The 144179-nt window shown below is 44.2% G+C and overlaps 1 protein-coding gene and 1 long non-coding RNA gene across 6 annotated transcripts; one reads left to right on the forward strand and one right to left on the reverse strand.

The window, feature by feature from the left end:
- Nucleotides 1-6181: 6181 nt before the first annotated feature.
- Nucleotides 6182-82069, reverse strand: RHOBTB2 (Rho related BTB domain containing 2). Of its 4 annotated transcripts, XM_089653402.1 has the most exons (11): nt 81963-82069; nt 81814-81877; nt 39452-39653; nt 39229-39332; nt 33907-34092; nt 29071-29975; nt 19311-19429; nt 16526-16676; nt 14162-14250; nt 13885-13990; nt 6182-11408 (listed from the first exon to the last, which is right to left on the reverse strand). In XM_089653402.1, the coding sequence occupies exons 2-11, from the start codon at nt 81864-81866 to the stop codon at nt 11203-11205; spliced, it is 2121 nt and encodes a 706-aa protein (XP_089509528.1). In that variant the 5' UTR covers nt 81867-81877; nt 81963-82069; the 3' UTR covers nt 6182-11202. The 4 variants fall into 4 exon arrangements, with proteins under 4 accessions (XP_089509528.1, XP_089509530.1, XP_089509529.1 ...); XM_089653404.1 differs by lacking the exons at nt 81814-81877; nt 81963-82069 and adding an exon at nt 48336-48929; XM_089653403.1 differs by lacking the exons at nt 81814-81877; nt 81963-82069 and adding an exon at nt 48314-48929.
- Nucleotides 48628-54360, forward strand: LOC149445781 (uncharacterized). 2 transcript variants are annotated; one of them, XR_016306339.1, is made up of 2 exons: nt 48628-48911; nt 54111-54360. It is a non-coding gene; the product is annotated as an uncharacterized LOC149445781 (long non-coding RNA). The 2 variants fall into 2 exon arrangements; XR_016306340.1 differs by lacking the exon at nt 48628-48911 and adding an exon at nt 52502-52596.
- Nucleotides 82070-144179: the final 62110 nt, after the last annotated feature.

Raw genomic sequence — 144179 nt, forward strand, 5'->3', positions numbered from 1 at the left:
TTCAGAGGTATATCATCCATGGGTGCGGGGGGTTCACTGCACACAGCCTGCACCCATGGATGACATGTATCACAGGAGCAAAGTCGGAGATGATCAGTGCAATGGAGGGACAGTGACAAGCACCGATCTCCCTTTTAGTGAAGCAGCTGGAAGCTGCTTCTCCTTCTTTCCTTCCAGCGGTTTACAGATGCTTCACAAAAAAGAAGGTCGGTGCTTGTCATTGTCCCTCCGCTGTACCTCTGCTTCCTTCTGCCTCCCTCCCCTTCCTTCCATCCTCCATCCATTCCCTCCCTTCCTCCATCCCCTACCTTCATTCTTCCCTCCCTCCCCTCCTTTCATTTCCTTCCGTCCTCCATCCATTATCTCCCTTTTCTTCCTTCCTTCCTCCCCTCCTTCCTTCCTCCATCCATTTCCTTCCTTCCCTCTCCTTTTTTCCTTCCTTCTCTTCCTCCCCTTTCTTCCTTCCCTCTCTCGTCTTTCTTCCTTCCCTCCCTCCATCCATTCTCTCCCTCCCCTTTCTTCTTTCCTTCCTCCCCTCCTTCCGTTACTTCCTCCCCTCTTTCCTCTACTTCCTTCCCTTCCTCCATCCATTCTTCTTTCCTCTTGATAGAAGGGGGTACAGGTTCTGTTTATTCATCCCACTCTAATGATAGCCCAGCATACACTAGTGCTCCCTGTGCACTCCCTACTGACACTGTCCACTGCCCCCACAAAATCATTGTGAAAAATAATACAAAAATAAATTGTAAAAAATTCTTACGCCGTATTTGCCGGCGTATAAGACGACTTTTTACCCCTTAAAAATCGTCTCAAAAGTCGGGGGTCGTCTTATACGCCGGTATAACATGACATGACACTTTTTAGGGGGGCGGCGCGGTGCCGCCGCCGCCCCCCCCCTTCCCCTAACGGAAGGGACACTAAGTACAGGGGTGGGCAGGGGCTATTTCTTACCTGGTTCCGGTCCCACGACGATCCGGTCCAGGAAGCGCGGCTGCGCCTTCAGTTCGGCCACTGGAGTTCGCGCGGCTGCTCGGCTCCGCCTCCTCACCAGCGATTGGCCGCCAGAACTGTAGCTCAGGAAAGGCACACAGGCGGCCAATCACCGGCGAGAGGGTGGAGCCGAGCGGCCGCGTGAAAATCGAGTGCAGGACCAGCAGGTAAGTGGTCAGTGTAGAGGTGCTGCTGCAACCACATATGCTGGCTGCAGCAGCACCATACGAGAACAGAGTCAGCAAGTGTGATTGGGAGGAATAGTGCCCCATCATTGGTGTCACTGATACCAATGATGGGGCACTATTCCTCCCGCTGATACCTATGATGGGGCACTATTCCTCCCACTGACACCAACGATGGAGCACTATTCCTCCCCCCCACTGACACCAACGATGGGGCACTATTCCCCCCCCCACTGACACCAACGATGGGGCACTATTCCACCCCCCACTGACACCAACGATGGGGCACTATTCCACCCCCACTGACACCAATGATGGGGCACTATTCCACCCCCCACTGACACCAACGATGGGGCACTATTCCACCCCCCACTGACACCAATGATGGGACACCATTCCTCCCACTGACACCAATGTTGGGACACTATTCCTCCTACTGACACCAATGATGGGGCACCATTCCCCCCACTGATACTAATGATGGGACACTATTCCCCCCACTGATACCAATGATGGGGCACTATTCCCCCCACTGATACCGATGATGGGGCACTATTCCTCCCACTGGTGTGCACTGGAAGAGGGGTAGTCTTATACGGCGAGTATAGCCCAAACACTACATTTTAGCAGGAAAAGTAGGGGGGTCGTCTTATACGCCCAGTCGTCTTATACGTCGGCAAATACGGTAATAAAAATGACACAATTCTGACACCTACGCCATTGCTCTACTCACACCATCCACTGGCCACCCAAAGGCTTTTTGAAAAAATTATAAAAATAATAAACATTAAATTGTAAAAAAAATCATAAAATTATATCTACTGACACCATCTACTGCCCTACTGACACCATCCTGCACATACTACCCACCGCCATACACTCTGCATTCCTCTCCCTATACATACTACCAACCGCCATACACTCTGCACTTCTCTCCCTGTACATGCTACCCACCGCCATACACTCCATACTCCTCTCCCTGTACATACTACCCATCGTCATACACCCCTCTGCCTGTACATACTACCCACCGCCATACATTCCGCACTCCTCTCCCTGTACATACTACCCACCGCCATACACCCCTCTCCCTGTACATACTACCCACCGCCATACACTCCATACTCCTCTCCCTGTACATACTACCCATCGTCATACACCCCTCTGCCTGTACATACTACCCACCGCCATACATTCCGCACTCCTCTCCCTGTACATACTACCTACCGCCATACACCCCTCTCCCTGTACATACTACCCATTGCCATACACTCCACACTCCTCTCCCTGTACATACTACCCACTGCCATACACTCCACACTCCTCTCCCTGTACATACTACCCACCGCCATACACCCCTCTCCCTGTACATACTACCCATTGCCATACACCCCTCTCCCTGTACATACTACCCATCGCCATACACTCCACACTCCTCTCCCTGTACATACTACCCTTCGCCATACACCCCTCTCCCTGTACATACTACCCATCGCCATACACTCCACACTCCTCTCCCTGTACATACTACCCATCGCCATACACCCCTCTCCCTGTACATACTACCCATTGCCATACACCCCTCTCCCTGTACATACTACCCATCGCCATACACCCCTCTCCCTGTACATACTATTCATCGCCATACACTCCACACCCCTCTCCCTGTACATACTACCCACCGCCATACACCCCTCTCCCTGTACATACTACCCACCGCCATACACCCCTCTCCCTGTACATACTACCCATCGCCATACACCCCTCTCCCTGTACATACTACCCATTGCCATACACCCCTCTCCCTGTACATACTACCCATCGCCATACACCTCTCTCCCTGTACATACTACCCACCGCCATACACCTCTCTCCCTGTACATACTACCCATTGCCATACACCCCTCTCCCTGTACATACTACCCATCGCCATACACTCCTCTCCCTGTACATACTACCCATTGCCATACACTCCTCTCCCTGTACATACTACCCATCGCCATACACCCCTCTCCCTGTACATAATACCCATCGCCATACACCCCTCTCCCTGTACATACTACCCATCGCCATACACCTCTCTCCCTGTACATACTACCCACCGCCATACACCCCTCTCCCTGTACATACTACCCATCGCCATACACCCCTCTCCCTGTACATACTACCCACTGCCATACACCCCTCTCCCTGTACATACTACCCACTGCCATACACCCCTCTCCCTGTACATATTACCCACCGCCATACACTCCACACTCCTCTCCCTGCTCACCGACCCAGAAGGAAGACTGAGTGAAGATGGAATTCCTGTCAGTAGTGACAGTGTGCCACTGGAGGAATTCATTTTACAGGTACATCTGTCATAATGTGCTAGTATGGAGTGCATACTAGCACATTATGCAATTATCTTGCAGGTGACCATTTTTTTTAAATTAGGGTTCACTTCCACTTAAGGGGAATATGATTACCATGTATTTATACATAAGTGGTCCATGTAATTAACTTTTTGCTGAGTTATTCACTTTAAAGTCATTTCAAAGGACAAGGGGGCATTCTTTTTGCCTAAAAGAAAAAAGATTTAACCTCCACATGAGGAAAGGCTTCTTCACAGTAAGAGCTGTGAAAATGTGGAATAGACTCCTTTCAGAATTCCAAAAACCATCACTAGGCAGCTCAGTAGATTGTTTTAAAAAAACATGCATTCCTAATTACACAAAATATAACTGTATATTAACATTGATAGGTAATAACACCAAAAATTGCTGATCCAGGGAATATCTTATAGTCTTCTGTGAGATCAGGAGGTATTATTATTATTATACCGGATTTATATAACGCCAACAGTTTATGCAGCACTTTACAACATAAGGGCAGACAGTACAATTACAATACAAATTAATACTGGAGGATTCAGAGGGCCCTGCTTGTTAGAGCTTGTTAGAGCCTAGTCATTTATTCTTCCCCTGCTTGATCAAATTGAATCATGCTTTATATAGGTTTTTGCCTTCTTCTGGATCAAGTGTGGGAATAGTATTCTGAATACGGAGGTTTTCTATTTAATTATTTGTATTTTCTTATTTGCGTGTTTTTTTTTTACCTATGTGTGTGGCCAGCCACTTTGGGTGAAGTCTCCATCTAGTGGTGGCCAGAGGCATTGTGGGCTGCTCAAAATAAGCTCTTCCATCATTACTCCTCTACAAAACAAGGTCTTCCTGTCATCGGCTTGCGTTCTTGACATCTGTGGGATATCAGAGTTTACATGCTGTTTTATGATTGCTTCCTGTCTCAAGTAACTTGCAACAAGGTTCTTGCAGCAGTTTGCCAGAGTATTGGTAGCTCACATATCAGCTGGCCTCCCTTATTTCTGTACCCTATGTACCTCCATTACACCTACCCCATACACAGCTTACAGCCCTCTTTGCTGATAGGGTCACACCCCACCCAACAGCTTTCCTAAGATAGTATGGAAAGGAAATGGGTGAGAAATTGTGTTGGCCTATGTGCCCATTAGTGGGTCAGTTATGTAGCGAAGATACTGGAATATGCAGGTATATACTGTATTATATACAGTATGTTGCTGTGTTGGAATTTGGAAACGTACACAGTGTGCCTGTATTCTTGACTTTACACAGGTGGACACCTTTCATTCGTTTATTATTTTGATGGAATTTATATTATTATGATGTATTTCTGGATATATTTATTAGTGGAATTGTCATATGTGATCTGTACACAAGATGGTGCTGTTGTGATGTTATGGTGAGGTGTTCTAATTGTTATTGCAGTTGATAGCCTTGTTTCAGATGTCTCTACAATTAGTAATGCCATTTAGACCATTAACTCACGCCCCAGGTGTTTCTATAATTTGGCCAATCGAAAAAGAGGTGGCTCCTTAAGAGCACGCTCCTCACATTGCTAGCCACTCCCTCGGAAGAAGTTGTATGACGAAACGAGTTAGAGCGTGGCTATCCAGTGATGTCACCACGCACGCCAATTCTGGGCTCCGGACCACGTGATCGCAAGAACACCATCTTGGTTGCAGGCAGGCTGGTGAGACGCTGGATTGAGCGCTCTGTGCTCTTGTGTAACAAATGCTTTTTTTATTACCATTCATTGTGAGTGCAGTTTTAAGGGGGGAATTTATTGTAAATTTGAAAACGTTATTTGCACTATGGCAAATGTCTTTTTTATCTACATGGTTACTGTGGAGTATTATGGATATCCATAAGCTGGAACTCAGTGGTGGAGTGCTGGTTATATACAGATATGCTGGTTTTTCACTAGTATCTGGTGAGTGAGTATTTTGATGGGGTGTTAAATCACTGGATGTCACATTGGTGAAGGAAGATATCATAACTTCATTTATTGAGGATCATATTGGAATATATATGGACTTTTGTGAATGGACTTTATGAGGGTTTATTTATCCCTTTAATTAATGACATATTATTTGTGCACATTCACGGTGGTGGAATAATTCAATTAATTAATTATTGTGTTTAAGGGTTTGTACTATTATTTGTGGTTTTTATTTATAGGATAGCATTAGCTGCTTCTACAGGCAAAGCGCTAAACTCCTCTAGGAGCTGCATTTTTTGAAGCCAGTGTGCATGGAGTCTTAAAATAGAAATGAAAAGCAACCCATTTGTGTATAGATATGAAAAAAAACCCATTAGAAACACTTTTTCCTCCTCTGATCACACAGCCTGTATTTGACAGCCTCAGCTTGGTTCCAGTTTTCTGTGTGATGTGAAGTGGGGGGCATCCCTTCCCTCCAATCACCTCTCAGCGCTCTTAAAAGGATGTACAGGACTGCAGATAAACAGGTACAGCTTATGTAGGAGGATTTGCTTCACCTCTGTGTATCACCTGAGGCCATTCACTTCACTGGATATAGGTAAGGGTTTACAACCACTTTAGTTTTTCTCAGGTCTTCAGATTTCAGCTCCATAACCAGTACATCATAGATGCAACTCACAAATATAATAATAATGAAAATAAACTGATGTTGTTTGTAACTTTATTTAAAAAAAAAGGAAACATTGCCTTTCTGTAAACAGAAATATCAGTCCAAGTAACCCAAAATATACAATATCCTTTATATATATATTTATTTATATAGATGCAGCCCTCCCGGATACAGCAGCCATTGACTCCAAGGGAGGCAAAGAAACTATAACAAACACACTCACACATACAGCTTAACTGTACTCGAGGTATGTACATTCCCAGAGTTTCATACACCAGATCGGTACATACTGAGCGGACCTGACCTGTAAGACTAAAACAAAGAAGTAAGCAGACTGCATTGTCTGTATATGTATTTCTGTTGCACTGTTACATAATACATCTATATCCTTTCAGCTATGCTGGGCAGACAGATCCTTAAAGGGTAAGTCCACTACAAACTGTTATTTCTGTTCCGGGTGGATTCAAGTAGGCTGAACCATGCCTGAGTAACACACTTCCCATTCTGCAATGAGATATCTGGATGTATTCATTGACAGCTTTAGGCTTCATGTACACCAGCAGCTGCTAAACTCGCGTTTAGGAGCGTTTGGCATTTGTTTGCCACAGCTCCTAATCTCAACTCCATAAAATGTGTCCATGTACACAAAGGCTTTTAGCAGAGTTTAAGAGCTGCCGCGTTTAGATGAGGTTACACCTCCCTCTCCTGATTGCGAAAGGATAGGAAAGGTTTGACCACCAACCAAAATGAGCCAAACCGCGCAAACCGTGGTACCGCATTTTTGCTGCGATTTTTGTTTCCCAGTGGCGGCCAGTAGGCTCGTGTACATGAAGCCTTAGGCAGCCAATATGTACTAAGCACAGAGATCAGCTGCTTCAAAGTAAATCTGCTTTTGAGTAGCAAATGCAGCCCAGGCCAAATTCCCCACTGTGAGTGCTGGGACAAGGTCATTCGGCACCCAGGGCAAATATACCAAGCTGCGCCCTGGGTTCATGATGTGCACGCTTAGGGGATCCTATGCCCAGCAGTCATTCGCTTGTCAAAGTCACTACTCCTGTACCTTCTAACAGAAGAAAGGCACTCCCATCTCTACAGAAAACCATTGCACCCAGGGCAGCCACCCTTCTGCCCACCCCTTGTCCCGACTCTGCCCTCTGTCCAGCCCTGAATGCAGCTCAATGCTTCACTAGACATGCTATTGACTTCCCAATACCTATAGTCCATTCCATACTTTCCACTGGATTTTCTGTTATTTATTTAGAATGCAGCATAAGAAGTAAGACCCAATATAAGATTGGGCAGAGCCTGAGACTTCTCTGGGCAGAGCTTGAGAGACGCTAAATGGTGCTTCAGTCTACCAGTGTCCACCCACTGTGTTATCAGTGCTGGATTAAACCACGTGAGGGCAACCTCAGCAAGTCCTACCATCAAGAAACGGTTTATTCCTGCATCATGTAAGTAATAGTTTGACTGGAATCCCAGGAATGCAATAAGGCCTTTCATAAAGACGCCATTAACATAATTATGTCATATTATATGGCACAAATTGCACTACACTGAACAAATATTTACTTTGTTAGTCATTTGCTGGTGTATATCCACTGAGTAAATCTGTGATGCTGGAATGGGGAAATGATCGCAAGTACAAGAATTGCACATTTATGAAACATCTTTGGTGAGAACTTTCAATGCTTGTATCTACCACATCATGCAATCATGTCATTGTAGCTGAGCACTGCAAGCAACCAACCAAGTGATTTAAGCACTATATAAATATTAAACCCCCTGGTGTTGCCACAGAGAATCTCAAACATCCTTAGATACCTCAGTATAATCTCTTCAGATGAAAAGTATTTGGAAGAAGAATCACTCAGTCCAGGCTTTGAATCTACAGCCTCAGCAAGCACATAGCAATGGGGGAGATATTAAATGTGAATGAGACAAAGTTTTGACTTGCCTTTGTATATAAAGTCTTTTTCTGAAACCACTTACTGTGCTTGTAAGATTTTCTTAAATCATGTCCTATCACACCCATACACACATACAGTATGTATATATTAGGAACAGTTTTGGGTAGGAGTCAATTAACCTGACAGTAAATGTTTGAAGGCCATCACAGCATACAGACATATTAAAACAGCAGACACCATACAGATGATGTCTGGGATGCTACTGAAAATACAGCTCTTTCCTAAATTTGGTTGTCATGTTAAGTTGGGAGTCACCCAGTGTCAAATTTAGAAACTAGGTCCTTTAAGTTTGAAATTAAATTGCATTTACCTGTTGATGAAAAAAAATTGCATGATGTGTAGCTATTCTTGTGCTTGCTACCAAATCATGGCCAGTCCTTGGGATGTTATGAATGTGTAACAATTATGTGATCACCAATAAAAAGGAGATAATGCCAATAAGAAACAAGTGATCACTGTGCATTCATCACACATGAACAATGTGCCATGTTACAGAATTATATCTAGAATCTTGGAACAATGGAGATCCATTGGATGAAAATTTCTGTTATTATAAGAACACCATGTTGGTTACCTGGTGGCACTCATCTCTTGCTGTCCTAGGGTCCTAGGATCATTTCCAATATGGAAAATATCTGCATGGAATGGGTACATTTATCAAAACTGTGTGCGTGTTTTCTCCAGTTTAATCACAACATCCAAAATATACAAGCAGAATACATTCCACTTTCACCCAAATTACCCTACTGTGTGGGTATGCAGGAAGGCAACGTGTAAGGGCACAAATAAGATCCTCTAGGGCTAGGACTACTGTGACCGGTACTTTGGAAAGCTCTGCAGAGTATTGTATGTTGCTGTAAAAGAAACTAAAATAATATCTTAATTTCTGTCTATCCATGGATGCAACCTAGGCATTCTTTACAAGTCAAGAAACACTGCCAGTATGTACCATCCACATCCACACTTTTCATTTACTATTCTGTACACACATTTTGCTGTACATGTATATACATAGATATGCACCTATAGTGATAGGAGTGCATGAAACCCTGTATTAGTATTACTGAAGGGATGGAAATCTGTGGCTGTTGATGAAGGGAAAGTCCCAAAAGGCTCTTTAATCCAAACAAGGGCCACCTTGTGACAGAAAGGACAGGTTGGGACAAGCCACAGGCTAGGCCCCTGTAAATGACAAGCCTTACACCTAACCACTAGTATCATATCAACATATTCAGGACTTCATTTTCCAGCTGCAGTTTGGGCACCGAAAACAAAAATCACATTCATTGCTGCAAATAACACCTTTACTTTCCCTTTATTAAAACTGTCATGCATAGACTATGCTCTGAGAAAGAGAGCTTGCTCCTCGAAAGGCATCATTATGTGCGTCTGAGTGGTGCTATGGTGGTCTTTATGAAAAACTTCCACATCTTTGCCTTATTGTCACTTGGGTTCTGCTATATTTTTCGACTTTATTCATTTGGCTTTTGTTAGTATGTTTTTATGCACTTCTCATTTTTTAAAAAACGTTCATAATGCACTGGGTCTTTGCGCCCTCGTATTGTTATTTTGTCGTTCAACATAGCTGAGTTGTCTTAATTAAGCTTCAGATACAAATATCAATGCTGTAAAAGAAAAGTAATATTGATCAGGTGTCTGGATCCTTCTTTTTTTATAAGAGTATGGATTTAAATGACACCAATAAGTCTCTTGTTCATATTTGGATTAAACATCAAATATCAACAGCCATCGCCAGAAGTAAGAAAGCTGCATGCATATTTGGCTTTGATCACCATTATAAAAACTTTAACTGTGATATATAAATCATATTACATGTCATGGGACTTATTTTAGAATGCAAATTTCGCTACCCTATGACTGCACCAACTTGCTAGCACAAAGAACTGTTGTGACCAACCATCCACATGGGAAGCTAAGCCATAATCATAGGTCGAAGTGTGGTTTTATTTAAAAGATCTGTAGTGTGGGCAATTAATTGACTGACATTTATCATCAACCTCTATAATGATGGCTGATGGCTCTATATCAAGTACGTTCCATTTCAGGATGTCCGAATCAGCTGACCATTCTTGGGGTGACCTTTTAAGGAAAAATATCCATAACTGAGTGATAACCCCATATGAGTTTCAGGTAACAATGCTTTCAGTTAGAAGTTTTACCTACATCAGCTGACCCCTGCTCCCTCTGATGCATTGGCATCATTCTACCACACTTTTCCATCAAAATGTTTTCAACAAGCTTCACCCCAAAGATGTCCTGCTTTTCAGTGTGCTGAAAAACAATCCCACGTGCTGCAATTTGGATAGGTGACCTGCATCTGCCAGTCAAATCAATTTGAAAGGACCCTCTCACTACTATACATTTTTTAAAAAGTAGCTAACGGAAACGTTTGGTCTACAAATCTCTGTAATTACATAGGGGAATAAAGTGAAAGAAAAAAGAATAAGGTGAAACTGGTCATGCTGAAAAATGTTATCTTACCAAGTTAACTGCCATAGAATTATAACTCAACACTATAGTTTGTGGGCTGAAAAGATAAAATGTATAGTGGTGAACATCTGATGAAGGAGAATGGCACCCCAAAACCTAAGCTTCATCACATTTTGAATCATACTATAAGGATTTATACTGCTAAACTGCAATTAAGGCTTTTTGTCTGTCATCTGTAACCACAATATGTTTCTGGAGCAGTTGGACGATCAGCTTTTATCAGATGTGTTTAATTGAGACTTGCCTTTTCCACTTCGGTCTATGGACAAGTGATGATACTGTGCAAGTTGAGTTAATCTTGGAAAAGTGACGTTGTAATATAGATAATGTAAATGTATCAGAAGGAGAACATTCCTGATAACCTAGCTGTGGTTGCATTGCTCAGGCATCCTATTTACAGATAAGGACTTATTTTAGCTAAATCCAGATATGTATTATATAAATGTCCTTATGTATTTGATAGGAGAAACAATTGTTCACAATCACTCAGAATTAGACATAGGGTATACACGCTCTCATCTTAGCTTGCACTCATAGCTGCCAGAGGGAGATAATGGAGCCGCGGTAACAGGCCCTAACCCACCGCGGAGGAGGAAGTAGTAGAGGATGCTGGGGATCCTGTACTGGAGCTGTTCCAAAACAACCAGCGTCTCTTGGGCTGCCTCTTCTGGTGCAGAGCTGTCTCCTTCTCACGTTCTCTCTGAGCTCTCTGAAAGTGATCTTCCTCCTTAAGGTACCATACGGGGGGCCACCGCTGAGCCTCCAGAATCTGCTGATTCTCTGAAGAAGAAAAAATAAATATAATAATGCAGCATACATACAATACAGATTATATATAAACAGTATATCCTTTTATGCATTTCATGTTTCCTTTCTATCACTCCATTTGATTTTTTTTTTTTGCCATGTCACATTGCGAGAGAGGTAGCCTGTGTTCTCCTGGGGTAAACAGGGCAGGAAACAGGAGAGGCAAATGCCTCTGGATCTAATGCACCTGAACTTAACTAGTTCTACTGACAAGATGTAGAAATAAATTTACCCACAGACAGTAAAAACAAGCCTACAGCACAACCAGCACAAACTGCACAAACTTTCCCATAGACAGATAGATAGCAACCAAAGAACATTGGGCAATATGTAAAAAGCTGTAAAAACGCTCTAACGCTGAAAAATGCGGTAAATCGCAGGCAAAACTTTTTTTGGGCGTTTTTTTGATCCCTAAATTTTTATTTATTTTTTTGGAAAAAAACACATGAAAAAATGCGGCAAAACAGCGAAATGCTAATGTAAAAACGCTAAAAAACACTGAAAAACTCAAATTTGTAACGTGACTTTACACAGCTAACGTTACCAGCGTTATTAAAATGCCCAGTGTGCATGGAGCCTTAACCTCCCTAGCGGCCGGATTATGTCAGTATTTCTGTGCTCAAAGCGGTACATTGTTTCCAATGGAAATATGTTGTTTTTTTATTGTAGGCCTGTAATTCTTAGGAATAACTCCCTGAAATCTGTCTGAACAAGAGTCTAGTAAACATCCCGGGTATGATAAAATTTGAAACATGAAATCATAAATTATAATATAATAAATAATTATCAAAAATAATAATATAATAATAAATTTAATTCAATAATGTAATTAAACCAAAAACACTGAAATTTGAAATATAGCGCCAAGTTCGCACATTACTGAGCTCAGTCGCAAAATCGTTTTCAGTGTCTGATGACGAATTTCCCCCCGCGAATCATTATCACTCAATTCTGCAAGTGGTTCTAATTTACTATCGCTGTTCTCTAGCTGATCTAAAACCAATTTTGACCTAAAGGGATGCTTTTTGGACGCCATGGACGTTTCTCAGAAAGAACGGTAAAAATGCAGGCAGGGCACAGGACAAAGCACTAGGGACAAAATGTATGTGAAATGGTTTGATACAGTAATATAATACTATCAGATTTTAGTGTATTGAGTGAAAGACAAATTTTTACATTTTTGAAATTCCCGCCGATTCCGTCCCGTCCCATCCCGTATGTCCTGACGCTCGCAGGGAACGGAACCTGGAAAACGGATGCTGGCATCAGCCAGATGACATGGCCGGGGACGCTGCAGGGGGGACAGCACAGGACCGCAGGACAAGGTAAGTGCTCAAGGGATCCCAGAGCAACGCTGCAGAGTAATCCCGAGTGTAGCTGGTACTGAAAGTTAACCCTGAGCTACACTCAGGAATACCTCCAGGGAGGTTAATAGTTGAAGAGATGGGTATTCCTTACTATGATGTGCTGAGGTGGTGAATGAAAGCTCTTACACTGCACTCTCTTATAGACATTTTTGATAATCCTGTCTTGATAACAGGCACAAAAAGTTCCCGTACGGGCTGCGGTTTCCAAAGAAGTGCAGGGACTTCTTCCTTGCGTGTCCCGGGGCATGGGAGTCCATTCAAATAAATGGGCTCTTGTGCCCGCGCAAAACGCGGCCCGCATGGCCGCATATATGTGAACCAGGAGTCAGTCTGCTCTTAATATATTCAATGCTATGTATACAGCATGAGGTAGATTTACAAAAAATGGTTCACTCAGAATCTGGTGCAGCTGTGCATGGTAGTCAATCAGCATCTAACCTCAGCTTGTTCATTTAAACTTTGGCAATAAGGCCGGCCATACATGGGTTGATTTTCGAACGATTTCTTATTGGAAAATCGGACCTAAGAAAAATCGGCCATTTTTCGCTCGGTTAGTGGGGCAATTTTCAAAATCATCAGATTACAGAACAAACGATTTTTTAGATTTTCGATTGAAAAATCATTCGGAATTCGACCCAAGTATGGCCTGCTTAAAACCTAGAAGCTGATTGGTTTCTATGCAGAAGTAAGCCTGTTTTTGTACTCTCCAGTTTTAGTACATAAACCCCTATATGTCCTAGGTGGGGCGCTCAGTTTAAACTTAGGGAGCACACTATGCAGATGTGTCGTGATGCAGTAACTGCAAATCTGTGCAACAAAAAGAACTGTTTTTTTTAACCTATGTAAATGTTAGAATCAATTTAATTAAGCTGTCTGTGCCGACTAGTTTTTTTTTCTGTTTTATTGAGCTTTGAATAAAGAAGAACAAAACAAAAGGGCAAACACAGTGTACAATACACCATCAGCATTACCAGCCAATACATAAATCCTTCCCGTCTATTGCTGAGGGACAGGTGTTCTTTAGGTTTACAGGTAATATATTGGTAAGATGTTTACCAGGTTAGATGTCCCAAATGACTCACCTGGGGAGACGAGCTTAATTTCTCTGGGGAATTTTCTGCAGACACGGTTGTAGTTTGTAGAGATGTGATGTAAACACCAGGCTGCCAGCTGCTGAGCTCCATGGAACTAGAAGAATGAGATGGTAAGTGGGTGAGGAGGAGGGCAGAGTACATTATTCTGATAGATAAAATCTGAGCAGAGTGGAAGAAGTTATGGTTGAACTGGATAGACTTTTGTCTTTTTTCAGCCAGACTAACTATGTAATCAGGGAGTCAGCTGTATAGTCACACCATTTACCTGGGCAGCCTCCAGTAACATAAGAGCGTCTCCATCTATGTCCTTGTTATTCAGAGATGCGTCCATCATCACCGACACTGTGTGTTTCTCTGTTACAGAACAAACATACAGATCAGACCAGAAAACTCCAACACTGACAACAATAAATTAGCTGTTAAGGTGTAAAGGGTTGGGGCTGGAGATTGATTTACTAAAGGCAAATAGACTGGGCACTTTGCTAGTGCAGTTGCTCCAGAGCTTAGTAAATGAGGGGAAGCTTTGCTTATTTCTCTCATCCAATCATGTGCAAGCAAAAATGCAGTTTTTTTTAAATTTTCCTTATATGTGATCAGGACTGTGGATAAGAAGGTACCAGCAGTCCTGCTCTACGGGGCCCAGGCCAGGAGGGGGGACCAGGCAGCTGGGTAAATTTGATGTGGACAGAGAGGGTGATTGGCACGGTGGGGGGCCAGTTACTAGAACTGATCCCCTGTATGGATCTTTCTGCAGCAGCTGAAAGCTGGCTTCTTCTTCTCTCCCTCCCACTGGCTTTCAGCTGCTGCAGAGAAAACCCTACAGGGGATCGGTTCCAGTAATTTACCCTGCTGCACCCATCACCCTTCCTGTGAACCGTATGTTTCTCCCAGCTGCCCAGGCTCTCCTGTGTGCCCCCACCCCCAAAGTGCTGCTGGCTTCTCTCCTCTCATTCCCACCGGCAGCTGCAATCACACAATATGAACGTTCAGGATGGAGAGTGGGGGAAGCGTCTGGTAAATATGTCCCATTTACCATCCACTTCCTTCCCTGAATGAACGCAATGAGTGATTGGTACAGATCACTCACTTTGTTCATAACTGAAGCATAGTAAACTATGTATTTTTTGGGGAGGAAGGGTAGTCAGGTTGGCTGTATGGGGCCCCGTGGTTTCTAACAGCAGCCCTGTATGTGATTGGGTATTTTTGGAGAGTGAAGCTTCACTTGCAAAGTGCACAGTCTATTTGCCTTTGGTAAATCAAATTGTGTGTTTGTGGTTGTGCACTCATTGCTGCCAGGCTGTCAAAATTTGATATGTGGCTGTGTCCATGCAGCCGGTTGCCTGCACACAGCTACTGATGCCAGAATACATTCCTCCTGCACGCAGTACGGGGACCAGTACCCGCTTGAATAAGACCTATCTCAAGTCAAAGCATTTTTTTATAGAAAAGAGAAGGGTTAAAACACCTGTCAGGTTCTTGTTGCTGTATCCCACTGGCTGCCCCAGAGGCACAACAAGAAGTATGCAGAAACCTCCACAAAGTAAGTTAAATTCCTCGCTTAGTTGTCACCGGTATGTCCCATCAGAGGATTTCTGCTTATTTCTTGTTCTTGTAACAACTGTACAATTTTTGATACTATAACTATGATAATAAGCACAAACAGAGAGCGTAAATCTTCCCAGCAAGGAAATAGACAACAAAAACCAGAAAGAGTTTCTTATTCTGGGCGGTGTCAGCCAAATAGAGCCTGCATCCAATCAGGCGCAGCCACTGTTCAGATATTGTGACAGCCTGTGGTGATGGCTGTCAGAATTCAATAACCCCGTATCCATCTACACTGTAAAGCTGGGCATACACAATTAGATTTTACTAAAAAAAATGTACATATTCCTCCATCCACACAAAGGATGTGGATGGAGGAATTCCTCTTCCAGGAGATTGTATACTGATAGACCAACCCGTTGAGCAGGGACAGCCACACACACCAATCTAAGTTTGGCCAGTCCCTGCTGAACTGGTCAAATTTCCAGTTGGCCAATTACCAATGGCCAGCTTTAGAATGGAAGGAAGAATCCGTTTAGTTTTTCATTCAGCCCATGGGCCAAAGTAAAATAGTCTATCAGGGTGGCTGTTATCTGCCTTTTGCTAGGTCTAGAGATTAATACTTGGTAATGCTGACATCATAACCATATCATACATTATTACCGGTGTGGAAGAACCAAAAAATAGTGTCATGTGCTTACCATGTGATCCATGATTCAGACCTTTTCAAAGTTATTGGATGAAAATCAGAGACCTCTGAATTTATTTTGATTTTAAAAGCAGGTTTTAACTGGTGGCCTTCTGCAGCCTGGCACAGAGCCAAGAGATTTATTTGAACACATTTATTCCCCTCCCAAGTAGCCTGAAGTTACTTATACAGAAGTGTTCACAGTTAATAAACTGAACTGATTACATTTACAATTGGAAAATTGGTGCTTGCCCAATTTTTGGTCCATTTTGGTGTGTTAGCATGAATCAGCTGCCTTCATGCAACATAACGTGCATTACCGCGCATGCACAAACACAAACAAGCTGCAGTAGACTACCCAAGGCCTTCAACATTACTCATGATAAGCACAATATTTACCTGTCAGAGCCACTAAATGGGGCAGGCAAAGTCTGTTTGCCAGTATGATGAGGTCCAGTGGGTCAAGATCAGATCCTGCAGTGAACTGCCCAGTGTAGAGATACTCAAGCACTGCACGCATACTGGCCTTAGAGGTATAGGGGAGCACCACCTGCAGATGCACAACAACCTTGTTTAATGAAAGAACAAGAAACAGGCTACGCAGAAGCCATATACAGTATATTTTTAGAAAGTGTACAGTTTATAATGTATAGATACAGTAAAGGCCCACTTAAAGTAAGTCTATACTCAAATGCTACATTAAAGATATTTAAACCCTTAAACAATTAAATTTGTCATGTTACCGTTTGTGTTTTGTTATATTATTATTATTATACAGGATTTATATAGCGCCAACAGTTTGCTCAGCGCTTTACAATATAACGTGAGACAATACAGCAACAATACAGTTCAATACAAGAGGGTTAGGAGGGCCCCGCTCCTTGGAGCTTACAATCTAACCCTAGGTTCACATCTGTGCGGGTGGTGCCGCTGTGGATCCGCATGAAAATCCGTGCAGCTGCACCACAAGCACAGAAAAAAGCGGACCCGCGGGCGGGTGCCATTAGTTTTAATGGCACGCCGCCTGCACTGGAAAACGCAACCGTACTGGGAACCGAGGTCCCCGTGCGTGCTGTTATTTCCAAAGAAGTGCAGGGATTTCTTCTCTGCGTGTCACGGGGCAAATGAATGGGCTCTCGTGCCCATGCAAAATGCAGACCACACGGCTGCATATATGTGAACTGGGGGTAAGAGGGAATTTTATTTGTTCAATAAGTGCAAAAACGACAGTTGATTTTGCCGTCTTATCAGCTGATAGCTCTCTGTGCTCGCTGCCTGTGCTGCATTCTTATCCCTTATGTTGTTCCCAGCTATCTCTAAACACTAAAGAACCCTTCCCTCTATGTTATGGAGGAGATGAGAGAAGGAGGTGTTTGTAGTCCTGTTCTATGGTAGCAACACTGCTCCTCAATTGATACAGTACAGTGAGTGCATGTGAGTGCATGTTGTCATCCTGGGACAAGAAGTGTGTTACTAGCAGAGTGTGAAAATAAAGTAAAAAAAAACTAAAAGAAAGAAAACTAATACAGCTACCACATCTAAAGACTGTTAAACTTCAACACATTCAATATTTGTTCTTGAATTTAGAAAACTTTAAAAGAGAAGTATGGGTTTAAAAAAAATAAATATTAAGGCTCCATGCACACTGAGTATTTAATAAGGCTGGTAATATTAGCTGTGTAAAGCCATGTTAAAAATGTGAGTTCTTCAGTGTTTTTTAGCATTTTGTATTAGCGTTTAGCTGCATTTTTTCACATTTGCGGTTCTTAGCGATGGATGCAGCATCAGTCTGGTGCTGCATCTGTCCCCTAACACTTCTAAGACTGAGAACAGAGCAATCAAAGACCTCTGATCACTCAGTTTTCAGCATTCACTGTGACTGCCATTCACTGGCTCTCTGCTCTGCCCCTCCAGCTCTCAATGGAACATCAGGCTGTGCAGGGGGCAAGAGCAGATGGCTCAGTCTCCCAGCAACTCGCTGAAAGGCTGATCCAGCTGCTGAACCAGGCATTTGGGTGGATCCTAACTGTAAAATCAGGATCTTTCCTGAGCCTGAACTGGCTGAGTGATGACCACTGACAACGGGCTTTAGCACTCCTGTGATCCCCAGGAGAAGTATAGACAAAATATATTTGGCTATACTTCTCCTTTAAAGGCATATTACTAGTCTTGCTGAGATCGATCAAAAAAGACAGAAGAGCATAAATTGTTATCTTATTCTGGAGAAAATACGAAAATACTGCTCTGAGCACCTTCTATGAATGCAACATCAGAGATCAGGTTGGCTGATCCCTCCTCTCATCAGATTTTGGTTACAAGTCAAGCACTGAAAAGAGCCTGGGGCAGCATTTTCTCCAAAAAAGAAAGCCCTTCACTCACTCACTTTAATTGATGAGCCCATCAAGACAGTTAGCATAGTCCTAAAGTAAACCTGTCATGTTCACTAAAGTGCATAATTTAAAATAATTACCTGCACTTCAGATCAGTTCCTTTTGGCTTGAGGAAGACCCGGCATCCCTGGTCCAGGATGTATAAATGGTCTCTGCTGCATTGCACCCCATGTTTAGTTCTGCGCCCTCTTGTCACAGAGTCTTCCCCATGACATTAACTGGCACGTCAGATCCTCTCTGGATAGGGAGAAGCTCTGGCATTTGGCAGTTGAATGACTGGGGAAAGCTGAGCACCAAGCGTTGTTATACTGGTTCTGAACTTACATAAAAGGTAAAGCTTTGCATGAAAGCCTGGGCCTAAAGCTGGCCATAGATGGATTGAAATTCAGACAGTTCAACAGGGACCAGCCGAATTTCGATCTCTCTATGGCCATTCCCGCTTGACAGGAGTTGATCTAACAATCAAATTCTGTCCAAAAGGAGTGTTGGAACATCTTTCTCCATCAGCGGGCTGCAGCCAATCGGCTGCAGTACTGATCAGTGTATTCTGACAGCGGAGGAGTCCCACTGTTATGACAGCGCTGGGTTAATTGTTGGTGCTATATAAATACCTGTAATAAATAGGCAGGATGCAGATCATCAACCTCCTTCATGAACTGTAGTAACCCTACACTCCACCCTCATTCCGTTCTCCAGCTCTGACACAACCTTTACCAGACATAAATCAAAGATCTACCAAATTAAATCAGCTGCCTCTTGGCATAAATATAATCCACAGTTTTACAAAAACTCACCTCAGCTGTGCTACTCTCCAAAAAGGGGCCTCCAAACATGGCTGCCATCCAGTCACAGCCGGAGATCAGCAGAGGCTTATGGGCCTTTATACTTCCGTCATCCAGCACGAAAGTGACATCTGATGAATGGAAGAAAGGATAAGTAGACAGAAAAAGGAGGAAGAAAAACAAAAATCCCTTCAAAGTAAATAGCAATATATATCACAAAACTGAAAAAAAAGTCTATATTTATATTTCAGCCTGAATTAGGCTACTTTTACACTACTTTGACACTTTTTACATATCTATATATGCGTTTTTGCCAAGTTTTACCACATTTGTGCTGCGTTTTATATAGGACATGTGGCTAAAAATACCAAAAAAGCAACAAGGGTGCGTTTTTTTATTTTTTTCGTTTCCATTGATTTTAATGGGGAAGTGCGGTTTTGTTTTTTTTTACAGCACCAAACTCGCACCAAAAATGCAGCAAGTAGGATTTATAAAGACAACCCAAACCCGCAACAGATTAGTATGAAGCAGGGGCGGACTGACAACTCATGGGGCCCCCGGGCAATAGGGGATCATGGGGCCCCTGTGTCCTTGTCCAACTTCAAAAAAGCATATGAAAAAGGTAACAGGGGCATCTCATGGGGCCCCCTACTGACCCCGGGAGTTTCCAAATGGTCAGTCCGCCCCTGGTTAATACCATTTAACTTCATTATAGGTGTTTGTGGTGCGGTTTTAACGCTTGGCAAACGCCTATCAAAAGCCTCGAAACCATGCATAGGGCGTTTGGGGAGCGTTTGGGGAGCGTTTGAGGAGCACTAAACACGCTTCCCAAGCGCCTGTCTAATGCCTGTCAAATGCTATAGGGGAGTTTGGCAAGCGTTAGAAATAAAGTCAAGTGTGAACGAGCCCTTAGAGCACTATTCCAGCCACTGACACCAACAATAGGGCATAATTGCTGTCAACGACACCATCAGTGGGGCACTGTTTCTCCCTCTGACACCAATGAAGGGGCACAATTCCTCCCAATCACATCAACGATGGGACACGCTGACACCATAATTGGGCATTGTTTGTTCCCATTGATGCCAGGACATTTTTTTACTCCAATTGGCCACAGTCCAGCCCCCTTAAAATCTGACGGACAGTAAACTCGCCCAATGTTAAGAAAATCTGGAGAGTCCTGTTCTTGACAGATGTAAGATATTCATGGCTATCCGTGAGCATGTGAGCAGCCACTTTATCAGCATAGAACATGCTTACCGTGGCTTTAAAAAACGTTACCAAGACACACCAGAAACTCCTGATTGGTTTTCAGAAGTCACATATAAGTCATGTGTCATACTGTATATGTGCAATAATATCTATACTTTACACATCAGCATTTTTGGTAGTTACATATTAATTATTATAAATTGCGGATACATTCTTTTCCATAGATCTGCCTGTAATTGTCATTAATGGACTTGCCCAGTGGCAGGAACATAGGATTAGAAATTAGAATTTCAGAGCTTTAGAACTCCAGACAAAATATTGTTAAGCTTTGACAAAAGAACATTTGTTATAATTCTGCGCTGTCTGTGTTGACACTGTAAAGATTGTTGTGTCACCAGGACTGGAAGCCAGAAGTATCTCCCCAGTGGGGACACAGTTAGCTCTGTCAGGTTTTTATTGGTGCTTGCATTCCTGAATAAGCTGTTTCGAATCATTTCCTGTTACCAGGACAGAAAATGTTGAGAACTATCCCCAACAGAGACACAGCTATAAAAAAAAACAGGCAGATATTCTCACCACTCCACACTCTATCCAAATTGTAAAAAAAACTATTTTGCCTAGAGTTCCACAATATTTATTTATTTCAGGTACTTACAGTTGCAAGAAAAAGTATGTGAACCCCTTGGGATTACGTGGAGTTTTGCATGAATTGGGCATAAAATGTGCTCTGAACGTCATCTAAGTCACAACAATAGAAGAACACAGTCTGCTGAACATAATACTACACAAACATTAGATGTTGCCATGGTTTAATTGCACATAACATGTAAACATTCACAGTGCAGGGAGGAAAAAGTATGTGAGGTCCTACCTTAATGACTTCTCCCAGAGCTAATTGGAGCCAGGAGTGAGCCAACCTTGACTCCAATCAGTGTGATGATATTGGATGTGTTGCTGACAGCTGTCCTGCCCTTAAAAAACACACACCTGTTTTGAGTTTACTGGTTTCAAGAAGCACTGTCTGATGTGAACCATGCCTTGCAGAAAAGAGCCCTCAGAAGACCTACGATCAAGAATTGTTGACTTGCATGAAGCTGGAAAGGGTTACAAAAGTATCTCCAAAAGCCTTGATGTTCATGTGTCCACGGTAAGACAGATGGTCTACAAATGGAGAAAGTTTAGCACTGTTGCTACTCTCCCTAGGCGTGGTCGTCCTGTAAAAATGACTACAGGAGCACAGCGCAGAATGCTGCATGAGGTAAAGAAGAATCCCAGAGTGTCAGCTAAAGACCTACAGAAATCTCTGGCACATGCTAACATTTTTGTTGACACATCTACAATAAGGAAAACACTAAACAAGAATGGAGTACATGGGAGGACACCACGGAGGAAGCCATTGCTGTCCAAAAAGAATATTGCAGCACGTTTGAAGTTTGCAAAAGAGCACCTGGATGTTCCACAGCACTACTGGCAAAATATACTGTGGACAGATGACACCAAGATTGAGTTGTTTGGGAAGAACACACAACAATATGTGTGGAGAAAAAAAGGCACCGCACACCAACATCAAAACCTCATCCCCACTGTAAAACATGGCGGAGGGAGCATCATGGTTTGGGGCTGCTTTGCTGCCTCAGGGCCTGGATGGATTGTTGTCATTGATGGGAAAATGAATTCCAGAGTTTATCAAGACATTTTGCAGGAAAACATACGACCATCTGTCCGCCAACTGAAGCTCCGCAGAGGATGGGTGATGCAACAGGACAATGACCCAAAGCATACAAGTAATTCAACAAAACAATGGCTGCAACAGCACAGAATACGCCTTCTGGAGTGGCCCAGTCAGAGTCCTGACCTCAACCCGATTGAAATGCTGTGGCATGACCTTAAGAGAGCGATTCACACCAGACATCCCAAGAATATTGCTACACTGAAACAGTTTTGTGAAGAGGAGTGGTCCAAAATTACTCCAGATCGTTGTGCAGGTCTGATCTGCAACTACAGGAAACGTTTGGTTGAGGTTATTGCTGCCAAAGGAGGGTCAACCAGTTATTAAGTCCAAAGGTTCACATACTTTTTCCTCCCTGCACTGTGAATGTGTACATGTTATGTGCAATTAAACCATGGCAACATCTAATGTTTGTGTAGTATTATGTTCAGCAGACTGTGTCCTTCTATTGTGACTTAGATGACGTTCAGAGCACATTTTATGCCCAATTCATGCAAAACTCCACGTAATCCCAAGGGGTTCACATACTTTTTCTTGCAACTGTATATAGCGCCGTCAATTTACACAGCACTTTTACATATATATTGTACATTCACATCAGTCCCTAATCCTCAAGGGGTGCACAATCTAAGGTCCCTAGCTTACATTCATACATTCAGCATGACTTTGGAGTGTGGGAGGAAACCCACACAGGCACAGGGAGAACATGCAAACTCCAGGCAGGAGGTGCCATGGCTGAGATTTGAACCAACGACCCTAGTACTGCCAGGTGGAAGTGCTAACCCTTTTAACCATTGTGCTGCCCAACACTCTAATTTCTATTTGCCGTTCCAGTCTATGTGTTGCGGGATCAAGCCTCCCAAGGAAGCAACAAGCAAACCTTTAATAAATTCAGTGAACTGTCCATTGAAAATATGCAAGAACCAGCCAGACCTAACAACTGCTACAGTTGCTATTTTGCAATTTGTACAAGTGTCACATTTAATATATTGAAGCCTACAAGACATTATTCATCGAAAAAATGGAAACGCTAGATGTGAAGTGAAAGCAACCTGATCTAGCCAAGTTGCTGGCAGTGAATGTATTTTACAACTATGGCGAAATGACAAAGAAAGCAATCATTTGCTCCTTTATGTCCCTAAACCTGAAATTTTAAAGTGTTACTAAACACACAACAGTAAAATCAGTCTGTATATGCAGTAAAGCATGCTTGTGTAAAAAGAATGTTTGATCCTGTCTTCTCTGATCCTCTCCTTTTTCAGTGTCTCCTAAACATCTTATAGAATAGAGACTCTGGAGCAAGCTGCACATGCTCAGTTTGATCTGCAATGCTAGAGATTTTTTTTTCTTGGCTGAGTGCATGTGATCAGAACAGGGCCAATCAGCACTGTCCAGACAGAGGTAAGGGGTTCTGCATCCTCCTACAGGAGAATGAAAACTCCTACAAGCTGTAACCAGTGCTTTGCTGGACACTGATAGAAGTCAAAAGACGTCTCTAACTGCTGATGAGAAAAGGTATTTAGCAGTTTATATTTACTAAAATAATTACATTTCCATGTTCTGTGTACTGTGGGAGATCCGATATAGTGAATACAGGGTCCTTTAAGCCTGGGTTCACATATATGTGGTGCAGTAGATCACATGTGATTCGCACAGGAACCGCACTGCATTCCTGTGCAAATCACATGCGATTTGTGTGCGGTGCGATCAGAGCCATACATTTTGTTTGGCTCTAATCGCACCGCACCAAAAACGTGCAGGATCCTTTTTTTGGTCTGCACTAGAATCGGATTGCATAGGTATTCACACCTAGCGATCCAATTCTGCACAGCACGCCACGATGTACAGAATCGGACTGCACCGCACCCGTACCAAAAACGTGCAGGACCCTTTTTTTGGTCCGCACTAGAATCGGATCACACGGGTATTCACACCTAGCGATCCGATTCTGCACATTATTCCACGTTTTGAAGACCATTTTTCGGGGTGTTGTTAACATACACACCCCCAGCGGTTTGCATAAGCGGGGTGTGATTCTGATGCGGTGCGGAGTTCACACAGAAAACACTGAAAATTCCGCACCGCATCAGTGTGAACCGGGGCTGATGGTAAATTTAATACCACTTTAATGGTAGATTTCTCAATGTTGCCTGTAAAAGCACCTATGTGTTAGGCTACATTCACACTAGGCAGCACAGTGGCTAAATGGTTAGCACTTCTGCCTGGCAGTACTAGAGTCATTGGTTCAAATCCTGACCACAGCACCACCTGCCTGTGTGGGTTTCCTCCTGCTCTCCAAAGACATGCTGGTAGGTTAATTGGCTCCTGTCTAAATTGTCCCTAGTATGTGTATGAATGTGAGTTAGGGACCTTAGATTGTACACCCCTTGAGGGTTAGGGACTGATGTGAATGTACAATATATATGTAAAGTGCTACGTAAATTGACGGCGCTATATAAGTACCTGAAATAAATAAATAATAAATAATAAGCTTTGTCAGACAGGCGTTTGGGAAGCATTTTTTATTCTGCACATGGCAGCACACAGTGCTGTTCACACTGAAGCGTTAGCGTTGCGTCAGGGCAAAACTGGCACCTCATGTCGAGTCAGGAGGTGTTGAAGCCTCCCATTCAAGTCTATGGTGAGGCTTCTCAAACGCCTGGCAGGCGTTTGCGGAGCAATAATACCATTTAACTTCATTATAGGCGTTTGTGGTGCAGTTTTAACGCTTGGCAAACGCCTATCAAACGCCTCACAATCGCGCATAGGGCGTTTGGGGAGCATTAAAAACGCTTCCCAAACGCCTGTCAAACGCTATAGGGTCGTTTGGCAAGAGTTAGAAATAAAGTCAAGTGTGAATGAGCCCTTAAAGTAATAAGAGGCTTTAGATCATAAAGCTGCCGAACACTTTTGAACATAGTTTGCCTTCACTTTTTACACTTTTGTCACTTTACAAGCCTTGTAAAACCACCAGGTTTTTATTAACATTTCTGGTTTTACAGCAGAAAGTTGCAAGGAGATAGGAACTCTTGATGTTGCTTTTTAAGCAGAGGCTAGAGAAATGTATTCAGAACGTAGCCAATCACACTAAATCATTAGATTACAAAAATTCAGCTTATCTAAGCACATCTTCAGCAGTATCAGGTTCAGGGGCGGACTGTTCATTCGTGCACTCGGGCACTGCCCGAGGGCCCGGGGTCAGTAGGGGGCCCCATGAGATGCCCCTGGTACCTTTCATCGGCTTTTTCATAGGTTTTTTTGGGTGTGGGAGAGGACACAGGGGCTCCATGATCCCTTATTGCCCGGGGGCCCCATGAGTTGTCAGTCCGCCCCTGATCAGGTTATTTTATGCATGCAGTTAACAACTGAAAGTGCGGCCTTTAGGTGAACGCAGGATCTGAGACTAGTCATCACCCTGCTTGTGCCATGAATTCATACATTAGCATGAACCACTCTTGATGCCAGCTTCTCTCTGGGAAAAACAATTGTGATTGTTTAACCACCTCAAGTCCGGACACTTTCACCCCCTTCCTGTCCAGGCCAATTTTCAGCTTTCAGTGCTATCACACTTTGAATGACAATTGCGCGGTCATGCAACACTGTACTCATATTCATTTTTTAGCATTTTTTTGAGACAGATAAAACTTTATTTTGGTGGTATTTATTCACCACTGGAATTTTTTTTGCTATATAAATGAAAAATCCAAACAGTTTGAAAAAAAGTGTTTTTCTTATAAAAGTTTGCAAATAAATAATCTTTCTTCATACATCTTGGACAAAATTTATTCAGTTATCTTTTTAGTAAAAAAAATATCCCAAATTAGTTTATAACCAAAAATTAACATACTGTCTTACTTTTAACATACTGTCACTATAGCAGTACAGTGTCAACATAGTGACACTGTACTACTTGTGGGGTGTGATGAAGATTTTTTTTTTCTTTACACTGATTGCTTTTACATCCATAAAGGCTGTCAAAGCAATAATTTCTCCTTCTCTCTGGCTGCATTCTTGCAGCCATTGAGAAATACTGTGAGAGCTGTGATTGGTCACAGCTTGTCACATGGTACAATGATGTTGTGAATAGCCCTGTACCATGTAACCCCTGTGATCATTCACAAATTTCACTAGTAAGCAATGATGTCAGGAAGTGACATCTTGCTTACTACTATTCATGTGATCGCTGATTGGCCAATCAGTGATCCCATGATCAGGACCCCACACAGAGTTCCCGTACAGTGATCAGTGTTGCGCTCTGTCCTCCGGAGCGCGCGCATTTTTAAACAGCAACTTTCTCCTGCACTGCTCCCGTCCGGCCATTTATGTACATGGGCCAGAATCAGTGGGCGGACTGCCCATTTGGAAACTCGGGCGCTGCCCGAGGGCCCGGGGTCAGTAGGGGGCCCCATGAGATGCCCCTGGTACCTTTTTCTTAGGCTTTTTTGAGTTTGGGCAAGGACACAGGGGCCCCATGATCCCCTATTGCCCGGGGGCCCCATGAGTTGTCAGTCCGCCCCTGGGCCAGATAGGAAATGGTTAAAGTTTAAGCCTGTCCATCTGATCTTTGCCTTAAAAAATGGTTAACAATGAAAACTGCGCCACAGGCAAAACCAAAAGAAGCCAAAAGTAAAGAAACACAGATGAATGTGATTATGACTGCTGTAGTCTTCAAAATGTGTCTAACTTCCACATTAGTGAGGCCTATAGACATGTATATAGACTGCTCTGCCAAAAATTTGAACCAAAATTACTTAACAATTTGCCACGTGTGAAAATGCAAAAAATGGAAAAGAAATGATATAAATGGACAACACAAGAAAATACAAATAATGTCCAATGTATCAGTAAGTCACATTCAAATAATAGTAAAACTAAAAGTGAGCGTTTACAGTCTGCAAATACCATGAACCAAATAAAACCAAATAAAAATAAGAAAGAAATAAAAGAGATATGGTGCCTTTCCTCCAAGCTAAATTACTGCCTGTGCAGAACCATAATACCATTCACATATTACCAAGAGTGAAATACAAATATAATGAAACCTTATGTAAACCTGCACAATATAGGTGTGTTGCAATATTTTTGTAGCTGCCCCTTTAAGAGCAGGTGCGGTGCAATTTTTTTTTTAGCTGCCCCTTTAAGACCACCTTGTGGTGTTCCTAGTTTTGAAAGTGAAACTATTACCCTATGTTCCCATCTGTGCGGGTGGTGCCGCTGCGGATGCGCACAAAAATCCGTGCAGTCGCACCACCACAGAGAAATGCGGACCCACGGGCGGGTGCCATTAGTTCTAATGGCACACCGCCTGCACTGGAAAAGGAGTGCAAGGACTTCTTCCCTGGGTGTCCCGGGGCATGGGAGCTCATTCCAATGAATGGGCTCTCGTGCCTGTGCACCACACAGCCCACATGGCCGCATATATAGAACCGGGGGCAAGTGGACACTTGCAATTCCCATAGACTCCCCGCACTCAATCTCCAAATGCCATGAACCAAAATAACATAAACAATAAATGGTGCTACATGCAGTCCAACACCATTATAGAAATACTGTTTCTGTGCCACCGAATCTTCCCAAAGTGCTTCACCTCCTGTGTCACCACAATACACTCACCAAAGATCCATGATGACCCTCTTATATAAAAGAGAAGGTCATAAAGTGCTGTGGGCCCCAGATGCTCTCCACCTGCTGTTCCTCACTTTTCCTCCAATCATCTCTTGTCCTGTGTACCCTATGTCTCTCCATCAATGTCACCCAAGGACCACAAAGACAGAATCTCTCATTGTGCAGTATTTAATTAAGACTTGGCAATCAAAAATATTACAAATTTTACACTTACAAAACGTGGTACCCAATATCTCGGCAATTGTTAGGTTTATATGGTTTAATAAAGTCAGCTGCTCTGCGCAATGAACCTTTTCCCTGATACTGCATTTTGAGTGGCAGTGTATTGCATGGAAAGAAATCGCATTCCTGGCACATGTGAATGGTCAAGTTGATGACAGGAGACACAGTGGGTCCAACCAAAAAAACGCAGTGAGTCCTATCTAGTAATAGAAGGTCCATCCTTTGTGGTGTGTGTAAATCCATGTGGGGGTCACCTGAAGTACCTGGAAGTGGTCACCTGTTTTTTCTGTTACTAATGACACCAGCACCTGTTCACCTATCTTTTGGCTTTCAAGCAACTATTATTTAAATGGATCTTACTGACACATTGGACATTATTTGTATTTTCTTGTGTTGTCCATTTATACAATTTTTCTTCCATTGTTTTGCATTTTCACATGTGGCAAATTGTTAACCTCTTCACGTCGGCCACACACAAATGTGCGGCCTCCCGGCGTCTGGGCCTAAACACTGAGTGGGCGCACATTTGTGTGCAATTAAGAAAAACATATGTGCTGAGAGCGCGCGCCCTGCGCGCTCCCAGCACATATGTCCAGTACTCACGGAAAGGACCCGATCTTCTCTTTCGATTGGGACGTTTCCCGATCATGTGACCGCCGTGACAGCGAATCACAGCGGTCACATGACCCTAAAACCCCGCCCCACCTTCTGGCTTCTGAAACCCTTAAAGGGCCACGAGGTGCTGGCGCAAAGGGGTTAAGTAATTTTGGTTCACATTATTAGTCTATAAACAAATTTAAAGGTTTAAAAATGGTTGCCCGCAAGTGTCTGGTGGTGCCTACAGACACAAATCTTCCTGAAATCCTGCAAAGACAGAGAGATATTGGGCAACTGCCATTTTTTATACTGTATCTATGCTAACTTTACAACTGTCTATTCCCAAACTGCAATGGCTATCAAGATATTCTATTTTCATCAACTCACCAGAGAAGATCCCTTTTGCTAGACACTCCTTGATGCGATTGCTCCTCCGGACATGGAAAGCCCTGGTTATTTCTTGGTTCATAAAGGCTTCTCGATTCAGAATGTTAGCCACCATCATTCGCAGGTCAAACACCTCCAGCAGTTCTGCAATATGGGCAACTTCCATCAACTCTGGTTCCCGTTCATCCAGTCGCCCAGTGTATAAATATTTAAGCACAGCTCTGAATGGTCCAGACCTCACTGAGCTGTCCATTTTTACAACAGTCACTCTTCTGGCCCTGTAGCCAGGCGGTTCTTCCAGAACTCCACTTCGTATGCTCTCAAAGGCCCTGCTCCATCCTGATAAGTCTCTGTCCCCTTCCCTTCCCAATGTACCATCACTGGCTGAGGTTCTCATTCCTCCTCCCTCAGTTTCTCCTGAAGCCTCACAGGCATCAAAGCTGGAGGCACGTAGAAGAGGGTCCCTGGCTTGGGCAGGTGGGTCTCCATCTTCCATGAGGAAAAGGTCACAGAATTTGGAGGAAGCAGTGGAGAGGTAGATGCGGTGGGCATAAATTCGAATCCTTTCTTGGACCACCAGCACCACATCAGCACAAGATGCCTCCTCCAGAAGGTGCCCAGGGTGATCCTCACTTTGTGCTGGGGGATCTGGAACAACAATGACGGGTGGAGGAGGCCGTGGAGGAAGAAAAGGGGCCTGTGGTAATGGTTTACGCACGCTTCGTAAATGTGACTTCCAGAATTGTAAATGGCGGCGAGAGATAAGTGCTGAACGGATGGCATTATCAAAAACCTCCTTGATGCCACACTGAGCAACCACGCTAGTTTCATAGTATGGAATGCCCAGCTCTTTGGCTACCTCCCGACCCTTCTCAGGTGGAAGAATCTCCTGAGGGCGAATTGGCCTGTTACAAAGAAAGAACAAATATCAGAAACAGATGAGCAGTAAATTAGTTTAAATTAGCAAGAGGATATACTTTTTCTAGATCAATGTTTAAGAAGCACTGAAGCCACTGGATTAGCATGACAGCTAGGCAAGTAGAAGATCAGTAATGTCACCAGAACAGAAGTAGAGGGAAAATCTTAAATGGGGACATTAGTTCTGGTGACCTTAGTAAATACCAGGGATTTCCCTCCTTTTTATGGATTTCCTTTCACTTCCTGTTGTGGCTATGGGACAAGAAATGAACGGAAATCCCCTCGACGGGACATAGGTGCCAAAAAAACGTTTTGCCTTCAGTTCTACTGATCTGCCTTAAAGAAGTAACACAAGAATAGTGGTAACATAGTACATATTTTTTGACAGGTAAAAGAAATTTTAAAGCTAACATCAAGCTTTACATGCTGTCCTGTACGGAATTTGCTTCCTCTGGTTTCACTGCAATCTGTGATCTTCTCACACCATGCATTAGAAGCTTCAGCATGTCAGATAGAGGCTGCCTGATTTCCTGGCAAGAGGACGTCCAGCATCATCCATTAACCCCCCTAGCCTGACTATCCTTCTCAACCTGTCATACCCCATTTCATTCATTGGATTGCAGTTCTTTCAATAGTGCAGGCTCAGCATCAATCACAAATGCAGCCTGCTGAGGATTCCCTGCTTCTCCAGACTGACATCCACCCATTTGTATAACTCCTTACAAAAGCCATCCCAGTGCTTGCACCTATATTGAGGTCTCTTGGGAGGAATACTGAGGCATGGTGCTGTGATGATTTCAGGAAACTATGTCAAGTACCCAGCTCCTCCCACCAGTCATGATCTGTGTGCATTGCATAGAAAAGCAAAGAAACAGTTATCATGTCACTAGGCCTAAAATAAGAAATGTAATGAAAACAGAAAAGTTTTATTGTAAAAAAAAATGTCTTTAGCATGCTGATGGCAGGGGAAAATATAGGAAGATTAAACGTCAGCTTTAATTTTTAGCCAACCAACATGGAATAAAAATATATTTTAAAAATATTCTTCCCAAATATATTGACATATATTTGAAATACTACAATTTTGGCCATATGCAATATATATATATATATATATATATATATATATATATATATATATACATACTGTATGTTGAAATGTGTTTTTATTACAAAATATATGAAAAATATTTTTAAAAATACATTTTTCAAATATACTGTATGTTTTTAAAAATACATTTAATCTACATTTTTTGCTATGCTCTACTCTAAACACCTCTCACTATCCCTTCCCCTAACATGAAACATCCCTGTATCCCTAACGTTAACCCTGCCTTTAACACTCACACTAACACTAAACTGAACTGCTGTAACTGCCGACATTCAAACCGCATATGGCCAGTTTAAGCCTACCTTTAGGCAACCCACATGGAATAAAAATATATTTTAAATATATTTTAAAAATATTCTTCCCAAATATATTGACATATATTTGAATATTTGAAATACTACAATTTTGGCCATATTCAATATATTTCAAAATATATTTTTATATATATATATATATATATAAATATATATATATATATATATATATATATATATATATACTGTATGTTGCAATGTGTTTTTATTACAAAATATATGAAAAATATTTTTAAAAATACATTTTCAGATGTACTGTATGTCTTTAAAAATACATTTAATCTACATTTTTGGAATGCATTTACAAATATATGTAAAAATATATGTTAAAATTACTTTTTTATATGTTAAAAAAAATCTGAGGAATATATTTTTTTAAAAATAGTTTTCATATATTTTGTAATATATAAAAAACACATTTCAACATGCAGTATATATATATATACAGTGAGGAACAGAAGTATTTGAACACCCTGAGATTTTGCAAGTTCTCCCACTTAGAAATCATGGAGGGGTCTGAAATTCACATTGTAGGTGCATTCCCACTCTGAGAGACAGAATTTAAAAAAACAATTCAGGAAATCACATTGTATGATTTTTAAAGAATTTATTTGTCTTGCACTGCTGAACATAAGTATTTGAACACCTGGGAAAATCATCGTTAATATTTGGCACATTTTTTGTTTGCAATTCCAGAGGTCAAACGTTTCCTGTAGTTCTTGACCAGGTTTGCACACGCTGCAACAGGGATTTTGGCCCACTCCTCCACACAGATCTCCTCTAGATCTGTCAGGTTTCGGGGCTGTCGTTGAGCATCACGGAGTTTCAGCTCCCTTCAAAGCTGTTCTATTGGATTTAAGTCTGGAGACTGGCTAGGCCACTCCAGAACCTTGATATGCTTCTTATGGAGCCACTCCTTGGTTATCCTGGCTGTGTGCTTCGGGTCGTTGTCATGTTTGAAGACCCAGCCACGACCCATCTTCAATGCTCTGACTGAGGGAAGGAGGTTGTTGCTCAAAATCTCACAATAAATGACCCCATTCATCCCCTCCTTAATACAGTGCAGTCGTCCTGTCCCCTTCGCAGAAAAGCACCCCCAAAGCATGATGTTACCACCCCCATGCTTCACAGTAGGGATGGTGTTCTTTGGATGCAACTCATCCATCTTTTTCCTCCAAATACGACGAGTGAAGTTTAGACCAAAAAGTTTTACATCTGACCACATAACTTTCTCCCATGCCTCCTCTGGATCATCCAGATGGTCATTGGCAAACTTCAGACGGGCCTGGACATGTGATGACTTGAGCAGGGGAACCTTCCGTGCAATGCATGATTTGAAACCATGACGGCGTAGTGTTCTACCCACAGTGACCTTTGAAACTGTGGTCCCAGCTCTCTTCATGTCATTGACCAGCTCCTCCCTTGTAGTTCTGGGCTGATTCCTCACCTTTCTTATCATCAGTGATACCCCACGAGGTGAGATCTTGCATGGAGCTCCAGTCCGAGGGAGACTGACAGTCATCTTTAGCCTCTTCCATTTTCTAACAATTGCTCCAACAGTTGATCTATTTTCACCAAGCTGCTTGGCAATTGCCCCGTAGCCCTTTCCAGCCTTGTGGAGGTCCACAGTTTTGTCTCCAGTGTCTTTTGACAGCTCTTTTGTCTTGCCCATGGTAGTAGTTGGCGTCTAACTGACTGTGGGGTGAACAGGTGTCTTTAAAGAGCTCAGACAGGTGCTACTAAGTTAGATTAATGAGTGGAGTAGAGGTGGACTTTTTAAAGGCACAGTAACAGGTCTTTGAGAGCCAAAATTCTTGCTGTTTCTTAGGTGTTCAAAGTGGGAGAACTTGCAAAATTGCAGGGTGTTCAAATACTTCTGTTCCTCACTGTATATATATATATATATATATATATATATATATATATATATATATATAAATATATTTTTAAATATATTGAATACAGCCAAAATTGTAGTATTTCAAATATATGTCAATATATTTGGAAAGAATAATTAAAAACTATATTTAAAATATATTTTTCTTCCATGTGAGAAGGCTCTGGTAGTTTTGAGCTCTGAGCTTCTAGTGCAGAGTGCTATGATCTACTTTAAACACCACTCTCACTAACCCTTCCCCTAACATGAAACATCCCTGTATCCCTAATGTTAACCGTCCTCTAATGTGACAGCTTTATGCTTGGTGACTGACCAGAGAAACTCTGACCTTACAGGACTTCCTTTCCTTGCTCTCAAGGGACTAAACAGAGTAATGGAGGAGCAGAATTAAAGTATGCGCTGCTGGGGGTGAGCTATTATAGAAAACATGTTTCTTTGGCCTAGGTAGGGAAAGCACAGGTTTGCTTTATCCCCTAGTTTTCATACCTCTCATTAGCTGAGATCTTCGGGATACTGGCACTGAGGTTGAAAGCTACTGCCCTATTTAAATTAACATCAATACTGAATATATTGCAGGCTAAGGAACATAACCACACCTGGCTAAAGGGCGGCGAGCACGATTCACAGCCTCCAAATCAGCGTAGCGCAGGTCCAACTGACATCCAACCAAAATAACAGGGGCACGAGGGCAAAAGTGCTTTATTTCTGGGTACCACATGGTTTGGACATGCTGGAGTGAATTGGGATTAGCAATTGAGAAGCAGAGAACGACCACATCAGACCTAAAACAAGGGAGATAAATGGAAGTGTGTGAGCACGTGACACTGCTAGAATGCATACAGAAGTAAGACTATTTAAACTGGTTTTTCATGTTCAGGTGGCCAGTGGTGGGTTCAAGTACCTGGCAGCTTCTTGTGCCCCTTTTAGAAACCTGTAGTTAGATTATCCCACATTAGTTTGCATTCCACCCACATCCATAAGGCCATAATGAAGGTGTATCTGGATCTACCCAATTATTGGCCAACCCTTAGAATCCATAAGGGGAGCCTAACACCATCCTTTGGCAGTGATTCAGGAATATGGTAGAACTGGGATATCTCATCACTGCAGCCAAGAGATTTAAGAGCATGTGATTCCATCCACCAGCAACCACTCAAATACAAATTATCAATATTTGGCTGAAGATTTTTTTAAATAGGAAAAAGCAAAAAATAAAGGAAGAAAATGGGAGAAAATGTCTAATTTAGAGTAACAGTTAAAATATCAGATGCAGATATTAATGAGGCTCCTTGTCTGGCAGAGCTAAGTGCTGTAAAATGTGCCTGCTGCACCTAAATTGCACCTTTCTTGCTAGTTATATATTGATGAGCTGCTTTCACCATTTTCTCTTAGAAAGGCAATTAATTAATAAAAGGAAGGACTAAATGGTACACACACAACACATTTGAAATATTTCATATTTAAAGGTAAACTCTAGGAAAACAGCTTAACACACAGAAGAAATATATATGACTGTTTTACCTGCCAACAGATTTCTATTTCTACCCATCCAGTTCTGAGAATTATACAGCCCTTGAACACAGCACAACCTTGCCTACTGGGGCAGGAGGCTTGATTTTTCACCATAAAATTTACTTGCCTCCTCCCTGCTCTCACCATATGACCTGACAGTGAAAAGAGAAGCAGCAGACTGCAAAACACATCACTCTGCTCTCTCTTGCTATCAGTATGCTCCTTACTCTGCAGCACTACTGTATAGTTTCATGTACTTCCTTGTTCTACTTCTCTCTTACCTGTCTGAGGCCTGCTTACAAAAGACTGTTTCCATGTCAAATACAGGTACTCACACTCTGCTTGCATTTATTTAGATTTAATTTATTTATTTCAGGTACTTATATAGCGCCGTCAATTTATGCAGCACTTTACATATATATATCGTACATTCACATCAGTCCCTAACCTTCAAGGAGCTTACAATCTACAGTCATACATACACATACTATGGCCAATTTAGACAGAAGCCAATTAACCTACCAGCATGTCTTTGGAGTGTGGGAGGAAACCGGAGTACCCGGAGAAAACCCACGCAGGCACAGGGAGAACATGCAAACTGCAGGCAGCTAGGGCGGTGGTTGGAATTTGAACCGATGTTCCTAGTACTGCCAGGCGGAAGTGCTAGCCATTTAGCCACTGTGCTGCCCCATTTATAAAAATGTAGTTATCTATTAATAAATACAATTTCCCTTCAGATCCCTTGTCTTACTTTATGATAGGCTGATTCAATTTAAGATTGCTCATAGGACAATTTATACCCTATCCAGGCTTGACAAAATTAACCCTTCTTGCCCTCCGGAGTGTTGGAAATGTGGTCATTCTCCGGGGGTTTTCTCCCACATCTTCTGGCATTGCCTATGGTTTCCAGATTTGATCCTAATAAATAAATCGGCATCTGTTCCTCTGAGACCCAACATATTGATCTGCCTGCTAGACTTAGTTGAAAATATACTCCCAACTAGAGCTGAAAGGACCCTTGCTACCCTTCTTCTTTTCTATGCCAGAAAGGCTATTACTTTAAACTGGAAAAAGTCTACCCCCCCTTTACCTCCTTCTGGAAGCAGCTAGTAAATAATAGTTTACCCCTCTACATGGATACCTATATACACAGGTGCTGTCCTGCGAAATATGACAAGGTCTAAATGGCTTGGGGAACCTGCATCCTCTGTACCTTTTATTAGACCTTAAAGCGGAGCTCCACCCAAAAGGGGAAGTTCCGCTTTAAGGACTGCTCCCCCACTCCCCATTAATTGGCACCTTTGGGGAGCGGGTACCCGAATTTGACAGGTATCTGTTCCCACTTCGCCTAGGCGATTGGAAGCGTAAGGTGTCCTCCCTCCCTCCCTGTAGTCTTTTGGGACACGTGACAGGTCCCAGTAGACTACAGCCATGAGCAGTGGGTACCCATCTGTGAAGCCGCAAACTATCACAGCTGGGTGCCCACACTGAAGATGCCGGCCTCCAGGAATACAGGACGGCCGGTGAAATGAGCTGCGGGGAACACACCACGGGACCGAGGGACAGGTAATTGATTGTTTTTTAAAAGTCAGCAGCTACAGTTTGTGTAGCTGCTGACTTTTATTTTTTTGATTGGTTGAGTGGAACTCCACTTTAAGGGATATATGCACTTTATTTATGTTTCATCTGAGCATGTAGACATCCACCAACTGCAACATCCCATCTTGTCATTTATACTGTATTTACTGTGTATAATCTGCATACATGCCATGTAGATGTCAATTGTTCCATGCTGCCCCTGCGTGGGTATACACTTGTTTGTTTTTTGTCTGTTTGAAAATGCTAATAAACATTTCTTTAAAAAAAAAAAAGTATTAATAAATACAGAGCAGAATAATTTGTATTTTTATATCTGCAGTTCATGTTTAACAGTGCAGTTGGGGAAGAGACTGAACACTTTCTGTTGCTTTGGAAACAAAAATCCAAAGCTTGTCACACAGCTCACGCCTACAATGGAAGGCGGTGAATACCTGCCATTTCGGCGGGTAGAGAATTTGAATTTAGCTATGAGCAAGGAGTCCAGTCTCCTAAGAAGTTCTCTGTATTTGACACTTCCAGGAGTGTCAAATGTCTGCATCACCCCATGGCACACTGTGGATCCTCCTACCACTTGTGACAGAGGGACCAACAGAAGGCACAACAGCAGACAACAGGGAACACAAGCATTTGACTAGAAGCATTAAATACTAAAGAGTTTGCCATAGGCTATAGTGTTTGAAAAGAGCAGAATTCAGACTCGCTGGGAAGGGAAATATTCAATGTTTTATTGCAGAGGAGCAAAGCTCTTTATTGAAAATAACAGATCTGCTTTAAATATGATCAGATAGGACAATATACTCAATAGGTGGTAATATCTGGAACTTCCATTCTATGCAAGCTTGTACTACAGATAATTACATTAAATCAAATATATTCTGATTGAAAGCTGACCTATTTCTGCAGACATTTGTTCCCAAGCTTCATTATTTCTTGAGTCACTGACCCAGAATAAGTATACAGTTATGAATTTGGAACCGCTTACATGCATGCTTCTTCCAGTTTGGTGCCAGGCAATGAGTGTTTTCAAAAGAAGAGCTCAACAATGGTAGGCTAGATTATGTTCTCAGTAGAGGTTTCATGCCAGGCCTATTCACACTAGTGAGCTGCGGTTAAACGCGTGTTATTTTGAATGCCATTTGATGCACATGTGTTGCAGCATATCTCAATGCACAATAATGCACTACTTTGCATTGCACTGCACTACTGGAATAGTGCAGTGCAATGCAAAGTAAATAAATGTGCTGCTCTAAAGCAACATGCAATAAAGCGCAATGCATGTTAAGGTGCGTGTGTAAAAGTGGAGCAGGTTGGCATGAGTGGACCCCTAATCAGCTGTCTCCCCCAACTCCACTAATATTTGAAATTGAATATATTTGTTTTACAGCAACATTTAGATGAGGCTTTTCTGAATGTCAACATGTTTTCATCAAGGCGACAAATTGAATCATTTGACAAAGATTGCTCTTGACTCACATCTATATACCAGGGGAGGAAACTATAGTGAAATGTTCACTAAATTTCAAAAATTATGGCTGCAGAGGGTCAGTGTATACAGTTACTATTTGACTGCTTCTATGGCACTTGAGCAATTCAAACATTTGGCTTGGCAGAACTACATACAAATCATCTAGATTTTCCTATAGGCACATACAGTATAGCCAGATCTGCCCAGCCCTCTGTCTGTTCTATATGATGTATGGGTATTATTAGACACACATAGTGCCTATTCTCTAAAGCAGAGTAAACTCATAGCAACCAATCAGACTGAAGTCAGATCACTGAAGGACGAATCTTCGTGGAATTCGTTACGCTTATTTATTTCACTAAACAAGTGTAGCACCTGCCCCTAGTTAGTCTGCGAGACTAAATATAGTTTTTTTGTTTCAGTGGAAACAGTAATTGTTTTATTTCTGGCCAGGGTTTCCTAGCTGGGGGTGTTTGATTTCTCTCACCTGTTTCTGAAAAAAGTTTCCAGAATATAGGGCAGGGAGAGTCAAATGACCAACATGAATATGTATCATGGTTAAGCCAATCCCTGCAAGGAGGTATCCAGAAGGTGTCTGGGGAGGTGATACATACTTGGGAGGCCTTTCCAGAATGTTCTATCTAGTTCTCCTGGTGCTGCTGACCTGGAGAGAGCTACTAAGACAAAGTTTGCAGCCTGGGCCTAAGCTGAAGCTGGGCTGAGGGTGTGGAGGAGAATGTTACCAGACTTTTGCTGGAGGGCACTATCCTGAAGTCCTGTCTGGAGAAGGATCTTTTATCTCCCTCATTGAGAATCTACCTGTGGATGCTGGTTGGCAGACAGCTCCTGGGACTTTGTGAGTAAGACACAAAGGGGTTTATTTACTAAAGATGGAGAGTGCAAAATCAGACTCACTTCTGCATAGAAACCAATCAGCTTCCAGGTTTCATTGCCAAAGCTTCATTGAACAAGCTGAGTTTAGAAGCTGATTGGTTTCTATGCAGAAGGGAGTCTGACTTTGGACTCTCCAGCTTTAGTAAATAAACCCCAAAGGGACTGTAGTGTGTGCTGCTCCTGTAAGGATTTTCTACTAAGAAGTTTTATGCTCCCATTGGTTGCTATTATCATTTTGGAGTATCCTTTGACCCTAATACCCTCTCCTTCTCAAATTCTTCAGCATTAAATTCTAAAAAGACATCCCCTAGACAGAGCCATTATTGATGACATGTGTGAGACTGTGCTTGTGACTGGCAGACTCTGTACTTTTGTGGGAGACCTGGGTATATTCTCAGTGGCCCCTATGGAGGTAAGCACTACGCAAGCATGAATGTGACAGACGTACCTTCCATAAGCAAACCGCCGGTCTTTATGATGGTCTCCAAATGTGTCCCAAAGCCTGAGGGACACACTGACATCATCAACCACATCACGAGAGCGCTCCAATACCTAAATCAGAAAATAACATTTGTAAAACAGAATAAAAAAGGATAACCTTTTAAGAGAATTGGCACTTCTTTCTAAAATCCTTAGCTGAACATGGTCATGTACACGCAGAGTATGCTCACCTCCTGGCACACACGATATTGATCTATGGCCCATACAGTTGGCACATGTGTAGCAAGAAGTTGATATTGGGTCAGAGTGGCATTGCATGCTCTCGCACAGATAAGGCGTGTCTTTCCAACAGCGTTGTCTCCAACTACCACACACTTTATCGTCTCAACATTGGGACGTTCATAATCCATATCAGTGTCCAACAGCTGGGATCTAGGCAAGAGTAAAAAGAAGGGAAATACATTGAGGAAAGAGTGAAGAGAACCTACATTTGCTAAGGATAAACCACATGAGAAGATAACAACCATTATAACTGCTACAAACAAGGAATATTCACCAGTTACCATTACAGTGCATGACCAGATAACAGTACTGAACAATCCCAGTCACTTGCAAATACCTTCCTACTCCTTACTCATATGGTGGATCAAAGTGCATTAGTTCAGTAACTCTCAGCAGTGAGCTTGCTTTGCAAAAGTTACAGACAAGCCATATAATACTAGAGAAAGTAATAAAAACAAGAAAAAAACAGACATTTTGTTCAAGTAACAAAAAAAACATTGGTGGAAAATCATTCTACAGATTAATTAAAAATGGAAGACAGGGCCCTAGATGACAGCAAGCAATTTAACTGAAAGAAGCAAATTAATATAATCTGTTGAGATAGGAAAAAGTACACAAATGAGGAATACACAAGCTTTACTATTTATCCTCTAAAAAAAGAAGCACCGCAACACATTGACTCCTAAATGATATCTAATCAAGTCAAACAAATTCACTAATACAGCCTCACGTCTTTTTGAAGTCACAAGAATTTCATAGGTGTTCCTATGTATGTGGAGGGATGTAGTATTTTTGCCAAATTCCCTTTAATATTTTTGTAAATTCTGTAATAAGCAGTGGACTGTAGTCATCCTAACTGTACATCAACAGGAGTGTTCCTTTAAAGGAGCGAGAAACAAAACAAAAACACATCTATATGGTTAGGACATCAGTGTGATGCTTCAGCTGTCCCCCGCGAGCTCTAAGTCTAACTCAGTGACTACTTGACCACTGACCGCTCAGTTCTCGGGTCTGCTTTGAGCACAGAGCAATAACTGTCAATCACCGCTCTGTGCTCTGCCCCTCCAGTGCTCACTGGCTGAGAGGCTGAGCCAACTGCCAATTAGGCATCTGGGTAGATCCCGACATTATTGTTAGGATACGTCCATACACTGAAGCTGCTCGGGCTAAAGGCCACTTTCAGCTGATTTTGGATCAAAGAAGTGCACATGTAAGTTGCAAAGCTTTGGCCATAGATTTTTTTAAGTATAGAATGTATTTTCTCTGCCACAGGTTTTTTATGTTTTCCCCAACAGGGCGTGCCAGAGAGATATGGCTTTGTGTTATGGATGTTTGATACCTTGGTCAACCATTGGACCTGGGAAACCTGTTGAGACATGCTGGGAAAAGTATAAAATATCCAAGGCAGTTTCTTTTCTTTCTCTTCTCTCCTAGGCTCATGCCCTGTGAGTATATCAGCTTAAAAGTCAGTATCTTTTAGGCCTTGGGCCAAGCACATGGAGGGATGCAGGGATCTCCCCTCATGGGAGGAACCCCTGATGGTCTTGGCAACTGGAATAACGAGCGCATGGCCTTGGGAAGCAGAGCTGAGACTGTCCCCAACATATGGACTTGAGGAATAATTGAGTAGGAAATTATACACAGGAACCTTTCCATGCTGTCCTTCCTTGGGAGTGAAGATTGGGATAACACTGAACCTCAATTGCCAAGAAGCCCAAGCTCTGCAGGATTCTAGTTAGTGCAGTCAACAATCTAGAAGGTAACAATGAGAAACTTTAGTAGAGAAATACCTAGAAGATACTGAGACCTAGCCTAGAGTACTATATGAAAACCAGTTTACTTGGGGATATTCTGATTCAAACCTCACCATCTTTCCAATATTGACATGTCCAAAAAAATGTTTTGTTTATTTTAAAATTCTACTAAAGTGACTGACGCCCATCATTTCTGAACCTCCGGAGGATAAAAACACACCTCAGATGAATGTTTTTAGGACTTTACAATAAATAACTAGGCATAGAACATTTAAAATGTTAGTCATAGAAGAGCTGAAGAACATTTTTCAGTGACAAAGGACAAGTTCACCTTTTGTAACATGCTAGGTGCTACAAATGCACTGGCCCAGCACCCCCAGATCCCGGATCTTCTCCCCCTGCTAGCTGTCACAACCTGGAAAAAACGTGCAAGGCTCCGTCCACCTGACCGCGGCATCCATTCACAGTGTTCTGTGAATGTGAAAGACTACAAGTCCCAACAGCCGTTGCGGCCAGGGCAGTGGATAAGGGGGTACCACCAGTCCTCATGTACGGGATCCAGGCCAGCAGGGGGACTGGGTGAATCAGATTTGTGGGCAGGGAGGGTAATCAACACAGCGGGGGGACAATTACTGGAATCCCCTGTATGGCTCTCTGCAGCAGCTGAAAGCTGGCTTCTTCTCCTCTCCCTCTTGCTGGCTTTCATCTTTTGCAGAGAGAGCCATGCATTGATTCCAGTAATTCACCCCCCCCCCCCCCCACTGTACCCATCACCGTCCCTGTGCTCCATATGTTTCCCTTTGCTGCCCAGGCCCCCTGTGTGCTTCCCTCCTCTCCTTTCCACCGACAACTGCAGTCCCGCAAAAGGTTCTTTCAGGATGGAGACTACGGAAAGGGTTCGTTAAATATGTCACATTTACCAGCCCCTTACGTTCCTGAATGATTGCAATGAGGGATTTGTACCGGTCACTCATTGTGTTCATTTATAAGCGAAGCATAGTAAACTGTGTGGTTTTTTAAATTTATTTTTTTTGAGGGGGCCCTGTCAGGTTGGCTATATGGAGCCCCATGGTTTCTAACAGCAGCCCTGGTTGCGGCTGTTGGTTTGTAATTCTCAATGAACTACCAGGGCACTGTTGAGCTCTCTAGGTAGTTCATTGAGCTTCCTATCAGAGTGTAATTGCCTGCCTGTATCATAGGTATGGGAAGACAGCTACACAGGCAGTCTGCAGGACCGTGGCATTGCCTTAAAAAAATGTTCAATTATTATTTTTTGTAAAAGTGAATTTATTCTTTAAATGTTGAAAGTACAGCCAGCCTAGCATTGCACATGTATTCAGGTATCTGTTGAATGAAAATACCATTAAATAGTTTATCATTTTATAGTGAAAACCCCGATTTGGACTTTCTCACTCAAGTGATGCAAACGAGATCTCAGTTGTAGATAGCACTGTAATCCAACAGCATATTTTTGGAACAGGGAGGAAAGCTAAAACCTTATTGGCTGCTAGAGATAACTCTTATTCCCAACAATCCGTCTCTTCTATCCTGACTGCACTGCGATTTTTGGGGCACTTCTAATCTCCGAACCTTACGTTTTCTGTAGCACCATGCCTGAAATTTATACCAGAACTGCATTAGTCGCTCTAAAATGTATTACCAGAGTCTACCATAGGAGGCTGCAGTTGGGATTTTTAGACCGGCACACATATACTAGGGCAGTGGTTCTTAACCTGGGTTCGATCGAACCCCAGGGGTTCGGTGAGTCAGTCTCGCGGGTTCGGCGGAGGTGAAGACCCACACCCGACTCATATGATTCGTGCAGTAAATATTCATTATTATGTTTTTGTTTTGTGTGAAAATCATGTTTTAATGGTTTTGTTCTTTGTTCTTAGCGGTTTTGTTCATTTTGTGCACCTATGTATAAATATATACCTAAATATATACCTATGTTTTGAATTTTAAAAATCATATTTTATTTTTCCAATTAAGAAGGGTTCGGTGAATGCGCATATGAAACTGGTGGGGTTCAGTACCTCCAACAAGGTTAAGAACCACTGTACTAGGGCCAATTTTGACAATAGCTAATTAACCTACTAGCATGTCTTTTGGAGTGAGAGTATCCAAAGGAAACCCAGGCAAGCACATGGAAAACATGCAAACTCCATACAGCTAGTATCCTGCTTGGGATTTAACCCTAAGAGTCTCACTTCTGCAAGGCATACGTGCTAACCACGATACCACTGTGCTGCCATATTCCTTCTATTAGTTTTACAAAATGCCACTGAGGATCTTATAAAGATGTCCTTCTTGTTATAGAGCTTAAATAGACTGGATACTTGGATATAAACCTAAGTGGCTAATGTGGTATTCTAATACAGTTACTCTACAGTTACACTGAGCTTTATTATTATTATACAGGATTTATATAGCGCCAACAGTTTGCTCAGCGCTTTACAATATAACGGGAGACAATACAGCAACAATACAGTTCAATACAAGAGGGTTAGGAGGGCCCTGCTCCTTGGAGCTTACAAAGCCTTATTTATCATATTGCCTGAAGGACAATTTCAGCTGGCAGGACAACGGTCTTGGTTAGACTTTCCTGTGTAGATCCAGTTTGACTGCACCATTTATTTGCTGTAATCAATGAAAGTTGTCCTCTGCGTTCAAGTTGCCCACTGACGTTACAGTCGATATCATATCTATAGTATGAGGCAGACACCTGCCACCTACAGGCCAAATGAGCACAGGTCTGTTAGAAATAGCGGAGGGAGGCCCACTGCCATCCTCTCTCTATGGGCACCTTTAGGGTACCCTGGACAGAAAAGCAAAGTCTGGGCAATAGATACATCACTCATAATACAAATTTTAAAAAATGTAAATTAAAACATAATACAAAAATTTTAAAAGTTTGGGATAGAGGAACTTGACTGGCCTGCACAGAGTCCTTACTTCAACCCGACAGAACACCTTTGTATATATATATACATATATATATATATATATACACACACTATATTGTCAAAAGTATTGGGATGCCTGCCTTTACACGCACATGAACTTTAATGGTATCCCAGTCTTAGTCAGTAGGGTTCAATAATGAGTTGGCCCACCCTTTACAGCTACAGTATAACAGCTTCAACTCTTCTGGGAAGGCTGTCCACAAGGTTTAGGAGTGTGTCTATGGGAATGTTTGATCATTCTTCCAGAAGCACATTTGTGAGGTCAGGCACTGATGGCAGATGAGAAGGCCTGGCTCGTTGTCTCCACTTTCATTCATCCCAAAGTTGTTCTGTGGGGTTGAAGTCAGGCCAGTCTAGTTCCTCCACAACAAATACTCGCTCATCCATGTCTTTATGGACCTTGCTTTGCGCTCTGGTGTCATGTTGGAACAGGAAGGGGCCATCCCCAAACTGTTCCCACAAGGTTAAGAGCATGAAATTGTCCAAAATGTCTTGGTATGCTTAAGAGTTCCCTTCACTGGAACTAAGGGGCCAAGCCCAACCCCTGAAAAACAACCCCACACCATAATCCCCCCTTCACCAAACTTTACACTTGGCACTATACAGTCAGGCAAGTACCCTTCTCCTGACAACTGCCAAACTTAGACACGTCCATTGGATTGCCAGACAGAAATGCCTGTTACATCACTCCAGAGAACATGTCTCCACTGCTCTAGAGTCCAGTGGTGGTGTGCTTTACAGAACTGCGGCCGACGCTTTGCATTGCACTTGGTGATGTAAGGCTTGGATGCAGCTGCTTGGCCATGGAAACCCATTCTATGAAACTCTCTACGCACTGTTGTTGTGCTAATCTGAAGGCCACATGAAGTTTGGAGGTCTTTAGCTACTGACTCTGCAAACAGTTGGCGACTTCTACACACTGTGTGCTGACTCCGCTCTGTAATTTTACGTGGCCTACTACTTTGCAGCTGAGTTGCTGTTGTTCCCAGTTGCTTCCACTTTGTTATAATCCCACTAACAGTTGACTGTGGAATATTTAGTAGCAAGGAAATGTCATGGATGGACTTATTGCTCAGGTGGCAACTTATCACGGTATCACCCTTGAATTCACTGAGCTCCTGAGAGCGACCCATTCTTTCACAAATGTTTATAGAAGCAGTCTGCATGCCTAGGTGCTTGATTTTATACAACTGTGGCCATGGAGGTGATATGAACTCCTGAATCCAGTGATTTGGAGGGGTGTCCCAATACATTTGGCAATACAGTGTATATATATATATATCAGTTCATAAAAAAACAGAGCTACATTTTAGCAAACAATCCCCAGCATACCAAGCCAATCAGACACTCGAAGAAACCCTTAAAGCCCAACTTCAGGAAACCAAAAAAAATCTCCCTTGCAGTTTTGATTAATCATTGCTTCTGTTATTATGCCTGTTAGAGGATCTGCATATCCACATTGTTCTGTCTATGTGTAATTGTACTGGTGCAGTAATATTGCTGAAGATTCTGTAAACCCTGTCCCATATTTATTTTTCATTGTCTTGACAATAAAAGTTGTTTGGATTTAGACTAGCATTGTTGGCTCTCCTTTTAAAAGTTGCTCGCGGCATTCTTGTTAGGGCTCATGTACACCGCAGCTGATAAACTCACGTTTAGGAGATGTTCAGCGTTTTTTTCAGCAGCCCCTGAACTCTCCCTAATGTTTTCTTATGCGTCACATCATTGTTTACAGTCATTTACAGGCAGTTGAGTTTACGGTCGTTTTTCTTGAACGCAGAAAACTTGCGCTCAGCAGTAGATTTTATCAGCGTTTCAAACACAAAACGCTTGTAATCGCGCTTAAACGCGGCTAACTGCGTTTACAGGCGTTTGCAAATTTTTTTTAACTCTTCCATCCCTGGCACCACCTGCCTGGAGTTTGCATGTTCTCCCTGTGACTGCATGGTACTCCGGTTTCCTCCCACACTCCAAAGACATGCTGGTAGGTTAATTGGCTCCTATCTAAATTGGCCCTAGTATGTGTATGTATGAATGTAAGGGACTTTAGATTGTACACCCCCTGAGGGTTAGGGACTGATGTGAATGTACAATATATATATATATGTAAAGCGCTGCGTAAATTGACGGAACTATATAAGTACCTGAAATAAATAAATAATTTCCAGATGCTGTCCAGAGCCTTTTTTCATCATGAAAAATGCATGCAAAGTGTTTTCCCGGCACTCAAATGGACCTGGTACACCATACTTTGAGGTTTTGCATGCAAAAAATATTTTAACCACTGCTGCAATAATTTCTGCACAGAAATGAGCTGGAACACATCCAAACACCACAAAAAAAAAAGACAGCTAATCTCAACAAATACTGCTCTCTCGGCTTCTGCTCTCTCTATTTGTCTCAAAATGTCTGAAAAGTGAATTTTTTACTATTTTTCAGTGCATTCTGGGCATTTTGGAGGATCTCCTGAGGTTATCTTAAAAAAACGCTTCTAAACGCAAGCGCTCATAAACGCGCATAAACGTGGTATGCAAACTCAGCTAAACAGATGTTTTTTAATCTACATTTTCCAGCAGTCAGTTTCCATCATTCAGAAGTGTCCCATGTACATGGGGCCTCTATGCTGATCCAAAGGCTTTAGCCTCCCTGCCAGTATTCCCGAGTGTAGCTCGGGGTAAAGTTTCAGTACCACAAGCGGTAACCCCGAGCTACACCCCGAGCAACAGCGGTGCTGCTCCGGGATCCCTCGATCACTTACCTTGTCCTGCGCTCCCGCGATGTCCCTCCTGCAGTGTCCCTGGCAATATAATCCGGCGGATGCTGGCATCTGTCATCTGGGTTCCGTCCCCTGCGAGCGTCGGGATGTACGGGGGACGGAACGGCGGGAAATTTGAAAATGCCGAAAAGTGACATTCACTAAAATCACATAGTAAAACATTACTGTATCAAAGCATTTCACATACATTTTGTCCCTAGTGCTTTGTCCTGTGCCCTGCCTGCATTTTTACTGTTCTTTCTGCCTGGAAACTGAGAAACATCCATGGCATCCAAAAAGTGTCCCTTTAGGTCAAAATCGGTTTTAGATCAGCTAGAGAACAGCGATAGTAAATTAGAACTACTTGCAGAATTGAGAGATAATGATTCGTGGGGAAATTCGTCATCAGACATTGAAAACGATTCTGCGACTTTGCTCAGCGATGTGCGAACTTGGCGCTCTATTTCAAATTTCAGTGTTTTTGGTTTGATTATATTATTGAATTAAATTTATTATTATTATATTACTATTTTTTATGATTATTTATTAAATTATAATTTATGATTTCGTGTTTCAAGTTTTATCCTACCCGGGATGTTTACTAGACTCTTGTTCGGACAGATTTCAGTGAGTTATTTCTAAAAATTACAGGCCTACAATAAAAAAAAATACATATTTCCATGCAAAAAAATGTACCGCTTTGAGCACAGAAATATGGACATAATCAGACCGCTAGGGCGGTTAATAGCTCTGACTTTCCTCTAACGTCACTGTCTGCCTCTTTGTCCTGGGTTGGTGACTCAAAAAGTATTTCAGCCAGAGAAAGCCAGGGAACTGTTATTTTCAGACAGAAGTCAGTAATGGAAACCTCTGTAGTTCTCCACTGTGCCAGTACAGATTTTCTTGAAGGAAACGATTCTTATTTCATGCATATTATTGCAGTACTTTAAGTGGGACAATAATAAAAAAGACTGCCGCATCTATAACGCGATGATTGGTGCTACAACCCAATTACTGGAAACCAGGACATAACACACTTTGAAGTGCCATATCTCCAGGGCAAGGAGCCATGTTAAAAATTAATCTTTGATTATTCCTTAACTGCAGCCAGACTGCTCTTGAAATCAGGCCGCGGTCATAAGACGACGGATCAAAGTTCAGCTACGCACAAATAGGCTATTATACACGCAATACGGAACGCAATACAGTAGATATATGAGATACGGTATAAATACACACATGCAGGTATACATGCACACCGCTAATACCCCACAAATGAGAATAAGCCCCAATTCTGCACCCATCAACCGCAGTCACACACAGCTTATACTACACCCAGTCCGGCCTTGTCCCGTACATCGCCGCCATGATGTCATCACTGGTGCATCTTTCCTGTAGGTTTAAAAATTGAAAGGCCGAGGCTATGTGTATAGGTGCCTAGCTATAAATATACATTGTAAAACTATGCTGTGCATGCGTTTTATCTCCATCTATACCCTGAAATGTGTGCGTTCCCTCATCTGCGTGGGTTAGTCATTTCCCATGGGTATATGTGTCTTTTTCTCTACAAGCACAGATCCTAGCGTGTGCATGAATTTGTGATTTTTTTTTTTTTTTTTTGCAGACTGGTGCTAAAATTAGCCTCTCCGGTGACGTGTTTAATAGACTGATTTATGGTAATGTATGATTGCATGTGCATCTGCCTGTGCGGTGTGTGTGAGCATGGCTGTGCTGGGGCTCTGTGTCACATCTTCTGTGTTCCCCTGTCACAGATGCTGTCACAGTGCCTGTGTGTGTTGCCTGGATGGAGATCAGTGTGTCCTTCTCAGTGTTGGTGCCTGTGTACCACAGCATGGAGCTGCCTGTGTCATCCTGAGTGTGGATCCCTAGCAGTGATGGTTGCCGGTTGCGACTCCTGGTTTCCAGCACAGAGGTGTGTGTGTGTGTGTGTTGCTAATGACAGGGAGGAATTATTTTTAGCTGGAAGTGAGTCTTCAGCACCGCCTGCAGGTCCTATTACACAAGTACAAGCGCTGGAGAAAGCAGATGCAGCAGACACTGAATACAGGCTGATGACGAGGGCGATCACACTGCGTCCGCCGAAGCCTGAACATGAACGGGAATAGTACACGTGCTTGCGTCATCATTTGCATTTTTTTATGCTCAAATGCTTTCCAGCTTTGGGGGCTCGCGCACACTGGGCGTTTTAAAAACGGCAGTAGCGTTAGTTGTATAAAGTCGCATTAAAAATGCACGTTTTTCTGCTATTTTTAGTATTTTTGCATTAGCGTTTAGCTGCGTTTTTTCACGCTCCAGCTTTTTAGCATTTTTTTGTAGCTTTGGGGCCTCATGCACACTGGGTGTTCTAAAAATGGCGGTAGCGTTAGCTGTATAAAGTCGCGTTAAAAATACACGTTTTTCTGCTATTTTTAGCATTTTTGCATTAGTGTTCAGCTGCGTTTTTAGCATTTTATTTAGCTTTGGGGCTTCATACACACTGGGCTATTTAAAAACGGCAGTAGCATTAGATGTATAAAGTCGCGTTAAAATTCAAGTTTTTCTGCTATTTTCAGTGTTTTTGCATTAGTGTTTAGCTGCGTTTTTTCACATTCGCGCTTTTCGCTTTGGGGGCTCACGCACACTGGGCGTTTGAAAAATGGCGGTAGCTTTAGCTGTATAAAGTCGCGTTAAAAATGCACGTTTTTCTGCTATTTTTAGTATTTTTGCATTAGCGTTTAGCTGCGTTTTTTCACGCTCCAGCTTTTTAGCATTTTTTTTAGCTTTGGGGCCTCATACACACTGGGCTATTTAAAAACGGCAGTAGCATTAGATGTATACAGTCACGTTAAAATTCAAGTTTTTCTGCTATATTTAGCGTTTTTGCATTAGTGTTTAGCTCCAGTTTTTCAAGTTCGCGCTTTTAGCTTTGGGGGCCTCATGCACACTGGGCGTTTTAAAAATGGCAGTAGCGTTAGCGGTATAAAGTCGCGTTAAACTTCAAGGTTTTCTGCTATTTTTAGCGTTTTTGCATTAGTATTCAGCTGCGATTTTTGACGTCCGTGCTTTTTAGCTTTGGGGCCTCATGCCCCAAAAAACGGCGTTAATGTTAGCTGTATAAAGTTGCGATAAAAATGCACGTTTTTTTGTGCTATTTTTAGCGTTTTTGCATTAGTGTTCAGCTGCGTTTTTTCACATTCTTAGCTTTGGGGCCTCGTGCACACTGGGTGTTTTAAAACCGGCGTTAGCGTTAGCTGTATAAAGTTTTTATGCTATTTTTAATGTTTTTGCAATAGTGTTTAGCTGCGTTTTTTCACATTCGCGCTGTTCGCTTTGGGGGCCCCATGCACACTGGGCCTTTTAAAAACGGCGGTAGCTTTAGCTGTTAAAAATGCAAGTTTTTCTGCTTTTAGCGTTTTTGCATTGGCGTGTAGCTGCGTTTTTTCACGTTCGTGCTTTTTAGCATTTTTTTTAGCTTTGGGGCCTCATGCACACTGGGCGTTTTAAAAACGGCATTAGCGTTAGCTGTATAAAGTCGCAATAAAATTGCACGTTTTTCTGCTATTTTAGTGTGTTTGCATTAGTGTTTAGCTGCGTTTTTTCACATTCGCTCTTTTCTCTTTGGGGGGCCTCATGCGCTTGGTGCGCTTTTGCTCACTGATAGTATTGTGTGAGATATGGCGGATATATCCCATCCGACTCTCCGTCTCATATCCCTCCTGGGATCTCTCTCTCATGCAGCTACTCCTCCTCTGATATATCCTCAGTGTAAAAAGAAAGTAACAAATAGTGCCTTATCCTTTGTATAAAAGTGCTTTATTAAGTGTCAAAATGCACTCACATTTAATCTGTATAGAAACCGCTTTGCTAAAAAAACTCTGTAGACAAGCCAATTGTGATTGGTCCTTGTGACCGGAGGCGTAACGCGTAGGGGAGGGGCTGTGACATCACACACCATTCGAGGACGGCGAGTATGCACACAGCATGCTGTGTTTGGCTTGTCTACAGAGTTTTTTTAACAAAGCGGTTTTTATACAGGTTAAATGTGAGTGCAAGGATATACAAAGGATAAGGCAATATTTGTTACTTTCTTTTTACACTGAGGATATATCAGAGGAGGAGTAGCTGCATGGGAGAGAGATCCCAGGAGGGATATGAGACGAGGAGTCGGATGGGATATATCCACCATATCTCACACAATACTATCAGTGAGCAAAAGCGCACCAAGCCTGGTATAGGCCATTAAAGAGAGGATATATCTAAAGGAGGAGGAGTAGCTGCAAGAGAGAGAGATCCCAGGAGGGATATTGAGACGTGGAGCTGGCTGAGAGATACCCACCATTCCTCATACTATGCAATAAATGTTCCTATTAGTGAACAAAAGCGCATTAAGCCTGTCACAGGCTATCAAGGAGGTGAGCATACATCTGAATTACATTAAGGAAGTCACCTATATATATTTTTTTTTTCATTTCACTTGAACCATTGAGAGCAGTCACCATCACTAATCAGAGACTTTTGTCATTATATGTTATGCATTGGAATATTTTGATCACATTAGTATTTAAAATTTTTTTTTTTCTGTGTTTGATTTGGGGTTTATGATTCAGTATAATTTATATTTTTTAACGCTGTATACAATATTGCATTTGGAATAGGAGTGCGACATTCAGTTTATTTAGTTTTCTAAAAGTCTTGTAAACATCCCGGGTATGATAAAATTTGAAACACAAAATCAATAATTATAATATAAGAAATAATCATAAGAAATAATTATATAATAATAATACATTTAATTCAATAATATAATCAAACCAAAAACACTGAAATTTGAAATAGAGCGCCAAGTTCGCACATCGCTGAGCTCAGTCGCAGAATTGTTTTCAGTGTCTGATGACGAATTTCCCCACAAATCATTATCACTCAATTCTGCAAGTGGTTCTAATTTACTATCGCTGTATTTTAGCCGGTCTAAAACCGCTTTTGACCTAAAGGGATGCTTTTTGGACGCCATGGACATTTCTCCGTTTCCAGGCAGAAAGAACAGTAAAAATGCAGGCAGGACACAGGACAAAGCACTAGGGACAAAATGTATGTGAAATGCTTTGATACAGTAATGTTTTACTATGTGATTTTAGTGTATTAGTGAATGTCACATTTTTTAATTTTCCGTCCCCTGTACATCCTGTACGTGCCAACTCTAGCAGGGAACGGAACCCGGAAGACGGATGCTGGCATCAGCCGGAGGAGATGGCCAGGGACGCTGCAGGGGGGACATCGCAGGAGCGCAGGACAAGGTATGTCCTGGAGGGATCCCAGAGCAATGCTGCAGGTACTGAAAATTTTGTCATTAATTTTCAGGTACTGAAAATTAACCCTGAGCTATTTTGGGGAATACAGCCAGGGGGTTAAAGAGATACAGTAGTATTCCATTTAAGTATTTTATGGATATTGATCAAAATGACGGATCAATGCACTGCTGACATGTATCTGACATGTATCTGTTGTTTCCTCTAAATTCAATAAAGATGGGCAGCACAGTGGCTAAATGGTTAGCACTTCCGCCTGGGAGCTGCAGGTTATGCGTACAGAAGTGAATGGCTGCATGTGGCCCTCTTCAGGTAAATACAGATGCTCTAGTGGAACGGCGTAAACACGCCACGCATGTACATATGGTGTATTCCCCAAATGTGAATATCCTGCATTCGGCATGGAAAAACAGTAGACATATTCTTATTCCTCAATATGCCCATCTGCATGTCACCTAACATGAGATTCAAGTGATTGAGTAGAGATCTGCTTTCATTTTTATGGATAACACTGCATTTTGTGGGCAGCACAATGGCTAAATGGTTAGCACTTCCACCTGGCAGCACTAGAGCCATTGGTTCAAATCCCAGCTACAGTACCTCCTACCTGGAGTTTGCATGTTCTCCCTGTGCCTGCGTGGGTTTCTCCAGGTACTCTAGTTTCCTCCCACACTCCAAAGACATGCTGGTAGGTTAAGTGGCTCCTGTCTAAATTGTCCCTAGTATGTGTATGTATGAATGTGAGTTAGGAACCTTAGATTGTATGCCCCTTGAGGGTTAGGGACTGATGTGAATGTACAATATATGTGTAAAGTGCTGTGTAAATTGACAGTGCTATATAAGTACCTGAAATAAATAAATAATAAATAAGATGGGATTAAACCTAAAGGGTGCTAAGCGTCCAGCATTGTGTTGATTGCACATTTTGCCTTCTGTACTACCAATAGTCATTTTGATATCCATTTGAATTTATTTTTGTATCAGTGCAAATAAATCTTGGTATCTATAAACGTGTTCATATTTGTATACACATATTCAGTGGCTGCTTTTTCAGGAACACCAATTCGTTAATGTGGATAGCTAAACAATGAATCACTTGGCTGCAGCTCTTTAAGTAACACGTGCAAACATGATCAAGTTAATTGTTGTTCTTCCAAACATTAGATTGGGAACACCTTCAGTCATCTAAATGAACTGCTCTGGGCTTTTTTTTTGCTGCAAATAGAAGCTCTATGGGTTCATCTACTCCCTCATTAGATTGAAGAAGTTGTATGAGTTGAAGCAGGGGCGGACTGACAACTCATGGGGCCCCCGAGCAATAGGGGATCATGGGGCCCGTGTCCTTGCCCAAACTCAAAAAAGCCTATGAAAAAGGTACCAGGGGCATCTCATGGGGCCCCCTACTGACCCCGGGCCCTCGGGCAGTGCCCGAGTTTCCAAATGGTCAGTCCGCCCCTGAGTTGAAGTGAATTTGACTGAGGAATGAGTTTTGGTTCCAGACTTGATGGCTGCTGTACTACAGGAACTGCCTATCTTCTGAATTTTCACACAATATGGAAGATACTACCTTCTTTGTTAAACATGCTGGATATCATTTTCTGTTGCTGGATGAAGTTCTCAGTATCAGCTATTGCTCTATATGTATTGATGCTACTAAGTACCACTTCACTTCTTCTATATGATGGATGTACGAGGGGCGACTGAAAAGTTCTCAGCTTACCCATGAAGCATTTGTCTTAGCCCAATTTTATTTTTGCTACTCATAGTACATATCTTTGCAAGGTTCCATACCAAATTTCTCACAAATAGCTTTTTCTTTGTTTCAGTTATTGAAGACTGAAGCGCAGAAGGTCATCATTGTCTGAAAGATGGAGAAAGTGAGCAAATGTGATGTGATTCTCAGTGTCACTTATTGTTCTGTATGTATTGATGCTGCAGAGTACCACTTTACTTCTTCTATGTGCTGGGTGTAGTTCTCACTTACTCTGTGTGCATGGATGCTGCGGAGTACCATTTACTTCTTCTGTATGATTGGTGTAATTCTCAGTATCTGTTCTAAATATATATGTAAGGATGCTGCAGAGTACCACCTCATTTCTTTTATATGTTGGATGTAGTTCTCAGTATCAGTTTATGTTCTACATGTATTGATTCTGTAGAGTACACTTCGCTTCTATATGAAGGGTGTAATTCTCATTGTTTGTCCTTATTCTCTATATATGTTGGGTGTAATTCTCAATATCTGTTCTTATTCTATATGTAAGGATGCTGCGGAGTACCATTTCACTTCTTCTGTATGATAGGTGTAATCCTCAGTATCTATTCTTTTTCTATATGTAAGGATGCTGCGGAGTACCACTTCTTCTGTATGATAGGTGTAGTCCTCAGTATCTATTCTTGTTATATATGTAAGGATGCTGCGGAGTATCATTTCACTTCTTCTGTATGATAGGTGTAATCCTCAGTATCTATTCTTGTTATATATGTAAGAATGCTGCGGAGTACAATTTCACTTCTGTATGATAGGTGTAATCCTCAGTATCTATTCTTATTATATATGTAAGGATACTGTGGAGTACCATTTCACTTCTTCTGTATGATAGGTGTAATCCTCAGTATCTATTCTTATTATATATGTAAGGATGCTGCGGAGTACCATCTCACTTCTTCTATATGATAGGTGTAATCCTCAGTATCTATTCTTATTATATATGTAAGGATGCAGCAGAGTACCATCTCACTTCTGTATGATAGGTGTAATCCTCAGTATCTATTCTTATTATATACAGTATGTAAGGATGCTGCGGAGTACCATTTCACTTCTTCTGTATGATAGGTGTAATTCTCAGTATCTATTCTTATTTTATATGTAAGAATGCTGTGGAGTACCATTTCACTTCTTCTGTATGTTGGGTGTAATTCTCAATATCTGTTCTTATTCTATATGTAAGGATGCTGCGGAGTACCATCTCACTTCTTCTATATGATAGGTGTAATCCTCAGTATCTATTCTTATTATATATGTATGGATACTGCGGAGTACCATCTCACTTCTTCTGTATGATAGGTGTAATCCTCAGTATCTATTCTTATTATATATGTATGGATACTGCGGAGTACCATCTCACTTCTTCTGTATGATAGGTGTAATCCTCAGTATCTTTTCTTATTATATATGTAAGGATACTGCGGAGTACCATTTCACTTCTTCTGTATGATAGGTGTAATCCTCAGTATCTTTTCTTAATATATATGTAAGGATACTGCGGAGTACCATCTCACTTCTTCTGTATGATAGGTGTAATTCTCAGTATCTGTTCTTATTCTATATGTAAGGATACTGCGGAGTACCATTTTACTTCTTCTGTATGATAGGTGTAATCCTCAGTATCTTTTCTTATTCTATATGTAAGGATGCTGCGGAGTACCATCTCACTTCTTCTATATGATAGGTGTAATCCTCAGTATCTATTCTTATTTTATATGTAAGGATACTGCGGAGTACCATTTCACTTCTTCTGTATGATAGGTGTAATTCTCAGTATCTGTTCTTATTCTATATGTAAGGATACTGCGGAGTACCATTTTACTTCTTCTGTATGATAGGTGTAATCCTCAGTATCTATTCTTATTATATATGTAAGGATGATGCGGAATACCATCTCACTTCTTCTATATGATAGGTGTAATTCTCAGTATCATTTCTTATTTTGTAAGTATGGATACAATGGAGCACCACTTCCATTCTTTCAGCGTAATTTTCAGGTGTTTTCAGGCTTGAGTGGTTATGTTTTAGCCAACAGAGAATTTATTGCTAGGAGGAGGAGATGGCGGTTAAGTTCAAAATCACACATTTTCACATGTTTCTAATGCACTGTCGTCGAAGTCTATTGGGACCAAAAATGCACCAAAGAAGCTTCTATACTTTTAGTATGTTGAGTGAGAGCAGATCACCCAGATGTGAAAGACACAGTAAAATAACATAGAAATCTAGTGTTGAGTATTTAAGTGCTTCTGGAAATGCGCTTCAAAATGCTTAGGTGTGAATGAGACTTAATGTGGAAGTTCACCCTACAATTACTCAATGAATTATAAACAGCCATATAACAAATGCACCTTGATAAATGCATAGCAGCATGTTTGACTTCAGCCCATGCTCAAGTAGTCCAACAATCAGCACCGGAAACTGCCAACAATTTGCCAGAAACTTCATGCAACTCATGGGGATTCATTTACTAAAACTGGAGAGTGCAAAATATGGTGCAGCTCTGCATAGAAACCAATCAGCTTCCAGGTTTTTTTTTTTGCCAAAGCTTAATTGAACAAGCTAAAGTTAGAAGTTGATTGGCTACCATGCACAGCTGCACCATGGTGTCCCTCAGCCAGGGGCGGACTGACAACTCATGGGGCCCCGGGCAATCGGGGATCATGGGGCCCCTGTGTCCTTGCCCAAACTCAAAAAAGCCTATGAAAAATGTATCAGGAGCATCTCATGGGGCCCACTACTGACCCCGGGCCCTCGGGCAGTGCTCGAGTTTCCAAATGGCCAGTCCGCCCCTGCCCTCAGCCCTATTAATCCCTCAGTCTTGACAGCATTAGGACATAGAGGAAGCATGTTTCAGCCCCGGTTCACACTGATGTGGTGCAGAATTTGCAGCGTTTTCAGTGTGAATTCCGCACCACATCAGAATCGCACCCCGTTCATGCAAACCGCTGCGGGTGTGTACCCTGAAAGCGATGTGCAGAATCAGATCGCATAGATGTGAATACCCATGCAATCCTATTCTAGTGCGGACCAAAAAAAGGGTCCTGCACATTTTTGGTGGGGGTGCGGTGAGATTAGAGCCATACAAAATGGCTCCAATCACACCGCACACAAATGGCTCCAATCACACCGCACACAAATCGTATGTGATTTGCATAGGAATGCAGTGTGGTTCCTGTGCAAATCACATGCGATTGACCGCACCGCATATATGTGAACCCAGGTTCAAGGATAAGTTCACCTTTTGGACAAAAATAATAAATGCACATTTTTTTGCAGGTAAAAATTGTGCATTTATTATTTTTGTCCAAAGGAGCCTTTACAACATTGCACCAGTGATCAGTAGATCACTGATGCCATGCAGGTCTCCTGCAGACCTGTCAGAATATCTGTTTGCCATATGGGATGTACGGTCAAGCAAACATTCTGACAGGAAGCCTCAATGAACTCCACAGCACCGTGGTAGTGTATTGAAAACTACAAGCCAACAGCCGTTAAAGCTGCCAGGACTTGTAGGCACTCATCCACAGAACTCTGTAAATGAGTGACGCGGCTGTGTGGGCGGAGCCCTGCACAGTTACGCTGTTTTCAAATCTGACAGTACAGGGAGGCTTCTCCCCGTTCCTTCTGTCGGGGGGGGGCAGCGCGGCTGCGGCTATGGGAATATGTTACATGTTCCAAAGGTGAACTTATCCTTTAACCTCCCTGGCGGTATGATTATTTCAGATTTTTGGTGCTGAAAGCGGTACCATTATTTTGCATGGAAATTTGGCGTTTTATATTGTAGGCCTGTAATTCTTAGGAATAACTCACTGAAATCTGTCCGAACAAGAGTCTAGTAAACATCCCGGGTATGATAAAACTTGAAACACGAAATCATAAATTATAATTTAATATATAATCATAAAAAATAATAATATAATAATAAATTTAATTCAATAATGTAATCAAACCAAAAACACTGAAATTTGAAATATAGCGCCAAGTTCGCACATCACTGAGCAAAGTCGCAAAATTGCTTTCAGTGCCTGATGACGAATTTCCCCACGAATCATTATCACTCAATTCTGCAAGCGATTCTGATTTACTATCGCTGTTCTCTAGCTGGTCTAAAACCGCTTTTGACCTAAAGGGACGCTTTTTGGACGCCATGGACGTTCCTCAGTTTCCAGGCAATAAGAGCAGTAAAATGGCAAGCAGGGCACAGGACAAAGCACTAGGGACAAAATGTATGTGAAATGGTTTCATACAGTAATGCTTTACTATGTGATTTTAGTGAATGTCACTTTTTGTCATTTTCAAATTTCCCGCCGTTCCGTCCCCGTACGTCCTGACGCTCACAGGGGACGGAACCCAGATGACAGATGCTGGCATCCGCTGGATTACATTGCCAGGGACACTGCAGGAGGGACATCGCGGGAGCGCAGGACAAGGTAAGTGAAGAAGGGATCGCGGAGCAGCGCCGCATGGTATTCCCGTGTGTAGCTCGGGGTTACCACTTGTGGTACTGAAACTTTACCCCGAGCTACACTCGGGAATACCACCAGGGACGATGAGGTACATGTGTTATATGACTGTTTAACCTCCCTAACGGTATTCCCGAGTGTAGCTCGGGGTAAAATGTCTGTACCAAAAGCGGTAACCCCGAGCTACACTCGGGCTTACAATGTGGCGCTGCATAGGGAGTCTCTGCAGCACTTACCTTGTCCTTGGCTCCCACGATGTGTCCCCTGCAGCGTCCCCAGCCATCTCCTCCGACCGATGCCGGCATCCGCCTCCTGTGTTCTGGTCCCTGTGACGTCGGGACGTATGGGCGCCGGCGGCGGCGGGAAATTTGAAAATTTAAAAAAAATGTCATATTTTTCAAAACGATTTTACATAGTAAAACATTGCTGTTTCAACCCATTTCACATACATTTTGTCCCTAGTGCTTTGTCCTGTCCCTTGTCTGCATTTTTACTGTTCTTTCTGCCTGGAAACTTAGAAAAGTCCATGGCGTCCAAAAAGTGTCCCTTTAGGTCAATAGTGGTTTTAGACCAGCTAGAGAACAGCGATAGTAAATCAGAACCACTTGCAGAATTGAGTGATAATGATTCGTGGAGAAATTCGTCATCAGACACTGAAAACGATTTTGCGACTTTGCTCAGCGATGTGCGAACTTGGCGCTATATTTCAAATTTCAGTGTTTTTGGTTTGATTATATTATTGAATTAAATGTATGATTTAGAATCTTGTTCAGACAGATTTCAGTGAGTTATTCCTAAAAATTACAGCCTACATTAAAAAAACTACATATTTCCATGCAAAATAATGGTACCGCTTTCAGCACCAAAAATATGAAATAATCAGACCGCTAGGGAGGTTAATGTTCATTGAGTCATTCTATGGTGAACTTCCACTTTAATAACAGCTGTTTCTATTACACCATTATTCTATGCAGGTACACTGTTCATATATCCTCCCAAGACAACAGTACAATTAGATACCCGTAAATCTCTGCAATCCAAAAGTGATCAGATCTCAACATATTTCTAATACTAGTTTCTAATAGATATCATGCAGCTTTGGTATGCCAGAACGATGCCAAACTGACGCTTGAGGCCGGGATGGAAAAGTGGAAAAGGCAGCATCCCTCAGGAATAAAGGGCTTATTTTTGTTTCAGGGTCACATTCAGTCATGTAATGTTATTTACTATAGGACTATGTGATTTTCCGTACCCAGCTACATTAGAATGACATGACAGATCATTGTCTCAATAATTGTCAAGGGTGACCTGGAAATGTCACATTTTTTTACAGCAGGGTTAGGTTTACACTCTGCTTTCAGAGAGCCTTTGGAAATATAAGTTCTATCCCTTCATCTACCCAACAGGGTAAAGTTATGTATTATAACGATGTATTTGTTCATGATCCGGGTGCCAAATCACATCAGTTGATTCGCATACAGTAAACCAGGCCACACAAGATGTGCGGGTATACAGCAGAACCCTTAACTCCTTGTATATGTTTTCCAAATGGATCACCTAAAAATTGTAGTAAAGTCTAATGACTTGACTACAGTACTAAGTATACTTGTTGGCGGCTTCAGGCTTCCTTACCAAACATTGTCATGCATTACTAATACCAGGGCCAAACTCCCTTTACTGGAACCATAGACACACAACCTTTGGAACCCCCTACTGCTAGGATCACCTATGCTTTTTTATTCTTTTAAATTATCCCTACTGAGCCAAAGTCATCTTCTGATGCACAACCCTGTCCCTGTTATTAAACTGTCAGTTTAATACATGGTGAGTACACTACAGCACTGCTGGGCACACATTTCCTTTAACCCATTCATGCCCACCTCGGAGTCCCTAAAAGTGGGTCTTTATGCCCAGGGAGTGGAATGGTCTTTTCTTTAGTCCGCGGAGGTGCGAAAAACAAAAACCCGTAAGTGAACAAAAAACATGCAACTGCAAAATACAAACACAAAAAAGTGCATTTAGGAGTGTGCTTTAGTCCACCCCCTGAAGGGATAGGACCTCTACCCTGATGCTCTGGAGCGCAAGGATCCTGACAGGGACAAAGGTTTCCACATGGTCCACCTAGCCAAAAGGCCTGGTGGACTCCTTTCCTTTTGGCTAGCCAACCACCAAGTACTAGGTCAGGGAGCTCTCCCGAAGAGAGACCCCCCAGGAACAGGGGAGGAAGGAACCTAATAACCATGCATCCTCCCCCTAGACTTCAGGGCAGGCCCGAGGATCCACACCCTCCATCCTAGTGAGAAAAAAACACACACAAAAGTGAAAAGTGCCAAAACAGTGGGAGAAAAATGAATAAATAAATAAGTGGTCGTGCAGTTGTGCACTGGCTAGGCCCTGAGGCCTGTAGCAAAAAAATTGCCCTGGACTTAGCCAAAAGGCCTAGCCCTAAAAGGCGCAGTGCAGAAAAAATGTTTGGAACGGTGACCATTTGTACTTGTCACACTTGGGATCTCACCCCCATGTGCTACTAAGAGTACCACTGAGGCGACCACTCACAGGGGGCACTGCTTCGCAGACTCTCTGCCTTCCCGGCCCCTGGCCAGACAAAGTAGACCCATTCAAATCAGGAGGAACTGGGACCCTCCAGTTTTCCCGGGGGAATTACTCCCGGGGCCCAACAGCCTGTGGGTGCCTTGGTTTCTCTTTCAGCCAGTACTAACCTTCAGAGCCCCCATAGTACCAGCACGGATACTATACAGCCAGCCATCCTCACCTAAAGGCAAGAATGATGGTGGAGCACTCCTACTGGACACTGATAAGAACAGATACTACACTTGACCTTAGTGAAAAGGCCGAGAAGCGATGGGACAGACTTCTGTAATTGCCTGTCACACTGGTCACATGATAGGGCACCCATCCAGATGACTCCCAATCTACGATAGCTTGGTCACTGAGCTGGGAGTTCACAGTGAGCACACCCTTAGAACAGAAACCTTGACCGTCCATGGACCGTCCATGGATGATATACATTACAAGGGCAACAAGAGGTTACAAACTGGTTTGAAAAAGTGTATTGTGGGATATGGAAAAAGGCCAAATAATGCAGGAAAATTACCAGCTATAAATAGGAAGTAATGACAGCAAGAAAGGGGAAAGCAAGGGCAAACAGCATTGCAGAGATCTATGAGGTAAGACTGTGCTGCGCATATGAGGCAGCCTCAAGCAGCATGTTTTCGAAACAATAAATAGACCTAATTTGAATGGAGACATGAGTGCATGCTTCTTGAACAGGTCATTTGGAATGCTGCCCGATGAGAGAATCCCTCCCAGGCTTGGCTTCCCACTGAAAAGAAGCCTTTTATTTTTATTACTGAATACAAGGCTTCCTCTGATTGGTCCAGGTGGAGATAGTGATGTCATCTGCCTACCTCTCCAACCTGACCAATCAGGGGAAGCCTTGTATTCACTGCTAAAAATATAAGGCTTCTGAATGGTGGAGAAGCACTCACTCCTCTCTTGAAAGCTGAAATAAACTGAAAGCAACACTCACCTCTTCACTCCCTGTTTAAATCCCTTGCTAGCTGTTGTCAGCTTCTCCCGGCCATTTCCGGGTGCCGGGTTTTCAGCCTCTGGATTGGCCAGTGGCGAAATGACATCATCCTGCACATGCACATGGGACTTCGTCATTCTGGCACAGCCGGAGTGTGCCGAGAATGCACAGCTCAGTGTGCATTCAGTAGAAGACTGTGATCAGGCAGGTAAGTGTTTGGTTTTGCAGAAGAGACATTGCATGTGTCTCTTCTGCAATAGGGAGCTGCCTGCTGGCAGTTTTTTGTTTGTTACCTTTAGTTCAGCTTTAATTCGAGACATCACCTGCATCCTGTCGAAACACAATGCCGCATACTGTTGGTCACATAGAAAAGCTTGCCATATACATTCCAATCTGACTGCACAGTCCACCAAGGTTAGGCTTAATAGTTTATTTTTCATTTACAGTGGTTTACTATCCATGCACATGATAGAAAATCAGCAAAATGCATAAATCATGAAATTCTTATTTCACTTTGAAGAGATCAAAATACGTTTATTTAAGCAGTTTACAGCTGGTCACTATGGACCAGCTATTATCAAGCAGCGTGTGCACACATTGTGTTCTATGTTGTAGAAATGGAGCATGAATGCTTAGGTCAACACAGGCTCTGCAGGAACAGTAGAGATGAATTAATTCTACACCGACCTGCGAGTGCTCATTGTCAACCACATATGGCCACAGTCATGAATCCCTAAAGCTGAAGGCTATGAAACAAAAACATTTTTGCAAGCAGGTGAGGCAGTAATCTACAGAAGGCTGTGAATCCTTTGAGTCCAGGCACTTGGAAGGTACCGGTATTTCATAATGACACTGGTGGGGAAAGGAAAAAAAACCTATATACATACACACACTCACACACACCAGCTTTTTTGTTAACTTACAAAGGTCATTCAAATTTCACATGTTAGAAGAGTAACTCTTCCTCTATAGTAACTCTTCTTCTATTCCATTGCAGGTAAATAATGGATTCCAAGGAGAAACAACATGCCATCATTGAGTTCCACTCGCTGATGATTCATGTCAGTGGTTGGAGTTGATGGTCTCCAACTGTGTGCTTTGTCTTCAAAGCTGGTTTCTCCTGCTTTACACTTCTTCATCCATCTGTGCACATGGCTCAATGATGTCATCTCCATCTGTAGCCTTCTGCATCCCTCTTTTGTCAAGAACTTAATGATGGCACATTGTTTCTGCTTGGAATCCACTATTTACCTGCAACGAATAAGAAGAGGAGCAACTATAGAGTAAGAGTTACTCTACTAACATGTTAACAGGTCAACACAGGCTCTGCAGGAACAGTACAGATGAATTAGTTCTACACCGATCTGCGAGCGCTCAGTGTCAACCACATATGGCCATAATCTAGAATCCCTAAAGCTGAAGGCTATGAAAAAAACAATTTTTTTTGCAAGCAGGTGAGGCAATAATCTACTGAAGGCTGTGAAGCCTTTGAGTCCAGGCACTTGGAATTTACCGGTATTTCATGACACTGGTGGGGAAAGGAAAAAAAACCTATATACATACACACACACCAGCTTTTTTATTAACTTACAAAGGTCGTTCAAATTTCACATGTTAGAAGAGTAACTCTTCCTCTATAGTAACTCTTCTTCTATTCCATTGCAGGTAAATAATGGATTCCAAGCAGAAACAACATGCCATCATTGAGTTCCACTCGCTGACGATTCATGTCAGTGGTTGGAGTTGATGGTCTCCAACTGTGTGCTTTGTCTTCAAAGCTGGTTTCTCCTTCTTTAAACTTCTTCATCCATCTGTGCACATGGCTCAATGATGTCATCTCCATCTGTAGCCTTCTGCATCCCTCCTTTGGCAAGAACTAAATGATGGCACGTTGCTTCTGCTTGGAATCCACTATTTACGTGCAATGAATAAGAAGAAGAGCAACTATAGAGTAAGAGTTACTCTACTAGCATGTGAAATTTGAATGACCTATATAAGTTAAAAAAAGGTGTGCTTACTTAGACGGGTGGCTAGGAGGTGGTAAAAATGTGCACTGCAATTTTACCGCCCCTGGGCCACTCACTCGAACTGTCACAATACAGCTGGACAGGGCTGTACACATGCCATGGGCACAATGCTTTGCTTTGCGGTCACAGCATTTTTAACTCAAGGTGCAGAGTTTGACAAGTGGCACCACCTGTCAAACTCACCCACTGAGTTTAATGGGGCCATGCCGCAACTACATGGAATGCACATCATTGCGGTGTGGTAGTGCGGCATTACAAGGTTGAATTAGGGAGTGCCTCCTTACCACTTTTCAAATGCCCTCTGCAAAGTGATCGAAATGCAAATAGCTCTTCAGAGGGCACCGCAAATGTGAAAGAGCCTTTAGTAAGCCAACCTTCAGACTCTGTGTCCCATCTCAAGGGGATAACTACAACTAAGAACACAGAAGAAGCTAAAATTCCAAATGCATTTTGTTTTAGGTGAACTTAAGCCAGCCGTACATGTATTGATATGCTGCCAGCTTAGCAGGGATCGGCCAAATTTTGATCCATGTATAGGCACCCTTGTTGTACACAAGCCAATATCTCAGTCGACTTGTGTACAAGCAGAGCTTTCCCAAACGATTAGTGCTACACTATTCATTGTGTTCTGCTGGCAGGGAAGGCTCCCCATAACTGAACACAATAGGGCTGCAGGAGGGATTCCTGAATATGTCGATGAGGGAATTGAGCAATTTTCTCACCTTCCACCAGTGGTGGAAGGAAAGAAAATTGCATAATCTATGGCAGCCTGCCTGACCCTTTAGTTAGGCAATGTACAAAGTTCTGTAGCTCACAGCAGCCAATCTGAAATCTTCTATTAGCTGATATACATTAAAGTGTTAAAAGCTGACTTTTGATTGGCTGCCATGGTTTGAACATCCCAGCTTTTTTCACAACGATGTTATATAACCTCTTGTTTTTGCTGTGTGGGTGACCCAGAACAAGCTCTCATTACAAGTAGAAATTAGATCAGTGGCACATCTTGTAAAAGCTTTTTAATCTAGTTACAGATTAGGTAGTACATATCCCATTTCAACCAAATGCACAAAATGTGCCAAAAGATCGTATATGTAATATGAATCTGAACTATAAAAAGAATGTCTACTAGTCTCAGCACTAGCCACCAGGGTTAGATTGGCTTGGAAAAGGCAGCATGTACTGCATTACATAATTGAGCTACTGCACACTGGCCAGGCTAGAAATACAGCACTGTATGGTCAAAGGTGTGCAGTCAAATCTGACAAAACATTCTGATTGGTGGGTGCGTACATCACTACAACTTGTAAATGATGCAGTCATGTTACATAAAAGGAACCTTGAAGGTCCTTGAGCCCCCATTCATGCATATACGCATTACTGCTTGTTGTTGCGCTTTCCGCATAGGGCAGTGCATTCATTTCAATGGCTTCCCTACATATGACAAATATGGCAAATAAGTTCAGTCAGCTTTTTGAGCTTTGAGCATTTTTAGCTGGTTGTTTCTTTATGTGCAAAACTGCGCATTTTGTTTGCTGTGTTTGGGGTTCTATAAACAAAGAATGCACTAAACACGCTACACAAGTAGGAATCCAGTTTTAAAGTTGAAGTTTAATTTGCTTATAATTTCCCTTTACTAGTCCTTCATTTTCCCCCTCATCAACATCCCTTACATCCCCCTACATCCCCATCCCATGACATACCTTATTTTAGACCCAGTGATGTCATCATAGGGTCTCTGTACTTCTCTATGCAATGCAGGCAGATCATGGCTGGTGGGAGGTCCTGATGACAGGGTGTTGTGTATAGCTTCCTGAAATCATCACAGCACCCTGCCTCAGTACTCCTCTCAAGAGCCTTAAGCCCTGATGAAAGCAGTGGGCTGGCATTTGGGATTGGTTATGCAAATATCAAAATGCCTTCTTAGGCAGTTGTCAGTCTGGAGCAGCCTCTCTCAACCAGGGTGCCCAGGCACCCTGGGGTGCCTTGATGTTTCTTTAGGGGTGCCTTGGCAAAGTATCTAAAAATTTCCTAAAGCTTGTATACAAGCCAGCGGGTGGAACAAGTCTGCCTTTTAGTTACAAAAAGCCACAGGTTTTCATTGTGCACCATGACAACCTTCTAGCCGCTGGCATCCTGACAACCAATGACATCATCAATTGATAAGGAGGTTGTTAGCTGCTTGCACAGCATCCTAGTTTGACCTTCCCCTGCCCCTCTCCATCAGTGCTGGGGTCACATTAGCTCAGTGATGGAGAAAAACTGAGGGAGAAGAGAAACAATGGAATACTAGTCAGTACCAGTGTGCAAACGTGTATTGGCTTTGGAAGAATAAATCACCTCCAATGTTGGGTGTCCTATGTGTGTGGATGTTGCTGCATTATATAAAACTATTAGAATCGATTTTCACATTTTAGAATGGGGTGGCTCAAGACTATAAATCATTTTAAAGGGTTCCTCGGGACTGTCCATAATTTTAAAGGGTGCTTTGACTAAAAAAAAGGTTGAGAAACAGTGGTCTGGAGGAGTTGGCATTACTAAGCAGGCTGTATTTGCATGCAGGCCTTCCCAAGTAACATGTATATGTGATGATGAGCCTCCATGATTGAAAGAACTGAAATCCAGTGAATAAAAGGGGTGGGCCACAGATAATCAAGCTGGGAGGAAAGTCCTCCAGCCAAAAAATCAGTAAGGGTCTTTCTGACTTGTTGCAGCTTCTAATGCACACTGTTAGAAGCTTACAGTGTGCAGTGAAATAAGAGCAAGCAAGTGCAGGAGAAGAGCCTGTACCGCTGTGCAAAACTGAAGGGAAGGCTGGAGCTCAGGGACAGATTTGTACTTTTGGTAATCTCCATGAAGTGGTGTACACACTCGAAACTAACACCAGTTGCACTAAAGAGTGAAACATACAAAGTGCACAGGGTGTATACATGGTCCTCCTCGAAGAGAAAGAACCCTGGCCTCCAAGGTCCTGGCCTCAAGACTCCTGACGGACTGACCAGACAGACCCCATTGCCAAGGCAAGGTCCGCCCAGGGGAGGACTGACCATTTGGAAACTCGGGCACTGCCCGAGGGCCCTGGGTCAGTAGGGGGCCCCATGAGATGCCCCTGGTAATTTTTCATAAGCTTTTTTGAGTTTGGGCAAGGACACAGGGGCCCCATGATCCCCTATTGCCCAGGGGCCCCATGAGTTGTCAGTTCGCCCCTGGTATTAACGCTCCGAAAAAGCCTTGCAACCACGTCGCAACCGCACCGCAAAGGCAAGCCAGGCGTTTGAGGAGCTAGGTGGGGCTCACCCGAAGGGAAACTCCAGAGAAGGGGGAAAACATGACCATAAGGCCATGTGCCCTCCCCCCAAGGCTTTCAGGGCTAGTCCGAAGACCTACACTCTACTAATTAGACGTGAGTAAAGAACCATCATACTGTGCAAAAAAGTGCCAAACAAATAAGTGCATTGGAGGCTGCCAAAGAGCAAGACAGTGGCAGGCCTTCTGGATGGTATTGAAATTCCTACAGTCCTAGCCAAAAGGCCCAGCCCAGGAGGCAGGTGTGGAAAAAAGCATACTGTGACCATGGTGCCATATTAAAAACCCCACAGAGTTACTCCACAGTGAATTTTTCTGGCATCCCTCTTCAATAAGGACAGGTAAGTATCCTCTTAGCAACCATGCTGCCAATTTTGACAAACTGGTAATGGCAGAATCGCTACAAGCAGAGGGACCTAGGACAGGCTGATAGCTAAAAGACAACTTTAGCACAACTAAATGCAATGAAGTTGAAATCTTTGTATCCGCAAATGTGCCACATTGTATGTACAGTTGCAAGAAAAAGTATGTGAACCCCTTGGGATTACATGGATTTTTGCATGAATTGGGCATAAAATGTGCTCTGAATGTCATCTAAGTCACAACAATAGAAGAACACAGTCTGCTAAACATAATACTACACAAACATTAGATGTTGCCATGGTCTAATTGCACATAACATGTAAACATTCACGGTGCAGGGAGGAAAAAGTATGTGAACCTTTGGACTTAATAACTGGTTGACCCTCCTTTGGCAGCAATAACCTCAACCAAACGTTTCCTGTAGTTGCAGATCAGACCTGCACAATGATCTGGAGTAATTTTGGACCACTCCTCTTCACAAAACTGTTTCAGTGTAGCAATATTCTTGGGATGTCTGGTGTGAATCGCTGAATGTCTCTGACTGAATTCTGAACACATTTTTAATAACATGGAAGGAAACTAAATCTACAATGACATATTTCTACTGATCACATCTCAACTACCTGAACCTTACATTTATGTTACACACCCTCTAACAAGAAGTTGGATCACAGCAGCAAAAAACTCAATTTGGAGACCTTAAAAGGTCTTTTTGAGTTAAGATTGCATATTTTAATAGAATTTGTTTTTAAACCAGAGTTTAGTGTCACTTTAACCCCTTCTCGGCGCTGCCTCCTAGCCCTTTAAGAGGTTCTAAAGGCCAGAAGGTGGAGGCAGGTATTCCCATCATGTGACCGCTGTGATTGGCAGTCACAGCAGTCACATGATCAGAAAACTCCCAATCGCAAGCATGCATTGGGAGCTTTCTGGTATGAGCCACTAACTATGCTGGGAGCGCACAGGGCGTGTGCTTTCAGCACAGGAAAATATTTACATAGGACGCATATATGTGGCCTGTGGGGAGGAGCAGCGTGGTGCTGTGGCAGTGAATATACAGAATCTGGTTGCAGTAAACATGAAACTTGTATTGAGTAGAAAGCCAATGATATAAACAGTCTAGCAGGAGAGCACCGCCTGGGAAACAAACCACAGTTCAATGCAGTAGAAGAGGTGTGGCTATGGAGAGATGCCAACAGTGTCTGTTCCAGAGGGTGAAGTGAGCCATGCTGGTTCGATCCCAAGAGGAGAGGCTCTAGCCTGTTCCTACTTGTTCTGAACCTTTCCCTAACAAGCAGGGCTAGCCACAATGCATTTCAAAACTCAGAGGCAGGCAACCGGAACTCTGCTCCATTGACCCAGGAAAACATAGAAAAACCATGTTTCTCTTGGACTTCCTCTCCAGGCTGTGGTACCACTCAATTGAGCGCCACCTACAGTGGAGAAATCAGACTGCACCTGCCTATAGGCCTCTCTGCATTAAAGCAGAGTTCCACCTAAAAGGGGAAGTTCCGCTTTAAAGATTGGTCCCTGGCTCCCCATTAAGGAATGGCACATTTGGGGAGCGGGTACCCGAAATTGACAGGTACCTGCTCCCACTTCCGCTGCATCCGCCTAGGCGATCGGAAGCGGAAGTTGTTCTCCTACCCTCCCTCCCCGTAGTTTTGTGGGACACGTGACAGGTCCCAGAAGACAACGGGGCCATTCAGGAAGCGAAGCGCTACTCGCGCATGCGCAGTAGGCACCCCTCTGTGAAGCTGCAAGCAGTCACAGCCAGGTGCCCACACAGAAGGTGCCGGCACCTGGAATACAGGACGGCCAGTGAAACAGGCTGTGGTGGGGGCACCGCGGGATCATTGACTTTAAAAGTCGGAAATGGTTTTTGTAGCTGCTGACTTTTATTTTTTTACAGAGTGAGTGGAACTCACCCACTGAGAGACCGCATATATGTATACCTCCGGCGGGAACTGGTTAAATAGTAGTTTCACTTTAAATTTTTACCCATAATACAACTGGTTAACTATAAACCATATAAATGCTGCGCTACATTCAAACTTATTTAAGTGAATGTGGAATCCAATAACTCAAATCAAAATAGTGACAATAATAATGAAAATAAATAATATGTGCTTAATGATAACAAAATTACCAAATAAACCACCCAAACTGATGAAAAAGCACAAACTTAAATCTATACGTATGTGCATAAGAAATACACATACATATATTACATCACATGTGCACAATGTGAAGTGAAATGATGACTAAATAATAAACGCAAACTCAAAGTCCAATAATGAAATGTTGAAGGTGAATGTTATTGGACTTTGAGTTTGCGTTTATTATTTAGTCATCATTTCACTTCACATTGTGCACGTGTGATGTAATATATGTATGTGTATTTCTTATGCACATACGTATAGATTTAAGTTTGTGCTTTTTCATCAGTTTGGGTGGTTTATTTGGTAATTTTGTTATCATTAAGCACATATTATTTATTTTCATTATTATTGTCACTATTTTGATTTGAGTTATTGGATTCCACATTCACTTAAATAAGTTTGAATGTAGCGCAGCATTTATATGGTTTATATTTACTTGATCACTGGTATATGATTTAATGCTAGCAGCTGTTTGGGGTTCATATATTAATTTAGTTTGTTTTAAACACACATTTGGAGCGCAGGAGGGTCACACCACTATTACAACTGGTTAACTGACTGCCCTCTTGCCTCTGAGTAACTACAGGTCCTAGCATGCCGAGACAGTATAACAAGGGTATGCTTGGCCTTGCAGACTCTAGGAAGTTGGAATCCTTCAGCCTGTCTTGGCTTCTGTTATATTACTACTCTTGGATTACTTACTCGTACATCACCTAACATAAATGTAAATTAGATCCTTTTACAGCCAGGTGTTCACACCCTCTATTAAATGCAATGTGTTTCTTCTCTTTTTACATACATGAGTGTGTGAGCATTGCGCAGTCTGCGCCCATATCCAGCTTTGTCCAGAATGTCTGTCCAGAATCCACCAGTCTGCTCCTGTATGTGATGCAAGCACAGAGCAGTGGAACAGTGGTGACTATAACATGCTGGAGAGGGAGGAGGGGTATCCATGGACAGAGATAAGTAGAAGGCATACAACATGAACTGATTTTCCCTAGCCTGATCTTATCAGGAATCAGAAGCAGCTGGGAGACATTCTGTTACATGCCAAACTTACAACCTGCTCTTGCTGTCAGTCACTTAACTGTGCTGTCCTGGAAAGGCAACACAAGGTCATCATCTGCTATGGGAACTCATACTGGTTCTGAAGAGCTTTGTGCAGCCCTACAGATATAGGTCAAGGAACAAGCAAGTTGGTATTCTTATCACTCACCTTGTTGTGTATCAAATATTCAAATCTATTATACTAACCAGAGTGCAAGGGCGGACTGGCAACTCATGGGGCTCCCGGGCAATAGGGAATCATAGAGCCCCTGTGTCCTTGCCCAAACTCAAAAAAGCCTATGAAAAAGGTACCTGAGGCATCTCATGGGGCCCCCTACTGACCCCGGGCCCTCGGGCAGTGCCTGAGTTTCCAAATGGTCAGTCCGCCCCTGCCAGAGTGTTTATGTATAATGTCTGTATTGTACCACAGGGTGCCCATAAATCAGACATCATATGGAGGACCAGGGGCCAGACTAAGTGACGCTCCTATCCGAATCATCAACCAGCTCGTCACCAACGCATTTCCTCCACCCCTGTCCTCCTCTACAGTCACTGGATGCTAGGACCACGGGATCCTAACAACCAACAATGTCTTGTGTGTGCCCCATGCCCAGCATCACAAGAGGTCCACACAGCATTGGAAAGTGGGGTTTCTTCAGGGGTACCTTGGCAAAATGTCTAAAAATTGCCCAAAACTTGTATACAAGCCAGTGGGTGGAACAACCCTGCCTTTTAGTTACATAAAGCCACAGTTTTTCATTGTGCACCATTACGACCTTCTAGCCGCCAGAATCCCGACAAACAATGACATCATCAGTTGATAAGGTGGATGTCAGCTGCCTGTACAGCGTCCTTTTTTTACCCTCCCCTGCCCCTCTCTGTCAGTGCGGGGGCCACATTAGTCAGTGATGAATAAAAAATGAGGGAGAAAAGAAAGAGGTTTGTTAACATTTTGGATTGACCGAGAGCACTGAAGGTGTTCAATAGTGAAATGAATCCTCAAAAATACAACTTGCCTAATAATTGTGCACACAGTGTATAATTAAAAGCAAATATCATATAATATGAATATATGCTCACACAGAAATTAAAGCCGATAAATCAGCAATAAAGGGGTAAATATTAACAGCAAGGAATGCCTGTTGCTAAGTTTAAAAGAGGTTGCGTGATAGATCAGTGTGTCTGTAAAGCTGTGCTAGGAGCAAGCAAATGTGATGCAAATCACAAGACAGGTTATCAAAGATGAAAACTGTTTCCAGGATCAGACATTGGTTTCTTCCAGGTAATTTGTGTCATTGAAATGGTCTACCACTGGAATGAACAAATGTACTGTATGAAACACAAAGGTTCTGCCTGTTAGATTCCAGTTGTTCACCCTTAAATGAGATGAACATCTACATCAGGGGTAGGCAACCTCTCAGAGGTTGAGATCTACATGGACAACATGGAGGAAATCAAAGATCTCAGGTAAGGGGGAGGGGGGTAAGCCCTTTTTAAAACAAAAGACTATCAAGCCCACAATAAAAACACAGCATAGTGTCCTGTCCCCCCTCCCACCACAGTACTGTCCTCTGCTCCCCTTCAAATAATCCCCCCCACAGTAGTGTTCTCTGCCCCCTTCATTCAGTAGTGTCTTCTTCCTCTGCATACCAGTGTCCTGCTCCATTCACATAGCCCCCCACACTGTAATGTCCTATGCTCCCTCCTGCCTCACAGTACTGTCTTCTGTCCTCTTCACATCAACCCCCCACTGTAGTGCCCTTTGCCCCCCCATAGCAGTTTCCTCTGTCCCCCTTCACATCACCTCCACTGTATTGTCCTCTGCCCCCCATAACAGTATCCTGTGCCCTCCCAAAGCGGTGTCCTGTGCACCCCCTCATCCCCTCCCTCCTGTAGTGTCCTCTGCCCCCCTTTACACCCACCCCCATGTATTGTCCTCTGACCCTACAAAGCATTGTCCTGTGCACCCCCCTAAAGTAGTGTCCTCTGCCCCCCTTTCACAGCACCCGATCACCCCCCCAACTGTAGTGTCCTCTTCCCTTCTGTCCCCGTCACATCACATTACCCTCCACTATAGTGTCTGTAGTTTTCTCTGCCCCCCCCTCCCCACATACACACACAATATGTGAAGAGCAAGAGGTGTCACAGAACTGGAAGTAGAGTGGGAGAGGGAGCTGCCAGAGTTAAAGCGGAGCTCCACCCAAAAGGGAAGTTCCGCTTTAAGGCTTTGTCCCCTGATCCCCGTTAAGGATTGGCACCTTGGAGGGAAGGGGGTAATTGAATTTGACAGGTACCCGCTCCCACTTTTGCTGCGATCACCTAGGTGATCAGAAGCAGAGGTTGTCCTCCCCCCCTCCATCCTCCCACCACGTAGTCTTCTGGGACACGTGACAGGTCCCAGAAGACTACGGGACCATTCATGAAGAGCAGCGCTACTCGCACATGCGCAATGGGCACCCAGCTGTGAAGCCACAAGCTGTTCAAGGGCATTTGTGGGGTAATAGAGACAGCTCAACCAGTAAAGAGACAGCCCGTCAAGCAAAGAGACAGCCCGTCTATCAAAGAAAAAGCCCATTCAGCAAAGAGACAGCCCCAGCCAGCAAAGAGACAGCCTGTCCAGCAAAGAGACAGCCCATCCAGCAGAGACAGCTCAACCAGTAAAGAGACAGCCCATCCAGCAAAGAGATAACCCATCAAACAAAGAGACAACCATTCAGCAAAGAGACATCCTGCCCATCCAGCAAAGGGACAGCCCATTCAGCAAAGAGACAGCCCGTCCAGTAAAGAGACAGCCCATCCAGCAAAGAGACAGCCTGTCCATCAAAGAGACAGCCGGTCCAGCAAATAGACAGCCGGTCCAGCAAAGAGACAGGCCCATCCAGCAAAGAGACAGCCCATCCAGCAAAGAGACAGCTCACCCAGCAAAGAGACAGCCTGTCCAGCAAAGAAACAGCCCATCCAGGAAAGCGACAGCTCACCCAGGAAAGAGACAGCCCAATCCACCGCCGAGCTGTAACAGTGTGTCGGTGGATGAAGGAGGCCGCCGTTGTCCCTTCAGTGCGGCTGTGTGCAGTGGCCAGTCGAGGCCCTCGGCAGCGCTTCCTGCCTGTTGCTGGAGCCGTCACTGCTGCTCCTCCTGTCAGCCCTGCTTTGGGCATAGCCGCACAGTGGGAGGTGAGCGGTGCCCGTGGTCTGTGTTAGCTCTGTTCAGGCCACGGTCGCCACTTACCTCCTGCTGTCATCAACAGGCTGTTCTTCTTCAACCCGGCGGCCCCGGCCCGCTGGGAAAATGCCGGGTGTGCCCTATGACCAGTCTGGGCCTGTACTCAACTGTACCCTCTGTTTAGATCCCTACAGCATAAAAGCTAATCCATCTGTAGTCCATGATAAGAAGAAGGAGCACTCTATCATTTAACACGGGAAGTGTGCAGAGGACACAGGACAGCTCTGAATTTCTGACAGGACCAACAGGTATTTTTTGCAATTATCAATCAAATACAACAATTTGCTTTCAATAGTATTTTGAACAGACTAAATGGGAGCAAATAAGAGAAATGTATTGTTAGGTTTACATACACTTGATTTATTGAAAGACTGTTACCTGGGTAATCCTAAATAATTAGATTATAACATTTAAAAAAATATCTAAGGAGTTTCCATTTAAACTGTGCCAGGAATTCGTGTTCTGCTGATATTAATGCTGCTTGGTGTGCATCTCTGTCTGCTATAAAACCTTTGTCTTCCAACAGTATACTTGACGAAAGGGGCCACCATAACACCAGCATCTGGAGCTTCAGCTCAAGTTACAGTATTTGGGGCAACTGCAGAGGTGAATTCCTCTCTTGGTTAGGTTACTACTATTACTTTACTACCATAAAGGGTTAAAAGCATTTGGGCCATTTCCGCTTAAACTGGAAATCTAGTAACGCAACCTGCTCAGCAAAAGAACAGGTTTTACACCAATATCATCATGCATTACCAAATGCTCTGATCACTTACAAGCAAATCCAACACTGAAAGGACCACCAAAGAGGATCAAAGGTATCCATGGACACTTTCATCCCCCACTCATATTTGAATGTTTTCAGGTGATTTTCAAGCATTTTTTTGCACCCTTGTACATAAAATTTATTTATTTATTTATTTATTTATCGTGTTTATATAGCGCCAAAGGGTTTGCTCAGCGCTGTACAATGGGGGGGGACAATACATGAAACAGAACAGTAACATCAAACAGTACACAAGGGGTTAGAGGGCCCTACTCTTTCGAGCTTACAATCTAGGAGGGAGGGGGTAGAGGCACCGGAGGAAGCGGCTGTGGGGGATGAAGTGGTAGGAGGAGGGAAGGGCAGCGGCTGTTAGGTGAGGGTGGGGTAGGCTTCCCTGAAGAGGTGGGTTTTCAGGGAGCGCCTGAAGGTGAGGAGGGACGGTGACAGTCTGATGGATTGGGGTAGTGAGTTCCAGAGGATGGGGGAGGACCTGGAGAAGTCTTGCAGTCGTGCGTGGGAGGAGGAGACCAGGGAGCAAGATAGAAGAAGGTCCTGTGAAGAGCGAAGGGTACGGGTAGGGTGGTACCTGGGGATCAGATCGGTGAGGTAGTTAGGGGCAGTGTTGTGAATGGCCTTATAGGTCAGGGTGAGCAATTTGAATTTAATGCGTTGGGCAATGGGGAGCCAGTGGAGGGAGAGGCAGAGGGGGGTGGCAGAGGTGGAGCGGCTGGTGAGGTGGATGAGTCTGGCCGCTGAGTTCAGGATGGTCTGAAGCGGGGAGAGCCTGCACTGGGGTAGGCCGGTGAGGAGGGAGTTGCAGTAGTCCAGGCGTGAGATAATCAGGGAGTGTACTAGTAGTTTAGTGGTGTCTGGGGTAAGGAAGGAACGTATCCTGGCGATGTTCCGGAGGTGGAGCCTGCATGTGTTTGTGAGAGATTTGATATGAGGTTGAAAGGAAAGGTTTGAGTCCAGAATGACGCCAAGGACCTTGGCTTGCTGGGCGGGATTGATGGTGGTGTTGTTGGTAGTGATGGAAAGGATGGGGGGGGGGGCGCGGGCTGGGGGGAAGATGAGAAGCTCGGTTTTGGAGAGGTTGAGTTTGAGGAAATTGAGCGACATCCAGTCAGAGATGTCGTTTAGGAGGTGAGTGATGCGGGCGGAGAATGAGGGGGTGAGGTGAGGGGTGGATAGGTAGATTTGAGTATCATCAGCATAGAGGTGGTAATTGAAGCCGTGGGAGTGTATGAGTTTGCCAAGGGAGGAGGTGTAGATGGAGAAGAGAAGGGGTCCAAGGACAGAGCCCTGGGGGACCCCAACAGAGAGGGGGAGAGAAGGGGAGGTGGCACCATTGTAGGTGACACTGAAGGAGCGTTGGGATAGATAGGACGAGAACCAGGAGAGAGCGGTGTCTCTGATGTCAAGGGAGAGTAGTTTATTAAGGAGGAGGGGGTGGTCGACTGTGTCAAAGGCCGCAGAGAGGTCTAGGAGGAGGAGGACAGAGTAGTCGCCTTTGGCTTTGGCGGTTAGTAGATCGTTGGTGATTTTGAGGAGGGCAGTTTCGGTGGAGTGTAGGGGACGGAAGCCGGACTGTAGTGGGTCAAGGAGGTTGTTGTCATCTAGGTGGGCGCTTAGGCGATCGAAGACCAAGCGCTCAAGGAGCTTGGAAGTGAGTGGCAGCAGGGAAATTGGTCTGAGGTTGTTGAGGTCAGTGGGGTCCAGAGAGGGCTTTTTGAGTATGGGGGTGATGTGCGCATGTTTTAGGGGGGAGGGGAATACGCCAGTAGAGAGGGAGAGATTAAAGATGTGGGTAAGGGAGCGGATGAGGGAAGAGGGGGGTGACCGGAGGAGTTGAGAGGGGATAGGGTCCAGGGGGCAGGTAGTGAGACGGGCTTCTGAGAAGACTCTGCTGACTTCCTCAGTGGTAGTAGGGCTGAAGGAGTGCAGTGATGGGGGGGTTACGGTAGGCAGGGCCTTGGGTGTGGTGGGGGGCAGTGCCGTTGCGAGGTCAGAGGAGGGGAGAGATGAGGGGGTGATAGAAGGGGGGAGGCTAGATGGGGAGGTAGATTGCAAGTTGACTATGTCCTTGCGGATAGCGTCAATCTTGCTGTGGAGGTGAGTGGCAATCTCGTGGGCGGTAAGTGAGGTACTGAGTGGAGGAAGGGGGGGAGAGAGCAGGGAGTTGAAGGTGGAGAAGAGTCGGCGAGGGCAGGAGGAGAGGGTGTTAATCAGGTTAACAAAGTAGGCCTGCTTGGCGGCGTGGAGGGAGGAGGTGTAGGTGAGGAAGGCAGATTTGTAGAGGGAGAATGTATGAGGGGACCTGGTTTTGCGCCATAGTCTCTCCAGCGCACGACTGCGGCGTTTGAGGCGTTTAGTGTGGTCGTTCTGCCAGGGTTGGAGTGGTCTGGGTTTGATGTTGCGTGTGGTTAGGGGTGCCAGAGAGTCTAGTGTAGCTGATAGTGAGTCGTTGTACGTGGAGGTGGCTAGGTCAGGACATGACAGTGGAAGGATGCTGTCGTGTAGGCGGTCGGCAGCCGAGTGGAGGGGGGCCGGGTGCAGGTTGCGGAGGTTGCGGCTGGTGATGGTTTGGCGCACTGGGGGGGGGGAGTTGGGGGAAGGGGAGGTGGAGAACGTGAGGAGGTGGTGGTCGGAGAGAGGGAAGGGTGTGTTAGAGAACTGGTTGAGGGTACAGAGGTGGGAGAAGACGAGGTCCAGGGTGTTCCCATTGATGTGGGTGGAGGATTGGGTGTGTTGTGTGAGCGCGAAGGAGGAGGTTAGGTGGAGGAGTTGGGAGGTAGCTGGGGTGTTGTCATTGATGGGGATGTTGAAGTCCCCGAGGATGATGGTTGGTAGCTCAGAGGAGAGGAAGAAGGGAAGCCAGGCGGCGAAGTCATCCAGGAAGCGGGCTATGGATCCAGGGGGCCTGTAGATCACTGCGATCCTTAGGGGGGTGGGTGAGAAGAGCCGGATGCAGTGAGCTTCGAAGGAGGAGAAGGTTAGGGAGGGGGGGTTAGGGAGGACCTGGAAGGTGCTCAGCGGTGATAAGAGCAGGCCGACACCACCACCTTTGTGACCGCTCAGTCTTGGTGAATGGGACCAGATGAGACCTCCATGGGAGAGTGCCGCAGGGGAGGTAGTGTCAGTGGCCTGTATCCAGGTTTCGGTGATGGCTAGGAGGTTGAGGGAGCGGGAGATAAAGAGGTCATGGATGGCAGTTAGTTTGTTGCAAACCGAACGGGCGTTCAGAAGTGCAACCGAGAGAGGGGGGATGGATGCGGGGAGGAGGCGCACAGGTATGAGGTTGAGGGGGTTGCGGCGGCTGGCGGGGGCAGGGGGGTCCCTGGAGGGGGGGAGAGGTGGTGAGGGGCCAGGGTTCGGGGAGATGTCCCCAGCGGATAGGAGAAGGAGAAGGGTGAGGAGGGTGGCATGGGAATGGGAGGTGTAGGAGCGTGTGGGTCTGGTAGTGGTGGCACGTGGGTCGACCGGGGAGTGGAGTACCAGGAGGAGGTGGTGAGTGCCGTAGTGTGGAGAGGGCAGAAGTGAAGGGGCAATGTAGAGCTGTTTTGGGGGGGTGGGCGGGTAGAGGGAGGCGATTTTTGGGATGGAGGAGAGGAAGACGAGGAGGAGAAGTGCAGGTGTAGAGTAAAATCTTTGGGTATTGGAGCATTTCTAAAATGGTGCATCTGCCTTGAGCTGCAATAATACATATTGCCTTAAGTTGTGACGGAACATTCCTCCCTGACTCAGTGTCTGCATGTACAGCGAGCTATGGATAATAGCTACTATACAAAGGACAATTGTGCTGTTACTGGGTCTGGAAAAAAATGCCCTTTCTGTCCTCAAGCAAAAATCTTCATGTGCTAGGCTGATGATGAGAAATCAGATACACTATGCAGAATAAGAAAATGCCTTTCTAACAGAGGTTTCCCTATTCTCCATGCAGCACAGTACACAGTGACAACTCAGGGCTCAAAGAAAATGTGCCTTTGCAGGGAAGAATATACCATCACTACCCAGGGCAACATGCACCATCACAGGTCAGGGCAAAATGTATCATTACTACTCAGGGAAACATATGCCATCACTGTTCAGGGTGGAATGTGCCATTTATGCTGATAGAAAAGTCTGCTGTCACAGCTCAGGGAAGAAAGAGCCATCATTGCTCAAGGCAAAATGTACCATCAAAGCTCATGGTAGAATGTGCCATGGCTGTTCAGGGTGGAAGGTTCCATTGCAGCTCTGAGCAAATATGTGCCACTGCAGCTCGAGGAAGATGCACCATTACAGCTCAGGGGAGCATGTGCCATCACAGTGCAGGGCAGAATATTCCATAGTAGCTAAGAGTAGAATGTGCTTTTACTGCTCAGGGTAAAAAGGTGCCATCACTGCTCAGGGCAGAGTGTGCCTTTTCTGCTTGGGGTAGAATGCACAATTACTGCTCAGGATAGAATGCGCCATTATTGATTAGGGTAGAATGTGCCATTATTGATTAGGGTAGAATGTGCCATTATTGATTAGCGTAGAATGTGCCATTATTGATTAGGGTAGAATGTGCCATTATTGCTCAGGACAGAATGTGCCGTCACTGCTCAGAACGGAGTGTGCCATTACTGTTCAGGGTATAATGTGCCGTCACAGTTCAGGGCAGATTATGCCATAACTGCTTAGGGTGGAGTGTGCCATTACTGCTCATGGTAGAATGTGCCATCACAGCTCAGGGTAGAGTGTGCCATTGCTGTTCAGGTTAGACTGTGCTGTCACAGTTCAGGGTAGAGTATGCCATTACTGCTCATGGTAGAATGTGCCATCACAGCTCATGGCAGAGTGTGCCATTACTGCTTAGGATAGAATGTGCCATCACTGCTCAGAACGGAGTGTGCCATTACTGTTCAGGGTATAATGTGCCGTCACAGTTCAGGGCAGAATATGCCATAACTGCTCAGGGTAGAGTATGCCATTACTGCTCATGGTAGAATGTGCCATCAGAGCTCAGGGCAGAGTATGCCATTACTGCTCAGGGTAGAATATACCATCACAGCTTAGGCAGAATGTGCCATTACTGCTCATGGTAGAATGTGCTATCACAGCTCAGGGTAGAGTATGCCATTGCTGTTCAGGTTAGACTGTGCTGTCACAGTTCAGGGTAGAGTATGCCATTACTGCTCATGGTAGAATGTGCCATCACAGCTCAGGGCAGAGTGTGCCATTACTGCTCAGGGTAGAATGTGCCATCACAGCTCAGGCAGAATGTGCCATTACTGCTCAGGGTAGAATGTGCCATCACTGCTCAGGGCAGAGTATGCCATTACTGCTCAGGGTAGAATGTACCATCACAGCTTAGGCAGAATGTGCCATTACTGCTCAGGGTAGAATGTGCCATTATTGCTCAGGGTAGAATGTGCCATCACTGCTCAGGGCAGAGTATGCCATTACTGCTCAGGGTAGAGTGTGCCATTACTGCTCAGGGTAGAATGTGCCATCACTGCTCAGGGCAGAGTGTGCCATCACTGCTCAGGGCAGAGTGTGCCATCACTGCTCAGGGCAGAGTGTGCCATTACTGCTCAGGGCAGAGTGTGCCATTACTGCTCAGGGTAGAATGTGCCATCACAGGTCAGGGCAGAGTATGCCATCACTGTTCAGGGTAGAATGTGCGATCACTGCTCAGGGCAGAGTGTGCCATTACTGCTAAGGATAGAATGTACCATCACAGCTCAGGCAGAATGTGCCATTACTGTTCAGGGTAGAATGTGCGATCACTGCTCAGGGCAGAGTATGCCATTACTGCTCAGGACAGAGTGTGCCATTACTACTCAGGGTAGAATGTTCCATTACAGTTTAGGGCAGAGTGTGCCATTGCTGCTCAGGATACAGTGTGCCATCACAGCTCAGGATAGAGTGTGCCATTACAGCTCATGGTAGCATGTGCCATCACAGCTCAGGGTAGAATGTGCCATTACTGCTCAGGGAAGAGTGTGCCATCACAGCTCAGGGTAGAGCGTGCCATTCATGCTCATGCTAGTATGTGTGTTCACAGCTCAGGCAGAATGTGCCATTACAACTTAGGGTAGAATGTTCCATTTAGCTCAGGGCAGAGTATGCCATTACTGCTCAGGGTAGAATGTGCCATCACAGCTCAGGCAGAATGTGCCATCACTGTTCAGGGTAGAATGTGCCATCACAGCTCAGGCAGAATGTGCCATTACTGCTCAGGGTAGAATGTGCCATCACTGCTCAGGGTAGAATGTTCCATTACAACTCAAGGCAGAGTGTGCCATTACTGTTCAGGGTAGAATGTTCCATTACAACTCAGGGCAGAGTATGCCATTACTGCTCAGGGCAGAGTGTGCCATTATAGCTCAGGGCAGACTGTGCCATTACAGCTCAGGGCAGACTGTGCCATTACTGCTCAGGGTAGAATGTTCCATTACAACTCAGGGCAGAGTGTGCCATTACAGCTCAGGGCAGAGTGTGCCATTGCTGCTCAGGGTAGAATGTGTCATGGCAGCTCAGGGCAGTGTGCCATTACTGCTCATTTTATAGTTTGCATCTTTGCTCAGGGAAGAATGGGTCATCACTGCTAAGGGCAAAATGCACCATTACTGGTCATAGTGTATTATGTCATCACTGCTCAGGGAAGAATCAACCATCACAGATCAAGGTACATGTATCATAGCTGCTTAGAACAGAATGCACCATAACAGCATTGAATCGTCAAAGCTCTGCGTACAATGTACTGGTACTGCTCAGAATAAAATATCCCACCACTGTCCGGGTGACATGTACAATGTGTTGACCCTGCTCAGTGCAAGTAAATATCACAGGTCATCAATATAGTTGGTAGTGATGTAAGATACAATACTCACTCATTATACTGGAAGTCTGTTAACTCCATCAGATCTGTCACCCCTTCCTCCATCCTCCAGGAGTCTGTACAGAGAACATAACATGAGAAGAAGTCACCTACAAAAACATACAATGCATTAAGAAGCTCAGGCTGGCTCACATACTATACCTGAAGGTTCTGAAATGTCCAAGAAATTTGCTAGAGTTGGTGGCCTTGTACGCAGAATTGAGTGCAGACAGTTGTTTGTGTTCAGTACTCCACAGATGCATACAGGTGTGTATGGGCAGCAGCAGAATGACAGGTGGATTGGGTCTAGTGTTGTATACAGCCCCCGTCCTCCTCCTCCCCAAACGTCATGCAGGTGCAAATCACTCACATTGGCCAATGAATGTGGAGGGCGTGAACAACCCGTATAGCTAACCTGATCTGCAACAATCTCAGACATGCAGGTGAGGACGGCATGTCTCCAATCAGCTTTTTTTTTTAGCCCCATCAACTCCAATGTGACATTTTGACATGTGTGTTATTAAAAAATTACTACCTTGTGAGCAGTAAAATATTACAAGCAAAGGTTACTTTCTGTTCAATCCATACCAAACTATGAAGTCCACATACATTACACAATCACTCACTGCAACACAGTGATGAAGCCTACATCAAAACAGATCACTTTATTTACTTTTATTGTAATACACATTGATTGCACATCTATTGATTTTTACTACCGTGCCACCAAAATGACTCCTACCAAAACAGCATGTGCTGCCAGTGCTTACCTAACTACAATTGGGGGCAATTCAGAAGGCATTTGCAAAACATTTCTGGCAGTGTGCATGCTGTTGGAAGTCTTGCTCCAAATTCATGAAGACTGCAACTTTTATTTGTTATTACTGATGTGCAACAAACCCAGGTAAAGTGCTCCTATTATAAACAAGTGCAAAAATGCAATAAAAGTTCCAAAATGAAACAATTCTGTGAAAAAATTGAATCATGTGCAAAATCTGCAAAATATCAATCCACCATCTTCTCAATTTAGAAGTGTTCTCATGCTCTATGGTACTGATATTGAGTGTTCCCAAAATTACTCTCTAGTGGTCACACGCTCAGAAGATGTATTGGATCTTAAAATTATAAAAGGTCTAAAGCCAGCATCTGTAGAGTTCCAATCCATCTGAACTATCCCACCGGGAAGCCATCAAAAGCAGCAGTGGAGGCATTTCCTGCCCTGCAGCCACATATATACATGCCCCCTGAGTAAGGCTCCATGTACACTGCAGCTGATAAACTCACGTTTAGGAGTTTTTCTGCGTTTTTTCAGCAGCCCTTGAACTTTCCCTAATGTTTTCCTATGTGTCCATGTACACAGAGTCGTTTACAGGCAGTTGAGTTTACAGTCGTTTTTTTGAACGCACCAAACGTACATTCAGGAGTAGATTTTATCACCTTTTCAAACGGCAAATGTTTGTAAACGCGTGTAAACGCGGCTAAACGCGTTTTTTAAGTGTTTGCGTTTGGAAATGTTTTGTAACTCTTCCATTTCCAGATGCTGTCCAGAGCCTTTTTTCATCATGAAAAATGCATGCAAAGCATTTTCCTGGTACTCAAATGGACCTGGTACACCATACTTTGAGGTTTCGCATGAAAGAAAATATGTTAGACACTGCTGCAATCATGTCTGCACAGAAATGAACTGGAATACATCGAAACACCGCAAAAAAAAAAAAAGACAGCTAATCTCAATAAATACTGCTCTCTCTGCTTCTGCTCTTGTATTTCTCTCAAAATGTCTGAAATAGTTAATTTTTTACTGTTTTTCAGTGCATTCATTGCATTCTGGGCATTTTGGTAGGTCTCCCAAGGTTATCTTTAAAAAACGCTTCTAAACGCAAACGCTCATAAAAGAGGTATGCAAATGCGGCTAAACAGACGTTTTTTAACCTACGTTTTCCAGCAGTCAGATTCCATCATTCAGAAGTGTTTTCCAAACGTCCCGTGTACATGGAGCCTAAGTGTGGCTGAGGAGCAGGGAATGCGTCCCCCACCTATGACTGGTTGCCCACTTTGACAGCTTAATGGCAGGAAAGCTCAGGCAGGTATTGACATGTGTCTGAACGTGTCTGAGTTCATCCCTAGTGTCTACTGCTCACTCCCGATGAACTATAAGTCCCAGAAAGGTTGTGCCCAGTTAAGTACATATTACCTATGCAAATATATGTGCTGACCATATCAAACTAATTCTGAAAATGGTGACTGCGAAGCCATCCATCTCCTAGTGGGGGGACTTCAAATCCCAGAAAAACTATATCAAATATAATTCAAGAAATATAAAATGAATCAAAAGCAAGAGATTAAATGCATAAACTAAAACCAAACATCCCCTCCTGACTAAAGTAAATGCATAAACTAAAAAAATCACTCATAAAAATATTAAATATTACAATTAACTAAATAAAATATAAGAATAACATAATATGTATTCCTTTCTAAAATAAGCATTGTTATATGCCCACAATGTGAATGCTCATAACTGAAACAGTTAAAGTGTTACTAAACCCAGGATCCTGCATTCACTATGTCTGATCTCCCACACAGAACATGGAAGTGCAATTATTTTAGTAAATATAAACTGCTAAATACCTTTTCTCATCAGCAGTTAGAGTAGTCTTGTGACTCCTATCAGTGTACAGCCGAGCACTGGTTAAAGCTTGTAGGAGTTTTCATTCTCCTGTAGGAGGATGCAGAACCCCTTATTGGCCCTGTGCTGATCAAATGCACTCTCCCAAGGAAAAAAAACCTCTCTAATAATACACACTAAACTGAGCATGTGCAGAATGGCTATGGTTCAATCTGTCTTATAAGGATATAAGACGTGGACATTTGAACAAGAGGAGCAGAGTAGTCAGGATCAAACAGCCTTTTTACACAATGCAGAGGATTAACTCCTTAAGTTCCACAGTGAGTATAACAAGCATGCTTTACTGCATATACAGACTAGTTTTACTGTTGTGGGTTTAGTAACACTTTAAGAGAGAAATACAGCCAAAGCTCATTTGGCTGTACTTCATTGGATCACAGGAGTGTAGATTGTTCTGCACTCCCGTGACCTCTTTTCAGCTGACAGCGGGCTAAAGTCTGGCTGATGTCATTCAGCAGGTCCAGGCTGGGAAAAGATCCTGACTTTAAACCCACCTAGATCCCTGGACTGGCAACTGGCTCAGCCTCTCAGTGATCTGCTGAGAGCTTGAGCCAGCCACTCCTTCCCTCTTAAAAGCCCAGTGCTCCAGTGAGAGCTGGGGGGGGCAGAGCAAAGAGCACTGACTGATAATCATCAGCTCTCTGCTCACGGAGCACTGAGAACTGAGCGATCAGCGGTCTTTGATTGCTCAGTTCTCAGAATTAGAGCAGGTGCTGGACAGATTCAGTCCCGGACTGATGTTGCATCCACCTAGATAAATATGATTTCTAAAAAATAAAACTCTTTTAAGATTTATGTCTACATTGAGACCTTTGAAGACCAATGTCTCAGCCTCATAGATCCACAAGGTCTCCCTGTCAATTTCCTCTTCCATTTGCCACCCCTCAAATGTCTATGTATCCTTTCAATATCCCGGAATTGTAGACCTCTATGGTTTTTAATATGATGCATGAGGAAATGTTTTGACACAATATACCCTTTATATCTTCTCTTGATGTTGTAGATATGTTTCCTAATGCAAGTCCCCAGTTTTCTTGTCGTCTGTCCAATATACTGGAGATCATAGGGACATTTTATTAAATATGTTATCCCCTCAGTGTCATAAGAGATAGTGTCAGGAATGGACTGGCCAGCTATGGTGGGACTCACCTGCCTTTTGATCTGCAGTACCAGGGCTGGCCAGCGGGTGTTCCCAGCAATCAGAGACTCAACTTTGCAGCCAGCAAACACCTGTAACTGATTATGCTGGGGTATTTAAGGGATGGCCAGACCCACAGACTCTGCCTTGGTGTGTGTTTGTCCTGGGCCCTGCATCCTGTTTCTGTCCTGCATCCTGTTTCTGTCCTGCATCCTGTTTCTGAACCGCTGCTGACTTCTCCTGCTCTGATCCCGGCTCGCTCCGGACCATCCCTCTGTCTGACCCTCTGTACCACGCTGCTTGCTACCTGTTCTGATCCCTGGCTTGTGACCCTGACCAATCTCCGCTTGCTCCCCCTGTACCTACCTGCCCTATTGATATTGACCCGGCCTGCCTGACGACGCTTGCTTGTATGTACTGTTATCTGTGGGTGGTTTGGTTTGGTTTGTTTGCACTGTATTATGTTTTAGTATTGCACTGCGTTTATGTTTGTATTTTTAGTGTTAATAAATTATATTGTTTATAACATATCTGAGGTCTGCGTTTCCCTGCGTCAGTCACACATCTCTGGTCACACCTGGGAGCCCTGACATTACACCAAGGCCAATCCTGACCAGAAGTGGCTGCACAGGGAAGCCATCTTGGCTTGTTGATGGGAAGGATGGATCTGGATGAGGTTGAGTATTTATCTCTGCTAGTGCTTGATGACAGAGAGTATGCTTATCAGACTCTGAAGGAGTATCCCCGGGATGAACTGCTAGAATGTATACGGCTCGCTCATGTTCTAGTAGATCAGGGCACAGATTTCTCTATGGTGCAGCCATTGATTCAGGTTTGTGTTGAGTTGGTTTCATCTGGTTCCCCCGAATGCAGGGATGAATTTTTGCCACCATTTAGTGCAGACCAGGTTGAGTCCCTGGTGTGGTTATTAGAGGATGATGTGGGTTACTTTCTGGAGCGTTATTCCACATGTTCACCACAGACACTAAGAGATTGTATAAACGCAGTGCAGTCATTGACCAGACAGGCTTTGTGTAAGCTCAGCTTTGTTCAACCCATACTGCAGACATGGACAGACTTGTTGCACCCAGCCTCAGTCAGCTTACAAAAACCCCAGTCCTGCTTCTAACGCTACTCCTGTATTCCCACCAGCTCCTCCAGTTACAGCCCAGTATACTTGGCTATCTACCGCATGTCAGTACCCTGTTCCCACTCGCTGCACCTATCCTGCCTTTAACCCTGTAAAAAAGCCCTCTGTAGCAACTGCTCCCTCTCCTGTTCCATCCTCCAGTTTTTCTCTGTCTCCAGCTGCTCCATTCGTTTGCAGACCTGCGTTTACTTGCAGTGCTCCAGTAGTTAAAACCAGAAAAAAGCGAAAATTCTTTCCAACCAATACCATCCTGCCAGTATCCAAACTGGTGAACCTGCCTTCCGTGACTCAGCCTGAAGCCTCTACTCAGCCGGATGCCTCTCTTCAGCCGGATGCCTCTCTTCAGCCGGATGCCTCTCCTCAGTCGGATGCCTCTCCTCAGCCTTGCCAGACGACTCGGTGCCCGCAGTCCCGCCAGTTGACTCGATGCCCGCTGTTCCGCCAGTGGACTCGGTGCCCGCAGTCTTGCCAGACGACTCGGTGCCCGCAGTCTTGCCAGACGACTCGGTGCCCGCAGTCTTGCCAGACGACTCGGTGCCCGCAGTCTTGCCAGACGACTCGGTGCCCGCAGTCTTGCCAGACGACTCGGTGCCCGCAGTCTTGCCAGACGACTCGGTGCCCGCAGTCTTGCCAGACGACTCGGTGCCCGCAGTCTTGCCAGACGACTCGGTGCCTGCTCTTCCGCCAGTTGACTCCATGCCCGCTGTTCCGCCAGTTGACTCGGTGCCCGCAGTCTTGCCAGACGACTCGGTGCCCGCAGTCTTGCCAGACGACTCGGTGCCCGCAGTCTTGCCAGACGACTCGGTGCCCGCAGTCTTGCCAGACGACTCGGTGCCCGCAGTCTTGCCAGACGACTCGGTGCCCGCAGTCTTGCCAGACGACTCGGTGCCTGCTGTTCCGCCAGTTGACTCGATGCCCGCTGTTCCGCCAGTTGACTCGGTGCCCGCAGTCTTGCCAGACGACTCGGTGCCCGCAGTCTTGCCAGACGACTCGGTGCCCGCAGTCTTGCCAGACGACTCGGTGCCCGCAGTCTTGCCAGACGACTCGGTGCCCGCAGTCTTGCCAGACGACTCGGTGCCCGCCGCCTTGCCAGACGACTCGATGCCCGCTGTTCCGCCAGTTGACTCGGTGCCCGCAGTCTTGCCAGACGACTCGGTGCCCGCTGTTCCACCAGTCGACTCGGTGCCCGCAGTCTTGCCAGACGACTCGGTGCCCGCAGTCTTGCCAGACGACTCGGTGCCCGCAGTCTTGCCAGACGACTCGGTGCCCGCAGTCTTGCCAGACGACTCGGTGCCCGCTGTTCCGCCAGTTGACTCGATGCCCGCTGTTCCGCCAGTTGACTCGGTGCCCGCAGTCTTGCCAGACGACTCGGTGCCCACTGTCGTGCCTGGTGACTCGGTGCCCGCCGCTTCGTCTGGGGGCCCGAGACCTGTTGCTCCGCCTGCGGGCCCGAGACCTGTCGCTCCATCTGGGGGTCCGGCGCCCGCCGCTCCGCCTGAGGGCCCGAGACCTGTAGTTCCGCCTGGGGGTCCGGCGCCCGCCGCTCCGCCTGGGGGCCCGAGGCCTGTCGCCCCGCCCGGGGGCCCGGTGCCTGTCGCCCCGCCCGGGGGCCCGGTGCCTGTCGCCCCGCCCGGGGGCCCGGTGCCTGTCGCTCCGCCTGGTGGCCCGCTGCCTGCTGCTTCGCCTGGTAGCCCGATGTGCCTCTGCCCGGAGTCCTGCCCGATGTGCCTCTGCCCGGAGTCCTGCCCGATGTGCCTCTGCCCGGAGTCCTGCCCGATGTGCCTCTGCCCGGAGTCCTGCCCGATGTGCCTCTGCCCGGAGTCCAGCCCGATGTGCCTCTGCCCGGAGTCCAGCCCGGTGTGCCTCTGCCCGGTGTGCCTCTGCCCGGAGTCCAGCCCGATGTGCCTCTGCCCAGAGTCCAGCCCGATGTGCCTCTGCCCGGAGTCCAGCCCGATGTGCCTCTGCCCGGAGTCCAGCCCGATGTGCCTCTGCCCGGAGTCCAGCCCGATGTGCCTCTGCCCAGAGTCCAGCCCGATGTGCCTCTGCCCAGAGTCCAGCCCGATGTGCCTCTGCCCGGAGTCCAGCCCGATGTGCCTCTGCCCGGAGTCCAGCCCGATGTGCCTCTGCCCAGTGTACCGCTGCCCGGAGTCCTGCCCGGTGTGCCAGTCTTTGATATCCCGCCAGTTACCAGACCCGGGCGGTGGAACATTTTTCCCAGCTAGGACTGTTTGGAGCGTCCTGAGGCCGCTCCTTGAGGGGGGGTACTGTCAGGAATGGACTGGCCAGCTATGGTGGGACTCACCTGCCTTTTGATCTGCAGTACCAGGGCTGGCCAGCGGGTGTTCCCAGCAATCAGAGACTCAACTTTGCAGCCAGCTAACACCTGTAACTGATTATGCTGGGGTATTTAAGGGATGGCCAGACCCACAGACTCTGCCTTGGTGTGTGTTTGTCCTGGGCCCTGTATCCTGTTTCTGTCCTGCATCCTGTTTCTGTCCTGCATCCTGTTTCTGAACCGCTGCTGACTTCTCCTGATCTGATCCCGGCTCGCTCCTGACCATCCCTCTGTCTGACCCTCTGTACCACGCTGCTTGCTACCTGTTCTGATCCCTGGCTTGTGACCCTGACCAATCTCCGCTTGCTCCCCCTGTACCTACCTGCCCTATTGATATTGACCCGGCCTGCCTGACGACGCTTGCTTGTATGTACTGTTATCTGTGGGTGGTTTGGTTTGGTTTGGTTTGTTTGCACTGTATTATGTTTTAGTATTGCACTGCGTTTATGTTTGTATTGTTAGTGTTAATAAATTATATTGTTTATAACATATCTGAGGTCTGCGTTTCCCTGCGTCAGTCACACATCTCTGGTCACACCTGGGAGCCCTGACAGATAGAATCATCATGGCCATAAATGGATCAAAATTTTCATCAATTCAGCAGGGACTGACTGAACTTCAATCCATCTATGGTCATTATTTTTTTGTGAGAAATCAATCTAATGATCAGACTTGGAAAATTTGTGTTCAATCAGCACTGCAAGTGTATTCTGACAGTGAAGGAGTCCCAGTTTTTTGGGGGTTTTTTTTTGGAGAGTGCATGTGATCAGCACAGAGCCAGTCAGTGCCTGTCCAGACAGAGGGTCAGGGGATATGTTGCCTCATAGGACAATCAGGGGAGAATGAAAACTTCTCCTACAAGTTTTAACCAGTGCTCTGCTGAACACTGATAGAAGTCACAAGACTGCTCTAACTGCTGATGAAAAAACACTTGCAGTTTATATTTACTAAAATAATTGCATATTAATGCTCTGTTTACTGTAGTAGACCAGATATAGTGAATGCAGGGTCCTGGGTTTAGTAACACTTTAAGAGTAAATTCCTTCCCTTTTCAATAGTTGTTACCTACAGTATATTCATACTTGCAGAACATTGTTTACATACAGAAACATTTCTGATCAAGAAATGTCACCATTTTTTACTTTGGTTGGGTGGATCTACCACACGTCTAGCTAATTTACCTCTAAGTGTAGGAGCTTTTCTATAGACTATTTTTGATTTGTTGGGTAAAATCGATCTTAAATATTTGTCTTTACTAAAAAAAAATCCCAATGCTTTTTAATTATTATTTCCACTTGCTTATATTGGGTATTAAAATTCAAAACTAAAACTAATTTGCCATTCACGTCTTTCTTGTTATCCTGTTTAGTTTCTTTGTCTAAATGAGGAACATGCTTCATCTCTTTACTGTATTTACAAAACCCTCAGATTACTATTTTGTATAAACCAATTTTTTAAGATATCCAAATGCAATTTCTTCTCATCCTCAAAAATTGCCCCCTTAGAACATTAAAGAGTCAGACGGATAATGGTAACTAGACAGGGCAATATAGCTATGTTTATCAAATTTGTGGAAATTTGATCATGTTCTAAAGTCCAAAAAATAGTAGTAGGATGGAAATAGTAAATTAAACAAATATTTTTCTCATTATAAAGATTTATTAAAAACATTTTCAAAGCAATAGTATTAGTTTTCCAAATCATAATGATGTCATCAATGAAGCATTTGTATGATAACAATTCTCTTGGTTAATTTAACAAGAGTTTTTGGGTTTCCCATAATTATGCACTGCAAGGGGGGGTGAATTTAACGCCCATAGCAATATCAGTAATTTGCCTATTGAAATTATTGTTATTCCAGAAATAAATGTTTTCCGGAACATTCAAAATATAATCGGTGTGCCATTTATTTATGTGGTTAATTGTAACAGCCATTTCACTGAAGGCAAAAGGGTAGATTTACTAAAACTGGAGCATGCAAATCTGGTGCAGGTCTGCATAGAAACCAATCAACTTCCAGTTTTTTTGTCAAAGCTTAATTGAAAAAGCTGCAGTTAGAAGCTGATTGGCTACCATGCAGGGCTGAACCAGATTTTGCACTCTCCAGTTTTAGTAAATCGACCCCAAACTCTCTAAGTGATTAATAATAGCATATAAAGAATTGACATCGTCAATATTTTTAACAGATGTTTAGTATCTCTCAAATATGAATCTGTTTTTTGTACCAATGTTTGTAAAAAGTAGTTACTGTATATTCTCCTAGTCTGGAGTTAGCCATTAACAATGGGTACACTCAGAGGGTTTTCACAATTTTTGTGAATCTCAGGTAGATAATGAATGATGGACACTCTACAGGCAGAAAGAACTAAGTACTTGCTTTCCTTTTCAAAATTCCTCTTAATTTCCCTTCTTTTACTAGATTTAACTCTTTTTTATCTAAAGTGTTGTGGGATCCTTCCTTAATGAATGGCAGTTACTTGAGTCTGTTGGCAGCTTTATAGTGGTTTTTACTGTTAAAATGAACCCATGATGTCCATCCAAATGTATAAGTAATATCAATGTTAAAATACAGACAATTTTTGGTGCAATCAAGTACTTGTCTATGTCTTCAAATCATTTCTTTGTGTTGGGGGAAGACCCAGGATACTAGAATCTAGATAGACTAAACTTAACGTAATGAGGTGATAGTGGTTAATCTATGGTTTATCTATGGGAACATGACTGACCAGAGCTTCTGAGGATGCCATATGTGAAAACATGTAGAGGCTGCTTACGGTAAAGCCAGCCATAACCCTACGTCATTTCAAGTTTCCAGCATTTGGAACGCACGACGAGGTCCAGGAACTGGAACGGCGGTGTACAAATGCTGAGTGAATTGGTGCCAAGAGATATTGGGCACCACGTTTTGTAAGTGTAAAACTTAATACTTTTTATTGCCAATTTTTAATGAAATACTGCACAATGAGAGACTCTGCTTTTGTGGTCCTTGTGTGACATTGATGGAGAGACATTGGGTACACAGAACAAGTGATGATTGGAGGAAAAGTGAGGAACAGCAGTTGGAGAGCATCTGGGGAAAACAGCGCTTTATGACCTTTTCTTATAAATAAGAGGGTCATGGATCTTTGGTGTGTGCATTGTGGTGACACAGGAGGTGAAGCACTTTGTGAAGATTCGGTGGCACAGAGATAGTATTTCCATATTGGTGTTGGACTGCATGTAGCACCATTTATTGTTTATGTTAATTTAGTTTATGGTATTTGGAGATTGTGTGAAGGGGTGTTTGTGGGGAAACGCTCACTTATAGTTTCACTTTCATAACTAGGAGCACCACTAGGTGCTCCTAAAAGGGCAGTTAAAAAAAACTGCAACACGCCTGCTCCTAAAAGGTATGAAAATATTGCAGTGTACCCATATGGTGCAGGTGTACATGAAGCCTCAAACTACATTTTGGGTTTATTTCACTTTTGGTGCTATGTGAATGGTATTATGATTTTGCACAGGTAGGAATTTAGCTTATTTGGTTGATGGTATTAAGAGATTGAGTGTTGGGGGTCTATGGGGTATGTAAGAGCCCACTTATAGCTTCACCTTTACATCTATTTGAAGAGAAGCTGAGGCACTGTATAGAGGCTGGGAACAGGGTCCTTGTTGGACACAATGAGCTGATTGGAAGACAACTAGTGGGTTAACCTTGATGTCCCTGTAAATATACCCCTGCCACAGAGTTTATTATTTTAAATTCTACTGTGACTGTGCCAATTTCTGAAGCATTTTTCACACAGATATCATGTCATATGGGTACAAAAACATTGCAACATTGATAAATAGGTCCCTGGAACCTTACACCTTCCAAAAGAAACCTGTGTCTGGGGAATTATGTGATCCACCAAGGGTAACCAGACTGTATTCATATGAAATGCTGGGAGTTGTATTTCTCAACAGAATAGGTCCCACAGCCTGCCATAACTGCCCTAACAAAGCATCCCTGTAATGCTAAATGCATCTATGTAATGCAGCTTGTAATGTAAATAAGGCATTCCTACTTTGTCTTGCTACATCTGAGTTATTTTTTCACCTGAGAGTCACCGATACAGATCTACAGATCCCAGAGAAGAACATTCTGTGATTGCAGACCTGGCCAAGATCTTCTAACCGCATGACAACAATATTTACACAATATATTTTTCTTAATTTAAAGTGGTTGTAGGGTGAAGGTTTTTCTTATTTCAAGGAATTTATTCAGGCTTTAAGAAGATACATACATATGGATAGGCAAACAGTGACATAATCATTATAAATACTGTCAAATGGGTTCCCACACTGCCATGAGATATAGGTATTGGGGGAGAGCAGTTCACTGACTGAAGAAGTATTGCAATGTGACAGGGTGTGAACCGTTCTCTCATTTCTCTCATCTATCCATGCTGCCCAACTCTGTGAGAACCCCCAATCTGTTCAACAGGTTCTGGATCCCAGGTTCTGTTGCCAAGGGCAGGAAAACTTGTTTAAGCACCTGGCTCCTGCTCTGGAAACAGACTATGATGTCCTGCCGACTGATTTAGCATAGTCCCTAAAGAGAGGAGGAGGCAGAGAGAGCAATGGCACGTGACATAGACAAGCTTTTTTATTAAGGTGCATCTTGGTCACTTTCTGTTGGAGTCCATTACAAGGAAGGAGTGAAGGAGGCCATGACAGATCTTATTTTGGGCGTTCGTTTTCCAGATTTCTGGTGAGTGCATAAGGGTGAGGGTCCCACAGAAGAGGTGTCACCACTGGATTGTTGTCACTGATTTTCATGTTCAACAGTTTATGGACTTCATTATCCATCAGTCACTTTGCACTGTTCACTTTGTGCTTATTGATGTGTGTTACTACTACTATCTTTGTATACCTCACAGTTTATAACACTATTATATGATTCACTTTTATTGCTTTACACAATTTATATGCAACATTTTTAGCGCTGCACATTTTGTTGTTTTATTTTTTATTTTGACTTGGTCACCTTTTAGTGCTAGCAGCTTTTTTTCACTTCCAAGCGCTCACTACATCCTGTTCGTTTATATTTCAGATTATTAATATGCAGGATTTATATAGCACCAAAGGTTTACGCAATACAATATAAAGGGGGACAGTACAATTACAATACAGTTGGATACAGAAGATATATTAGGGCTCTGCTCATGGAACATGAACAGGAGGTGGTACAAGAGGTAATAACTGTAGGGGATGATCTGATGCAGGTGACTCAAGTACAGTTCTTAGGTGGAGGTGGGGTAGGCTTTCCAGAATAAATGAGTTTTCAAGGATCACCCTAAGGCAGACAGGGTAGAAGCCAACCAGACATACTGGGACAGGGAGTTCCAGAGGCTCTTGGGAAATCCTGGAGGTGAGCGTCGGAGGAGGTAACAAGGGAGCTGGAGAGCAGGAGGTCTTGGGAGGAGCGGAGAGAATGGTTTGGGTGATATCTGCAGATGAGGTTGGTGATGTAGCTAGGTGCAGTGTTGTGGATCGCCTTGTATGTTGTGGTTAGTATTTTGAATTTTATACGATGGGGTAGGGGAAGCCAGTGAAGAGATTGGCAGACGGGGCAGCAGTCGCTGATCGGTCAGCAAGGTGTATTAGTTTAGCAGCAGGATTCATAATAGAGTGAAGGGGAGATAGCCTGTGTAAGGGTAGGCCAGTGAGGAGGGAGTTGCAGTGGTCAAGGTGGGAAAAAAACAAGGAGTGAACAAGCTGTTTTGTGGTGGTGTTGTTATTCAGAGGAAACTTAGCCTCTGTACAGGAGCTTTCTGTAATAAAGACTGGTCACTGATGCTCTCTCTTTTTGTGCAGGGTGACTGGTCCCCTCCTGTAGTTTTCTACAGGCAGCCTGTAGCATTTATTGCCTTTTTTTAATATTTCTTTACATTTACATGTGGATCAAGCAAAACTCTATACAATAAAAAGCAAAAGCCTATTACAATAATGTGGAAAAATTATAACACTATAACATAAAAGACTATAAGGCTTCATGATTTGACCAGCTCTTCTGAACTCTTTTTCTCCTGGCAGGAGAAAAGCACTGTTAAAAATGTCCCTAAATCTGCATTTTGCAAACTTGTTTAGGACCATTTAGGCAGGCATTTGGGCATTTATTTATTTCTTTGGCCGGATTATTCATTAATTCTGGCCATTTAAATTATTGAACACTTAAGCACTAAATGCGCCTAGTGCTTAGACTCGATTAGACACACTTGCACGTGTTTATGCACATTCAGTGTTTTTTTTCTGCTGGAACGCTCCTCTCCTGAACGTGGAAATTATGTTTTTTTTCTGACTCTAATCACTTTGCCTCTAAATGCTTGTAAATGTCTATGTGAGCATGGCCATGTAGGTTAACATGAAGGGGTGTTTAGAGGCAGAAAAAAAAAGTCAAGCACCCTTAAAAGTGGCATTTTTGATGCCCAGGGTGCCCTAAATGGTAGTCTTTGTGAGCACCCCTGGCATTGTTATAATTTGTCCCCATTCCTGTCACTGTTACATTTTAAAATCAAATTATGTTTTAACCATGTTTAAAATTACACTTTTGTTTAAATTGTTATCATTTGCCCACTGGCAGCCCTAACAAAATTATTTTTTCCTGATATTGTTCCCGTAAGTGTATTTGTGTAGGGTTGGAACCTGTTTTTAGGCTTTATTGCTGCCTGTGTCCTTACTGGAGAGTATCACCCTCCTCATCCAACCTGGTGGCCATTGTCACTGGGACTGGAAGTGTGTGAAAATCCAAAATATTATAAATATAATATAGGAGGAAGTGATGTCCTTTTCTCAAGGGCCACACATGAACAGTGTGTGCTCTCTCTCACCTGGCGCAGTCATTGAACTTATCTGATCCAATATGGAAGGAAGCGCACTGTGCATGTGAGGCCCTTGGGAAAGAATGGCATACCCGTGTTTTCTGAGTGCCTTTAAGTGCGCCAACTGTCATTGTACACTTTCTTTACATTTTTAAAACTATTATATGGTTGCTATTCATCAGATCTGAATCCTACTTTTTATTGTGATTGATATGAATCCTTGTTATTTGCCTTTTAATGTAATGTAACTTCTCTTGGGAAAAGGGGGAAAAGAAAAAATATACTAAAATGGAAAAATACAATAGTCAAGTGACTGAACAGTATGTCATCGACAAAAAAAACAAACTCTCACGATAGTGGAATATGACTGTCACATTCGAGCCTCGGGCATGGAGGTTGTTATCTTAATCGCTCAAAACTTTCACAACACAGGAGTTTGACACTATGGAATTTGTAACATCTTAGATCTGCTGAAAATGTTTTTACTCAATCTGTTTTAATTGAAAAATTGTGATTAAATCAAAGTAGGGGATACAGAGCAAAAAAAAGGGGAAGGGATACAGCACTGACCATGCAACAAAATATTGTGATTGGTATGAAAAAAATAAATCTAGTTCTATCAGTATAAACCAGATGTCTTTGTTGATTGAATGTTTAAGAACCATGGTTATAATGTGTTAGTAAACCATGTGTGCAGTGTGATGGTTAGTGAGCTGGTAACATGGGCTGGGGAAAGAGAAAGTCTGAAAATTAACATCTGAAGTACATCTAAAGCCAAAACTTTTTTCATTTTAGATAAAATAGGGAATTTTCAATTTTTCCAAAGCAAATACATCCCCTATTAGACAGCAATCCCTGGGAAAGGTGTTGATATTGGAAAATGTTCCTCTCTTCCTGTTTTGGTGACACATATTGGATTTTTGAAGCCAGTCATAGATGGATTGAAATTTGTCCCAAATTTTGATCCATGTATGGGCAGGCTGGTTGTATACAAGCTGTCAAGTTTTTCCTGAATAATCAGTGTCACCGGCTATAGCTGGCAACACTGATCATTGTATTCTGACAGCAGGGAAGGCTCCCCACTTTCAGAATACAATACCACCGCGAGAGGGATTCCCTCATTCACATTGGGCAGCACTGAACAAAAATCTGGCTACCCATGCTACAGAAATCCTCAAGCCACTTCCAGTAAACACAAAGCCGGATAGCTTGGATATTTGGAGACACAAGAATATAGTTGCTTCTCCATGTCTGTGATTTTTCCACAGTTTAACAGATTTTCCTGGTGCCAACATGGCAGCATACATGCAGTAGTAGCCCCTGCTACATCTGGCCACAGGACCAGTGCATAGCTACAAAGATTTGATGCCCACACATCGGTCCATTCCCTTCCTGACAGGACGCATTTTTCTAAATTTATGAGTGCTTCCTGAGCTTTGGCTGGAAAAGACCATTTCTTATATTTGCAAGGCTGTCACATAGGCTGCTATCCTCACTTTCTATATTTTCTACCATGGGCTTGAGGTGATTGTAGCCATATTAGTGCACTTGCAACAAAAGCAGTAGGGTGCTGTCCGTGGTGCCCTGTTTGCGCTGAGATCTAGGTTTTTGGGGTGGGATTTCCAGGTGCGCCTCCTTGAAGGACGGTGTGTGCCACGAGGGCTTGTCCTGTGGATTTGGATGCTGGTGCGGATGGGGAGGGTATCATGAATGGAGCTCAATTGTTCTTCTACCTGATGGACATTCAACCTCATCTGAAGCCAGCATCTGGTATAAGAATCTTTGGGCAGGTTCTTTTAACTGCAAGCAGTTGACAGCTGTTGTTGTTGCATCAAGACTCTGTGGGTATTTGTTTGCCTATCCTACAGTGGGATTGCGTTGACCAGTCTTACTCCTTCAATACATCCACATTGACGATAGCACACTTGCAAACAAACGTCATTTAGGTAGCCAGAACAGCTATACCTAGTTCCTTAGAAACCAACAAAGGTAGAAGGTGCCAGCACACAGTCACCTAGCAGTTCTTAGAGTTAATCCAAAGAGCCACTATATGACTGAGCTTCAACCACTGGAATTATTTTCAGCATATTCAACCAGCAGCATCTGACTATCATAGACAGGCACCTTACACAGACATGTCAACCAGGTTCTTTTATGGTGCATTTCTTCAGCACTACTGATGGGCACAGTAGTCCTTACTACAACTGACTTTGGCGGGAAGGCAGTAGCTTACTCACTTTCATATAACATAGGATTTGCTAAAGTTTCCCACCCTGGTGGCTAGTTATCAGTCTACTACATGTATGCTGCAATGTTGGCACCAGAAAGACGGAATATTGTATCAAATATTTACCGTAATTTTCCTATCCCGATGCCAATCCATTGCAGCATACTGAACCCACCCAGTGCGTTCCTAGCGATATACAGGGAATGGGCTGTTGTGTGAGGTCCAACATAAGGGACTGTCCAGGCAATCTTGGACAGTAGGCATCTATGTTGGTTAGTAGCAATCAATTTCTACATTTAAAGTGTATGCCTTGCCACAAATATTTTTCTTTTAGGTTTGTAGATAACTTGGCTCCGTTAAAGAGATTTACCCTAACTTCCTTTCCTGCTGAACAATATCTGGGATGTAGTCATGACGGTCCTTTTTTAGGCACTCCTTTTTATAGGGTGACCACACTCTGTCCTCTCTCTCTCTCTCGTTGTGCTTCTGCATTGTCACCCTGACACACAGGTCTCTGATAAAGACTGCTAGTTGCCTTTTCAAAATACATTACACAGCCATGGTCCACTGTTGTCACCAACAGGAAACCCACCCTGAGAAATGCCATGCAGCCATCTTTGAAGTGCATGAAAGCAAGAAGTGCAAAGAAGCTGCCGGAGATCTGCAACACCAAGATGCAACAAAGGATTCATAAAGGTGAAAACAGTGTCTCATTAAAAAAAAACAAAAAAAAATGCAATTATATTCATGATGCACAGTGCATAGCAAATTAAATGTAATTCTTTTAGGGTTTTCATCTACTTTAACTCCAAAACCTCACACTTAACATTCATCTGCCTGTACACTTTACCTATAAATGAGCTCCTAACCCTAAACTGGACCATTACCAACTGCATTATGCTAAAATAAATTATTATTTATAATATCACACCAAAACCAGAGCTGATATCACATTAAAACTGCTAAAGATGCAACATGCCAGAAATCTGTGCTGATAACTAATTCCTAAAATTAAATTACACTGTAGTACAGAATAAAATAGAGCTAAAGGCACTGACAATGTTGACTGCATGAGATAATGACAAAGGCATCCTTGGGTACATCACATCTCAAGAGACACTTTCAGCCCACAGATTTCCTGGAACAAAATACAGCAGGTTGGATCATATTCCAAGTATTGTTCTGTTAAGATAACACTGCCATGGAATGGTTGATGAATAAATAGAATAAATGAATATATAAATAAATGAATAAATAGACATGATTATCAATCATATATCTGTTAACCCTATTGGGGTTATTTACTAAAACTGGAGAGTGCAAAATCTGGTGCAACTCTGCATAGAAACCAACCAGCTTCCATATTGTATTGCCAAAGTTTAACTGAACAAGCTGAAGTTGGAAGCTGATTGGCTACCATACACAGCTGCACCAGATTTTGCACTCTCCAGTTTTAGTAAATCAACCCCTATTGGACTTTTAAATGGAGACTCCAAGTTAGCCTATCTTGGGGGGATGGGGGGAGGGGTCAGAGTATGTGATAATTATAAAAAACACAAGTGAAAGAGCGCTATCTATAATACCCAAAACATTAAATAGAAGTAAAAAAATCTGCAAAGTGACTTATCAATGGTCCACAATAAATCCATATAATGATTTGTCAATAATCCACAACATTGATGTAAATGGGGCAGGCTCTACATCCGTGATCATGTTAATCTTCTTCCACAAAGTGCTAGTACACCAACAGTGCTCCCTACCAGTGGTCCCACTCATTCACCAACTCCAATAGACTCTTAATAGCAAATAAGAATCTGGCACTTTTTTGAAGGTCCCGGTTATGCTGGCACTTGTGGTTCCTCTCAGTACAGATCCATTCCTCATGTGACAGGGTCATCCAGTGCAGCGATCACACAATATAGGTGTACATGTGTAGGAAGTAAAAGGTAAATGGCCAAATAGTGCAATTCCATTTATTAGTAGAACAATTTAAAACAACAAATATTGCACTTATATATTACAGAGCAATTCCAAGCATAAAATAATGCTGGACCAGAAGTGACGCACCAGCGTGCACTCCACCAGCTAGAAATGACGTCACCACAGCTTATACTGACGTGTTTCGCCCCTCCCACTGGGCGTCTTCAGAGGTAGGAACCTGTGGTGTGTTACTGCCAGGGGCGGACTGACCATTTGGAAACTTGGGCACTGCCCGAGGGCCTGGGGTCAGTAGGGGGCCCCATGAGATGCCCCTGGTACCTTTTTCATAGGCTTTTTTGAGTTTGGGCAAGGACACGGGGCCCCATGATCCCCTATTGCCCGGTGGCCCCATGAGTTGTCAGTCCGCCCCTGGTGACTGCCATATATACCCTCCCTTTGAACCCAGCCATCAACTCATTAAAAATAATAAAAATCAACCTGTAAACCATCAATCCCAGTGGCCATGTTACTCCTCCCTTAATTGTTTTTTGTTAAGGTAATGCGCTAGTGCCCTCTTTTTATGGCATTATGTTATTCAGCTTGAAGATTTCCCCAGTTGGAAAGGGGGAAGCATTTGTGAGGCATCAGCCACTATTAAAGTGAATGACTTTGACGACATGGGTCCTCATACTGAGGTGGTCTCCTTTTTCTGCTACACCTTAGTGCTGTTGTGTCAACATTTTGAATCCACTGGTCTTCTTGATGAACTGCCCTAAAACTATTCTACCCTTGTGTGATATAATATATTGTATATCCTTTCCTGAACTGTCATGGGTCTTTAGCGACACATTCCCCCAAGGTACATTCTGTTTATGTAATGAACTTAACAGCACATACCATATTCCAGAGCATGTACCCGTCTGCATGTTTTCCACATTTACAGATCTACAGAACAGACAGACAGACATGTGATCAGTCAGATCTGGTTAGTTCTGGTCTAACCACAAATGTGCATAACTCCAAAAGATTTTCTCATTTAAAAAAAGATAAGGACAGCCACTTGAAGCTGCTATGACTTTTGTTCCAGCTAAAGAAGAATGAAAACAATCAAGAGGGGAGTGCAAACTTAGAGTACGTCAACTTACCATAGAAGGTGCAGTCACAACAACCTAAGTAGACATAGAAAGGACACTTTGTGCTGCGACATTACCACTGCAGCAAATTAGAAGGTCATCTTAATGACACATGTGGCATCTACTCATACTGTAGTTTAGCAAAAAAGTATACATTTAGTAATTTATAATGAAAAAAGCAATACAGTTATCTACACTACTCAAAAAAATGAAAGGAACACTTTGAAAACACATCAGATCTCATGGGGGAAAAAATATCACGCCAGATATCTATACTGATATGGACTGGGTAATGTGTTAGGAATGTAAGTATGCCCCATTGTTTGATGGAAATTAATATGATCAACCTACAGAGGATTGAATTGAAAGACAACCCAAAAATAGGAGTGAAAAACTGATGCAGCAGGCTAGTCCATTTTGCTGATATTTCATTGCAGCAACTCAAAATGGTACTCAGTATTTTATATGGCCCCCACGTGCTTGAAAACATTGGGGTATGCTCCTAATGAGATGATGGATGGTGTCCTGGGGTATTTCCCCCCAGATCTGGACCAGGGCATCACTGAGCTTCTGGACAGTCTGAAGTGCAACCTGGCAGCGTAGGATGGACAGAAACATGATATTCCAGAGGTGTTCTATTGGATTTAGGTCAGGCAAGCGTGGGGGACATTCAATGGTATCAATTCCTTCATCCTCCAGGAACTGCCTGCATTCTCTTGCCGCATGAGGCCAGGCATTGTCATGCACCAGGAGGAACCCAGGACCCACTGGAGGGGGAACCCAGGGTCTGACAATGGGTCCAAGGATTTCATCCCAATACCTAATGGAAGTCAGGGTGCCATTGTCTAGCCTGTAGAGGTCTGTGCGTCCCTCCATGGATATGCCTCACCAGACCATCACTGACCCACCACCAAAACAGTCATGCAGAACAATGTTACAGGCAGCATAGTGTTCTCCACAGCTTCTCCAAACCCTTTCACACCTGTCACTTGCTCTCATCTGTGAGAAGCACAGGGCGCCAGTGGCAGACCTGCCAATTCTGGTGTTCAGTGGCAAATGCCAATTGAGATCTATGGTGCCAGACAGTGAGCACAGGGCCCACTGGAGGACGTTGGGCCCTCAGGCCACCTTCATGAAGTCTGTTTCTGATTGTTTGATCAGAGACATTCACACCAGTGACATGCTGGAGGTAATTTTGTAGGGCTCTGGCAGTGCTCATCCTGTTCCTCCTTGCACAAAAGAGCAGATACCGGTCCTGCTGATGGGTTAAGGACCTTCTATGCCCCTGTACAGCTCTCCTAGAGTAACTGCCTGTCTCCTGGAATCACCTCCATGTTCTTGAGACTGTGCTGGGAAACACAGCAAACTTTCTGGAAATGACACTGGCAATGTGCCATCCTGAAGGAGTTGGACTGCCTGTGCAACCTCTGTAGGATCCAGGTATTGGCTCATGCTACCAGTAGTGACACTGACCCTAGCCAAATGCAAAACTAATGAAAAACAGTCAGAAAAGATGACTAGGGAAAAAATGTCAGTGGCCCCATCTAGTGCACCTGTTGTTAATTTCATAAACACCAAAGCAACTGAAACTGATTAACAACCCCCTCTGCTACTTAACTGACCAGATCAATATCCCAGGAGTTTAACCTCCTTAGCGATTTTCCCGAGTGTAGCTCAGGGTAAAATTTCAATACCAAGAGCGGTAACCCCCGAGCTACACTCGGGCCTACCATGCGGCATTGCACAGGGATTCCCTACCGCGCTTACCTTGTCCTTCGCTCCCGCGATGTGTCCCCTGCAGCGTCCCCGGCCATCTCCTCCGGCCGATGCCGGCATCCGGCTTCCGTGTTCCGGTCCCTGTGACGTCGGGACGTACGGGCGCCGGAACCAGCGGGAAATTTGAAATTTTTAAGAAATGTCATTTTTGCTGTCATTGCTGTTTCAATGCATTTCACATATGTTTTGTCCCTACTGCTTTGTCCTGTGCCCTGCCTGCATTTTGACTGTTCTTTCTGCCTGGAAACTTAGAAAGGTCCATGGTGTCCAAAAAGCGTCCCTTTACATCAAAAGTGGTTTTAGAACAGTGATAGTAAATCAGAACCACTTGCAGAATTGAGTGATAATGATTCGTGGGGAAATTCGTCATCAAACACTGAAAACGATTTTGCGACTTTGCTCAGCGATGTGCGAATTTGCCTCTGTATTTCAAATTTCAGTGTTTTTGGTTTGATTATATTATTGAATTAAATTTATTATTATTATATTATTATTTTTTATGATTATTTATTAAATTATAATTTATGATTTCGTGTTTGAAGTTTTATCATATCTGGAATGTTTACTAGACTCTTGTTCGTACAGATTTCAGTGAGTTATTCCTAAAAATTACAGCCTACAATAAAAAACTACATATTTCCATGCAAAAAAATGGTACCGCTTTCAGCACAAAAAAATCGGAAAGAATCATACCGCCGAGGAGGCTAACTGACGTGATGCTATACGCTAATCAAAAAGTGTTTCTTTAATTTTTTTGAGCAGTGTATAATAAATGTTGTAAAAAAAAAACAAATATCTCACGTCCTGGGGTCAAATGGCCTTTGAAATATCTTACTGCCCCATATAGTGGCTAGAATAGCCAATATAATAGATGGATAAACCCTAAAGGATTATAAAGGAAAAACATACAAAAGGCTGTGGGAAACCACATTAGACTTCCGAGGTATTATTATTCCTTAAGGGCGACATGGTCACATTCAAAAGAAGTGCCCCCATGAGAAATGGAACACAACTCTTTTCATTAGATGATATCAGAATCAAGTGACCTCAATACATCAGTGACAGGAATCAACTGAAAAAAATATGTTGCTAGTAGAGATGAGCGAAGAAATGAAAAATTCGATTCGACTGATTCGGCGAATTCGTGGACAATATTCGATTCGAGTCGAATAAATTCGCTGTGAATTTAACTTAAAAAAGGGTGTTTCTAGGCTTCAGAGAGACTTAATATTAGTGCAGAACACTGTACCTTTAATTTAAATGCCCTTGGAGTCTGCTGGGGAAGAGAAATAATACTGTCAGTCAGTATGACATGCAGATGAGTGCCGTCGATCTTAGAATCACCGCACACTTCACTCATTTGGGCAGTCACGGGGCCAAAACCAGAGTGTGGAGCCACAGTGTGGCGGTGGAGGCAGCAGCAATGGGAGGCCATACAGCACCCTATGACAAAAATGGAAACCACCAGCAGTGTGAGGAGACCTGAAAGTGGCACATGGCAGAGTGTGGCGATAGAGACAGCAGCAATGGGAGGCCGTACAGGGACCCATGACACACTCTGGACCTGGCAGCAGCATGAGGAGGCGGTACAGGGGCCCATGACAGATTACGGGCCTGGCAGCAGCATGAGGAGTCGGTACAGGGGCCCATGGCAGATTACGGGCCTGGCAGCAGCAATGGGAGGCCGTACAGGGACCCATGACACACTCTGGACCTGGCAGCAGCATGGGGAGGCGGTACAGGGGCCCATGACAGATTACGGGCCTGGCAGCAGCATGAGGAGTCGGTACGGGGGCCCATGACACACTCTGGACCTGGCAGCAGCATGAGGAGGCGGTACAGGGGCGCATGACAGATTACGAGCCTGGCAGCAGCAACTTGGACAGGAGGACGTTCAGCTTCTGCACCGTCGGGTGCGTGCTCGCAAACTGTTGTCTCTTGGAAACGGATTCCAAGAAAGACTGCTGACGGAATCCGTGAAGATGAGTAGCAGGAGAAGGAGCATCTGAACGAGCGGAATATGCCAACAAGCGACAACAGGGGCCCATGACAGATTACGGGCCTGGCAGCAGCATGAGGAGTCGGTACGGGGGCCCATGGCAGATTACGGGCCTGGCAGCAGCTATGGGAGGCCCGTAATCTGCCAGCACCCTATGACAAAAAATGGAACCCACCAGCAGTGTGAGGAGACCTGAAAGTGGCACATGGCAGAGTGTGGCGATGGAGACAGCAGCAATGGGAGGCCGTACAGGGACCCATGAGAGACTCTGGACCTGGCAGCAGCATGAGGAGGCGGTATAGGGGCCCATGGCAGATTAGGGGCCTGGCAGCAGCTATGGGAGGCCCGTAATCTGCCAGCACCCTATGACAAAAAATGGAACACACCAGCAGTGTGAGGAGACCTGAAAGTGGCACATGGCAGAGTGTGGCGATGGAGGCAGCAGCAATGGGAGGCCGTACAGGGACCCATGAGAGACTCTGGACTTGGCAGCAGCATGAGGAGGCGGTATAGGGGCCCATGGCAGATTAGGGGCCTGGCAGCAGCTATGGGAGGCCCGTAATCTGCCAGCACCCTATGACAAAAAATGGAACACACCAGCAGTGTGAGGAGACCTGAAAGTGGCACATGTTTGGGGCATGATTCATGGCGGATTTAGTCAGTTGTGTCAGGAACTGGTGGTTTGAAATCCAGACTAATCCACGCCTGATTCATTTTCACAAACGTGAGTCTCTCCACACTTTGGGTGGACAGTCGTGTCCTCCGCGGAGTTGCAATACCTCCTGCCGCACTAAACACGCGCTCCGATGCCACGCTACTGGCCGGGCATGACAGCCTTTCAAGGGCAAATTCAGCTAGTTGGGGCCAAAGGTCAAGTTTCGTTGCCCAGTAGTCAAGGGGATTGTCTACCTCGGTTGGCAGGGTGCTGTCCAAGTAGGCCTAAGCCTGTTGTTTGAGGTCCTGCTCCAGGTCCACCTGATGCTGCTGCTGCTGCTGCGGCTGGTTAGTAGTTTCCTCACTGCGCTGGTGAAGAAAGCTACTCATCATCGACTGCAGACTGAGGCAGCCGCTGCTGGTGGAGCTGCCACTGCTCCTACCACCCCACCCCTCCCCTGCTGCCATGGCAGCGGAACACGAGCGCACAGGGCCCACAGTGTCTGAGGATGGACGTTGGCGCAGACAGGCAGAGACCAGCTGACTACATAGGTGTTTTTTATAGTACGTTATTTTGGCCTCCCTCTCAGCAGGTGTGAAAAAGGCCACCATTTTTGAACGGTAGCGAGGGTCCAACAAGGTGGACAGCCAAAAGTCATCCCTCTGTCTGATGGTTATTATTCGGCTGTCGCTACGCAAGCAACCGAGCATGCTATGGGCCATTTGTGCCAAGGAATGCGAGGGACTCCCTGCCTCCATCTCCACAGCATACTGCCACGGTGCGTCTAGGTCCTCTGTCTCCTCTTCCTCCTCCTCTACCAGATGCTCCTGCTCCTCCACTCCTGTCCGCTGAGTGGAAAAACCACCCATTTCACTCAATAATTCCTGAGCACCAATGTCCTCCTCTACCTCCTCCTCTTCTTCCAGTCCTGCCCCCACAGGGGCCATGTGGCGTTGAGATCTGTGCGCCACGTCTACCGCACCCTGACCAGCCATTGTTAACAGCATTTGTTCCAGGACGTGCAACAGAGGAATGACGTCGTTCATCCCATAGTCCTGCCGACTCACGAATAGCGTGGCCTCCTCAAAGGGCCTGAGCAAGCGCAGGTGTCACGCATGAGCTGCCAATGGCTGACATCTAAGTTACACAGGGAGTACCTTTATCTGCTTTTAACATCAGGAAATCTGTGATGGCCTTTTGCTGTTCGTAAAGGCGGTCTAACATATGTAGGGTTGAATTCCACGTTGTTGCAACGTCACAGCATGAGGAGTCGGTATAGGGGCCCATGGCAGATTAGGGGCCTGGCAGCAGTTATGGGAGGCCCATAATCTGCCAGCACCCTATGACAAAAAATGGAACACACCAGCAGTGTGAGGAGACCTGAAAGTGGCACATGGCAGAGTGTGGCGATGGAGACAGCAGCAATGGGAGGCCGTACAGGGACCCATGAGAGACTCTGGACCTGGCAGCAGCATGAGGAGGCGGTATATAGGGGCCTACGGCAGATTAGGGGCCTGGCAGCAGCTATAGGAGGCCCGTAATCTGCCAGCACCCTATGTCAAAAAATTCAACACACCAGCAGTGTGTGAGGAGACCTGAAAGTGGCACATGGCAGAGTGTGGCGATGGAGACAGCAGCAATGGGAGGCCGTACAGGGACCCATGACAGACTCTGGACTTGGCAGCAGCATGAGGAGGCGGTATATAGGGGCCCATGGCAGATTAGGGGCCTGGCAGCAGCTATAGGAGGCCCGTAATCTGCCAGCACCCTATGTCAAAAAATTCAACACACCAGCAGTGTGAGGAGACCTGAAAGTGGCACATGGCAGAGTGTGGCGATGGAGACAGCAGCAATGGGAGGCCGTACAGGGACCCATGACAGACTCTGAACTTGGCAGCAGCATGAGGAGGCGGTATATAGGGGCCCATGGCAGATTAGGGGCCTGGCAGCAGCTATGGGAGGCCCGTAATCTGCCAGCACCCTATGTCAAAAAATTCTACACACCAGCAGTGTGTGAGGAGACCTGAAAGTGGCACATGGCAGAGTGTGGCGATGGAGACAGCAGCAATGGGAGGCCGTACAGGGACCCATGACAGACTCTGGACTTGGCAGCAGCATGAGGAGGCGGTATATAGGGGCCCATGGCAGATTAGGGGCCTGGCAGCAGCTATGGGAGGCCCGTAATCTGCCTGCACCCTATGTCAAAAAATTTAACACACCAGCAGTGTGAAGAGACCTGAAAGTGGCACATGGCAGCAGACTGTGGCGATGGAGACAGCAGCAATGGGAGGCCGTACAGGGACCATGACAGACTCTGGACTTGGCAGCAGCATGAGGAGGCGGTATATAGGGGCCCATGGCAGATTAGGGGCCTGCCAGCAGCTATGTGAGGCCCGTAATCTGCCTGCACCCTATGTCAAAAAATTTAACACACCAGCAGTGTGAAGAGACCTGAAAGTGGCACATGGCAGCAGAGTGTGGCGATGGAGACAGCAGCAATGGGAGGCCGTACAGGGACCCATGAGAGACTCTAGACTTGGCAGCAGCATGAGGAGGCGGTATATAGGGGCCCATGGCAGATTAGGGGCCTGGCAGCAGCTATAGGAGGCCCGTAATCTGCCAGCACCCTATGTCAAAAAATTCAACACACCAGCAGTGTGTGAGGAGAAATGAAAGTGGCACATGGCAGAGTGTGGCGATGGAGACAGCAGCAATGGGAGGCCGTACAGGGACCCATGACAGACTCTGGACTTGGCAGCAGCATGAGGAGGCGGTATATAGGGGCCCATGGCAGATTAGGGGCCTGGCAGCAGCTATGTGAGGCCCGTAATCTGCCTGCACCCTATGTCAAAAAATTTAACACACCAGCAGTGTGAAGAGACCTGAAAGTGGCACATGGCAGCAGACTGTGGCGATGGAGACAGCAGCAATGGGAGGCCGTACAGGGACCATGACAGACTCTGGACTTGGCAGCAGCATGAGGAGGCGGTATATAGGGGCCCATGGCAGATTAGGGGCCTGGCAGCAGCTATGTGAGGCCCGTAATCTGCCTGCACCCTATGTCAAAAAATTTAACACACCAGCAGTGTGAAGAGACCTGAAAGTGGCACATGGCAGCAGAGTGTGGCGATGGAGACAGCAGCAATGGGAGGCCGTACAGGGACCATGACAGACTCTGGACTTGGCAGCAGCATGAGGAGGCGGTATATAGGGGCCCATGGCAGATTAGGGGCCTGCCAGCAGCTATGTGAGGCCCGTAATCTGCCTGCACCCTATGTCAAAAAATTTAACACACCAGCAGTGTGAAGAGACCTGAAAGTGGCACATGGCAGCAGAGTGTGGCGATGGAGACAGCAGCAATGGGAGGCCGTACAGGGACCCATGAGAGACTCTAGACTTGGCAGCAGCATGAGGAGGCGGTATATAGGGGCCCATGGCAGATTAGGGGCCTGGCAGCAGCTATGTGAGGCCCGTAATCTGCCTGCACCCTATGTCAAAAAATTTAACACACCAGCAGTGTGAAGAGACCTGAAAGTGGCACATGGCAGCAGAGTGTGGCGATGGAGACAGCAGCAATGGGAGGCCGTACAGGGACCCATGAGAGACTCTAGACTTGGCAGCAGCATGAGGAGGCGGTATATAGGGGCCCATGGCAGATTAGGGGCCTGGCAGCAGCTATGTGAGGCCCGTAATCTGCCTGCACCCTATGTCAAAAAATTTAACACACCAGCAGTGTGAAGAGACCTGAAAGTGGCACATGGCAGCAGAGTGTGGCGATGGAGACAGCAGCAATGGGAGGCCGTACAGGGACCCATGACAGACTCTGGACTTGGCAGCAGCATGAGGAGGCGGTATATAGGGGCCCATGGCAGATTAGGGGCCTGGCAGCAGCTATAGGAGGCCCGTAATCTGCCAGCACCCTATGTCAAAAAATTCAACACACCAGCAGTGTGAGGAGACCTGAAAGTGGCACATGGCAGAGTGTGGCGATGGAGACAGCAGCAATGGGAGGCCGTACAGGGACCCATGACAGACTCTGAACTTGGCAGCAGCATGAGGAGGCGGTATATAGGGGCCCATGGCAGATTAGGGGCCTGGCAGCAGCTATGTGAGGCCCGTAATCTGCCTGCACCCTATGTCAAAAAATTTAACACACCAGCAGTGTGAAGAGACCTGAAAGTGGCACATGGCAGCAGACTGTGGCGATGGAGACAGCAGCAATGGGAGGCCGTACAGGGACCATGACAGACTCTGGACTTGGCAGCAGCATGAGGAGGCGGTATATAGGGGCCCATGGCAGATTAGGGGCCTGGCAGCAGCTATGTGAGGCCCGTAATCTGCCTGCACCCTATGTCAAAAAATTTAACACACCAGCAGTGTGAAGAGACCTGAAAGTGGCACATGGCAGCAGAGTGTGGCGATGGAGACAGCAGCAATGGGAGGCCGTACAGGGACCATGACAGACTCTGGACTTGGCAGCAGCATGAGGAGGCGGTATATAGGGGCCCATGGCAGATTAGGGGCCTGCCAGCAGCTATGTGAGGCCCGTAATCTGCCTGCACCCTATGTCAAAAAATTTAACACACCAGCAGTGTGAAGAGACCTGAAAGTGGCACATGGCAGCAGAGTGTGGCGATGGAGACAGCAGCAATGGGAGGCCGTACAGGGACCCATGAGAGACTCTAGACTTGGCAGCAGCATGAGGAGGCGGTATATAGGGGCCCATGGCAGATTAGGGGCCTGGCAGCAGCTATGTGAGGCCCGTAATCTGCCTGCACCCTATGTCAAAAAATTTAACACACCAGCAGTGTGAAGAGACCTGAAAGTGGCACATGGCAGCAGAGTGTGGCGATGGAGACAGCAGCAATGGGAGGCCGTACAGGGACCCATGAGAGACTCTAGACTTGGCAGCAGCATGAGGAGGCGGTATATAGGGGCCCATGGCAGATTAGGGGCCTGGCAGCAGCTATGTGAGGCCCGTAATCTGCCTGCACCCTATGTCAAAAAATTTAACACACCAGCAGTGTGAAGAGACCTGAAAGTGGCACATGGCAGCAGAGTGTGGCGATGGAGACAGCAGCAATGGGAGGCCGTACAGGGACCCATGACAGACTCTGGACTTGGCAGCAGCATGAGGAGGCGGTATATAGGGGCCCATGGCAGATTAGGGGCCTGGCAGCAGCTATAGGAGGCCCGTAATCTGCCAGCACCCTATGTCAAAAAATTCAACACACCAGCAGTGTGAGGAGACCTGAAAGTGGCACATGGCAGAGTGTGGCGATGGAGACAGCAGCAATGGGAGGCCGTACAGGGACCCATGACAGACTCTGAACTTGGCAGCAGCATGAGGAGGCGGTATATAGGGGCCCATGGCAGATTAGGGGCCTGGCAGCAGCTATGTGAGGCCCGTAATCTGCCTGCACCCTATGTCAAAAAATTTAACACACCAGCAGTGTGAAGAGACCTGAAAGTGGCACATGGCAGCAGACTGTGGCGATGGAGACAGCAGCAATGGGAGGCCGTACAGGGACCATGACAGACTCTGGACTTGGCAGCAGCATGAGGAGGCGGTATATAGGGGCCCATGGCAGATTAGGGGCCTGGCAGCAGCTATGTGAGGCCCGTAATCTGCCTGCACCCTATGTCAAAAAATTTAACACACCAGCAGTGTGAAGAGACCTGAAAGTGGCACATGGCAGCAGAGTGTGGCGATGGAGACAGCAGCAATGGGAGGCCGTACAGGGACCATGACAGACTCTGGACTTGGCAGCAGCATGAGGAGGCGGTATATAGGGGCCCATGGCAGATTAGGGGCCTGCCAGCAGCTATGTGAGGCCCGTAATCTGCCTGCACCCTATGTCAAAAAATTTAACACACCAGCAGTGTGAAGAGACCTGAAAGTGGCACATGGCAGCAGAGTGTGGCGATGGAGACAGCAGCAATGGGAGGCCGTACAGGGACCCATGAGAGACTCTAGACTTGGCAGCAGCATGAGGAGGCGGTATATAGGGGCCCATGGCAGATTAGGGGCCTGGCAGCAGCTATGTGAGGCCCGTAATCTGCCTGCACCCTATGTCAAAAAATTTAACACACCAGCAGTGTGAAGAGACCTGAAAGTGGCACATGGCAGCAGAGTGTGGCGATGGAGACAGCAGCAATGGGAGGCCGTACAGGGACCCATGAGAGACTCTAGACTTGGCAGCAGCATGAGGAGGCGGTATATAGGGGCCCATGGCAGATTAGGGGCCTGGCAGCAGCTATGTGAGGCCCGTAATCTGCCTGCACCCTATGTCAAAAAATTTAACACACCAGCAGTGTGAAGAGACCTGAAAGTGGCACATGGCAGCAGAGTGTGGCGATGGAGACAGCAGCAATGGGAGGCCGTACAGGGACCCATGACAGACTCTGGACTTGGCAGCAGCATGAGGAGGCGGTATATAGGGGCCCATGGCAGATTAGGGGCCTGGCAGCAGCTATGTGAGGCCCGTAATCTGCCTGCACCCTATGTCAAAAAATTAAACACACCAGCAGTGTGAAGAGACCTGAAAGTGGCACATGGCAGCAGAGTGTGGCGATGGAGACAGCAGCAATGGGAGGCCGTACAGGGACCCATGAGAGACTCTAGACTTGGCAGCAGCATGAGGAGGCGGTATATAGGGGCCCATGGCAGATTAGGGGCCTGGCAGCAGCTATGTGAGGCCCGTAATCTGCCTGCACCCTATGTCAAAAAATTTAACACACCAGCAGTGTGAAGAGACCTGAAAGTGGCACATGGCAGCAGAGTGTGGCGATGGAGACAGCAGCAATGGGAGGCCGTACAGGGACCCATGACAGACTCTGGACTTGGCAGCAGCATGAGGAGGCGGTATATAGGGGCCCATGGCAGATTAGGGGCCTGGCAGCAGCTATAGGAGGCCCGTAATCTGCCTGCACCCTATGTCAAAAAATTTAACACACCAGCAGTGTGAGGAGACCTGAAAGTGGCACATGTTTGAGGCATGATTCATGGCGGATTTAGTCAGTTGTGTCAGGAACTGGTGGTTTGAAATCCAGACTAATCCACGCCTGATTCATTTTCACAAACGTGAGTCTCTCCACACTTTGGGTGGACAGTCGTGTCCTCCGCGGAGTTACAATACCTCCTGCCGCACTAAACACGCGCTCCGATGCCACGCTACTGGCCGGGCATGACAGCCTTTCAAGGGCAAATTCAGCTAGTTGGGGCCAAAGGTCAAGTTTCGTTGCCCAGTAGTCAAGGGGATTGTCTACCTCGGTTGGCAGGGTGCTGTCCAAGTAGGCCCAAGCCTGTTGTTTGAGCTCCTGCTCCAGGTCCACCTGATGCTGCTGCTGCTGCTGCGGCTGGTTAGTAGTTTCCTCACTGCGCTGGTGAAGAAAGCTACTCATCATCGACTGCAGACTGAGGCAGCCGCTGCTGGTGGAGCTGCCACTGCTCCTACCACCCCACCCCTCCCCTGCTGCCATGCCAGCGGAACGCGAGCGCACAGGGCCCACAGTGTCTGAGGATGGACGTTGGCGCACAAAGGCAGAGACCAACTGACTACATAGGTGGTTTTTATAGTACGTAATTTTGGCCTCCCTCTCAGCAGGTGTGAAAAAGGCCACCATTTTGGACCGGTAGCGAGGGTCCAACAAGGTGGACAGCCAAAAGTCATCCCTCTGTCTGATGGTTATTATTCGGCTGTCGCTACGCAAGCAACCGAGCATGCTATGGGCCATTTGTGCCAAGGAATGCGAGGGACTCCCTGCCTCCATCTCCACAGCATACTGCCACGGTGCGTCTGGGTCCTCTGTCTCCTCCTCCTCCTCCTCTACCAGATGCTCCTGCTCCTCCACTCCTGTCCGCTGAGTGGAAAAACCACCCATTTCACTCAATAATTCCTGAGCACAAATGTCCTCCTCTACCTCCTCCTCTTCTTCCTGTCCTGCCCCCACAGGGGTCATGTGGCGTTGAGATCTGTGCGCCACGTCTACCGCACCCTGACCAGCCATTGTTAACAGCATTTGTTCCAGGACGTGCAACAGAGGAATGACGTCGTTCATCCCATAGTCCTGCCGACTCACGAATAGCGTGGCCTCCTCAAAGGGCCTGAGCAAGCGGCAGGTGTCACGCATGAGCTGCCAATGGCTGACATCTAAGTTACACAGGGGAGTACCTTTATCCGCTTGTAACATCAGGAAATCGGTGATGGCCTTTCGCTGCTCGTAAAGGCGGTCTAACATGTGTAGGGTTGAATTCCACCTTGTTGCAACGTCGCAGATCAGGCGATGCTGTGGAATTCCGTTCTGCCGCTGCAGCTCAATGAGGGTGTTCTTTGCGGTGTAGGAATGGCTGAAATGCATGCACAGTTTACGTGACATTTTAAGGATGTCTTGCAGTGGGATGGTGGATTTTAGGAACCGCTTGACAACCAGATTGAACACGTGAGCCATGCATGGCGCATGGCACAACCTTCCTTGACGCAGAGCAGACACCATGTTCTTTCCGTTGTCAGTCAACATGGTTCCGATTTTTAGTTTGCGCGGAGACAGCCATCTGTCGATTTCTCTGTTCATTACACTCAGCAGTTCCTCCCCTGTGTGACTACGTTCGCCAAGGCATACCAGGTGCAGCACAGCGTGACACCGTTGCGCCCTGCACATGTGATATGCCGGTCGGGTAATGGGACTTGGCACGGGGGTGGCGGCTGAGGACACGGCGGAAAAAGAGGTGGTAGAGGCGGACATGCTTGCTGGACCAAGGACGTGCAAACGTGGAGGCAAAAGCGTCGTGACCTGTCCAAGTTGCTGGTGCGGCTGTGCCGGCACCACGTTCACCCAGTGGGCCGTAAATGACATGTACTGTCCCTGACCGTAGTTACAGCTCCACACGTCGGCGCTGCCGTGCACTTTGGCAGAGACCGACATGCTCAAAGACTGGCCCACCATCTCTTCTACATGTGAATGCAGGGCTGGCACTGCCTTTTGGGCAAAGAAATGACGGCTTGGCACTCTCCACCGCGGCGCGGCACAAGCCATCATTTCTCGGAAAGGTGCTGAGTCCACCAGTTGGAAAGGGAGGGACTGCAGCACCAGCAACTTGGACAGGAGGACGTTCAGCTTTTGCACCGTCGGGTGCGTGCTCGCAAACTGTTGTCTCTTGGATACGGATTCCAAGAAAGACTGTTGACGGAATCCGAGAAGAGGAGTAGCAGGAGAAGGAGCATCTGAACGAGCGGAAGATGCCAATGAGCGACAACTCCCCTCAGCAGAGGTGTTGGAGCCTTGACTGGCTGATAGAGGGCGATTGACGACGTCGGGTGACGGAGCAAGTAACGGAGCGGGTGATGGAGCGGGGGCTGGGGCAGGCAGAACCGCCGTATGTTTATCACGGTTTTCCCAGGCCACCGAATGGTGACGCTGCATATGCTGACGCAACGCTGTAGTCCCAACATGGGCCCCCTGGCCACGCTTGCATTTCTGGCCACATAGTCGACATACGGCTACGTTTACTTCCTCGGGCGGCTTGAGGAAAAATTGCCACACCACCGAGTAGGAAACTTTGCCCCCGCTACTCTTCACTGGCTGACTGCTACTTCCTCCGTGCGCACCGGCACCACTACTGGCCGTGGTGGTAGGCTGCAGTGGAGCTGGTGCTCTACTCCGTGGACGTTTGGCTCCACTGACACTGATGCGACCCTGCTGCTGTCTCCTGGGCAACCCACCGACTGTTTTGCTCGCTGCCAAGCTGCCACCCTCTTCTCCTGATGATGCGGAAGAAATTGCCTGATGACGACGAGGCTGCCAAGTGCGATCAACCTCCTCATCATCAAGTAGGGTCTCCGCCTCACTACTAGCCCCCTCGGCTGCGTCTGGGTCAGGAGACAGACCTGTCTCTAGACCGGCTACCGAGCCACTCTCCTCGCCAGTACTTGTTCGCTTGGCTGCTGAAAAGGCCGATGTCTCCCCCCGTTCCTGACCGCCCTCTGTTAGCTCTTCCTCACTGTACAGTGGGGCTGAGCCCACAGCATGCGATACTTCGCTTGGTGAGGGAACAGCAAAGGACAGGGGCAGGTAGAGGACACGTGATTTCAGTGGGCTTGGTCCCGGGCCATGCCAACTAACGGTTGTGTCTGACGTACCCACCGACCGTTGGCTGTAGGTGTCAGAGGTGACCTGGGAAGAGGAAGACGACCGAGCCAACCAATCAATGACGGCAGGGTTGTCGGTGGAGACACGACCGCTGGATGACACCGGGAGCACTGGCCTCTGGCTGCGAATACTGCTGCCTCGACCCCTTCCTCTGCTGCCACGTCTGCTCGCTCCTAAAACATTGCCTCCTCTGCCACTCCTCTGCATGTTGTCTGACATACTATTTAATTCAACGATTAGGTGTCCCTGAGTAACAATTCTCTGGCACTCAGTAACAATTCTGTCTGTCCCTGAGTATGAATTCTGTGGCCCTGAGTAACAATTCTGTGTCTGTGCGAGTAACAATTCTGTGTCTGTGCGAGTAACAATTCTGTGTCTGTGCAAGTAACAATTTTGTGTCTGTGCGAGTAACAATTCTCTGGCACTCAGTAACAATTCTGTCTGTCCCTGAGTAACAATTCTCTGGCACTCAGTAACAATTCTGTCTGTCCCTGAGTAACAATTCTCTGGCACTCAGTAACAATTCTGTCTGTCCCTGAGTATGAATTCTGTGGCCCTGAGTAACAATTCTGTGTCTGTGCGAGTAACAATTCTGTGTCTGTGCAAGTAACAATTTTGTGTCTGTGCGAGTAACAATTCTCTGGCACTCAGTAACAATTCTGTCTGTCCCTGAGTAACAATTCTCTGGCACTCAGTAACAATTCTGTCTGTCCCTGAGTAACAATTCTCTGGCACTCAGTAACAATTCTGTCTGTCCCTGAGTAACAATTCTCTGGCACTCAGTAACAATTCTGTCTGTCCCTGAGTAACAATTCTCTGGCGCTCAGTAACAATTCTGTCTGTCCCTGAGTATGAATTCTGTGGCCCTGAGTAACAATTCTGTGTCTGTGCGAGTAACAATTCTGTGTCTGTGCAAGTAACAATTTTGTGTCTGTGCGAGTAACAATTCTCTGGCACTCAGTAACAATTCTGTCTGTCCCTGAGTAACAATTCTCTGGCACTCAGTAACAATTCTGTCTGTCCCTGAGTAACAATTCTCTGGCACTCAGTAACAATTCTGTCTGTCCCTGAGTATGAATTCTGTGGCCCTGAGTAACAATTCTGTGTCTGCGCGAGTAACAATTCTGTGTCTGTGCAAGTAACAATTTTGTGTCTGTGCGAGTAACAATTCTCTGGCACTCAGTAACAATTCTGTCTGTCCCTGAGTAACAATTCTCTGGCGCTCAGTAACAATTCTGTCTGTCCCTGAGTATGAATTCTGTGGCCCTGAGTAACAATTCTGTGTCTGTGCGAGTAACAATTCTGTGTCTGTGCAAGTAACAATTTTGTGTCTGTGCGAGTAACAATTCTCTGGCACTCAGTAACAATTCTGTCTGTCCCTGAGTAACAATTCTCTGGCACTCAGTAACAATTCTGTCTGTCCCTGAGTAACAATTCTCTGGCACTCAGTAACAATTCTGTCTGTCCCTGAGTAACAATTCTCTGGCACTCAGTAACAATTCTGTCTGTCCCTGAGTAACAATTCTCTGGCGCTCAGTAACAATTCTGTCTGTCCCTGAGTATGAATTCTGTGGCCCTGAGTAACAATTCTGTGTCTGTGCGAGTAACAATTCTGTGTCTGTGCAAGTAACAATTTTGTGTCTGTGCGAGTAACAATTCTCTGGCACTCAGTAACAATTCTGTCTGTCCCTGAGTAACAATTCTCTGGCACTCAGTAACAATTCTGTCTGTCCCTGAGTAACAATTCTCTGGCACTCAGTAACAATTCTGTCTGTCCCTGAGTAACAATTCTCTGGCACTCAGTAACAATTCTGTCTGTCCCTGAGTATGAATTCTGTGGCCCTGAGTAACAATTCTGTGTCTGCGCGAGTAACAATTCTGTGTCTGTGCAAGTAACAATTTTGTGTCTGTGCGAGTAACAATTCTCTGGCACTCAGTAACAATTCTGTCTGTCCCTGAGTAACAATTCTCTGGCACTCAGTAACAATTCTGTCTGTCCCTGAGTAACAATTCTCTGGCACTCAGTAACAATTCTGTCTGTCCCTGAGTATGAATTCTGTGGCCCTGAGTAACAATTCTGTGTCTGTGCGAGTAACAATTCTGTGTCTGTGCAAGTAACAATTTTGTGTCTGTGCGAGTAACAATTCTCTGGCACTCAGTAACAATTCTGTCTGTCCCTGAGTAACAATTCTCTGGCACTCAGTAACAATTCTGTCTGTCCCTGAGTAACAATTCTCTGGCACTCAGTAACAATTCTGTCTGTCCCTGAGTATGAATTCTGTGGCCCTGAGTAACAATTCTGTGTCTGTGCGAGTAACAATTCTGTGTCTGTGCAAGTAACAATTTTGTGTCTGTGCGAGTAACAATTCTCTGGCACTCAGTAACAATTCTGTCTGTCCCTGAGTAACAATTCTCTGGCACTCAGTAACAATTCTGTCTGTCCCTGAGTAACAATTCTCTGGCACTCAGTAACAATTCTGTCTGTCCCTGAGTAACAATTCTCTGGCACTCAGTAACAATTCTGTCTGTCCCTGAGTAACAATTCTCTGGCGCTCAGTAACAATTCTGTCTGTCCCTGAGTATGAATTCTGTGGCCCTGAGTAACAATTCTGTGTCTGTGCGAGTAACAATTCTGTGTCTGTGCAAGTAACAATTTTGTGTCTGTGCGAGTAACAATTCTCTGGCACTCAGTAACAATTCTGTCTGTCCCTGAGTAACAATTCTCTGGCACTCAGTAACAATTCTGTCTGTCCCTGAGTAACAATTCTCTGGCACTCAGTAACAATTCTGTCTGTCCCTGAGTATGAATTCTGTGGCCCTGAGTAACAATTCTGTGTCTGCGCGAGTAACAATTCTGTGTCTGTGCAAGTAACAATTTTGTGTCTGTGCGAGTAACAATTCTCTGGCACTCAGTAACAATTCTGTCTGTCCCTGAGTAACAATTCTCTGGCACTCAGTAACAATTCTGTCTGTCCCTGAGTATCAATTCTCTGGCACTCAGTAACAATTCTGTCTGTCCCTGAGTAACAATTCTCTGGCACTCAGTAACAATTCTGTCTGTCCCTGAGTAACAATTCTCTGGCACTCAGTAACAATTCTGTCTGTCCCTGAGTAACAATTCTCTGGCACTCAGTAACAATTCTGTCTGTCCCTGAGTAACAATTCTCTGGCACTCAGTAACAATTCTGTCTGTCCCTGAGTAACAATTCTGTCTGTCCCTGAGAATGAATTCTGTGGCCCTGAGTAAGAATTCTCTGGCACTCAGTAACAATTCTGTCTGTCCCTGAGTAACAATTCTCTGGCACTCAGTAACAATTCTGTCTGTCCCTGAGTAAAAATTCTGTGGCCCTAATAACGTTTCTGTGGCCCTAAGTAACAATTCTCTGGCACTGAGTAACAATTCTGTCTGTCCCTGAGTATGAATTCTGTGGCCCTAACTAGCGTTTCTTTGTCCCTAAATAACGATTCTGTGGCCCTCATTAACAAGTCTGTGTCCCTGAGTAATGGTTCTCTGTCCCTAAGTAACTTCTCTCTGTCCCCAATTCTCGTTTCTGTGGCCCTAACTCTGTCCCTGTCCCTAGTACAGAGCGGTCTGCCTCTGTTCAATGACTGCAGGCAAATGAAGATTTCCAAAATGGCCGCTATATATACCTCGACCATTACACAGTGCTGGCTGGCTGGCTGCTGATTGGCTGATGCGATCACATGTCGTTGAGGAATGCATTATGGGGCAGCGCGCCTTGTCTGCGCGCCTTCCCCGACATCCCCGCTCCGTCGCCGCACATGTCAGCCGCCATTTTCGGAAAAATTTCGATTCGCGCGTCCGAATTAGGCTGTTTTTCGGATTCGGCACGAATCGAAATTTTTCCGATATTCGACTCGAATTCCACTTCGGATACTTCGATTCGCTCATCTCTAGTTGCTAGTATCAAGTGCTTAAACTCTACAGTAAGAAATAATAATCTTCAAAGCTGAATATCACCAAAGGAAAATACTAAATAAGCAGTATAAGATACCACTTTTGTCACAGGAAAGAGAACAATTATTCAAATATTCAGCTACTGTGTGCTGAATATTATAATAATAAATAGCTACAATCATTTTCTGTTCTGTCAGACCCACAAATACATTGGACCTTGTTTAAAAAGTGTCAGCAGAGATGGCCTGGAAATCAGCACTACCTCTAAGCCACAAACAGGATGTAATATTTCACTGTTCAAATTTTTATTTGGACAGTTCAGGCTTGAATTTGATAAATTGCCCAAACACCACCACCAGAGACAATGCATCCTAATGACACTTTGGTAAAAAAGGCCCATATAATTTCACAAACAGTCTGAACCACAACATGTGAACCATGTTGTATGCTACAACTGTCACTTTCCAGAGCTTTAAATCAGACTGACTGCTATAAATAAATACCAACTGTCTAAAACAAAACTTTTAAAGCTCTGGGCTGAGTGAATACATTGCAAGGGCCAACTTGACCTTTCTATTGTTTGTGGTGAAAAGATAATAGGATTTTTCTGCTCAGAGTAAAAATCTTTCCTTGGAGTCCATTAAGGGACAGAAGAAGTCTTAAATCTTCGGATCTTATGGCCGTCTGCAAGAGGATGGACACTGGCAAACAACAAATCTGTAGGCCAGCCATGGGAATAAACCCTACCACTACCAACACCACTACCAACATGCCTTAGTTTTGTAGCAAAGCAGTACCAAAAGCATGATTATAAATACAGAGGAATAGGACCTGTGTCCCTCAATGAACTTCAAGAAAAGAATCTTACCGTAAGAACAAAAATCTTATTTTCTTTCACAAGCATTGAGAAACACAGGAAATCTTAAGCCTTAGGAACATCCAAAAGCAGTTCAACTGAAAAGTGGGCAAGATCAAATGAATGCTAATAGCCCCAAACTAAACAAAATAACCCTGGCACTGCTAACAGCTTAAAGAGCCACCTGAAGGGCCTTATGCTCAAAACTGGCATTGGTTGTGGCAGAAACGTTCTCCTGATAGAACAAATATGGGAAATACAGGGCTGAGACAAAAAAATGGAAACACTACATGATTTGCAGGTGTGAAAGTGATGATGTTTCACGTCAATTGTTGGTGCCCGCTTAGCTGGTGCCACTGTGACTGAAGTTGCCAATTTATTTGTCATGTCACAGGGTACAGTATCAAAAGTTATGATGGCATATACAGTGCAAGGATTCAACCTATGTCTGTAGCCCCTGTCCTCAGGTCTGGGAGAAATAAAGCTCCAGGCATCGGAGTCTGCAAGCTAAATCTCTGAAAGTTTAATGCATGACAAGAATGGTTATACAGAATAACTATGAGAAAGCACACACCCACCATAATACAAAACCCAATTAAGTCATTTCACAATCCTTCCCCTGAAGTACAAACATAAAACATATAAAACAGACTTAAATAAATCAATCAATAATAATTCAACCCAAAGTCCAATAAAAGTCCAAAAAAGAAAAATACACAGATTAAGTCCACAATCTTGATAGATAGATACACACTGATTCAGATCCTAATGATAATCGATGATGAATCCCAGATACTCTTCATATACCTCAAAAATATATAAACCTAGATATAGTGTATTATCTTAGGTCTCATAAAAAGTGCCACACGTGCAACATGCAAACACTAAAGTGCCACAGCAATCGTGAGGGATTCAAATATACACAATTTAAACCACTGCAACAATACAGTAAAAGTGCATAATTACCCTAAAATAAATGAAACCAGCATAGAATCCATAGTAAGAAAGGAGTTTCCTCCAAATGACATCATCTTCTCCCGACACTTCCCATAGACCTCACAAACAGACCAGGGATCAGCGTTTGAATCAAATAACACACAAATTTTATTATAGAAACTTACATTAAAGACCGATAAAATCAGCTTCCAGGTCATAAAGCTGTATATGCAGCAGCGATACTCAACAGTAGCTCCAAAAAGATGAACATTCAGCTCTAGAGGGGAGCCAGGTGGTAACTGGAAGTCTCAGGGATATGGACAACCATGTGTTCCAGAATCCAAAATGGCCACCAAGGCACTTCCGGGAACGTCAATGCGTCACTACGTCACGTGCCCCAGACGCGTTTCGTCACATCCGGACTTTGTCAACAGGGATCCTAGGTTTATATTTTTTTGAGGTATATGAAGAGTATCTCGGATTCATCATCGATTATCATTAGGATCCGAATCAGTGTGTATCTATCTATCAAGATTGTGGACTTAATCTGTGTATTTTTCTTTTTTGGACTTTTATTGGACTTTGGGTTGAATTATTATTGATTTATTTATTTAAGTCTGTTTTATATGTTTTAGGAATGGTTATACAGAACTCAGTAGGCGTTGCTTAATCTCAGGATGACCAATGAAACATTCCATTCTTATCAATATAGTTACGTGAAGAACAGAAACTGCAAATAGTTTAGGGACACCATATAAGGTAGTTCTGTTTACAGAAACAAAACTAGTCTAAGAAAATGAGAGAGAAGTTACAAAACCAAAACTAACTGTTCACACGTCTAGAAATGGAGGCATTATACAAAATGGATGCCAGTTAAAAAGACATAGTTCCTTACATACAGTTTCTGGTAAAACGTTGTCTGATAAGCACGAACGCAGTTGACATGGTCAACTGACTGAAAGAGACAAAAGGACATTGCGCAGGATTGTGACCCAGAATAAGAAAACAACTGCTGTAAAAGTGACTGCAGAGCTCAATCTCAGTCCTGTGAAGACAGAGATTGAGCTCTGCAGTCACATTTGCAGCAGTTGTCTTCTTATTCCGGGACACAATCCTGCGTAATGTCCTTTTGTCTCTTTTGGTCAGTTGATCATGTCGACCATGCTTATGCTTATTAGACAACATTCTCCTGGAAACTGTATATGCCGTGATAACCTTTAATACTGTACCTCACGACAAGGCAATTAAATTGGCAACTTCAGTCACAGAGGCACCAGCTAAGCATGTGCCTTGTAGGACTAAGTCCAAGTTTTAGACATGCTTTATGTTACAATCGCATTCATATTTATGGTGTAACAAGAAGCTTGGTTCACATGTACCATTCCAAACCCTGGACCCCCAGTAAATGCAGGTCAATGCACAGTGATGCCCATGCATTTTTTTAAAATTTTCTTTGCATTGCTATAACCCTTTGAGGACCAAGGGATGTATTTGTCCCATGTTTTTAATTGCCTGTATCATCTGATTAAGAACCTAAAATACTTTTTTTTTTGGTTTGAGTCAAAATATTAGTTCTTAACAACAAATGGATCTAGCTTTTTGCCAATTATTTCATGAAATGGCTTAGTTACAGCAACTGAAGTGTACGAACTTTAAAAACAAAAAATTGATTCTTTTGGCGTTCCGTAATCTTATGGTCCTCAAAGGGATAAGCATTGTGAAGTGAGCAAGCCCTTATACCAATATTGCAATTATTGCAACATTTTTTATTATTATTATTATACAGGATTTATATAACAAAAACAGTTTGCTCAGCGCCTTACCCTACTACTACCACTAGAGGGCAGTTGTGCTTAGAACAGAATTCTGCAGTATATTACTTATAGAGGAGGGACCTTGGTATTTTATGGCCCAGTGAGAAGCAATAAAACAGGGGATTTTTATTTTCTCAGACATTGCCTTTAAGTATTTAATAATAATATCTATAAGAACAGCCGAAACACTGAAATGTAATATTTGTGTAGTTCTGCCTGTCAGTGAGTTCATCTTAATTTATTACTTTCCTAAACTGCAGTCTCATAAATTCCCTCACACCTTACTTCCATTCACATTTTTGTACTGCATTTTTTTTAAATTAAAGTATTAAAAACATTCTTGTAAAGGATGATTTTGTTTAAATAAAATAACAAAGATGTAATACTTATCTCCTCTGTGCAATGGTTTTGCACAGAGGAGGCCCTGATGCTTCTCTTCTAGGGTCCCCCACCAGCTCTGTCCGCTCCTATTCTTCTCATTTGCCCCCATAGCAAACCACTTGTTATAGGGGAAAGACACGTGGGCTTAATACTGAGCCGGGCTGCATGCATCTATTGACACACGCAGCACGGCAGCCCCACCCCCACTCCCTGCTCACAAGATTTGATTGACAGCAGCAGGAGCTAATGGCTCCCGCTTCTGTCTCTGAAGCCTGTGAGGAGAGAAAGAGATCTGGGGTATAGCGCTGGATCAAGATCAGGCTCAAGTAAGTATTTAAAGGGGCTGGGGGAGTTGAGCATGAAAGTATTTTCTAACCTTAATGCAGAGAATGCATTAAGGTAAAAAACCTTTAGCTCTGGAACCATTTTAAAGTGGTTGTAAAGGCTCGTGGTTTTTTATCTTCATGCATTCTATGCATGAAGGTAAAAAAACCTTCTGTGTGCAGAAGCCCCTACAGCCCCCTTACTATTTACCTGAGCCCTTACTTGATCCAGCGATGTGCATGAAAGCCTCAGCTTTCCGGGGGCTCTCCCTTCATACTGGTTGAAACAGCAGCAGGAGCGATCTGCTGTCAATCACAGCCTATGAGCCAATGCGGAGAAAGAGTGTAGGACATGGCCGAGCCGCAGCTCTGTGTGTGAATGGACATGAAGAGCAGTGGCTCAGGAGCAAGCCTGTTTGGATGCCCCATAGCAAGCCGCTTGCTCTGGGGGAATTTGGCAGCAGAGAGAGGCCAAAAGCACTGGCAGGGGACCCGAGAAGAGGAGTATCGGGGCTGCTCTGTGCAAAATCACTGCACAGAGCAAGTACGTATGACATGTTTATTATTATTATTTTTTTTAATTGCCTTTAATATCACTTTAAGTATTATAGCCTTTTGAATGGCATTCAGTGTAAAATGTGAATATACATCGGTTTACAGGCCTTGCATTTTCTCAATACATTCAAGCATACCTTCATAATTTTGATACTTTCTTGCATTATTACACCTTATAATGATCTTTGTTTTTTCATACACCTTACACAAGTCACCAACAGGAGCTGTTAAAGTGGTATTAAACACAAAAACAAAAATGTGATGTAATGCAGCTTACCAATTCTTATATATATATATTAATTTGTCAGTCCTGTCCATCTAAATAGCTAATGCTAAAATCTTCCCATACTGACAATGCTTCTGTCCAAAGGTGTCACTGTTGCTCTTCCATCCAGAGTTGCAATACCCTAAGACAGGAGGTGTGTTACTGGCCGTATCAACAGGTAGAAAAAAAGGGAAAAAGTCTAAATAAGAAAAAAAAAGAATGCATCCACCATATTATTAATATACAGGATTTATATAGCGCCAACAGTTTGCTCAGTGCTTTACAATATAACGGGAGACAATACAGCAACAATACAGTTCAATACAAGAGGGTTAGGAGGGCCCTGCTCCACTCTTAGATTGTAAGCTCCAAGGAGCAGGGCCCTCCTATTTAGATGGACATGACTGACAAATTAAAGCCAAACTTCAGCTAACACTTTATAATCAGTTACAGCAACATTTTATGTTTTTAATACAAGGGTTTTACAAAAATGAATACGTGTTGATGATTGTAAGCACCCCCGTTAGTGTTAAATAGTTTTTTTCAACCTTCTAACTCCCACTTTGTCTGGACAGCGTAGTGTGTTGAAGAAATAACAGACTAGGTCCAACTCTGGTAGTCTTTTCAACTTCATCTTCATGAATATCTCCAGCCACTTCTCTGCTGTTCCTGGTAGTAGAAAATTCTTTATTTCAACTAGAATGCACAGATCCAGGTTTTAGGTTACTGAAATCAGTGGGTATAACTAGTTTTCAGCACTTTGATAACCTTTCTAACTGATATGCAACAAAGCCTGATTTACAACCCCTTAGGTTTCTGGCAAATTTCACATTGTATCACTTCTGGTCCATGTTGCCACCACTGAGAAGTTGTTTGTGTGCATTAACTCCCTTTGAATGTGTGCATTGGATAGGGTTTTGTTAGTAACACCTAATCTTTATTATGTGCAATGCTTATTATTAATATTATTAATATTACAGGTACTTATATAGCGCCATCAATTCATGCAGCACTTGATATATATATTGTACATTCACATCAGTCCCTAACCCTCAAGGGGTGTATAATTATTATTATTATTATTATACAGGATTTATATAGCACCAACAGTTTGCTCACACTTTACAATATAAGGGAGACAATACAGCAACAATACAGTTTAATACAAGAGGGATAGGAGGGCCCTGCTCCTTGGAGCATACAATCTAGGAGGGACCATAATCTAAGGTCCCTAATTTACAATCATACATACATATACTAGGGCCAATTTAGACAGGATCCAATTAACCTACCACCATGTTTGGAGTGTGGGAGGAATCCGGACTACCTAGAGGAAACCCACGCAGGCACAGGGAGAACATGCAAACTCCAGGCAGGTGGTGCCGTAGTTGGGATTTGGACCAACGACCCTAGTACTACCAGGCAGAAGTGCTAACCATTTAGCCACTGTGCTGCTCTCCCTGCTTATAGAAGAGGCCTCAAATGAATCTCTGCCATAGGTCCAAAAGTGAGCAGAGGACCTACAGATCACCTTAACATGTGATCAGGAAAACCAAATATTATATTTTACACATGCCACCCCTTGCAAGAAACAAACTACAAATTATTGACAAGATGGTCTAGAGTTCCAAAAACCCTATGTTCTATCTCCCCAGCCACACCAAATGGCGTTGTGGAGAGGGAATATTTCCTCATATTTTCTGGTCATGCCTGAGGCTCTTAGGCAGGGGTGGGCAAACTTTTTGACTTGAGGGCCGCAATGGGTTCATATATTGGACCCGGGGGCCGGACCAAGAGTAGATGAATGATGTGTATGTGTCATCCATAGTAAGTATAGTAATATTCCCCCATAGTAAGCATAGTAATTCATCCCCCATATAGTAATTCATCCCCCATAGTAATTCATCCCCCATATAGTAATTCATCCCCCATAGTAATTCATCCCCCATAGTAATTCATCCCCCATATAGTAATTCATCCCCCATATAGTAATTCATCCCCCCTATAGTAATTCATCCCCCATAGTAATTCATCCCCCATATAGTAATTCATCCCCCATATAGTAATTCATCCCCCATATAGTAATTCATCCCCCATATAGTAATTCACCCCCCCTATAGTAATTCACCCCCCCTATAGTAATTCATCCCCCATATAGTAATTCACCCCCCATATAGTAATTCATTCCCCATATTAATTCATCCCTCATATAGTATTTCATCCCCCACAGTACTATCCCCCCCCCAAGTAGTAAGTCAAGTCCCCCCTGTGTCAATTCACTTACCTTTGCTCCGCGCGTTCCTCTCGCCGTGTTCCCGCGCCGTTCCGGTCTTCAGGGCGGACTGTGAGAGGAGCCTAGCTCCCCTCACGTTCCTTACGCTGCCCCACCTACAAACATTCTGACAGCCGATGTTTGCCACGCTCCGCGGGCCGGATTAAAAGGTCCGCCGGGCCGTATACGGCCCGCGGGCCGTAGTTTGCCCATTGCTGCTCTTAGGGCTTTGGATAGGGGTGATATCAGTCGCGCAAAAACTTACAGATTGTGCCTTCTCGCATGATCCTGCCTTCTTCTTATTGCGTCTTAAAGATATACAGAAACAAATATATAAACATTCCCTGAAAAGTACGAGGGGTCTTCAAAACATTTCCGCACTTTCATATATATGCATGTTAAAAAAGTGCAGAAACCTTTTGAAGAACCCTTGTACATTGGGGAACACAGCTAAGGCTTACATCCCTTGGTGCCATCAGTCGCAGCCGCCAATGCTGTCTCAGTGGTTCGCTCAGATCAATGACTATAAATGTTGAAAAATCTTACAGATGCAATTAGAGGACAGGAGGAAATCTTTTGACATAATTGGTTTGATTGGGACATCTTTAGCTGACTGTTTTTCTATTCCTGCCACTTCTGGAATCCTGATATACAGGTCTGCTGTACATTTAGAGGGAATGGGTTGCTGACACTGCGAGGAGCCCTAGTTGCCTTATCCCCCTCCTTTCCCACTTTTTAATCCTCCTCTCTTATCCCTTACTGTGTAGTCTGTCCCCTATCTGTCCTTTTCATTCTCATCTATACCCCCACACCTCACTCTTGCCCTAAAAGATCAGGCCATGTCCTACCAAAACCCAAAGATGTTAACTCTGTCTAGGGGAGGACTACCTTGCCCTAACTTTTTTATATTTGTGCTTGTTTTATAGTCTTTTTTTATAAAATCTGTCATGAGGCAAGGAATTTAGAATGATTTGTGATTTTCTTCATGGACGTTTCAGATTTCCATACAAACAATGAGGTAGTTTGGCTGTGGACATTGACTGTGTTCATCTACTGTTGCAACAAAACTCCTGTTTACTCCTGTTCTAAAATGTGATGTGTTGTAAGGTTTATGTTGATGGTAATTTGAATGTACATATTGAAATACTGTTTATGTGCATATTCTGTAATGACTTGCTTCATTTCATGAAAATAATAAATTATTAATTAAGTTATTTAATTATTTATTGAATAAAAGCTGGCTGTTTTATGCAGCCCCAGCAGTGTTATATGGTTTATCCCATTATCTGTAACTACTACTTTTGCAGGAGAGCTTGTTCTGTTAAAGGACATGGAAAAATAATGGTCCCACTGGTAGGATCCTCAAGTAATAAAATGATATTATGGGCGGACTGCATCATATTTATTTTTTTTCATTTTGGTCATAGTTCTGCTTTAACAAACCCACAATCATCATGTGCAGGCACAAATTACCCATATACTGTAGTACCAGGGGCGGACTGACAACTCATGGGGCCCCTGGGCAATAGGAGATCACGGGGCCCCTGTGTCCTTGCCCAAACTCAAAAAAGCCTATGAAAATGGTACCAGGGGCATCTCATGGGGCCCCCTACTGACCCCGGGCCCTCGGGCAGTGCCCGAGTTTTCAAATGGTCAGTCCACCCCTGTGTAGTACTGCATACATTTTTAACAAAAGGCGCTACCCATATGACCAATACCGAAAGCATGATCTACCTGCTCACTGTGCAAATCAGTATACAGTATGCTACCCGTAATGTCATTATGCTAAAGATTAACTTTGGGGAAAAAATTATTTAGGACCAATTACTGTGTAAAGATAAACAAACTCTCTTGAGCCCTGTCCCATGTTTGGTTTCTGCCCCATTCGGTAAAACTGTGATTGCTTTCTGTGATTGGAGTAAGAGAGATCCAGATGTCTATCTGCCCTCCTCCAATCACGGAAGGCATTGTATTCAGTGGAAAACAATACAAGGTGTTCTCTGAATGGAGGAGGTATACAACGAGAGACCTGGTATAATGAGTGTACTACAGCCAAAACTACAAGTCTCAGTGTCAGATGTTCAGCGCTTACAGTACTGCAGAGGCTGAAAAAAAGTAATAGTTTTACTGAATGGAGTAGCAATCAATCATGGAACAGGTATTAATAAAGGTCATTTATTGTTAAACAGCAAATGGCACAAAATTGTTTGAAATACAGTATGTGAAAGTTCATAAACGGTATGTCAGTGGAATATCTGACATTCTGATCACATATAATACAGTGCTGAGTGGAATGTACTCTATTTCATATGATATGATACTTTCTTGAGAATTTACAAAATGCCAACATATTTCACAGCTAGGTGCTTCAGACAACATGTCCAACAAGTCCTATGTTTTGAAAATGTGTCCTTGGATATTGTGACAGTGCAATACCCTGCCAGGGTCCAAATGAGGAATATAACCCGGGATTCTCAATCAGGCAGGTTGAGGGGCTCCAGGGGGTTTGCCTAATGCAGAAGAAGCTGGCTTTTCAGGTTCCTCAGTGTTTTTTAAAGTCCGTGTTAGGACCTGGAGCCTGGAGATTTCTAAAAGATCTGGGTGGGATGAAATCTCCAGTCCTGGGTCCAGGTTTTGTGAATAGCCAGCACATTAATTACACAGGCAGGGGCGGACTGACAACTCATGGGGCCCCTGGGCAATAGGGGATCACGGGGCCCCTGTGTCCTTGCCCAAACTCAAAAAAGCCTATGAAAAAGGTACCAGGGGCATCTCATGGGGCCCCCTACTGACCCCGGGCCCTTGGGCAGTGCCCGAGTTTCCAAATGGTCAGTCCGCCCCTGTACACAGGTGTGTGCAGGACTTTTTGTAGAGGCCTGACCATGGTTCTGGGTTCCACCCCGGCAGACAGGAGATCTTTGCCCAGGAATCAGGAGAGCTCCACCTAGGAGAGGTGGGAGCCAGAGCAGCAAGGGGCTGCTAGCAATTTGGGACAGTGCTGGTGAGAAAAGAGTCTGCAGGAGACAGACCAGAGCCTGAAGTGGAAGGCCAAAGTAGAAGTATTGTATGAGGTTGAATGTCTATTTGTTTGCAAGATTGAAATGCTGAAAACCCCTGTGAGGGAAATTTAGGATTTTGTATTTATGGAACTTTATTTTAAATAAAATTGGGCAAGAACACCTTCAAAAATGAAGAAAACGAGTGGCAGTGTCCATTAAAGCTCTACCTTTGCTACTAGTTCTCACGATATGTATGGTCAACTATACTGAAACATATTCTCCATTTAATTTATGTACTTATGTTCCAGAGATTTGCAAATATTTCAATCAATACTCACTAAAAAATTAAATGAAGCAAAAACTCAGAAAAAACGCTGCAACAAAACATTTTTTCAGTATGAACCTCTACCTCTGTTATAACTTTACCTCTTTTTGTCCTGGTGCCAACTACTCCCATCTTTTCATGCCTTATAGTTAAATGTATGGGAAGTGAGACTGCAAGGATTATTTAGCAATGCTGAAATAAAAAAAAAAATCAGATTCAGGGTTGAAGATGTCAAAGAATCTCTAATGTCATTCATTCCATCATTGGAGTTAGTAGAAAGGATTTAGCTCCATCATCAGTATCAGTAGGAAGAATAGCGCTCCATCATTTGTGTCAGTGTGAGTAAAAGTTCCCAATTATTGGTGTCAGTGACAGCAATAGCAATAGCGCCCCATTGTTGGTGTTAGTAACAGGTATAGCATCTGATTGTTGATGTCAGTGAGAAAAGCAGGAACAGTTGGTATCAGTAGGAAGAATAGTGTCCTATTGTTGAGTGTCAGCGAAAGGAATAGTGCTCCATTGTTGGTGTCATTGACAAGAACCCATTTTGGTATCAGTGGGAGGAATATTGCCCCATTTTGGTATGAGTGGTTGGAATAGTGCCCTGTCATTGGTATTAATGGGAAGAATAATGTCACATCCGTTGTGTTAGAGGGAGGATTTGTTTGTATCAGTGGGAGGAATAGTACCATAAAGGCCAGTTGAAGGCAAGCAAAAGGCCTAATCCAGCCCATCGGCTGCAGTTTGTGGACCAATACCAACTGTGGTCACACAAAAAGGAATAACATGCTATAGTACAGTAGCACTATGTGCCTATCTCTTATGTGCAGATGTCATGTGAGATAAATTGGGAGTCTTATTCATTACAAACTGGATTTCCGGCAGGAAATCAATACCAGCATCCAAAATGTCTGAGCTCTTTGAAGAACATATGATGCTTTTGAAAAAAGCTCAGATCTCTGTTAAGAAATACTTTGGTTACCAATGTAAAAATAGGTTCAAACCTAAGCGTTTTCTGCAGCATTCTGCAGAAACGCAGTACAGTCCATTTAACATGATTTCCTATGGGACAGGTTCACATCTACGCGTTTTCACCCAGTGCATTTTTTGGAAAGGGTCAGGGACTTTTTTAATGCAAAAAGTTGCGCTTTTGGTTCTATAGACTTCGATGGAAACGCTGCAGAAAAGCATTGATTGCGTTTTTGACAAGTTTTTGCCGTGTTTTGGATGCGTTTTTTATGCATTTTGCATTTTAAATCTGCCTAGCAACAAGAAAAATAAAACATAAAGGAATAAAAATCAAATATCAAAAACGCGTCAAAACTGCAAGTGCATAAACGCCAAACGCAATGCAAAACACAATGCAGGAACGGCTCAAACGCAACCTATATAAGTGTGAATCTACACTAATACAGGATTTCTCAACTAGGGATCCATGGAAGCCTAGGGTTCCTTCAGAGGTTGCCAGGGGTTCCTTGAGCAATGAGCAATTTCTGCCTCTCAGATAAGTTCCCACTGACACCACTGATCTTTTTAGCTATCTGTAGGGGGGTAATTCTTCCCAATGAACCACAAGTGTAAGGCGCATTCCTCCCAATCACACTAATGTGTCATAAGTTGTAGATAAAGAAATTTTTGCAGGGGTTCCCCGAGGCTGGAAGGGTATTTCAAGGATTTATCTGTGTTGAAAAGGTTGAGAATGGCTGGAATATGCCTCATTCTACTTACAATAAAAAAAGTGGGCCTGATTACCCTTGGTATAATCACTTTATAAAACTAGATAGAACCTAATGTAACCATCCCACTGGCTCCAAGAGGTATCTAATGACCCCCCACCCTCCCATGTAGCCCCGGTTAACATATATGCGGCCGTGCGGGCCACGTTTTGCACGGGCACGAGATCCCATTCATTTGAATGGACTCCGGTGCCCCATGACATGCAGAGAAGAAGTCCCTGCACATCTTCTGAAAATGCAGCTCGCACGAGAACCTCGGTTTCCAGTATGGTTGCGTTTTCCAGTACGGGCGGCGTGCCATTAGAACTAATGTCACTCACCCACGGGTGCATATTTCTCTGTGCGGGTGGTGCAGCTGAACGGATTTTCGTGCGGATCCGCAGCGGCACCACCCGCACAGATGTGAACCTAGCCTTAGACATGATTCTGTCTAGTTGGTGAATTAATTTGTCAGACTATGGATCAATCCGCCAGCTGACAGGTCAATCTACCCAAGATGCAGATTGAAGCATTGGCCACTGAAGACTGCATAAGTCCTCATGCACAAGAGACGTTTTGATAAAGTGGGTAATGTTAGCTGTGTAAAGTCATGCTAAAAACGTGAGTTTTTCATCTTTTTTTAGCGTTTAGTGACGTTTTGCAGCCATTAGCTGCGTTTTCCTGTGTTTTTCCACATTTGTGTTTTTTTTTAACAAAAAAAAATTTTTTTTGTGTAAAAAGAAGTCCAAAAACGCTGGTTTGTGGAGTTTTACCACGTTTTTCAGGTTAGGGCGTTTTTACAGCTAAAAAACTCTAGAAGCCCACTAGTCCTGGGGTTATTTCCTGCCAAAAAACGTCCTAGCCAGAAAACGTTGATTACAGTCTATGTGTGAATGGAAACCTAGGATAACATGCTGGGGGGTTTACTGGCTGTAGAAAAAAACGTCAAAAGCCAAAAGCAGCCGCTGTAAAAACATCCCGTGTGCATGAGGACTTATAGTGACGTGGATATGCAGCTGACATTTTCCCAGATAAAGTATTGTCTATTGCCATATTGTGGAAGGCACAGTAGACTTTATATTATCTCCTTGGAAACATACCAGATAATTGTCAGCTGTGCATGTTTGCAATGTTAACATACACTCACAGTCAGCCAGTGGATCAATCTACTAGCCCAGGGCTTAAAATTTCAAGTCCTGAGCTACCAGCCAGGCCTTAGAGTTACTCGCCACCAACAAACACACAAACAGAGACACACACGCACAGAGACACATGTACACACACACATACGTATATACACACAGCCATGTACAGACACGCATACACACAGATACATGTACATACACAGAAATACACATGTACATACACACAGACACATGTACATACATACACAGACACATGTACACACAGACACATGTACGTACATACACACAAACACACATGTACATGCACACACACACAGACACATGTGCACACACACAGACACATGTACACACACATACATGTACATACACGCAGACACATGTACAGATACACACATGTACATACACACAGACAGATGTACAATTGTACATGCATACACAGACACACACAAACACACACACATGTACTGTACATGTACACACACACACGTACACATACACACACACACCAGCACCCCCCCCCCCCCCATAAAAAGTTGCAGTACTTCGTTGTTCACTCACAGATCCGGGTACTGCACTCTAGGGGGAGGCAGAGAGCACCAGCACACACTCCTTGCTTTGCATTCACTGCGCTCAGCTATTGAGCAGTCTGACGGCTCCCAGTGACAATGACAGATCTGGCCTGAGCTCCGAGCCTGAGCAAGACGGCCCTGGGGGACACACTCGCCCCAACCATAATTTGCACTTGCCATTGGCGAGCAGGCGAGTGGAAATTTCAAGCCCTGTACTAGCCCATTGTGACTGAATAGTTTTGGCAACAAAACTATACATTCGGAAGGTGCAGGCAGAATTTTATCCGGTTTACTGGCACATTTTTGCTAGTCAGACCTAAAAGAGGTATAGTTGTAGAGGTAAGAAAGAGTGACTGATTTGGTTCCAATACTGACACAAGGAAAAAAGTATTGCATAGCAATACATGTAGCCTAATCTACTCTTTGCTAATGTTTGAAGGGCCAATTGTCAACAGTGGTAAGGCTTCAAAAAACACAGAATTGACCTGTAGCCAACAAAAAGGTGTGTTAATGAGACTAGAGCAAGTATGTTCTGTGCTAACTGGATGTATTTGTATAGTGTAATATTACTCATAAGCCCTTATGTCAAGAAGAAATTAAATTCCAGAACAATGTGTAATTTGTAGATATAGTTCTGTTTCCAACAATTGCATACACGTTATGTACCTCTAATCAAAAAGTTCTAGATATGGAAAAACCTTGTATCAAGTTTTTCATTGTGTTGTTGCATGAAGAGACACTAATGGGCAAATATGCTGCCCTCTACATTCATGACACCCTATCAGACTAGCCATGCACATGGCAATCTTTTTTTAGGTTACAGGTTATAACACAATTGTAGTTTTTTATTTATCACAGCAAAACCACAACGCATAGATAGTTAACATTTGTGCATTGTTGTGTGCTAAAAACACGTTCTATAGTGCACTGCAGTGCATCCTGAAAACCAGTTTAGTGCTTTATACTAAATTGTGTCTTTTACCGTGCGTAGCCACAACACAGTCCAAAAAATAAATCTGTACACATAACCAGTATATAAATTGTGATCTCATCTTCTCGTCACATAACCTCACCTAAAGGTTTTGCACAGGGGGTAGCTCCCTGAAGACATCAGACTGGTGAAACATATAGGTGCACAGGGACTGACGTCATCCCGCACAACCTGAACTGAAGCATAGCCTGTCCGAATCTGATGTAGGCACCATGCTCACATGAGAGGCAGTTTGGCAGAGAGCCAGGAGAAGGAATATGCAAGTTTGTTCCTGATATAAGGCTAATGCACAATATCATCTGAGTTTTATTTTGTTCTTATGCATATTTCATTAAACGTTTTTACAAGTTGGAGGCCTTTACTTTTCTCTTATGTTAAAATCTGTATGGATGAGACTTACCTGGGGGAGAGAGTTGTGAGGTGTGCTGGTGGATTTGAAGCAAACTTACCCTGAAGGGGAAAGCAGAGTTTGACCAACTTTTTGTATAAAAAAAGAGGTCAAAAATATCTGGTGAGTTTTCAGGTGTGAAGGTAGTGGCACAGAGACATATAGTTCGTGTGGAACATGGAGTGGCTTGTGGAATTTTGGTGAAGCAAAATAATATTGATCCATGGTCACTAATAAAAAGAATGGGACACTTTAATATTGTTACGCACTAGACACTCTTAACAATTGCACTTGAAGCACTGGACACTTTTTCAATTAACTTTTTTTTGTTGGATCTATATAATCTTTTTATGAAATTATTCACTGATTTAATGATTCATGCATGTGATATGGCACTTTATTAAATTTATTACACATGAATTTTGCTAAGAGTAGGTAGTGTATAGCATTGTGTGTGTATATGTGTATTTGTGTATATATATATATATATATATATATATATATATATGTATATGTGTGTATACACAGTATATATATATATATATATATATATATATATATATATATACACAGTTGCAAGAAAAAGTATGTGAACCCCTTGGGATTACGTGTTTTGCATGAATTGGGCATAAAATGTGCTCTGAATGTCATCTAAGTCACAACAATAGAAGAACACAGTCTGCTGAACATAATACTACACAAACATTAGATGTTGCCATGGTTTAATTGCACATAACATGTAAACATTCACAGTGCAGGGAGGAAAAAGTATGTGAACCTTTGGACTTAATAACTGGTTGACCCTCCTTTGGCAGCAATAACCTCAACCAAACATTTCGTGTAGTTGCAGATCAGACCTGCACAACGATCTGGAGTAATTTTGGACCACTCCTCTTCACAAAACTGTTTCAGTGTAGCAATATTCTTGGGATGTCTGGTGTGAATCGCTCTCTTAAGGTCATTCCACAGCATTTCAATCGGGTTGAGGTTAGGACTCTGACTGGGCCACTCCAGAAGGCGTATTCTGTGCTGTTGCAGCCATTGTTTTGTTGAATTACTTGTATGCTTTGGGTCATTCTTCTATTTGTGTTCTTCTATTGTTGTGACTTAGATGACGTTCAGAGCACATTTTATGCCCAATTCATGCAAAACTCCACGTAGTCCCAAGGGGTTCACATACTTTTTCTTGCAACTGTGTATATATATATATATATATATATATATATATATATATATATGTGTGTGTGTATATATATATATATATATATATATATATATATATATGTGTGTATATATATATATATATATATATATATATATATATATATGCCTTCACCGACCACTTTACTGGGTACACCTGTTCAATTGCTTGGTAACACAAATTGCTAATCAGCCAATCACATGGCAGCAACTCAATGAAGTTAAGCATCTAGACGTGGTGAAGACGACTTGTTGAAGTTCAAACCGAGCATCACCATGGGGAAGAAAGGGGATTTAAGTGACTTTGAACATGGCATGGTTGTTGGTGCCAGACAGGCTGGTCTGAGTATTTCAAAAACTGCTGATCTACTGAGATTTTCATGCACCACCATCTTTAGGGTTTACAGAGAATGGGCTGAAAAAGAGCGGCAGTTGCATGGACAAAAATCCTTGTTGATGTCAGAGGAGACTGGGCAAACTGGTTTGAGATGATAGAAAGGCAATAGTAACTCAAATAAACAATTCATTACAACCAAGGTATGCAGAATACCATCTCTGAACGCACAACACGTTGAACCTTAAAGCAGATGGGCTACAGCAGCAGAAGACCACACCGGGTGCCACTCCTGTCAGCTAAGAATAGGAAACGGAGGCTACAATTTGCACAGGCTCACCCAAAAAGGGACAATAGGAGATTAGAAAAATGTTGCCTGGTCTGATGAGTCTCAATTTCAGCTGTGACATTCAGATGGTAGGGTCAGAATTTGGCATAAACAACATGAAAGCATGGCTCCATCCTGCCTTGTATCAATGGTTCAGGCTGGTGGTGATGTAATGGTGTGGATGATATTTTCTTGGCACACTTTGGGACCCTTAGTACCAATTGAGCATCGTTTAAATGCCACGGCCTACCTAAGTATTGTTGCTGACCATGTCCATCCCTTTATGACTACAGTGTACTCATCTTTTGATGGCTCCTTCCAGCAGGATAATGCACCATGTCACAAAGCTCAAATCATCTCAAACTGGTTTCTGATTGCCTGAACATGACAATGAGTTCACTGTACTCCAATGGCCTCCACAGTCACCAGATCTCAATCCAATAGAGCACCTTTGGGATGTGGTGGAACGGGAGATTTACATCATGGATGTGCAGCCAACAAATCTGCAGCAACTGCGTGATACTATCATGTCAATATAGACCAAAATCTCTGAGGAATGTTTCCAACACCTTGTTAAGTTTTAAGTAAGTAAGCTAGTGATCTCCACTAGTGAACCCACAGCTTGATCTTCCAAAACCATGCCACTAGTGAGATCTATGCCAGCACACACAGCTCATACTTCCATAGTCACATCACCAGTGAGATCTGTGCACCAGCACTCACAACTAATTTTCACATATCCATACCACAAATGAGATCAGCACAGGAGCACATATAGCTCATGCTTCCATATCATTACCAAAAGAGAGATCAGTGCTCTAGCACATATAGCTCTTGCTTCCATATCCATACCACAAATGATATCAGTGCACCAGCACATACAAATATTTCCATATGTATTCCACCAGTGACATCTGTGCACCAGCACACACAGTTCACTCTTTCATATCTATGGCATCAGCTAGATGTGTACACTAAAACAAATCAGCACATAAATATAATAGTTTAACCATCCTATTGTACTGTTTCAAGGGGAAGCAATGCAATATATCATCAAAAAAAATGTATAGGTGGCACCAAAGAGGTGCCATTCTATGATAAGCAGCCTCACAAAGGAAACCAACTGTGGCTTATTGTGGAAAAAAAATGTAAAAAACTTTATTGAATACAGATCACATAAAAAGTCGACCTCAATAGGTAAATAGAGCTAAACTTCTCCAAAACCACATAAAATAAGGACTGACAATGCTGTCACCTCAAAGAAACCACATGAGCCCAGCTGTCACATGCTCATCCACATCAAACTACAAGTCCCATTGTGCCCCTGCCATTGGGAGTCATGCTTGTAACTGTCAATCTTGCAATGCCTCAAGGGACTTGTAGTTTGGCAACAGCTGGGAGGGCTGCCAGTTTGACACCCGTGCTCTAAAGTGAACTGGTTTTGAGCAATGTAATATATCCCCAAGCTGGATCACTACCTGCATACATGAGAATTATGTGTTCATATAAAACACCTCTATTCTTTTCTCATCTCTACTATGGTTTAAAGGAATCAAATGAAGCACTGGGTATCACCAGGGTATCACATTCCTTAATATGAAAATTCCAAAAAACAATGTGCAAAGGTATTTTAAAAGGTACCATATACAGACACAATTTTTCAAAATCAAAATCTTAACATTTTATTGACAAATAATATAAAATGCCATTAAAATGGTTCAAAAGCCTGAAGGTTTGAAGGTTTTTTTTTACCTTAATGCATTCTCTGCATTAAAGTAAAAAACGTTCAGTAAGCATCTCCCCCCATAGCCCCCCTTATACTTACCTGAGCCCAATCTTGATCCAGCGATGTACAGGAGAGCAAAGGCTTTCTTGGCTCTCTACTTCCTCAGTGGCTCAGACACAGTAGTCTGTCAATCCAAGCCAGTGGGGAGGGAGTGGGGGGCGAGGCTGAGCCACGTTCTGTGTGTCTTATGGACACATAGAGCGGGGCTGGAAAGCAAGTGCGCACAAGTGCCCCCATAGCAAGTGGCTTGCCAGATGCGCTGGTGGGGGACCCAAGAAGAGGAGGATCAGGACTGCTTTGTGCACGATCATTACACAGAGCAGGTAAGTATAACATGTTTGTTATAAAAAAACAAAACAAAAAAACAAACAGTTAATGTTTACAATCACTTGTTTTGCATGTTTCGCTATTTGTGGCTTCATCAGGGAAATTTTATAACTACAAAAAGTATACACCACTTCAGAACTCATCTAAATCAGGATGGACATAATCTTTTGAGAGTGATTATGCTGTAGAGGGGAAAAAAGATTGTATGTTCTGTATTTTACATTTTTATTGCCAGGTGCGGATTCAGGTGGCATGTGGCGTACCGCGTCTCGGGAGAGACCGAAAGACCTGCCAACCCAGGATTAAGTATATACAGTATACTAGATGGCCACTAGAGGGTACCCCATACTTAAAAAAACAGCAGCTGATAATATCAACTGGAGTATAATAGATCCACAGCCATGCAAAGTAACATGGGAGTCCCAGTAGAACCAGCTTTCTCATCTATATTCTGGACACATATGTTTTTCCTGTGCACATGGGGCCTAATACACACCACAAAGCCTTGAGTCACTGTGGCATGTCTCTATATTAAATACAGTACCTGGAAGGGGGGGGGGTGTCACTTGTGATACCTGAGATTGAAGATCCTTACAGTATGCTATGCTGGCTGCTAGTACTGTAGCATTGGAATGTTTGTTTCATTGTCTATGCTAGCCTGTTGGTACTGTTTGTATGCTGTTTTTAAGCTAAAAAAACAAATAAAAAGAATGAAAAAAGAAAGTGATCATAGACAACTAAGGGCCTGTTCATGCCAGCTGCTAGCTCGTAGCCCAAAACACTGCTGTCCGCACACTTATCCTGGAGCAGTTTAAAAGATGAGTCCACCTTTGGAACATGTTACACGTTCCACTCGTTTTTAGGGTATAACGTGCAAAATGTTCTCATAGCCGCAGCAGCACCCACCGCCCTCCCCTCCCTCTGACAGATAGTATGGGGAGAAGTTTTCCTGTGCTGTCAGTTTTTGATGGCCGCATCACTCTTTCACAGTGTTCTGTGGATGAGCGCCTGCAAGTCCCGGCAACCTTAGCGGCTGTCAGCTTGTTGTTTTCAATGAACTACCACGGCACTGTGTAGCGCCGTGGTAGTTCATTGAAGCAGCCTGTCAGAATATCTGCTTGATCGTTCATCCTGTATGGCAAGCAGCTATTCTGACAGGTCTGCAGGAGACCTGCATTGCATCAGGGATCTACTGGTTGCTGGTGCAATACTTTCCAGGATCCTTTCGACAAAAATAATAAATGCACAATTTTTTTACCTGCAAAAAAATGTGCATTTATTATTTTTGTCCAAAAGGTGAACTTATCCTTTAACCACTTCCCTACCACACTATAGCCGAAAGATGGCTACAGCGCACTTGTCTAGTTCTGAGACGATGTCCATGGATGTCATTCCAGAACGTGCCCCCAGTGGTGCGCACCGGCCGCCGGTGATCGCTGTGTCCTATGGACACAGCTAATCACGTGATATGGTAAACGGCCAATCACAGAGGCCTTTTACCACGTGATCAGTTGTGTCCAATGACAGCATGAGGAAAGTACTGCCGATAACCGGAAATTGTCAGAGAAGTGATTGGTACTGATCATCAGGGCACTAATGGTCAGTGCCCAGCAGTGCTGCCCACCTGTGCCACCCACCTGTACCCATCAGTGCCACCCACCTGTGCCCAGCAGTGTCACCCACCTGTGCCCAGCAGTACCTAGCAGTGCAACCCACCTGTGCCCATCAGTGCCGCCTATCAGTACCAGCTCATCAGTGCCACCTATCAATGCTGCCTATCAATGCTGCCTATCAGTGCCTATCAGTACTGCCTATCAGTGCCCATCAATGCTGCCTATCAGTACAGCCTCATCAACGCACATCAGTGATGGAGAAAAATTACCTGTTTGCAAAATTTATAACAGAAACAAAGAAAACTTTTCAAATTTTTGCTCTTTTTTTGTCTATAGTACAAAAAATAAAACACCCAGCGGCAAGTACATACCACCAAAAGAAAGCTCTATTTATATGAAAAAATGATAAAAATTTCATATGAGTACAATGTTGCATGACCGCGCAATTGTCATTCAAAGTGCGACAGCATTGAAAGCTGAAAATTGGCCTGGGCAGGAAGGGGGTAAAAGTGCCCAGTAGGCAAGTGGTTAATGTGCAGGCACCAGAGTTTTAAGCTGCGGAGCTGTGTGGCAAGGGAGGGGGGGGATTTTATCACATGACACAGCTTCCTTTTTTTTAACTTTATTTGAAGTGCACAAAGTGGCACGTCATTCATGCACAGCAGAGCAGTGCGCTGCACTTGCTGTGCAGTAACATGCAGGGCCATCCAGAGAGGCACAATATTATGTCCTAGAAAATACTCCATGGACATACACTGCTAATATCCTGGCCTTTCCTCCTGGTGTTCTTTACTATTCACCTTGCACTGTGTCTGAATGTTTGCTGCCGACTTGTACATATTTACTTTGCATAGTAAACACTGTGCAGTGCTGACAAACGAATACCTACAGCGCCCTGTTTTCTCCCAACAGATCGCAGAGAGTCACTGCTCCATTATTCCTCAACGCCATTGTGATCAAACACTTTGTTGGTGTGACTTCTTCACAATGTCACATGCAGGTTTTTTTTTTTGTTTTTTTTTGCATTAACTAAAAAGCTAAGATCAGAAAGGATAATACAAATTGGTAGTGACAACTTGATATTACAATAGAAAAAACACAGGGTTTAACTATGATGTCAGGGCTTCAAATTACAGGCGTAACTCGGTTTATGAACGCCTCGGTTTATGGAATTTTCAGTTTACAAATGAAAATCCATTGAAGATAATGGCTCGGTTTACAAATTTTTTTTCGCAATACGAATGGATTAATTGGTTTTTAATGCATTTAATTTTTTTTTTTAATCATGTCCCTGTACAGTATGTATGTCTTTAAAGTGCACTTTATAAAGAGTTTTAAATAGATAGACTTTTTTTTTTTACTTTTTCCTGACCTCCGGAACGGATTCATTGGTTTTCAATGCATTCCTACGGGAAACTGCATTTCAGTTTACAAATTTTTCGCAATACGAAAAGTCCCGCAGAATGAATTAAGTTAGTAAACCGAGGTATGTATGTGAAGTGACACTAAGTGGTATCCTTATTACCAAAAAATAATACACACACATTCATTACTTAAAGCGGAGCTCTGGGCTCTCCCCAAAAAATAAAAGTCAGCAGCTACAAATACTGTAGCTGCTGCCTTTTAATACGAGGAAACTAAGGGTCCTTTCACATAGAGCGGACCCGTTTAGTGGATCCGCTTGCTCAATGGGGGATTTCTCCGCTGATCCCCGCTGAGCAAGCGGATGACAGCTCTGTGTCCACTCCACTTCTGCAGAGCAGACACGGAGCTGCTTGTTCTCCTCAAAGAGCATTTGGATGAAAACGGACCGCCTGTCCAATTTCATCCAATCCAATCCGACAGATGGAAGGGGAATTGGATCCCCATCCATCCCTTTTTTTATCGGATCGGTTCTGCTTGAATACAAATGCATTTTTCATGCGATTTTGGTACAGCTGCGATTTTGGATCTCTCATGGACCCGTCAGCTGATTCGCTTGCTCAATGGGGGATCTCTACGCTGATCCCCGCTGAGCAAGTGGATGACAGGTCCACTGCTGCACAGCGAACACAGACACAGCCCGCTTTCTTCTATAGGCAGTCAGATAAAAACCTGTCTGTTTCCATCCAACTGCCATCCCATCCGATCCGACAGATGGAAGGGGAATATATCCCCATCTCTCTCTTTTTGGTGGATCGGATCAGTTTGGATGTCGATGGGTGTAAACAGACACATGTCCGTTTACACCCGATGCGCCATAGAGAAGAATAGAGCAGGCAGATCCGATCGGAACATCCATGTGAAAGAGCACTTACCTGTGCAGGGGTCCAGCTTCTTCAATTCTTCAATCAGCTTCAGGTGCAGGTGCCAGTATCTTCAGTAAGTGAAGCCTTGCGGCTTCACAACCGGTTCCCTACTGCACATGTGCAAAGCGCGCTGTGCTTTGTAGATGGGCCATAGTCTTCTAGGGCCTGTGAAGTGTCTCAGAAGGAGTGGGGGTTAGAAGGTGGGGGCAAACTTCCAGCTTAGAATGCCATGGCAATCTGACCCAGAAGTGGGAGCGGGTACCTGTCAAAACCAGATATTCACTCCCCCCCCAAAAGTGCCAAAAAAGCCAGTGGATGGGGGCAGAAGACAGACAAGTGGAACTTCCCCTTTTGAGTGGAGTTCCTTTAATTCCTAGATTGTAAGCTCCAAGGAACAGGGCCCTCGAACCCCTCGTGTATTGAATCGTATTGTTACTGTACTGTCTCGTGTATTGTCTCCCATTATAAAGTTAAGCGCTGAGCAAACTACTGGCACTATATAAATCCTGTATAATAATAATAAAATGGCTCTGTAATCTGTTTTTCATTAAATAATTTGTTACTGTGTTTTTCTGCTTCCTTGCAACTTCCTCTTTGAGCTCCCAAACCTCTCCTTTCCAGCTCACCTCTGTTTGGAATCAGCAGTGCATGTTAGTTGTGGTCATGTTCCATAGTCCATCTTGGAAGTCAGAATGAGAGGGTGGCTACATTTCTACATACTGTGGGATCATGGAGAACAAACGTAGCCACCCTCTAATAGACAGATCACTGCAAAAAAAAAAAAAAAAACTTGGAGATTTGGAAAGAACTGAGAGCAAAGGAAAGGACTTTTTAGAGGTAGGAATATATACTTGAATATAATTTTATTTTTTGAAGCCAGAGTTTAGTGTCACTTTAAGAGCTTATTCACACTACTGTGTTGTGGTAATGCGTGGAATTTACATTGGTGAAATGCAATGCTATTCATTTTGAATGGCACCCCAGCACTCCCTGCTGAAGGATGTATGTTGCAGCCATGTCAGAAATGGTACATGCAC

Source organism: Staurois parvus, unplaced genomic scaffold (genome assembly GCF_062004578.1).
Source record: "Staurois parvus isolate SC_StPar_1 unplaced genomic scaffold, SC_StPar_1.0 ptg000710l, whole genome shotgun sequence".
Lineage (NCBI taxonomy): Eukaryota > Metazoa > Chordata > Amphibia > Anura > Ranidae > Staurois > Staurois parvus.

Excerpts from the sequence above, each read along its gene's own strand:
- RHOBTB2 (XM_089653402.1), bottom strand. The coding sequence starts at position 81,866 with ATGGAGGAAGGGGTGACAGATCTGATGGAGTTAACAGACTTCCAGTAT. Across the intron at positions 39,333-39,451 it reads AATATCGTGTGTGCCAGGAG|GTATTGGAGCGCTCTCGTGA; the intron begins GTGAGCATACTC and ends TTTCTGATTTAG. Across the intron at positions 29,976-33,906 it reads GCTCGCCGCCCTTTAGCCAG|GCCAATTCGCCCTCAGGAGA; the intron begins GTGTGGTTATGT and ends TCTTTGTAACAG.